General features: G+C 39.3%; 3 protein-coding genes and 1 long non-coding RNA gene across 8 annotated transcripts in view; 2 read left to right on the forward strand and 2 right to left on the reverse strand.

The window, feature by feature from the left end:
- Positions 1 to 6,390: 6,390 nt before the first annotated feature.
- Positions 6,391 to 18,257, reverse strand: LOC119865345. Its single transcript, XR_005376850.1, has 3 exons — positions 18,024 to 18,257; positions 12,555 to 12,605; positions 6,391 to 6,704 (listed from the first exon to the last, which is right to left on the reverse strand). It is a non-coding gene; the product is annotated as an uncharacterized LOC119865345 (long non-coding RNA).
- Positions 17,899 to 113,161, forward strand: OXSR1 (oxidative stress responsive kinase 1). Of its 4 annotated transcripts, none has more exons than XM_038570442.1 (18): positions 17,899 to 17,921; positions 34,167 to 34,279; positions 45,300 to 45,408; positions 54,080 to 54,221; positions 66,776 to 66,831; positions 79,892 to 80,001; positions 83,489 to 83,590; positions 84,685 to 84,818; positions 89,887 to 89,935; positions 90,514 to 90,579; positions 93,128 to 93,250; positions 98,747 to 98,782; positions 102,667 to 102,813; positions 104,169 to 104,233; positions 106,849 to 106,901; positions 108,340 to 108,408; positions 109,656 to 109,720; positions 110,323 to 113,161. In XM_038570442.1, the coding sequence occupies exons 1-18, from the start codon at positions 17,915 to 17,917 to the stop codon at positions 110,395 to 110,397; spliced, it is 1,521 nt and encodes a 506-aa protein (XP_038426370.1). In that variant the 5' UTR covers positions 17,899 to 17,914; the 3' UTR covers positions 110,398 to 113,161. The 4 variants fall into 4 exon arrangements, with proteins under 4 accessions (XP_038426370.1, XP_038426369.1, XP_038426371.1 ...); XM_038570441.1 differs by lacking the exon at positions 17,899 to 17,921 and adding an exon at positions 18,433 to 18,590; XM_038570444.1 differs by lacking the exon at positions 17,899 to 17,921 and adding an exon at positions 47,958 to 48,094.
- Positions 43,698 to 44,629, reverse strand: LOC607817 (ubiquitin-conjugating enzyme E2 N-like). Its single transcript, XM_038570450.1, has one exon. The coding sequence runs from the start codon at positions 44,617 to 44,619 to the stop codon at positions 44,161 to 44,163; it is 459 nt and encodes a 152-aa protein (XP_038426378.1). The 5' UTR covers positions 44,620 to 44,629; the 3' UTR covers positions 43,698 to 44,160.
- Positions 113,162 to 136,158: 22,997 nt separating the features above from the next.
- The window catches only part of SLC22A13 (solute carrier family 22 member 13), a 12,111-nt gene continuing 4,090 nt past the window's right edge, over positions 136,159 to 144,179 (forward strand). Inside the window, exons 1-3 of one of the 2 annotated variants that reach the window (XM_038570461.1) lie at positions 136,159 to 136,977; positions 143,680 to 143,783; positions 144,032 to 144,179. The exon at positions 144,032 to 144,179 is cut by the window's right edge and continues 7 nt beyond it. In XM_038570461.1, coding sequence (XP_038426389.1) covers positions 136,600 to 136,977; positions 143,680 to 143,783; positions 144,032 to 144,179 — 630 coding nt within the window. In that variant the 5' untranslated portion in view covers positions 136,159 to 136,599. The remainder of the gene's footprint in view (positions 136,978 to 143,679; positions 143,784 to 144,031) is intronic. The other variant, XM_038570460.1, reaches the window with a different exon arrangement.

Here is a 144,179-nt window from a genome sequence, read left to right on the forward strand (position 1 = left end):
CCTTCAGCCCAGGGCGTGATCCTGGAGACCCGGGATCGAGTCCCACATCGGGCTCCCTGCATGGAGCCTGCTTCTCGCTCTGCCTGTGTCTCTGCCTCTCTCTCTCTCATGAATAAATAAATATTAAAAAAAAAAAAAGAAGAAACGTGGAATTGTTGGCCACAGATTCAAGCAGTAAGAGAATAATTTAGTTGGGGAAAGTAAGAAAGGAGGGAGGGAGGGAGCCCCTGGAATGTAGACTACAACTGAGTGCATGTGTCTGTGCAGGAAAAGGCTAAACCCGAGTGTAGAGATTAGTCTAGTGGTTATGTGCAGGACAGATCAGGGAAGTTTGATAAGCACTGTGGTAATTTTTGCCTCAGACAACTGCATAAAAAATGAGAAATCGTCCCACGTCAGGCTCCCTGCATGGAGCCTGCTTCTCCCTCTGCCTGTGTCTCTGCTTCTGTCTTTCTCTGTGTCTGTTGTGAATAAATAAATAAAATCTTAAAAAAAAAAAAAAGAAAAAGAAAAAAATGAGAAATGAAGTGACAGCTAGTTGAAGTGACTGCTAGTTGGGAGGGAGCAATTCTGGGATCCCCAGAATCTCCTCAAACCTCACCAGGCTCATTCAGGTGACCCCTATCCTAAACTCATGCATTACTACAGCCTGTAACTACCTAATTCTGAGGTCCTGAGGTCTTAGAAGTGGGCCAAGTGCAGGGACCCATGAGGCAAGTCTCATGTGGTCCCTGCTGTATTAGGTTCTTCTGATTGAGTATCCATAAGTGTAAATGAATGTGGGGTTTTAAAAAGATTTTATTATTTATTTCAGAGAGAGAGAGAGAATGAGCAGGGAGGAGGAGCAGAAGGAGAGGAACAAGCCGACTCTCCACTGAGCAGGCAGCCTGAAATGGAAATCTATTCTAGGACCCTGGGGTCATGACCCAAGCTGAAGGCAGATGCTTGAGCAACGCAGGCACCCTGAAGATGAACATGTTTAAAAACTACCACTCTTATGCACTTCATTACCTTACTCTAGACTAGCACTATCCAACAGAAACATACAAGCCACAAGCCATGTATTTTTAAATTCTCCAGTAACTATGTTAAAAAACTAAAAAGAAATAGGTGAAATTAACTTTAAAATACATTTTATTTAACCCAATATGTCTAAAATATCATTTTAACATGTATTCTATATAAAAACTATTGATGAGATTTTTAACTAGTTTTCATATTAAGTCCTCAAAATCTAGCACGTATATACACTTACAGCACATCTCCACTTAGACTAGCCACATTTCAAATGCTCAATAGCCACACACGCAGCTGGTAGCTACCATATTGGACTATGTAGCTATAGAACCTTGCTACTCAAAGTGTGGTCCCTGGATCAGTAGCATTGACATCATGTGTTAGAAATAAGGAATCCCAGGCACCATTCAAGACATAATTCATCAGATTCTGTACTTTAATAGGATTCCCTGGTGATCCATAGGTACAAAAAATTGTACCTATGGATCTGCCTCATACATTGGGGAAGAGAGATAAAGGGTACAAATGTTTTGGCAATGCAACATCAACAGTCCTCCTAGTCATCGAATTTCCGTGCCATAATTTCACTCAGTCCTAACTCCAGACAGGGATCTAAGTCAAGCAGCACTTTTCCTCAGTGCTGAGCACTATGGTTGTTGGGTCAGGCATTTCATGCGACCCAACGAGAGTCAATGAGACCAATGAATCCTTTGATAGATTCTACTGTGTTTGAATAAAAAAGGCTGTGTATTTCTGGAGCCATTCTGGAGCACAATGGGAGAGCCTGCCTGTATATGAAGCCTGTGAATGGAGGAAAATCAGATACTGATGATCTCATTTGAGGCTCTGCTTCAAGCCTTACAGCTTGACTTCTCAGATATGTGAGCCAGTACATTACCTGCTTGTTTAAACTTGTTCGGGTTGTGGGATGCCTGGGTGGCTCAGCGATGGAGCATCTGCCTTTGGCTCACGGTGTGATCCTGGGGTCCTGGGATCGAGTCCCACATCGGGCTCCTTCCTGGGAGCCTGGTTCTCCCTCTGTCTGTGTCTCTGCCTCTCTCTTTATGTGTCTATCATGAATAAATAAATCAAATCTTAAAAAAAAAAATAAACGTGTTTGGGTTGTATGCTAGTTAGTTATCTGTCTCCTCCTCCACCTCTCCTCCCCTTGTTCTCTACCAGGCTCTGTGCCTCAGGGTATTGACCTTCAAGGATTACATCAATAGGCTCCCTTTGCCCTCTGGTTTTCTGTTGGGCTTGGCCAGAGGGAGGTATCAGCAGGAGATCAGAGAGTAGGAAGAGATGGAAGTTAGGGTATTTATTTGCTTACCTCCCTTCTTATGAGCTTGGTAAGGTCAAACTTCCCATCAAAGGCTACTTTGATAGCTACTTTCTGGTACTTTCCTTCACTTACCTTCTCTGGTTCCAATAGTCTTCTGTCTCCCTGCTCTGTCATGGCCTCTGTCATGTCATTTGCTCCCAACATTGCGAATCCTGGACTATTACACATTTCTTTTGGTTTCCGTATCCCCTGACCATGACTCTGCAAAAAGCTCTTTGGCCAAATTCTTCTCAAGGTATCCATTTTGAGTGTGCCATTTATTTCCTTTTCAGACCTGACTAGTACAATAATTAGTAACAGGAGTGGTCTTAAATAGGATTCCGTGGATAAAGAAGATGTAGTATGAATATATATAAACAATGGACTATTTCTCAGACACAACAAATAATGAGATCTTGCCATTTGTGACTACATGGATAGACCTAGAGGGTACTATGCTAAGTGAAATACATCAGATAGAGAAAGACAAATACCATATAATTTCATTTATACATGAAATCTAAAAAATATATACATAAAAAAGCAAACAAAAAACAGAAACAGACTCATAAATGCAGAGGACAAACTAGTGGTTGCCAGAGGGGAAGTGGGTGGGAGGATGGGTGAAATAGATGAAGAGGATTAAGAGGTACAAACGTTCAGTTATAAAGTAAATAAGTCATGGAGATGAAAAGTACAGTATAGGGAATACAGTCCATAATATTGTAATAAAACCATACGGTGACAGATGGTAACTCCACTTACTGTGGTGAGCACTGCATAATATATAGAATTGTTGAAAAAATTAAGGATTCCAGAACTGAGTTGCTAATGTATATGAGGAGGACATGGAATCTCCTTATTTTGGTGAAATGGAACCCTGGCAATCCATAACATGCAGTGTCATCACAAATAAGCAAATTATCACTGGCAGTAGCATGGGATAAAGCACAGGTAATAAAGGATAAAGACATGAGGAGACTCAACCAACCTGAAGTACTTATCACAAACTGTGTATTATTTAGTCTAGTGAGCCATAAAATTGGAAAGGCATATCAGCCTGCCATTATAACATAGAAATGGGTATGTCCTGGGCAGATCCAAAGGCATAGTGAACTATCTGATTTCCTTGGTATCCAATGCCATTGCCTGACTACATCTCCTCCAACATTCTTCTGCCTGTGCCCTCCAGAGAAACAGATAAGATCAGTTAATGGAGGAAAAGAAAGCACAGGCTTCTTTTCCAGAAGCAGCCAGAAGTGTTGTGCCACAGCCCACTCTGGAGTGGTTCCAAAAGCTTGTAGTGAAGGGACATTCTCCAGTGAGCAGTACTCTGTTGCAAATCCAGCTAATGACAGATCTAACCTGACTTGTTGGTAGTGACTTAAAGGCTAGCCCGCTGGTCAGGAATTTATAAAGAACAAGATCGTCAAGTGAAAGATGGACTTCTTGCCATCCACAAAGTATATTCATGTTCCACATAAATGTTCATCCAAGGGTCTCTGTTGTAGATAAGACTCTCAATAATCAGGACAAGATGACCCAACCTGTGGACATAAGATGGCCTCTTCCTCAGATACTCTGGTGCTTGGTCAATAGACCCATTTGCAAAGTGGCCATGGTAGCAGGAAAAGAGACAGTGATGGGCTCAACATAGACTTGCCCTCCCCAAGCTGACCTGGCTACTGCCAACATTTTTTTGTGTGTGTCAGGGAGGATTTTAACTACAAATTAAAAAATTTGGGGATTACTGGGTGGCTCACCAGTAGAGTGTCTGCCTTTGGCAGCTCAGGGCATGATCCTGGGGTCTGGGGATCTAGTCCTACATTGGGGACTCCTATGAAGAGTCTGTTTTCCCTTTGAACTATGTGTCGATCCCCTCGCCCCACCCCACTGCTCTGTGCCTCTCATGAATAAATAAATAAAATATTTAAATATAAATAAATAATTTTAATAACTCTATGCAGGTTATCTATTTCTTCATAAATGAGATTTGGCAGTTTGTTTTGTCTTTCAAGAAATGCATTCATTTCATTTGTTAAACTTACTGACATTGAAGTTGTTCATGATATTTCTAAATTATCCTTTCAATATCTGTAAAAACTGTGGTGATGTCACCTCAGTCATTCCTGATCTTGGTAATTTGTGTTTTCTATACTTTTTCCTAATCAGTTTGACTACCAGTTTAACAATTGTAGAGACTTTTTTTTTTTTCCTCAAAGAATCAAATTTTAGTTTCATTGATTTTACTCTCTTTTTTGTTTAGTATTTCACTGAATTTCACTGTGGTCATTATTTCTTTTCTTCTGTTCCTTTTGAGTTCAAATTACTCTTTTTTTTTTTTTCAATTTATTAAGATGGAGACTGAGGTCATTGATTTTTGACTGTTCTGTTCTTCCTCTGTAATATAAGACATTTAGTGCTATACATTTCCCTGAATACTGCTGCTGAGTGCCCCACTTATTTATTCAGAAGCTTTGTTGAGCCCAGAAATGGCACCAGTGCTACAAGAACCAGCCAGACACCCAGTTACTGAACCCTTTTCAACATGCTGAGGAAAGCTATTTGCCTTTATAGGAGTAGACACATAGCATGGGTATGGATATGCCTCCCCTGCCTGCAGCATTTCTTCTAGCACCACCAGTTTATGGACTTGCAAAATGCCTTATCCATTGCCACATTGTCTCACAGGATGCTGCTTCCATCAAAGGGACATTTTTTATGGCAAATCAACTGGGACAAGTGGCCTCACATTTTTAGAATTCCAGGACTTACCATATGTCCTATCACCCAGAAAGAGTTAGTTTGGTAGAACAGTGGGTTTGCCTGCTTAAGTCTTAGTTTATAAGCCTTAATAATCAGCAGCCAGTCTTTGACGCCATCTCCCCCATAGCCAGAATGCATGGCTTTGGGAAAAAGGGATAAGGATGGGCATGACCCTCCTGTTAATATGAACACCCTGCTGAAGACCATAGACTAGATTATCATTTATAAGGCATTGATTCCTTCCCTCCTCTCCTGTTCATGAGAATATACTTCCTGCTCCACTGATGTTGAGCTTGGGTATGTGACTTGTGTTGATCAATGGGATGTTAGCAGACATGATCCAAGCAAAGGCTTTAAATGTACTGGTGAGGGGGCAGCCTGGGTGGCTCAGCGGTTTAGTGCCACTTTCAGCCCAGGCTGTGATCCTGGAGACCCAGGATCAAGTTCCACTTCGGGCTCCCTACATGGAACCTGCTTCTCCCTCTGCCTGTGTCTCTGCCTCTCTCTCCTCTCTGTGTATTCTAATGAATAAATAGACAAAATCTTAAAAATAAATAAATAATATTTAAATAAGTAAATGTGCTGGTGAAATTGGTGGGCTCAGACCTTCATCTTGCCATTCTGATTCTGGACAGGTAAGTAAAACGGTTCAGACCTGTGCCAGGTGACCAATCCTGTTCTAAGGCAACCTTCTCCACATAGCTTCTAACCTATGTACATGACTTCCCAAGGCATGCGTGTTGTTATTACCATGAAAGTCATTACCTATGAGGATCACATGGCCTGGGAAGCCTGCTGGTGGCAAGAGAATGAGAGATATGGAACAGATCTGAACCCAAGCTGTACGGAGCCATACCCAGCTGAATCCAACATAGACTAGCCAAACACCTGTAGACAGGTGAACAAGGAATTAATGCTTACTGTTGGCTGCCACTGGTATTTTGTGGTTGTTTGTAACATAGCATGTTTGTGGGCATAGCTAACTGAGACCCTGGGTGTGGCCATGTGACTATGTTTTGGGCATTAGGATGGAAGAGGAAGCTATATGTGCAACTTTGTTCATAACCTTAACAGAAAAGTGTGTGCCCTCTACTTTCCCTCTTCTTCATGCTGTAGGAATGTGGTTATGGGAGCTAAGAGCTGCAAGTTGAGGCAGCTGCAAGCTGCAAGTAGACACAAGATGGGAAGGGCCTGGGACCTTGGCAGTAGGACATTGAACTATTAGCATAGGACTGCTTATACTCAGACTTTTGTGTCAGAAAGAAACATTTTTATTTTTGCTATTGTTATGGCAGGAATGCAAGCAGCCTAATGCAGTTTGGGTTTTCTGGCACTAGCAACCAGGAGGTCCTAATTTAGAAAATGGGTTTGTTGCAAGCCCCCTGCAGAGTTTATCCAACCACAGTCCCAATCTGCTCCTGGTCTCCTCTTCACTCTACTGTGGGTCCTGTCCATTTTGCTGTGGAATGTGGCACCCATGCTTTGCCTTGGATCACTGCTGCTCCTGTCACAAAGGCCTCCATTTCCTGCTGCACTGCTAGTGGTCAGGGTCTATCTAGCTTGACTGAAGAGCCGACTGTACGTACACTATATGCCTGCCCTATAGTATAAAGCACAGGAAAAGTTAAAGCAGGGATGCATGTTTACTCACCCTATAAGTTGGAGGTGCAGAGACAATGGAGTTTCTTGTTTTCTATAATCTAACACTTCTCATAAGCCCATGCCCTGCTGGATGTGGAGGGGAGATTTTGATCTGCCAGTAAATGACAGATGGGATTAGTTTCGTTCAAACAGTGTCTTTGGGGGTAACTCGGTCTCTCTCTCTCTCTCTTTTTTTTTTAATAATAAATTTATTTTTTATTGGTGTTCAATTTACCAACATACAGAATAACACCCAGTGCTCATCCCATCAAGTGCCCCCCTCAGTGCCCGTCACCCAATCACCTCCACCCCCAGCCCTCCTCCCCTTCCACCACCCTAGAACTTGGTCTCTCTTAAGTAAATGCTGCTTCTCTTTCCCCTTCCCCTTCATTTTTCCGGATGGTATCTGGGAGTATGGGAAAGGGAAGGCACACTCATATCTGTGTGGTAGGAGGAAAGAGTTGCCTTGGATCCCTGTGAGCAAGTCCTTGTACTGTCCTCTGGTTCTGTCATGAAATACTGGGTCTGATTCCTGAGTTCTATAATTATCAGCTGAGATGCAGTGCGTCTAATCTAGTCTTTGGAGTGTGATGCAATCACCCAGAGCTGAAGTCCATGGTCCCAACATTTGCCTTGTGCCACAAAGTCCTACCTCTGCAGGATTTTCATTTCAGTTCTCTGTGCAAGCCTCTACAGTACTTCCTCATGCCTTCATGGGGAAGAGGGAAGCTTTTGATCTCCTGCAGAACAAGTATAGGCTGTAAGGGACTGGGTATGTTATCCTGGTTTTCACTGGCCTAGATTCTGCCCTCCATCATTGCTACACTATTGTTCCTTCAGTATTTTGGACATGATGAAAAGCCAAGTGCAAGGCTTCACCTAAGCCTACAGGCAGCCTCCCTTGTGGACCTGAGGAAGTGGTCCACAAGTCTCTGATGTTCTTGGGTTCTTCATAGTCTCCATATTTGCCTTCTGTAGCTTCCCCTGGTCAAGATCTGGATGGATTGGGGAGGATGGATAGGGGAAAGTGAGAACCCTGAAGCCTTCCCGCCCTCCTTTCTTTCCCTCTTCTGTTTCTCCTCTCCACATCCCTGCAGGTTGGAAAACACAAGTGTGACTTTTATTTCCTCTTCCTTTTTTCTAGGGCAGTGACTCTCATGGTCTGGACATCACAGGTAGGTGGGGTTTCATCCCTACAGTAGGGAAGGAGCACCATGCTCTGAGTGAATTAGGCATGGCTTTTGATATGAGGGCTGCAGGACAACGGTGAACTAGGGCCCTCCAAGGACAATTATATTGATGGTCTATCCCTTGAATTTTAGCTGTTAAAAGGTTAAGACACTCTACTTTGCAGGGATGCTTTGTGCAAGCATCCTAGTTGCTGGTTCTACTCTACTACCCTCAGGTTTGCCCACTTCTCTTTTTCAAATATTCAGAGTGCAAATTCCTTTCTATCCTTTCTACATTGGGGTGATGGCACTAAGATCTGCTCCCTTACCCCCAGGCAATCTGTGGGCATGCTCTCCTGGCAGTACATTTCCTACAGCCTGGTTTACTTAATCTAGAAGAATGCCACATTTGTATGTGCCCTTGCATATGCACCTGCTTCTCCAGGACACTCCAAGAGGTTCTTGGCACTCCAAATTTGCTTCCTTCCAAGGTCTCCCTGCCAGGTGAAATGTTAGTAACATACCATATGCACATTTATAAGTGAAATTCCACAACTCTTTACTAAGGTTTTTTTTTTTTTTTTTTCTAGCTGCAGCATAGTCTGTACAGCTTTAATTTCTGAAGACCAGTGGGTGTTTTTGCAATACTTGGAGTTAGTTCCTATTTGTTTCCCTGCTTTCAGGCTGTTCCCCAAGGCTTACCTGGCACATATGAAGGCCCATGAGAACATCAACTATTCTGTAATAGTTACCACAATGCTACCAAATCTCTATTTTTTTTCTCTAGAATTTGGGTGGATTAAATTTTTGGGCAGGGCATACTGTAGAACACCTTTATGTAATTCTATATAAGGTGGGCGGTATTATCTTCATGTCCAACTAGATGCTCTATGGGAGATGGCATGAAGAAGTGAGGGGTGGCTAATTGGGCTAGCACTTACCTAAGAGAGATCAAGTTACCCCCAAAAGACTGACCAGAAGAGTCTATTAATAGTAGAATAACACCTTCTCTGTCTCCTAGATGGGATGCTTAGAGTGTAGACTACTCTAAACTCGCAGGGAGCCCTCCCTCTGTCATGATCCACTGCCCTTCACCAGGGAATTAACACTAGTTCTGGGATCCAGGTCCCTTTGGATGATGGAAGGCAATTTCCTCTTTAGGCAGACTGTTCACAGCCTGTGCATATGGAGAATGGTTCACAAATGTCCAGGCACTGCATTTGATAGGGCACTTTTTCCCCTATTTTTTTTTTAAAGGATTTTAAAATTTGACAGAGTGAGCACAAGCAGGAGGAGTGGCAGGCAGAGGGAGAGGGAGAAGCAGGCTCCCTGCTGAGCTTGACATGGGGCTCAATCCCAGAACCCTGGATTTATGATCTGAGCTACCCAGGCACCCCATCCCTATTTCTTAAGTCCTGAATTTTCCAACTCAATGTCCAGTCAGTTGGGGGCCTAGTTTGGTAGATATGAAACCCTAATTCATTTTTTCAGTTTGGGTGCTCAAGGCAAATGAACCTTCACAATTTACTAAGAATCAAAGAGAAAGCCTTCATTTCCTTCATCAGATTTTGCAATAGGAAATGAGGCAGTGCCATGGGCTGCAGGGCAGCAGCAGCGGTATGGTGTGAATGACATCATGCTCACGGTGGTAGAAACCTGTTTTTTTTTTTTTTTTTCCTGAGTAAGCAGACCTGGGTCAGACAGACAGCAGGCACTGCTGCTCAACCTCCATCCCATAATACTTTTTTGCTCTCTTCTACCAACTAATAAATGATAGCTATCGCTTACTGAGCACTTACAACAAGGCAGGTACTGTGCTAAGCATTTCCAGGAATTTCTGGAGGCAAGTTCCTCAAACTTCGAGTTTATTTCCTCATCTGTAAAACTGGCATAAAAACCTCACAAGGCTATTTTACTAACTATATATCCTTTAGCACGTTGTCTGGCACATTATAAACACTTAAATCTAATTGTTGCTATAAAGTTTTTATTGGGCTTTTTATCTGAATTTATATTAGGAAACTAGGCATTAAGTTCCAGGCTGTCTGCATCTATTCAGTTCCTGAATTCAGAGAGGGAGGGATACCAAGTTATGAGAAGATAAATGAGTATTAGGTTCCTGAGTTTAGTGAGAGATACCTGTATTTTTAAATGCTTTTATAAATTACAGTCACCCTCTAAGATTCTGGAATCCCTGCCTGAGGTTGAGAAGTAAGTGGCACGTACCTTTTTTGCAAATTTTCCCAGAAAGCAGAGAAATGTGGCTCTTCACGAATTTCTAAATTATCATCATGCTGGCAGAGTTTAAGGTGGGCAAAAAGGCAAAACAAAATACCAAACCCAAAAATCCTTTACTTTCTTTCTAGTGAGAGGGTATTCCTTGCCCCTAATTGGTGACTCACAACCTAATTTGAAATACAGAATAATCACAAAAAGAGAAGACTGTAGGTCCATGGCACTGTAGGCTCAGTGTCCAGAAATGGTTTGGGTGAGGTGGAAAGTGTACTTCCCTTAGGCCTAGAACAATCTCAAAGCATTCACAGCAGGGGGTGAGTGAAGGTGGGCCATTGGCTGAAACTGGCAGAGCCAGCAAGACCTGTACAGGTGGTGGGATGCCTGCGTGGCTCAGTGGTTGAGCTTCTGCCTTTGGCCCAGGACATGACCCTGAAATACCGGGATCGAGTCCCACATCGGGCTTTCTCCATGGAGCCTGCTTCTCCCTCTGCCTATGTCTTCTCCCTGTCTCTCTGTATCTTTAATGAATGAATGAATAAAATCTTAAAAAAAAAAAAAAAGAAGACTTCGACAGGTGGAGAAAAGTGGCATCCCTGGAAAGAGGACTGGTTTGGCCAAGGGAGGCGCAATGAAACCAGGTTGAAGAGTGTTAGAGGTCCCCTCAGTTTGAAAGAAGAACAGATTATGGGGTACCAGCAACATTAGTACCACCTGAGATATGAGAAAACAAACTTTATATTATGAAATATACTTTAAAAGAACACATAAACATATACAAATAATTGAGCTTTTTTTTTAATTTTTAGAAAGATTTTATTTCAGAGAGAGAGCGAGCGAGTGCACAAGCATGAATAGGCAGAGGGAGAGGGACAAACAGACTCCTCGCTGAGCAGAGAGCCTGAGGAGCAGGACTTGATCTCAGGATCCTGATATCATGACCTGAGCTGAAGGCAGACATTTAACCGAATGAGCCACCCAGGGGCCCCATAATTGGGCACTTGTAACCCAAATCTTGGAAGTCTTCTGTGGGCCTGACCCGGGTGGCATCCCTCTCCTTTCCCTCGAGCCAATCACCAAACTGGATTTTTTTGTTTCCTTGCTCTTCTTAGGTATTGAATACAGAAAAGCTTATTCAACTGTGCCTATTTTCGTCCTTTTTGTGAGTACAATCATAGTGTATGTATTCTCCTGTTATTTTGTTTCTATTGTTTTGGAGATTCATCTTAGTTTTTTAAATAGCTGTAATAAAAAGTACATTTTTCTGTGGATGTTTTTACATTCCATTTGGGTGGCTTCCTTTAGTTATTATAAGCATACTGATATATTTTTATATATATTACTTGGAATATATGTACAAGAGTTTACTTAGGATATATACCAAGGAGTGGAACTGTTGGACTGCAGGGGAAGCACAGGTTCTATTTACTAGGTAATACCAACCTCCTTTCCAAAGAGGTTGCACCAAGTGATGTTCTAACTAGCAAAGTCTGAATTTCTGCTGTGCTTCATCTTGGCCAACACTTGGTATGATCTGGCTTTTAAAATTTCCCCATCTGGAGAGGGTGAAATGGAATCTCATTTTAGTTTTAATTTGCATTTTCTTGGTTACTAATGCAGCTGGGGTTTATATTTTCGAGCCCCTAAAATACTGTTGTGGAATCAATCTTTTTTTTTTTTTTTTTAAAGATTTTATTTATATATTCATGAGAGACACAGAGAAAGAGACAGAGACACAGGCAGAGGGAGAAGCAGGCTCCATGCAGGGAGCCCAACATGGGACTCAATCCTGGGTCTCCAGTATCAGGCCCTGAGCTGAAGGCAGCGCTAAACCGCTGAGCCCCCCAGGCTGCCCATGTGGAATCAATCTTAATGAACTACTTTAAGAATTTACTTTGTTAGTGCTATAAATTACTGGAATGTTTTTTCTTTTTTTAAGATTTTATTTATTTATTTATTCATGTGAGACACAGACAGAGGGAGGGAGGGAGACAGAGGGAGAAGCAGGCTCCTCGCAGGGAGCCCGATGCGGGGCCTGATCCCTGGATCGGGATCACACCCTGAGTGGAAGGCTGATGCCCAACCACTGAGCCACCCAGGTGTCCCTGTTTTGTTCTTATAGTTAAAACAACACACATAAAACAAATGTGTGTTGCACCTCCAAACATCTCCCATACCTTACTCTGTACATTTGCATACATGCACATTATAGACTGAATGTGTGTATCTCCCCCAAATTCATATACTGAAATCCTTACCTGGAACATGCTATTAGTATTATTTTCTGAAGGTAATTAGGTCGTAAGGGTGGAGCCCTCATAAATGGGATTAGGGCTTGCTCCTGCTCTCTGTCCTACAAGGATATAATGAAAAGATGGCCACCTACAAGCTAGGAAGAGGGCTCTCACCAGACAACAGATCAGCCAGCATCTTGATCTTAGACTTCCCAGACTCCAGAACTGTGAGAAAAAGATATTTGCTGTTTAAACAAGCAGTCTATGGTAATTTGTTATGGTAGCCCAAACTAAGTAGTGCTGAAATCTAATTTATCTACAACTTGCTTGTTTACCTAATTAGATTATCCCATTCCAGTATGCATAGATGTACTTCATTCTAACTGCTGTATGATATTTTACAGTATGAATGACCCACAGTTTCATGGTCTCCTCTTTTAAAAAATTTTTTTTGAACACAAGTAATATTTGGGTTTATAAAATCTAATGTGTACAAGAGCATATTCTTCTTACTCCTCTTCCTCAGCAAGTCAGTAGCACTGGCCCAGAGGCAATCAAAGTTAGCAGTTGCAATAGAGATTGGCCAGATGCTGACCATTCCCATTTCTTCTTCCTTGAGCACACAGGAAGTCATGTTCTGGTTTCCTTGACCTAGGTTGGGGTCAGACAATCAGGTCTGATCAACACAACATGGAAGAAAGTAACAGACACAATTTCCAGTGTTCACCACCTTTTGTGGTTTTCTCTTAGCTAAACAGCTGGCTGAATGCTGAGAGTCCACTGGAGGACTCCAAGGAGGCCCTAGAAGATAGTGCCACAAGACATCAGAAGCCAAAAATCTTAGATTCTCTGCTTGAAGGAAAGGTACTAGGGACTTTAGGTGAGAAATAAGCTTTTGGGTTAAACCTAGCCAACTTTTGGGGTTGTAATTTTAGCTAGCATTAATTAAAACACACACTTTTCTTATGTATCCTGAAATGTTTCATATTAATATACACAAGCAATTGCCAATCCTCTATTGACATGTAGATTGTTTCCAGTTTTTCCCTATTACAATGATGCTATGATAAACAACCTGATGAGGTAGGTTTTTAGACATAGTAAACCCTTAAGAGTAATGTTTGAAATGGAGCAGGTCCCTAGGAACCTGCTCCACCTCAGTGAGGTATTTCCCATCTTCTGGTTAATTTGGCTTGAACTCATCAAGTTGGCAGCATTGTGCCAGTCTGGGTGAACCTCGAACTACTCTCTGGCTCAGAACCCAGCTTAATGCTGAGATTCTCCTTTCTGCACAGACTGATTTTTTTCCTACGGTAACCTTTGCACCTACCTATTTCTTACAGGTTCTGAGTGCCTGTCCTCTTGAACATTTATTTCCTGGGTTTACCAAGATACCAGCTTCTCACCAGGCCCCATACTCCTAGTTTGTAGAAGTCTCCTGTACTCTCATGCTCCATCTATTTATTCAACATGACACCTGAAATATGTGCCTATGTGGAGTACTGTTCCAGGCACAAGGGAGGAAGCACAACTACGTAAGGTATGAGTGTTGTCCCCTCTCCAAACAGCAGATAATGTTATACCACATGTAACGTGTGATAACGGACTCAAGATGAGGGGGGCAGGTTCTAGCAATCTACAGTTGCTCCTGACACTGACATGGGACTGCTGAGAAAACTGGTTTACTTTTTTAAAGATTTTATTTATTTATTCATGAGAGACACAGAGACGTAATCAGAGATCTACATCATAGACCTCCCTGCTGGGAGCCTGCTGTGGGACTCGATCCCAGGACCCCAGGATTATGACCTGAGCCAAAGGCAGATGTTCAACCACTGACCCACCTAGATGCCCCAAGAAAACTGCTTTATAACAAATACATAAAATTGTGCTTTTCTTTTCTTTTTTTAAAGATTTTATTTATTTATTCAGAAGAGACACGCAGAGAGAGGCAGAGACATAGGCAGAGAGAGAAGCAGATTCCAGGTAGGAAGCCTGATGCGGGACTCGATCCTGGGACTCTAGGGCCGAAGGCAGATGCTTAACTGCTGAGCCACTCAGGCATCCCAAAATTGTGCTTTTCTTTATTCAGGTTACTTATATAGGATACACATAAATTTCTAGACTTCAACATTTTTATTTAATTGAAGGAGCCTATAAAACTTGAATTATTAAAACTGTAGTTACCACTTCAAGGCATCGCTAGTCCTAAAAGTAGTCCTTTTTCCTCTATCCTACAGGTGCTAAAAAAGCAGAACACAACGCAAGTAAGCTGCTCAAAGGCAAGAAAGAAGGGGAAGCATGAATATACCTTCCCTCTAGGTTTCTCAGTCCAAGTAGCGATTCTCAAGTTTTGGGTCGTAGATGCTGTCTATACACTTTGGGCTTACTCTGGAGTTTGCTTTCAGAGCATTCTAGTACATGAGGAAGATTGCCTAGGTCTGTTGCCTGAATGCATTCTCTGACTTTAGGAGAATGTTTCCCCAGCACTGAACTGGGTAGAAGTACAGGAGCATTAACACTCTAAGAGGGAAAGGATGTGGTGGGTGGCTACCTTGACTCTTTGGAGGAAAATTCTGGGGGTGTGTTCCAGTTTCTCATTTCACAGCGTGACTGAGCCCACACAGGAACCCCTCATTAATTCATCCTTTAATGGCTTTCCTTCCTGTCATCAGAGTGCCTCTTAGCACCTCCTAAATAAACTATTTGCATCCAAATCCTGGGTTCAGTGCTTGATTTTGGGAGAAACCAGAACTCAGACAAGGACTTCTTTGTAAATGTCTGGAAAAGTAAGATCTCCCTCCCTAGGAAAATACGTCATACTTTCAAGAAACGTAGGTAGGATTTGGTGAAATTTTGGTATTAGGACCAGGCTTCCAGAATCACCCTAACTTCTCTCCCTCCTCCCACTCCCCATCCTCCAAAAGGATTACTGAGGGAGCCATACACTAGGACCAGCAGCCTAACAGGAATGAAAGTATCATTTTAATAGCTTCAAAAGTGCCTCAAACCCCTTTCACCTGTTTTAACTATTCTCTGCTACGGCTGGCTTCCTGTTTTCTCATAGAGGGTGTTCTCCAAACTCCTTAAGTATCCTCTAGCACAGTATACAGATGGATCTGATCCATAATGGTCTGACTTACAATTTTTAGACTCTGATGGTACGAAACTAATACACATTCAGTAAACTTGTACTTCAAATTTTGAATTTGGATCTTTTCCCAGGCTAGTGCTCACAGTATTTTCAATTTATGATGGGTTTGTTGGGACATAACCCCATCATAAGTTGGAGATCTGTACCGGTCTTTTCTACATGATGCTTTATAACATATTTACCTATGTATCTGCTTCGTTGTTTACTGTTTCTCTACCAAATTATAAGCTCCATGAAAACAGGAACTAAGGCACTTTGTTTACCGCTGTACACTCGGTGTTTATGACAGCACTCTCACATGAAAGATACTCCAGAAGTTGAGAAAGAGGTTGAGGTTTGGGCTCCTGGGCTCAAACAGCCACCAATTCCCTGCTATTAAAAACATGGGAGTCTTAACCTCTATCAGGCCACATGAAGAAAGCTCTAAAGACAGGCAAAATAAAATGACCAGATCTGCAGAGCGTATCCTGGCTCAACTACACCATGAAGCTGTGTGTGTGTGTGCAGAAGGCAGAGAACCCACTAATGAATGTAGAGTGGCCCTCCCTGCCCACCAAGAATGTGGGTCAATCAACACACTAATTTTCACTATTAGGTTAGTAGCTACTTTCCATGGGGGAAGAGGTAAGGAGAAAGGTGGTCAAAATCTCTCCCTAGGGCAGCCCGGGTGGCTCAGCGGTTTGGCGCCTGCCTTCGGCCCAGGGCGTGAGCCTGGAGTCCCGGGACCAAGTCCCGTGTCGGCGTCGGGCTCCCTGCGTGGAGCCTGCTTCTCCCTCTGCCTCTCTCTCTCTGTCTCATGAATAAGTGAATAAAATCTTTAAAAAGAATAATAATTTCTTAAAAAAAAAAAACTCTCTCCCTGAAGTATATACTATCCTGCATAGAATTTCAAGGGAGTAAAACAAGCAAACAAACAAAAACGCACACGGCTTCTGAGGTCTGTCCAAGGCCCCTGCAGGCTAACCCTCCCAGGTTAACAATCTCTACGGAGGGATCCCTGGGTGGCGCAGCGGTTTGGCGCCTGCCTTTGGCCCAGGGCGCGATCCTGGAGACCCGGGATCGAATCCCACGTCGGGCTCCCGGTGCATGGAGCCTGCTTCTCCCTCTGCCTGTGTCTCTGCCTCTCTCTCTCTCTCTGTGACTATTATAAAAAAATAAAAATTAAAAAAAAAAAAAAAAAAAAACAATCTCTACGGATTCTTCTGTTGGTACAAACCTTGAGATCGCTACTCTTTACCGTCAGATGTTTAGCTCCCATCTGACATATGTGCTCCTCATCCCTCCTCTCCCTGCAAAAAGGAAGGCAAGGTATGGCAGCCAAGGCGTTCGTGGTCATGACCGAAACCAATTCCTACAGCAAGGCCGGTGTTCTGCTTTCAAACTCGCGACGGGAACGGCCTATCTTCCCAGTCTCCGCCTGTTGAAATCAGGGGACGACTGCAGGGCCTGGCACAAACGCCGCCTCTTCCACCAAGCAGGTGCAGACCCAGCGGACTTGTCTTGCGGTCAGCGGCCCACCTCCCAGCACAGCCCAGCACAGCCCAGCACAGGGCCCCGGGGCCCCGGCGCCTCGGCGGAGCGCTCTCTCCCTTAAGGACCACTACCGGCCTCACGGACCTTCAAGACGGAACCGCCTCAGCACCTGGCCCAATTCTTGCTGGTGCTTTTTTCCACTTTACCAAGAGCCTTCAATGTTCACCTCAGGAGTTTCCCCAACGGACCTCAGTGGCCAACCTAACAAACTCAGGTTTAGTGAGTCACACGGAAGTCAAGACCCTTGCAACGACGCCGAGCCCCACGGACCAAGCTGCGGCAGGAGAAAAAGCCCAACGTTTCGAGGCTCCGCAAGGCAGGTGCTCACTTGGGCTCTGGGCCCAAAGTTGAGAATGGACAAGACCCCCCTCCCTGCGCAACAACGTGACCCCGAGGGCGGCGACAGACGCTGCGGGGAGCGCTTCCGCCTTGAAAACAGCGTCGTCAAGGGGCAAGCTCCCAGCTCCGTTCGTCCCGCAGCTCAAGGCCTTTCATTCCAGCAGGCAGTTGTCCACACCCCAAGGCTACCCCACCCAGCTGCGCCGGGCGGCTTCTCCACACCCGGACGAGCCGGTGGCACGTCTCGAGGGTGTGACGGTTACGCCGTGACATCACGCGGCAGAGAAGGGCAAAGCGACCACGGCACCGGCGATTCTGAAGCGGCCCCGGCGCTGAGAAGCGCGCCGAGAGTCTGGAGGAGGGATTAACTTTGACTGACGTCCGCACCCACCCATGGCCTTTCCGAGTCCTCCTCAAACAAACCAATCAATGAGACGACGGAGACGGCAACGTGCCCCAGCCGCCAGGAACGGCTCCGCCCCCTCCGCTCGGTCGTCGTTCGGTCGCCATGATTGGTGTGGCTACCGTCTTGGTCTACTTTAGCTCTCCTCTGGCTTTCCGATACCCTCTCTGAACTTCTCCCTAACCATTTGTTCCCTCCCACTGTCAACTTCTACCTTCACGGGATTCTTGCTAGCTCGGGTGCCTGCGCAGCCACACTTGAGATGGCGGCCGGAGGCGGGGCCACGGCTGGGCCTGCCCGGCGCGGTGACGTCAGCGCGCTGCGTGTCGGCAGGTGGAGGGAGAAGGGAAAGTTTGGCCCGTGCGTGGGGCTGGGGTTGAGGGCGGGACGGAGGGGTTGGGCCCGGGCGAATACCCTGTAGCTGCTGCGGCGGAGGCCGAGGCCGGGACCTGGGCCGGGCGAGGAGTGCCGGCCGCCGGGGAGCAGTGGGCGAGGTCCGCCGGAGCTTCGAGCCCCCGCCGCTCTGCCGCGCGGTGACCCCGCGCCCAGACGCCGTCCGACCCGTGGCTGTTCCCGAGGCGGTTGGTGGGGGCGCGGCGGCGGCGGCGGCGGCGGCGGCGGCGGCGGCGGCGGTTGGGGGTGGGGGAGGCGCGGCGAGGAGACGAGAGAGGTCAGCGAGTTTGAGGGAGGATCGCGAGCCGCGCCGCCGTCATGTCCGAGGACTCGAGCGCCCTGCCCTGGTCCATCAACAGGGACGATTACGAGCTGCAGGAGGTGATCGGTGAGAGCCGGCGCCGCCGAGGGAGGACCCGCGGGAGCGCGGGGAGGCTCGTGGGCACCCGCGGGGCGGGGGGAGGCTCCGGGTTTGTGCTGCGCGCCAGTGAGGCTGGCGGGGCTCGGGGGAGATGTGGGCAGTGACAGATACTTGAACCGGAGCGATAGACGGGTCTGGGAGGGGAAGAGCAGTGCGGGCACAGGACAGGCCTTTGGGAGGCTGTGCGAGAAGCGGCTGTTGGGGTTGTGGGCACAGCTCCCTATTTGGGGGGTCGTCTGCAGGGGGTTTTAGTGCATTCCCGCGCGGGTGTGACAACACCTAAGTGCTCACGAAGTGCCAAACGTTGCCGGGGTGGAGCTGGGGGAGCTGGAGATCCTCTCTAGAGGAAGCTGAAGGTACCGGGCTCCGCGCTGCGTAGACACAACTTCCCGCTGTTGGAGACGGACTTTCTAGTCAGGGAGGTAGGCATTGAATAACCAGGACAAATAGAAGGAATTGCAAGGTTTGGCAAGTGCTAGGAAGGAAATAAACAAGATGTTCTGATAGCGGGTGACCTGGAGACCTGGTTAGGGTGATTTCAAGGAAAATGCCTTTTCTGAGGCGTTGACATTTAAGAGGAGCGCGGAAGGATGAGAAGCAGCCTTAGGGTTCCAGGGCAGATTTTTCCCTGCCGAGGGATGAGGAAGTGCAAAGGTCCTGAGGAGGGAAAGAGCTTGATGTGTTTCAGGACCTGGAGGAAAACTGGCAAGGGTAGAAGGGGGATCTTCGCAGGCATGGTAAGGATTTAGAATTTTGAGTGTGTTGGAGGGCTTCAGGCAGAGGCAGCGTTATTTGACGGATCTGGCTGCTGTGTTTGGAGTGGTTTTGAGGTCCCGGAATACCAGTTGGCAGGGACCAAAACTTGCACAAATGTGGATTGTAATTCTTAGGCACCAGGGATTGGGGGGGGGGGAGGGCGGAGACTTGGGATGAGGGGAGTATTTGTTGGACAACAATAATCCAGTGACTTTAGAAATCAAAAGGGGGTGGGTTCAGCTACACAGAAGCTGGGTCTAACTGACATGAGCAGACCCCTCTGTACGGGAGGAAGGAGATTGTCTGCTTTGCTAGATCAGCATCCTGTCCTATAATTAGTTTTATAACAAAGACTGGCTGAAAACTGTAGCTGTCTTAGAGGTGTGTTTATTGCAGTGTGTCTGTATTTTAGGGAAACTTTATACCTTTTTTTTTTTTTTTCTTTTTTTGCCTCTTGTTTCAAAACAAATCTGGGCTAAGTTTTATCTGAAAGAAATCACATCTTTTTCCTTACGCCACGTCATACCCAGTGTCCTTGCTGGGTGTTCGACATATACCGGTTGTTTCTAAAGACAGGTAGCTAGGTCTCTGTCTTGATTGTTTCTCAGTCCCTCAGTCAATATCCTATGAGGAAGAAATTAAGTGAGAGATTTGAAAATGATGTCTGAAAAGTAAAGGAGGAGGATCTCTGTCGTTGTTTTAGAAGAGGAATTTTGCCTTCCTTTCTGGTACGGTATACATCTTTCTGTGGTCATTTTTTTTTTTTTTAATTTTTATTTATTTATGATAGTCACAGAGAGAGAGAGAGAGAGAGAGAGAGAGAGAGGCAGAGACACAGTCAGAGGGAGAAGCAGGCGCCATGCACCGGGAGCCTGATGTGGGATTCGATCCCGGGTCTCCAGGATCACGCCCTGGGCCAAAGGCAGGCGCCAAACCGCTGCGCCACCCAGGGATCCCTCTGTGGTCATTTTTTTATGCCTAGTAGTTAAGATGGCTCTAGAGATTTTAGAGATTTATTGGCTCTAGGGTTCTAGAGATTTTAGAGATTTATTAATTTGTTATCCTCAAGCAAGTAGGGTGTCTGTGAATGGGCAAAAGAGAGTCTCAGTCCTCAGGGATAGGGTTAGTTTTCATCTTAAGGTGGGCCATAGGTAAAAGGTTAAGGACTATAATGTGATTTGACCATCTTATTTTTATTTATTTTAAAATATTTCATTTATTTATTTGAGATAGAGCGAGAGACCGAGCACAGGAGCTGAGGTGAGGGGCAGAAGGAGGGGGGAGAAGCAGGCTCTTCGCTGAGAAGGGAACCTGACGATGCATGGAGTTCCATCCCAGGACCCTGGGATCATGACCTGAACTGAAGGCAGATCTTAACTGCCTGAGCCACCCTTGCAGCCCTTCACCATCTTATTTTTAAAATTAACTTTACTGAGGTATAATTTAGTGCTATAAAATTCACCCATTTTTAAGTACAAAATTCAGTGTTTTTTAGTAAATTTACTGTGCTGTGTCCCAGCCAGCATAGTCCAGGTTTAGAATATTTTCATCACCCAGTAAGATCCTTGTGCTTGTTAACAGTTAATCGCTGTTCCCACTCCCAACCCCAGGCAACCACAAATCTTTCTGTCTCTATAGATTTGCCTTTTCTGGACACTTAATATACATGAGATCATAATAACATATTGTCTTTTGTGTTTGGCTTCTTTCACTTAGCATGATATTTTTTTCATTTGTAAAAACAATTTTACTGGGTTATAACTTATATACCACAAAATCACCTGTATTAAGTGTATAATTGTATAATTAAGTGTATAATTTTTTGGTAAATTTACAGAGTTGTTCAATCATCCCCACAATCCAATTTTAGAACATTTCCATCATTCCAAAAAGATGTCTCATGTCCATTTGCAGTCACTCCCTGTTCCCACCCCCTGCCTCAGGCAACCACAAATCTACTTTCTGTCTCTATAGATTTGCCTTTTCTGGATATTTCATGTAAATATAATCATATAATACGTGATCCTTTCATTGGTTTCTTTGACTTGGCATAATATTTTCTGAAGTTTACCAACGTTGTAGCCTATATCAATACATTATTCCTTTTTATTGGACACCACATGATGGACATTGGGTCGTTTTTGCTTTTTGGCTATTTGGAATAATGCTGTTATGAACATTCACTCATCAAATCTTCATGTGAACATGTTTCATTTTCCTTGAGTGGAATTTCTGGGTCACATGGTAAATTTATGTTTGACTTTTTAAGACATTGACAAGCCTTTTCAAAATCATTTTACATTCCCACCAGCCATGTATGAGAGTTCCTATTTATCTTTGTCAGCATTTGTTGTCTTTGATTATAGCCATCCTGGTGGGTCTGAAGTGGTATCTGGTGGTTCTATTTTGCATTTCTTTAATGACTAATGATGGTGAGCATCTTGTCATGTGCTTATTAATTAGCTTTTCATATATCTCCTTTGGTGAAATATCTATTCAAATGTTTTGCCCATTGGGTTGTCCCTGGGTTGTTTTCTTACTAAGTTAAAGGGTGTGTGTGTGTGTGTGTGTGTGTGTGTGTGTGTATGTATGTATGTATGTGTATGATGTGTTTGTTTGATGGTCAGTTCTTCACCTGATAGATGATTTCAGATATTTTTATCCTGGTCCCTAGCTTGTCTTTTCATTTTCTTAATGGTGACTTTCAAGGCCAGAAAGTTTTGAATTTTGATAAAGTTTAATTTATTACTTTTTCCTTTTACTGATTGTGCTTTTTTTGATGGCTTAACTAAGAAATCTTTACTAATCCAACATCACAAAGATTTTCTTTCCCGTATTTTCTTCCAAGTGTTAACAGTTTTAGCTCTTAAATTTTGGCCTCCAGTACATTATGAGTTCATTTTTTTTTTTTTTTTTTTTTTTTTAATTTATGATAGTCACACACACACAGAGAGAGAGAGGCAGAGACACAGGCAGAGGGAGAAGCAGGCTCCATGCACCGGGAGCCCGACGTGGGATTTGATCCTGGGTCTCCAGGATCGCGCCCTGGGCCAAAGGCAGGCGCCAAACCGCTGCGCCACCCAGGGATCCCTATGAGTTCATTTTTTAATGTATGGTGTGAGATGAGATGAACCATCTTGTTTCACAGATGAAGACACTGAAGCATAAAAAGATAAAATGACTGTCTAAAATCGTAGAGCTAATTAGTGGCACAGCAAATACCTGTGTTCTACTCTCCTGCTGCCTAATTCAGTATCCTTGTTTCTATGTAGGAATTTGATTGGTTTTTATATATTAAATGGACGATAGTGGTTATGGTCTAAGGGAAATTTTGAAGGTTTAAGTGAAATTAATTAGGGGGAATATCCTTACAATGAAAAATCTAATAGATATTTTGAAGGTGACCCTTTTGGATATAGTAGATTTTTCTTTCTTCTTTAATTTTTTTTAAAGCTTATATTTATTTGAGGGAGAGTGAAAGTGAGAGAGATCACAGAGGGAGAGGGAGAAACAGACTCACCGCTGAGTGGAGAGCCCGATGAGGGGGCTCGATTCCAGGACTCAGAGATCATGACCTGAGCTGAAGGCAAATGCTTAACCGACTGAGCCACCTAGATGCCCCGAATTTTTCTTTTGTGTCTCCGGTTTTGTAAATTTTGAATGTCTCCCTCTCATTTGTAAGTTCACTAAAGTTCCTAACATCCTTCCATTCCACGCCTTGTGTCTTCTCTCACCCATCCTCCCAGGAGGGAGGGGGAAAAATGTTTTTCCTTGAATTATAGCTTATTATAAGTACCCAGCCTCAACAAAGTGGTGTAGACTTATTCTGAATTTGCTTCCATGCTGAAATGTTTGGAATACAATGTTTTCTAGTAAGCTATAATCATCAAAATGAATCTTTGTGATTTTTCAAATTACACTTAATTTTTTCTGAGAATCAAATGATTGGAGCTCAGAAAATAAAGGTTTGGAGGATCATTTGAATTTTCTGTTTTCAAAGAATTGTATTTTAAAGCAGTGATTAATTGATGCCTCCTTTCTGATCAAAGTACTTGCATTTATTTGATATGTAATTTTTTTTTTCACCTGCTGCTTAGCCTATAATATTTGTAAGGTTGAGAAGCCTGGAATGCAGTCTGTTGAGCATCAGACTCTTGGTTCTGGCTGAGGTCTGATCTCAGGGTCATGGAACGGAGCTCTGCTTCAGACTCCGCACTCAGAGCTCAGTCTGTGTGGGTTTCTCTCTTACCCTTCCTCAAGACCCCCCCCCCCCCCCCCGGCCCCATCCCTGCTCTCTCTCGCTCTCTCTTTCTCTAAAATAAATAAAATCCTTAAATATTTGTAGGGTTAGTTGTTTTTCACATTCTATTTTGTTTTCTCTCTTTCTGACAAAATCCTATAGAGAAAAGAAAAATTCCCTTCCTGGAACATAAAAGCATACAGATTGGGAATTCAAAGGACTTCCTTTTAAAGAATTATATCATCTGAAGCACGCTTTGGCAAGATTTGAAGTTCTTTAAGTATAATTACTTGTAAAAGATGTTAGTAGTATTTTCACTATCACTCATTCACCTCTCAGTGTTTTTGAGCTCCATCCTAACCATTATTACTGTATTAGAATTTATAATCAGGTGTTGTACTGTATGACATGTGTTGAAACAGCTGGAAGAGTATGGTCTTAGAGTTGTGTTGACCTGGATTCAAACCCTGGCTTTTCCTTTTATTAGCTGTGTGATCTTAGGCAATTTATATAACTGGTTTTAGTGTCTGCTTTTTGTCTAAAAAATGGAGGTAATGTTACCTATAACATTGGGGCTGTTATGTAGATTAAGTGTAATTGTGTGGAGAAAATGTTTAGTTTGCATTGAATGCACCTTTTTTTTGTTGTTGTTTATAAGATTTTATATTTATATATTAGAGTGTGAGACAGCACTAGCAGGGAGAGTGGCAGAGGCAGAGGGAGAAGCAGGCTCCCCACTGAGCAGGGAGCCCGATACGGGGGGAGGGGGGCTTGGTGTAGGGCTCCATCCCAGGACGCTGGGATGATGACCTTAACTGAAGGCAGATGCTCAACCACTCAACCAACTGAGCCATGCTGGCACCCCTGCATTGAATGTTCCTTAACATAATGACTTTCGTTATCTCTTTTCTCCTCTTATCTCTTTTTTTCCTCCTTATGTTTTGTAATTTTTGGTATTACCATGAAATATGAAATACTGTATGATTTGAAATCTTATAACACTTAAATACTTAGAATCTGTTGTAATATTTAATGGAACATCGCTGCCCCTTTGTTTCTTTCTAGATCTTATTAAAGTTTAGATGGATTTCAGGATTTATGGTGGACATGGTAGTACAGCTACATAAGGCCTTGCCATCTTTGACATTGTCAAGGATATGATATGATGGCAGATAGAGAAAACAATTTGGTGGGGGCTGTGCCATGTGCCTTTTATCTTTTAATTTCCTACATCTTGGAAAGTCTCCATACTCACTGTTTACCTTGGATTAGGTTTTGAAAATTGTTATTTAAGATCTGTTTTTAATAAGGTATGATTTACCCAGCTTTGACACTTTGGTGAAGACAAACTCAATTAGCTTTATTCTCTACTTTCCCTCTCCCTTTTTTTTTTTTTTTTTTAAGATTTTATTTATTTATTCATGAGAGACACAGAAAGAAAGAGAGAGAGAGAGGCAGAGGAGCCCGATGTGGGACTCCATCCCGAGACTCCAGGATAATGCCCTGGGCCGAAGGCAGGCACTAAACCGCTGAGCCACCCAGGGATCCTCTTCCCTTTCCTTTATTATTTTTATTAATTGTTTATTAGCCACACATTTTGATATCTAAAGTAGTGGTTTTCAAGTACAGATTCCAGGATCCCACCTCCAGCCCCTCCGTAAATGTGAAAGACATCATACTTTATCAATAGAATGATGTTGAGTGGTTAGTGTATTTTCTTCCCCTGGTCAGGAGACTTAGCTATGGTGATATTATCAGTAAAGGCCAGCATTGGACTAACAACCTCATAGGGCTGTATCAGTTAGGGATTGCATTTGGCTGCATGTAATGGAAAACAAATTATAGTGTCCTAATAAAGTACCTTTTTTCCCTTCTGTAACTGGAGTGGCCACCTATATGCCCTAATTAACCATCCAGTCTCCTAGTTTTTACTTCACTGCACTTAGCATGTAACTGCCATTCTTATAGTTGCAACGTAGTTAGTTGTTCTACACCTAGCCTCATTCTTGTGTTCCAGGCTGGAAGAATATGGCAAAAGGACAGAGGCACATGATGACTGAGTTGGCATCTTTTCAAAGAACTTTCTTTCCTCTAAGCCTCATTCAATGACTTCCATTTCTAGTTTATTGGCCAGAACCATGTAATTTGGCCATTTGCAAGAGAGGCTATGAAATAAAACTTTTTAAGCTGGGCACATTAGTACTTAAAACAGAATAAGTCAAACTTCTTTTATTAAAGATGAAGGGAAAATTGTATGTTGCATAGGCAACTAAAAATGTTGGCCTTGGTGGTTTTTTTAAAAAATGAAAATAGTTAAATAATACATTACAAGTAAATAATTTAACCATAGCAAGCAGTTAATAAATGTTAGCTTTAATCTAAAGAAGTAGTTGCTTACCAGTTAAGAGCATGGTGTTGAGTCATCATGTAGTTCTGGTTTCTAGTCTCTACTCTGCACCTGACTAGTTTATGACCTAAGTCTTATTTTTATAATTATTATTGTATTAGATAAAAAACAAAACAAAACGGAAGTAAAGAAAGTGCTCAGTATAGTACTTGGCACACAGAATAAGCGTTCAATAGATGTTAATGCTCATGATGGTAATAATGAGTTCATAGCTTATGCCTGTGAAGACTGGGCCATATTTGTGTTTGCTCTGCCTTAAATGAGTAATTTTTTTCCTTGAAAATGTATGTCACTGCTCAGTTGATTTGTCTATTCAGCAAATATTTATTGAACTTTTGTTATGCTCCAGGTACTGTTCTGGATGCTAGGGATATGTCAGTGAAGCAGACAGAAATCCCTGCTTTTGTAGAGTTTATGATCTAGTAGTGATAAAGAACAAAAACAAAGCAGAGAAAGGAGTTGGAGACTGCTAGGGATAGAGGTGAATTTAAAAAAAAATTTTTTTTAAAGATTTATTAGAGAGAGAGAGTATGGGAGGGAGAAGAGGGAGTCTCAAGTAGACTCTACACTGAGTGTGGAGCCCAATGCGGGGCTCAGTCCCAGGACTCTGAGACCTTGATGTGAGCCAAAATCAAGAGTAGTGAGCCCCACCCACTGAGCCAGCCAGGCGCCCCTGGAAGTGAGTTTTAAATAGGTCAGGGAAAGCAAAAGAAGAGACATTTGATTTTTTTTTAAGATTTTATTTATTTATTCATAGAGACAGAGAGAGAGAGGCAGAGACACAGGCAGAGGGAGAAGCAGGCACCATACAGAGAGCCTGACGTGGGGACTCGATCCGGGGTCTCCAGGATCACGCCCTGGGCTGCTGGCGGCGCTAAACCGCTGCGCCACGGGGGCTGCCCAAGAAGAGACATTTGAGAAAAGACCTGAAGGAGGTGAAAAAAATGAAGATTGTGGTTATCTGCAGGAAGCTTATTCCAGACAGAGGGAGAGGTGAAGGCTCTAAATTGGAATGGAAGCATGCTCATGTGACTAAGGAATAGGAGGCAGGAGTGGCTGGAGCAGAGTGAGATGGGGTGAAGAGGCAGACAGGAGAAGAGATCAGAAAAGTAAGGTGGTGGGGTTGTGTGGTTCTGACCATAAGATGGGATGAAGTCTTGTAAGTCGTTGTGGGTACTTGGCTTTTGGTTTGAGTGAGAATGAAAATCATTGCAGGATTTTAAGCAGAGGATTATTATGACTGTGTTTTAAAGGGGTAATGCAGGCTGCTATGTAGAGAATAGTTTTGTAAGGGTGGAAGGAGAGTTTATTTATTTATCTAGATTTTATTTATTTATTCATGAGAGAGACAGAGAGAGAGGCAGAGACACAGGCTCCCTGAGGGGAGCCTGATGTGGGACTCTATCCCAGGACCTTGGGATCCAGACCTGAGCCAAAGGCAGATGCTCAACCACTGAGCCACCCAGGTGCCCCTGGAAGGAGAGTTTATCCAGTGGAGAGAGAGCACTGGAGTTGGTGAGAAGTAATCAGGTTGCTGGGTATAACATGTTTTGGAGTTAGAGAGTTGCCATTGGATTAGATGTGAAAAGATTCTAAGAGTTTTGGCTGGAGCATCCGGAAGGATGGAGTTACCATCCTTTGAGATGAGAGATTACCAGAGTGAACAGGGGACAGAGATGATTCATTACAAAACCATCAGGCTGTGTGAATAATTACTCAAAGCATATGGCACTGTGTCTTTATTTTCATCTTTTTTTGTATAGAGAGAATAGCATGATTTTTATGATGTTGACTATTCTTAACAGCTGTTTCACCAGTTCTAGAAGCTTTAATTTTCAGTGTGATGCTGACAAGAGAAAAGGGTTTTCAAAAATGTAATTTCCTTATATTTTTCCTTGATTCAGGTGACAGTGCCTTAATCATCTTTCAAAATGAAGAGTCTGGGTACTCTTTAGTGAATGTAAAACCATACTAAATAACATTTAAAATCTTTCGAATATGTATCTGCTATAATGATGTCTGGCCAAAATTTGGAGGAAATTATCTTTAACTGATTTGGTTTATGTATTTATTTTTCTCACAGTTAGGAATAATATCCATTTTTAACTTTCTTTTTTAAGTTTCTGAGTCTAGTAAAGTGGCCAGAGACCAATAATTTTTTTAGTCCTCCTTTGGGCATCTCCTTTTCTGTCTTGAGAGATGAAGTTACCCAATTTGAGGAATTTCAGGAAAAATCTCATATTTTTGTATATTTAATGCATTCTGTCTGTATGCATGTATGCTAAGACTGCAGTTTAAGAGCTCACTAGGAGAGGACAGAAGAGTGGAAGAACTGGGACCTAGGTGCATGGAGGATACACACCTGTGTTAAGTTTTTGAAAGTCTGAATTAGGATGTTTTATTGGAAATTGGTTTCCATTTTCCATTATATTATTATTCTTACTAGTCCATTAGTAGAGGGCATTAGAGCAGTAGCTTTTACACTTTTCACTAAACCATTCCTGAGAGATCTCTTTTACAATTTGCATGTGTATTTATACTGAAGTAAATGTTTTACAAAATAACATTTGCTTTTACTATGTGCCATGCATACTGATGTTTTTTCTATTTTACTCTTTTTACTCCAAGAAAATGATGGTTGAAACTCTGAAAATGACTTGTAGTTTGAAAATTCCTCATAAAGAAACATGCTTTAAAAAGAGGAATATTTTAAGAATTTGTATCTCTCAATCTTTTTTTTTTTTTTTTTTTTTTTAAGATTTTATTTATTTATTCATGAAGGACACAGAGAGGCAGAGACTAGGCAGAGGGAGAAGCAGGCTCCCTGTGAGGAGCCCGGTCCAGGACCCAATCCCAGGACCCTGGGATCACGCTGAGCCAGAGGCAGCCGCTCAACCACTAAGCCACCCAGATGTCCTTCAATCTTTTAAATAAAAATCTTTATTTTATTTTTATTTTAAGTAGGCTCCATGCCTAATGTGGGGCTCCAACTCAGGACTCTGAGTTTGAGTCTCATGCTCTACCAATTGAGCCATCCAGGGGCTCCAAAATTTGTATCTCTAATCGTATGTTTTCAAAGTCTTACTAAAAATTGATGAATAGTTAAAATGATTATAAAGACATTATAAAGATATTCTTCCTTATCCTCTTATTCACATTATTAATTGTTATTTTCTGTGAAAGTTTTTCTAATGAAGGATAGAACATGATTGGTATTCTGAATTAGTGGTGTTGTGTATTGAGTTCTTACTGCATTACCATACACACCTTTATGTTACAACTTTAAAATATTTTTTGATTGCTGAATAATATTTTGGTGTTTGGGGAAGAAAACATGAAGATCAATGAAAGTGATTTATTGTTAGCATGGAACAACTGGAGCCTGCAAGTCTCTCTTTATCATTAAATGTGGGAAATGCTGGTGACTTTGCCCTTTGGCCATTTGTTAAATCACATCTTGTTTCTAGGGATATTTGTTTATTAAATGAGTGACTTTTTGTGTAGAAGAAGGTACTTTAGTATGTAGACAATTATGACTGATAATACCTAGGGTTAGTGTTCGTTATTAGTGAAATTAATTCTGTGTTTAATAATGACTAGGAATTAATAACAACTAAACCCCAAATTGCTGTCTGTTTTTTAATGCCAGCATAGCTTTGGTTTATGTATGATATGACATTAGTGTGCTTAAAGCTAGCATTTCAGATTTTGTATATATATATAAAATAAATAATCAGTGCTTGATCATCCAGGGATACAGTAACTGACTTGAGTTAATACTGGTTTAAAGGGACGCCTGGGTGGCTCAGTGGTTAGGTGTCTGCCTTTGGCTCAGGTCAGGGTCCTGGGATTGAGTCCCACAAGGGGCTCTCCATAGGGAGCCTGCTTCTCCCTCTGCCTATGTCTATGTGTCTCTCATGAATGAATAAATAAAATCTTAAAAAACAAAACAAAACACTGGTTTAAAAGCTACCACTAGGAAAAAAAAAAAAAAAAAAAAAAAAAAAAAAAAAAAAAAAAAAAAAAAAAAAAAAAAAAAAAAAAAAAAAAAAAAAAAAAAAAAAAAAAAAAAAAAAAAAAAATAAAAGCTACCACTAGGTAGCTAGCACATTTGCAAAAATTAAAATGATAAAACATCGAGGAATATATTTACATACTAGAAGACATCTGTTTTCTAGGACCAAAGGTACCCTGTGGAGGCCTCATTGTGTTTTTTGTGACTTAAGAAAGCCTCTCAGCCGGACAGATCTGGACCTTCATGATTGGGTTCCTTCCTTTGGGGCTTCCCAGAGTAGGGCAGCAGCCTCTCACTGAAGACAAGAGTTGTTAGAGTTTTCTAAAGGGATTCCATGCAGAAAGAACTTGGAAAGAGGATGAGAAAGGAACAGTTAATGCCAAGCCACTACTGTTCTGCCTAATTCTGTCCTACTCGTGCAAAACAAAGGGAGTTCACCAAAAAAGCAAACTGCAAACTATTTCAGTAGTAATCTATTGGATCACTTATCAATGAATGTGTTAGTGGTCCTAAACTATTGTCAAAATAATTCAAGTACACTATTGGATAATGTTGTTGAATGGCAAATGTGTCCTTGAATATTGGATTTCATTTTGAATTTTGCATGACATGAGCTTTGTACAGAGTTTTTGCTTAGTTTGTTATAATTGTGATTTGGGTTTATCCATGTCAGTGTTGACTGGTTGTATATCTATGGCTTTGATCAGGGACTTTGAAACAGATTTCAATGTAACAAACAAATTCTCGAATTATATAATTGTATATGTAAATTATTTTCAAATTTTAATATCTGTAGCACATTTATACTATTAGAAATCTGATGTCCTACTTGAAGAAATTTTTTTAGTAACAGCTTTATTGGGATATAATTCACATACTATGAACATAAATTGCCCTTTTAAAGTGTGCAATTCAGTGTATTCACAGAGTTATGGAACCATCATCAATGTTTAATTCCAGAACATTTTCATATCTCTGGAAACTCCATATCCGTTAGCTGCACTCCCTACTTCCCCTCTTCCTCTAGTCTCTGGCAACCTCTAGTTTACTGTCTGCATGTATGGATCTGCCTGGTCTGGACATTGTACATAAATAGAGTCATACTGATGTGAAATGTTGGGGTCTGGGAGTGAATGGTCAAGAAAAAATTCTTGAGACATCTTTGGTGCCAAAAAGAGTGGTTTTATTAAAGCATGGGGACAGGACTCTGGGCAGAAAGAGCTGCACTGGTGGTGTGAGGAGTGGCTGATTATGTATTTTCAAGTTGGGAGGGGGCAGCATAAGTCTGTAAAGAATTTGGAAGCAAGGTTTCCAGGACCTGGAGGGGCTAGCTGTTGTTAGGAAAATGTTATTTACTGCTGTCTAGTAAAATCTTAGTCATGAGACTCTTCAGATGTGTATCAGTGGGCCATATGCTTGGATGATGACTGCTAACATATCTTGGATGGGTGGGTAGAGATAGAAGAAGTTTCCAAAGGGATTTTTACAGGATCCTGGAATTCAGGCTAATGGCAAGCTAAGGTTGCCTTTTGCCTCTAGCAAAGTATTAACACTGAGGCAGTTAAGTTCCTTGATGAAGGTCACTCTGTCTCAAGTACTTGTCAATAGGCTGTCAGTTATAAGGAAGTTCAATTTATTTTCTTTTGCCTTTGTTCTGTATATCAATGCCATATATGGCCTTCTGTGTCTGGCCTATTAGCGTGTTTTCAAGGTTCATCCATGTCATAGCATGTATTTTTTTTTATTTTTTATTTATTTTTTTATTTATGATAGTCATACAGAGAGAGAGAGAGAGGCAGAGACATAGGCAGAGGGAGAAGCAGGCTCCATGCACCGGGAGCCTGATGTGGGATTCGATCCTGGGTCTCCAGGATCGCGCCCTGGGCCAAAGGCAGGCGCCAAACCGCTGCGCCACCCAGGGATCCCCATGTCATAGCATGTATTAATAGTCATTTCTTTTTATTGCCAAATAGTATTACCGGTGTATGGATATACCACATTTTCTTACTCTATTCCTCAATTGATGGACATTTGGGTTGTTTCCACTTTTTGGCTTTTACAGATAATACTGCAGTGAACGTCTGTGTGAAATTATTTATGTGTACATGTTTTTTTAATTTTTTTGGGTATATACCTAGGAGTTGAAGTGCTGGGTTGTGTAGTAATCTGTGCTTAACATTTTGAGGCACTGTCAGACTCTTCTGAAGCAAATATGTTATTGTAGTCCCACCAGCAATGCAGGAGGGTTCCAGTTTCTCCACATCCTTACCAACACTTGTTATTGTCTGTCTTTTTGATTACAGCCATCCTGGTGGATGTGAAATGTTATCTTGCTATGGTTTTGTGAAGAGATTTTTAAAATTGAAAACTTTGTATTACAAAGTGTTAGCTATTGTAGCTTGTATGTTTTTATTTTTAAAGTAAATATTTGAGAGAATATATAAGAACAATAAATAATTAATGAAATAATTTTAACACTGAAATAAGTGATAATTACAAAGAGTAAATGGAAATTAACATGATGTCTGAGCCTGACTTTTTAAAACATATTTCACTGTTAGACTGTATAAACAAAGGTAACCTCTTAGTTCATGTTTAAGATAGTCTTTTTTTGGTACCATATTCTCGTGTTCGTGTAAGTTGACTTGTAACTTGAAAGTGATTTCAAAATCATTACCAGGCTTTTTTTCTTTCCTAGAAAGAAATTTCTGAAATTTCTTAGAAATCCAGAAATCTTCTGGAAGATTTGAATATTTCGTTTTAAGATGGTGTGGTATTTTTTGCTCTCAGTCTGATGGAGGCCCCCAAATGTGGGGCAACAATGGGATAGAAGCCAGTGGTGCAGGCAGAACAAAGGAGAGAGGAGATAGAAGTTTATTGAAAACATCGCAAAGGAGCGGCAGGACAGAGAGGGAGGGAAAGGAGAGAGACAGAGGGAAGGTGGGAGGTGGAGAGACAGGCAGACAAACGTACACATACACACACGCAGAGTGAGACACAGAAACAAAGAGACAAATGTAAGTAGCCCATTGTTTAGTTAGAGCCTATGGATATTTTGATGTGGGTCTGTGGGTTACTATGGGCCCTTTCTGCATTCCATTGCTCAAGGCTGTTTGCCTAAAAGTGGCTTCTACAGAGATAGAAATGGAAATTACTTCTGGTAACAATACATAATAATATGACTCGTAAATTGGGGGAAATGGACATTTAAGGACAATACTGTGTATTTTTTTTTGGCATGATAAGCTTTCCTTTTCTCTCTGCCAGTTAACTACTTTTTTTTTTTTTAAGATTTTATTTATTTATTCATGAGAGACACACAGAGAGAGAGAGAGAGAGAGAGAGAGGCAGAGGGAGAAACAGGCTTCATGCAGGGAGCCTGATGTGGGACTCCATCCCGGGTCTCCAGGATCACGCCCTGGGCTGAAGGCGGCACTAAACTGCTGAGCCACCCGGGCTGCCCTGTCCCACCATTCAAAAAAACATTTTATTTATTTATTCATTCATTCATTCATTCATTCATTCATTCATTTATTTGTTTGTTTATTTATTATTTATTTATTTAATACAGAGAGTGAGAACAAGCAGGGGGAGCTGCAGAGGGAAAGGGAGAAGCAGGCAATCTGTTGAGCACAGAGCCTGATGCGGGGGTGGGGGGGGGAGCTCGATCCCAAGACTCTGGGATCATGACTTGAGCAGAAGGCAGATGCTTAACCCACTGAGCCACCCAGACACCCTTACACCCTACTTTTTAGGGTATTATCTTTTGTTGAGTGTAGGAACAAGATAAATTATTCTCTTGTTTATTTTATTTTATTATCTATTTTTCTTTTTAGAGAGAGCATGTGCATGAGCTGAGAGGAGGGGGTGGGGGAGAGAAATCTTAAGAGGGCTCTGTGTTGAGCATGGATGCAGGGCTCAGTCTCATGACCCTGAGATCAGAACCTGAGCTGAAATCAGGAGTCAGTCACAACTGACTGAGCCACTCAGGCACCCTGAATTATTTTCTTGTTTAAATTGTGTGGGAATTAAAAAATAATAATAAAATAAATTGTGTGGGAATTAGAAATATCATGTTCTTATCTATATATCTATTTATTTACTTATTTATGTATTTATCTTTAGGGAGTGGAGCAACGGCTGTGGTCCAAGCAGCATATTGTGCCCCTAAGAAGGAGAAAGTGGCAATCAAACGGATAAACCTTGAGAAATGTCAAACTAGCATGGATGAACTCCTGGTATGCACATCTCATATTTCTTATGTGGAGAAATATACTCCTCTGTATATTCATGTTCGAGTGAGAAATAACTTGAAATTTTTGATTACTTTTCTTATAAAACGTATTGTGATTTGCTCATTAAGTAAAGTTTATTGTAAAATTTATAAAAATCCAGGTAAATAGAAAAAAATTAGTTGTAATCCTCTCATTCTGAGATTTGCACTTGCTATATAGTCTTTAAGATTGTGCAATTTAAATATTTGTGTATTTTTATGATAATGTAATCATTGTTCTTTTCATTGAAAAATTTATCGAATTCTTTCTGTGTCTATAAATATGAATTAACATGCCTTTCAGTATGTGTAGTATTCTGTTGCATAGGGAAGCCACATTTTATTTATAACCTATTTCTCGTATTGGACTTTTTCCTGTTTTTATCATTTACTTCTTTACTTTTCTCTTTCCTTAAACTAGTATCATGCAATTGTGATACCTGGTCAAATGGAATATGTTTTATTTAAAAAATTTTTTTTTGAAGATTTCATCAATTTATTTGAGAGCACAAGCAGGGGGAGGGGCAAAGGGAGAGAAAGAAGCAGACTCTCTGCTCAGCAGGGAGCCTGATGTGGGGCTCCATCCTGGGACTCTGGGATCCTGACCTGAGCAAAGGCAGACACTTAACCTGCTGAGTCACCCAGGTGGCCCTGGAATATGTTTTAAAAGGCCCTGGCTCCTAAGAATATGGTACCACCAATCTGCATTCTGATCCTTGATGCAAGAAGACAGGTAGAGGTGGCATTTCCTTATCCAAAAGCTAGAGAAAAAGAGAAGAAAGGGAGTCTCAAGGATTCATAGCTGCAAGAGATGTTCTTTGGCATTAAAAGCTACACACACAGGGATTATTTTGTACTTCTTTTATGAGCTGTGACACTGAGTTGTTTCAAGTATGTGGTAAGTGATCAGCAAAGGACATAGGATAAATTTTCAAATCATTTAACTTTGTAAATCCGCAGTTTCTTTGGCTTAAAATAGAAATATTAACATCTACTTTATGTACCTCATGAGGTTTTTATTTTGTTTTAAAAGATTTTATTTATTTATTTATTTATTTATTTATTTATTTATTTAGAGAGTTGGGGGAGAGGCAGAGGGAGAAAGAGAATCTCAAGTAGACTCCATGCTGAATGCGGAGCCTGATATGGGACTTCATCTTACAACCCTGAGATCATGACTTGAGCCAGCATCAAGAGTTAGATGCCTAATTGACTGAACCACTTGGTGCCCCCTTTGTGATGTTTTTCTTAAGGATCAAATGATCCAGTACTTGAAAATTATAAACTGCCATTCAGATATGAACTAATGTTATCTTATTAAGTATTTCTCTAAGATCATGTACAGCTAGTGATAGAAAAGCAGGAGTTAGTAGCACTGGGATGATTTGACATTCCAGAAGTCTTTTCTACTTCGAGATTGGATTTAATTTCTGGTAGAGTCTGTACTGGGTATTAGGGAATATTGGAATAAAAGGAAAAGAGATAATAGAACTATACATTGAACTTTTAACATGAAACAGATGCATTTCTTCAGGAGTTAGTAGTGTATGAGCAGAAGCTGAAGAAGAAAGTGGCTAGAGTAATCTTCAGCCTCTGGTGAGACAACATACACTTGAAAGGAGATGCTGGGCAGCCCGGGTGGCTCAGCAGTTTAGCGCCACCTTCAGCCCAGGGCCTGGTCTTGGAGCCCCAGGATCGAATTCCACGTCGGGCTCCCTGCATGGAGCCTGCTTTTCCCTCTGCCTGTGTCTCTGCCTCTCTCTCTCTGTCTCTCTGTCTCTCTTTCTCTCTCCCTGTGTCTCTCATAAATAAATATAATCTTAAAAAAAATCTTTGAAGAAAGGAGATGCTGATGGAAGTCCTATGTAGTTATCTTGGATTTACAGATCCCTGCAACCCCTTAGAGCATTATTTGGATATTTGAACTGCAGTGATCATAAAAGAAGGCTGTAAATTATAGACAAATTGTTTTGAGGAAAAACCATTTTTTAAAAAAGATTTTATTTATTTATTCATGAGAGACAGAATGAGACAGAGACATAGGCAGAGGGAGAAGCAGGCTCCGTGTGGGGCTCCTGATGCAGGACTTGATCCTAGTACCCTGGCATCATACCCTGAGCCAAAGGCAGATGCTCAACCACTGAGCCACCCAGGTGCCCCGAAAAACACAATTTTTAAATTAAGTTTATTTATTGGATACAGAGAGAACACACACAGGTAGGTAGAGCGGCAGGCAGAGGGAGAGGGAGAAGCAGGCTCCCCACTGAGCAGAGAGCCTAATGTAGGACTCGATCCCAGGACCCTGGGATCATGAACTGAGCCACCCAGGTGCCCTGAAAAACAGAATTTTTAACTTCTATATTAAGACTGGAATTTGAGAAGCCCAATATGAATTTTTATCTTTTGCCACTTATTTTATATAATCCATAAGGATAACGTAAAGGTGAACAAAAGTCTTATTTTTTACCTCATGACTAAAGAAATGGAGGTTCAAAGTTTAAATAACTTGACTGTGTTCACGTGATGGTGACAGCAAACATCTTTTTAATGATGGGCACTTAGGTGTATTTTACCCTCATAAATACCACCATGAGACAGGTGGTAGCTCCATTTTAGATGAAGTAAATCATATAATAAGTGACAGTCTGGATTAAAAATCAGATCTTTCTGAGTGAAGTCTATTACTTTCCACTTCATATAATAATAACTAGTTATAATCTTGGTTCGAAAGTAGAAAGAGCATCTGTTCTCAGATATTTGACATCTCGAACATAATATTTGTGTTATTACACTAGGGCCTTCCTTGTAAAGGAATGCAAATTTGGTGTAGCTTAGTGACAGCAAAAATGAATTAGACCTCCGTAATTTTGCCCGTATAGTCCAGTAAGCTTTACATTACAAATACAATATTTATATATATTTGGCAAATAAGTGAAGTGGAGGGGGAAGTGACTTTTAGTGATTTTTTAAAAAGATTTTATTTATTTACTTGAGAGCAAGAGCATGAGCCAGTGGAGAGGGGCTCAGGGAGAAGAACAAGCAGACTCCATGCTGAGCATGGAGCTCCATATGGGGGCTCTATCCCAGAACTCTGGGATCATGACCTGAGCTGAAGGCAAATGCTGAGCCACCCAGGCACCCCTTAGTAAAGCAAATTTAAAAATAACTGGCTTTTTTTTGGAGAGCAAACAAGATCCCACAGAAGTCTTTTTTTTTTTTTTTTTTAAAGATTTATTTATTTATTTATTCATGAGAGACAGACACACAGAGAGAGGCAGAGACACAGGCAGAGGGAGAAGCAGGCTCCATTCAGGGAGCCTGATGTGGGATTTGATCCCGGGTCTCCAGGATCAAGCCCTGGGCCGAAGGCAGGTGCTAAACTGCTGAGCCAGCTAGGGATCCCTGATCCCACAGAAGTCTGAAGAAACATTGGGAATATAAAGAAGGCTGGATTTATTTATGGTGTTTATAGTGCCAGGCACCTGAGGTCTGAGTGAGAAGGGCTCTGTTTCCCAGATAAGAAACCCTTTAATTTATCTTAGAAAATCTATTAGATCAAAATACCAAACTTGTGGGATTGTGATTTTAATTTTTTTTTTTTTTTCAAAATGGTCTCTGCTATAATGTAGAAAGGGTGCTAATGTGAACCAGGTTCTAGGTGTGTATCCTGTGTGACAGTTAGTAGTGAGGAGGCAGTATATTGCTCCTTTCTCTTGTCAAAATGTTTTCTTGTCTGACAACCTTTGCTAAAAGTGTGATGGGAAAATCAGCTGTCAAAGCTTACTACTACATTTATTTTTTCCAGAGATGTTACTCACAGGCACACTAAGCAGTGTTCTGAGGTTTTTCTCTTCTCTGGTAGATTCTAGGATTAGATTCATTGGACAGAGAGCTGAAGGGAATATGAGGAGGCTTAATAGGTCTTTCCTTCTACCTGAAGACTCACAATCTAGTTGAAAAGTTTGTTTCCTGTACAAGGTTGAGCGTCACATGCGCCTAGGAGAGATATTAAGTACTGGGAAGTAGGAGGAAGTGTGCTCCTAGTTACAAAGATGGAGGCCTCTGCAGAGATATTTGTGTTCTGGCCCAGCAAGGTTGAAGATGCTTTGAACCAGAGATAGAAACCTTACCAGGCAGGGATTTAGAGTTAGGAAAGTATTCATTTTTATGTATATATTCATAAATACAAATGTAACCGAAACATTTTCATGAAACAATTCTTTTTTTTTTTTTTTAAGATTTTATTTATTTATTCATGAGAGACACAGAGAAAGAGAGGCAGAGACATAGAGGGAGCCTGATGTGGGACTCAGTCCTGGACCCAGTAGCATGGCCTGAGACAAAGGGAGATGCTCAACAACTGAGCCACCCAGGCGTCCCTCATAAAACAATTCTTAATTATATTATCTGGAATGCACTCTGATTTTCTGTTTCTAACTTTATCTACTTAGTTTCTGTCGTGGCCCATGTGGCTTTTGTAACCCATGGTTTAAAGGATGAGGCCACACAAAGAGTTAAGACTCTAAACTCAGGCAGTGACAGTGATATTTTATAGATGGAAGAATTGTTTGTTTCAGAATGAACATTCCATGAAGGCAGGGACTTTATTGTGTTCAGTCTGTATGAGTGAATGAGTAAATTAACGTTACTTGAGGACTAATTGAATGGTGTAAAGTGGAGGAAAACTGCTTGCGTTGGGGTAATTAGAAAACCAGGAGTAAGTGTTAGGAACCAAGATGAGTGAGTTCTAGGAAAGAATGAAAAGTCATCATTAAGTAACACTTGAGAAAGCTTCAGGTGGAGAACAGAGAAGTCCATATCAAAGCTCTGGCAGCAGCAGGTAACAGGACTTTCAAGAAAGTGCTTTCAGTAGGAGGGGTGGAATTAACTTGGATGTGGGGGGGCCTACTGGGAAATTTGATTCAGAGTGAATATAGCACTTATGCATTTTTGCTTCTCAAAGGAAAGGGAAAAGGATAACTCCAGTGGGAGTTAAGATAAAGGAACCCTTTTCCATCCCCCACCTTTAAAGGAATAGAAGAGAAGGAAAGAAATTCTTTAAGGCCCTTTCAGTTTTTGAATTTGATGGTTCTCTGATAGTCTCCTATTAGAAGATCCTTTGTGGTCCCGCCTCTCAGAGTAGAGCTAAAAAAACCCTTACCTTCACTTTTAAGACATTGGACAGTTTGACTCCAGCTCTGTGTGTGAATTGTTAACTTCTGTCTCCCCTCCCCCATCCAGTTGGCTCCAAGTCCTATGGTTTCTACTTCTTCAGTATACCTCTTGATTCCTTCTTTTCTTTCCATTCATATTGCTACATATTTTCTTAAAACTATTTTGAGGTAGTTTTAAACTTCTAGAAGAGTTGCAAAAGAAATACAGAAAGTTCCCATATGCTGTTCACCCATCTTCTCCTAACAATAACATGACCACAGTGTGATTATCCAAACTGAATAGTTATTTATCATTTTTCAGGCCACCATCATCTCTCACCCAGGTCATAGCAACAGCCTTCAACGTGATGTACTCTTGTCTTCTCTCATTTATTTTCTATATTTGCAGCCATAATGATTTTTATGAAATGGTATATATAATTAAACCTTTGATGCCTTCCCTTTGCGTTTAGGATGAAGCCTAAATTTTTGAATACAGTTAACATGGTCCTTTATGATATGGTCCCATGTGATTAAACAGTCAAACCCATAAAGCCTACTTACCTTTCATGTGTGAGTGTAGTAAAACTTCTTAAAGGAAGCCTTCCTTGATTATCAGTCCTATTTTCTGATAATTTTCTTCTCCAATGAAATCATGTAGTATCTGGTACTTCTCCTATCCAGCTGCTTATCATTGTTTGTTGTTAAATTAATATTTGTCTAACTTCTTCACTAGACTGTAAGTTTCTTGAGGGTTTACCATTGTACACAAGCACCTAGCACTGTGCCTGGCACAGAGTAAGCAGTTGGTCGATATCTGTTGAAAGCATGAACCACTTACTCTAGACAGGTTTACTCATTTCGTCCTAAAATATGTCTTGCATATTTAATCTATTTTTTTTAATAATTATGTGTGCCTTTCACTTTACATTGCTGTAATTTCCCCATGTCCTATAGAACTAAACCTGGTTTCCACCTGCCCCTTAGAGGACTTCTTGCTACCTATTACTGTTCTTTCCAATGAATTCTTGTAACATTTACCATCTTTACTACTCATTGGCAATACATGTTGTCCTATATATTCCCTCTCATATATACTTCTCGTATCTCTCCTAATCTTGTGTGACTATGTCAATAAGGAAGTGCTTACTTTAGTTTTACAGTTTTTACCATAGAAGACTATGCTGGTGACTTTGGAGGTTGCAAAAATGCATATGACAAAATCCTTGCTATAAAGGAACTTAATATTCAAATAAAAGAAGAGAAAGGAAAAACTAACATTCATGGAGCAGTGCTTTTGAATGGGCAACTTTTATACAATTGATTTTTACTGTACAAATACCAAGGTCATTAGGGTGGCAAGTACAGTACTTGAATAAGTAAAAATTGTATAAAGTACTATAGGATTTAGTTCATTCGGTAAATATTTACTGAAGGTGTACTGTGTGCCAGGCACAGTGATAAGTGCCAGCAATACAGAGTCTTAGCTTTCACTGAGCTTAAAGTTTTATGAAGGATGCAGAAAAAATAAACAATTGCAGTATAATATGATATGTTCTGCAGTGTTTAGGGAATCACTTTTATTTTCATGGCTTTTTAAAAATTCAAGTACAATTAACATACAGTGTTACGTTAGTTTCAGCTGTACAGTATAATGATTCAGCAATTCTGTGTATTACTTGGTGCTCATCATGATAAGTGTACTCTTAATTCGCTTCATCTGTTTCATACACACACACACACACACACACTTCCCCTCTGGCAACCACCAATTTGTTCTCTGTATTTAAGAGTCTGGCATTTTGTCTCTTTATTTTCTTTGTTTTATTTCTTAAATTCCAGATAGGAGTGAAATCATATGGTATTTGTCTTCCTCTGACTTATCTCACTTAGCATTATACCCTCTAAGTCCATCCATGTTGTTGAAAATGGCAAGATGTCTTTTTTATGACTGAGTAATATAGTTCAAGGTGTGTGTGTGTGTGTGTGTGTGTGTGTAATATCCACTAGCTTGCATTTAGGGATCCACTTTTAAGTACTTGCCTTTATGGAGTTCTCAGTCCACCAGGAAGGGACAGATCACTAAGTACCCAAGGTACTAGCCAGTACATATGTGCCATGATGTAAAGAGATACACAGAGAGTTTGGAAACCAAGAGACACCTAGCTTGCGGAACTGGTGGAAATGATATTTTTGTTAGATCAGAAGGACGAATTAGCATTTTTAGCCAGGGTAAAATAAGGAAGTATCAAGGTAGAGGGAACAACAGCATTAAATATCCATGGTTAGAAGAAGCATGCTCACCTGAGGTTTACTGTGGCCTGATTGTAGTCGGTATATTGGGATAGGGTCAATGAGGAAGTAGGATTGAGACTAGAGAGATACGGATGCCTGGGTGGCTCAGCAGGTGAATGTCTGTCTGCCTTTGGCTCAGGGCATGATCCCAGGTCCGGGGATCAAGTCCTGCATCAGGTTCCTGCAGGGAGCCTGTTTATGTCTCTGCCTCTCTCTCTGTCTCTGTCTCTAATGAATAAATAAATAAAATCTTAAAAAAAAAAAAAAAAAAAGACTAGAGAGATAAGCAGGGCCCAGATCACTCGGGGTTCTATAAGTCCTTATATCATACTTAACAATTTAAATTCATAACCTGAAGTAGAGTAAGCTTAGAGGGAGCTCAGGTTTCTACTTTGGATTTAGTGTATGACCTTGCTATTTCAGGATATTTTGCATTAGAATGAGAATTGTTCATTATTGCACCAAAATGGGAAGAAACCATATTTTAAAAATAAAACACGGTGCATGGAGCCTGCTTCTCCCTCTGCCTATGTCTCTGCCTCTCTCTCTCTCTCTGTGTGACTATCATAAATAAATTAAAAAAAAAAATTAAAAAAAAAAAAAAAAAAGGGATCCCTGGGTGGCGCAGCGGTTTAGCGCCTGCCTTTGGCCCAGGGCGCGATCCTGGAGACCCGGGATCGAATCCCACGTCAGGCTCCCGGTGCATGGAGCCTGCTTCTCCCTCTGCCTATGTCTCTGCCTCTCTCTCTCTCTCTGTGTGACTATCATAAATAAATGAAAAAAAAAATTAAAAATAAAACAAAGCCCATAAACCAAAAAGCACCCTTTCCCTGAATAGACATTCTTCCAAAGAAGAAGACATCCAGATGGCCAACTGACACATGAAACGATGCTCAACATCACCCATCATCAGGGAAACGAAAACCAAAACCACAGTGAGATATCATCTCACACCTGTCAGAATGGCTAAAATAAAAAAGGCAAGAAATAACAAGTGCTGGCAAGGATGTGGAGAAAAGAGAACCTTTGTGCACTGTTGGTGGGAATGTAAATTGGTGTAACTGCTATAGAAAACAGTTTGGAGGCACCTCAAAAAATTAAAACTAGAATTACCATATGATCCAGTAGTTAATTCTAGTACTGGGTATTTACCCAAAGAAAATGAAAACACTAATTTGAAAAATACTTGCACCTTTATGTTTATTGCCATAGTCAAGGTATGGAGGCAACACAAGTGTCCATCTCTACTCTAGATGAATAGATAAAAAAGATGTGAATTTACACAAACAGTGGGATACTACTCGGCCATAAAAAGAATGGAATCTTGCCATTTGTGACAATGTGGATGGGCCTAGAGGATATTACACTAAATGAAGTAAGATAAAGACAAATACATACGATTTCCTTTACATGTGGAATCTAAGAAACAAAACAAGTGAACAAATGAAAAACAGACTGTTAAATACAGAGAACAATCTCATTGCTGTGGGCTGGGGAAATGGGCCCACAAGATAAAGGATGTTAAGAGATAGAAACTTTCAGTTATAAAATATGAAAGCCACAAAGATGAAAAGTACAGCATGGGAAATATAGTCAATAATATTATAATAATGTTGTATGGTGACAGATCAGGTGACTACACTTGTGGTGAGCAGTAATATATGGAATTGTCTAATTACTATGTTATATTCCTTTTTTTTTTTTTTTAGAATAACAAAAAATATTTTACTAAAACATAAGATTTACAGAAGTTTCCAGACAAGCCATACAAAATGGTCACAAGCTTTTTCTTGAAGGAAGGATTCTACACTTGACAGCAAAGTCACAATGTTATTAGTGAGGGCTGTGAAGTTTGTTTAATGTTCCTATTTTGGTTCAAACAATCAAGCTTGTCCATCTACAGCATCTAAATAAAGTCAGACTTGGCTAGAGAGCATTTTCTAAAGAACTGGTTAGCTGCTCTTAACCGATGCAATTAGATCACCATAAAAAGGGGGAAAGGAGCCCATAAAATTAAAATAAAACTACCTCTCCCCCTCAAAAATAATAATAAAGAAAAACACCCACACCCCTGCAGCTAACGCTGACAACTACCTTCATTCACAGTGCTTTATACTTAAACCATGATGGGGGAAATGAATAAAAGCAGAGAGGGGCCACTGCTTTTAAACGTTTCACAACAATCCAGATGGTACTTCTAGCCTCTGCTCATGCTTTACAACAGTGAATCAGGATAAGACGTAGATTTGCTAATGTGCATTTAATCACCAAAGGACTGAAGATGTCTGGGCTTTTATTCTGTAATGTTTCTAAGACTGTGTCCATTAAATGCAAACAGAAAAGGAAGAAGTCATGGCAGAACAGGAGAAGTGATGCACACTTGATGATCAGATCGATTTTAAATATTATTCATGGCATATAGCCTAGTCCATGCTCTAGCTGTTTCTATGGCTTGGGTTTCGTTGGTCTTCCACTGCTCCGCTACATCATTTGCTAACGGATCATCTGGATTGGGAGCACTTAACAAAGCCTGGATCGATAGCAGAACTGTGCAGATCTGCAGTGCTGGGGACCACTTATCTTTCAAAATATCTAAACATATTCTTCCCAACTTGTCTACATTAGGATGATAAATTTTGGTCATGAAACGTACTTTAGGGGCTGCCATCGGGTATTCTTCTGGAAGGAATAGTTCCAGTTTAAAAGTCCCTCCCTCAAAGGGGGAACCCTGGGGGCCAGCAATGACCACATGAAAATAACGGGCATTGCTCTCATCTGGTTCTGCTTTAATGCCAGGAACTGGTTCTGCCAGTAAACGCTGGGTTTCCTTGATAATCCTGCGGGGCAGCCCAGCCATCTTGTCAGATCCCAAGTTCGGCCTCTGCTCTTGACCCTCACTATGTTATATTCCTAAAACCAATACAACATTGTATGTCAACTGTATTTCAATAATAAAAGTAAATTAAAAAAAGAATAAAATGGGGCATTTGGGTGTTCAGGTCATGTTCTCAGGTCACTGATCTCCACTCAGTGTGGAGTCAGCTGGAGATTTTCTCTCTTCCTCTTCATCTTTGTTTGCCCCTCCCTCTCTCATTATTTCTTTCTGAAACAGATAAAATTTAAAAAGGAAATAAAGACCCTTTAAGACTAGCAAGGAAAAACAAAAACAAAAACAACCCTCTGTTTATTAGTAATTATCCTCTGTGGCTGTAAAACCATATTTCCCAAGAGAATTTTTTAAGAGCACTGTGAAAGAAAAACATGTGTCCTAGTGGAGGCCTCTGTGGTGCAATGTAAGGCTGTGATGAATAGTGCATGTTTCTGGTTTCAAAGATTTTATGAGTGGAATGAGCAGTCAGAATAGACTGAGGGATACTGAGAGGTTTTTTGGTTTGACTGCTCTCGAAAGGATCAGAGCCATGGAGATCTCACAAAGGTTGGAATATAGTCTTGGGACTTTCAAATCTGAATTCACTAACTTTTAGTATTGTTTTAGTCTTGCATATAATTAATTATCGTGTTTTCTCGTCTTTGTAGAAAGAAATTCAAGCCATGAGTCAGTGCCATCATCCTAATATTGTGTCTTACTACACGTCTTTTGTGGTAAAAGATGAGCTATGGCTAGTCATGAAGTTGCTAAGTGGAGGTGAGTAGAGTACAATGAAACGCTAACTTCCATTGGCTGGAAAGTTACTAAAATATTCTTTTTTTATTCTGGTTTGGTGTTCGTGGACATTTGCATTTGGGGAGATACTGAAAATATAGTATCTGCTAAAGATGCTAATGTATGATCTGAGACAGATTTCACATATTGTATTTGATTGTCATGACTCTTTTTTTTTTTTTTTTTTTTGATTGTCATGACTCTTAAGTTTCTCTTAATCTGTGATGATTCCCTCCAGCTTCCTCTGTTCCATGACAGAAACTTGTTAAAGGTTCTGGTCTGAAGGGTCTGAGAATAACTGTCCTGTACAATGACCCGCATTTTGAATTTATCTGCTTATTCTTCCTGGTGGCATTTAACTTGATTCGTATTTCTCTCTTTCTTGCAAATTGAAAATTGAACCTAAAGGTTTGATTAGATTTAAGTTAAAAATTTGAGGAAAGTGTTTTGTGGGTGATGCTGTGTGTTCGTAGTGCACCACACCAGGAAGTGTTTGTTCTCTTGTTATATCTTTAATGATGACATTCTTTTTGATTGTGTATGGTTTTGACAGCCAGGCCTCACCATGGAAAGGTGGACTTTTTTTCCCTTTGCAGCTAGCAGAGAATCTGTGAGGTGGTGATATTTTGGCACTATATCTAGTTTCCCACCTAAGTCTTTCATTTAATGATTTTAGCATACATTCAGAATCCTTGTTTGAATCAGTTATTCTGTCAAGGGTTGCAGAATGGTGACTTTTCTTACGGCATCCATTCTTTTACATTTATAAACTAGCATTCTTCTGGAACTTTACCTCTTTAACTGGGATTCTTTGGTTAATCTGTATTGTAATTCCTACTAAAAATGCAAGATAAATAATTGATTCTTTTTTTTAAGTACTGATTTTCAGAGTAAAAAGTTGATTTAATATTCACCAATGGTGGTGGTGAATGAGGGGTTTTTTGTTGTTGTTGTTGTTGTTTTTTGTTTTTCCTTTTTCCTGTTGGATAAGGCTCTCAGTTTTTAATAATGTCATTATATAGACACAAGGAATTTTTAGAGATTTTATTTATTCATGAGAGACAGAGAGAGAGAGAGAGAGAGTGGCAGAGACACAGGCAGAGGGAGAGGCAGGCTCCATGCAGAGAGCCCAATGTGGGACTCGATCCCGGGACTCCATGCAGGGAGAGCCTGATGTGAGACTCCATCCTGGGTCTCCAGGATCAGGCCCTGGACTGAAGGCGGCACTAAACCCCTCAGCCACTCGGGCTGCCCGACACAAGGAATTTTATATATTTGTGACTTCCAGTCAGTTTTACTCTATGTTTTGGATGCTCAGATTGTCCAAAATTTTGTCAATGGGTCTCCCTTTAAGCTTACTCTTGTGTCCTCTTGACATGAATCGATTAAGTCTGGTTACTTTATGTTTGGTTCAGGATTTCCTAGGGTCACATTTATTGTTTTCCCAGACCCAAAATCAGCCAATACTCTAACGAGTTATGTTCTTTGTTAGGCAAAAGGTATCTAGAGAGCATAGGGGGGATGTTTAGGATAAGAACTTGGAAATACAGTGTATTAAAAATTATTATTTGGAATTAATATTTCCTTTTTTGTTTTAAAGATTTTATTTATTTGTTCATGAGAGAGAGAGAGAGAGAGAGAGAGGCAGAGCCACAGGCAGAGGGAGAAGCAGGCTCCATACCGGGAGCCCGACACGGGACTTGATCCCGGGATTCTAGGATCATGCCCTGGGCCAAAGGCAGGCGCTAAACCGCTGAGCCACCCAGGGATCCCCTGGAATTAATATTTCCAATTCAAATTTAACTTTATAGACTTTTAAAACTTAAGATTATACTTGAATCTCTTTCTCCTACACAGAAAATTTTGGTCCCCAATATTAACATAATTAATTATGGTGTGCTTTATGCTGCAATATCTATATAGTTGTTTCTGATCGAGTCCTTAGAATGAAATGTAAGTATTGCTGATTGCCAACAGCAGACCATTGTCATGTATAGATTGAACATTTTGTTACGGTTGCCCGAAGGCCCAAGTCATGTAATAAATTAGACATTTTGCTAAAGCATCGGTTTGAATCTTGTGGCAAGATTGGGAGGACCAGTGAGTGATGGAACTGCCCAACCTTCCCATTACTATGCTGCCTGGGTTTTGTTTGCATATGTATTTTGTGTGGGAGCATGATTTTCCATTTTAGAATTGATAATATTATACTTCATTTAACACCTTACTTCCCCAGAGAGGCCATAAAGGAAAGAGCATAGGCTTTAGAATTAAATTCCATCTTTCCTACTTAGCAGGTTTATGTCATTGGGCAAAACTGTTTAAACTCTTTGAACTATTACTTTTCTGTCAAATGGGGATACCTTTCTGTATTTTAGGGTATTGGGGTATAGTAAATGAAGTGACATGTTAGGCATCTATCATTGTGCTGACATGTAGATGCACAAGAAATTTAGCCATTAATAATAATCCCTTGTTATTTGATGCTTTTCAGTGTAGCCAGAATCACCTTTTTGTTTCAATCCCATTAGTGACACACTGGAGAAACTGGATGGCTTTGTTAAAGGCCCTGTTCATATGATGGTTGGAATCCTTGCTAACACCAACCACCTTTCAAGATGGTGGTCAAGCATGGTTCTTTCAGTATGGACAGATATGGGAATATTAGGTAATACTGTATCTTTCGTTATTGATCACCTGTAGCATAATTTTCTTTATTTGCAATTTACAAAAATGTATATAATACAGAGTTTTTAATGTTTTGCTAAAAAGTCCTCTGATGAATAGGAATACATTGTCTTGCTTATTAATTCCTTCATCCACACCTGTATACTGGCCTATCCTTTCTGCTACTCCTAAGCAGAATGAATATGTATTTTTTTTAAAGAATCCCTGTTTCTCTCTCAGGCAGTATATATCCTGATCTTAGAAGAGGCAGGACATATAGCTGGGCAGGGTGTCTTTTAAATGTACCTCTCTGCCCCTCCTTGTCTTAGGTTTCCTGGGACAGTGCCCAATTTTTCTAGCCTGGCACTCAGCAGATTTCCTGGAGGATAATTTTCAAACATGTTCCAGCCATTAACTCTTTTATTTTTTTACTTATTTTTTTACTTATTTTTTTACTTATATTTTTATGAGTCAACATAATCTTGTATCTGAACCTTTTAAAATATTAAATAATTGACATCTTTTGTTTTAGGAAAACGAAGTCTTGCTGTTTTAGTTATGAAGTGAGAAAACATTTAAACTGAAGAGATATATTAAGCACTTTTTAGAAAACAAAAGCTAGAACTAGGCAGAACTTTAAAATGTTTTTGAAATACAGAGAAACGTGCCAAGGTTTATAGCTCAATTAAAATTCCATTCGTCAAATACTTACAGATCACCAGTACGTTGGTGAATCATACTGTTAGTTCCTTGCTCTTAGGGGCCTTATAGCTAATAAAGAAAAGTTACAATTAAATAATTATAAATTTGTAGAGGACCAGGAAGAAGTATCAGGTGCCATGGGAACAGGTACCAGAATTGAACCTTATTGAGGGAGAATGGATGCAGTGGGGCTTAACACAGGAGGTGATGTTCAGCTGAGACCTGAAGAATAGGTAATAATAAATAGCCAGGTGAAGTGGGAGGTGGAGGTGGTATCAAGGGGAAGATGTGAGAAGTGATCCAGATAGAGGGAACACTGCGCAGAGAAGGTTCTAGAGGCAGGATGGAGTAGTGTGGTGTGAACTGATGGGGGCTTACAGTTAGAGCCAAGAGAGTGAGAAGAGAAGATCATTGATAAGCAGGGGCTCCCTTTGAGTAATTAAATAACATAAATAACCAGAGTTAACAGAATTATGTTTAGGCTACTTTCACATCAACTTTTTTCACCAGAATATTTAAAACAGAAGCATATTTTTCATTTAGCAACATTGTACTGATGTAGAATTTATTATTATTATTATTATTTTAAGATTTTATTTATTTATTCATAGACACAGAGAGAGGCAGAGACACAGGCAGAGGGAGAAGCAGGCTCCATGTTGGGAGCCCGACGTGGGACTCGATCCCAGGTCTCCAGGATCACACCCCAGGCTGCAGGTGGCGCCAAACCGCTGTGCCACCGGGACTGCCCTATTATTATTATTTTTTTAAAGATTTTATTTACTTATTCATGAGAAACGCAGAGAGAGAGAGAGAGAGAGAGAGAGAGAGAGAGGTAGAGACACAGGCAGAGGGAGAAGCGGGCTCCATTCCAAGCAGTGAGCCTGACGTGGGACTCGATCCCAGGTCCCCAGGACCACAACCTGGGCTGAAGGCAGTGCTAAACCGCTGAGCCACCCGGGCTGCCCTGATGTAGAATTTAATAAGCTAATTAAGTCGTAAACTAAATTGGAACTATCACTCTTAATGCCTATCAAGCAGGTGGACATCATAGTTAAAATAAGTTTAATTCAGTGTGTCAATATTATAGTCATTTCTTACTGCTTCCTTATAACTGTGATATTCCTGTGTGAATTAAACTCTGATGTCGAATATTGGAATTTATTAGCATAGGAAGTTAATCTTCAGAAATGAGAAGCAGTTCTGATCTAAATTGCTATTTCTGCAATTTATTAGCACCAAACTACAATATAAGAGTTTTAGAAATCAAAGTAATTAAGAAAGCTTTTAAAAGGAGAAGAGAGAGAATTACCTGTAGGACTCAGAGGTATGAATTGTGGCAATGCAGAAATCTAATTTAAATTCACTGTCTTAGTGCATTTTATTGTTTAGGGACATTCTCAACTTTGTCATTTTCCAAGACATAAAAAGTATGAGAACTTCTTTGATATAAGCAGGACCCAGGTAAAATATCTGATAATAATAGTGACCAGCTTTGGTTGTTCAAGCAACAGTGGAGGGGCATGTCTGTTTGAAATGGAATACTCAGCCCAAGCAAATTTTGTACCCTTTGATACCTTCCACAGCTTAGGAATATGTAAAACCCAGTGTCTAAGTACTGGTTAAAGCTTCTTGGCAGAAATTCTAGTAACCAAAATGAGCTAATTATGGACTCAAAGAGTATTTTTTCATTAAAACAAATTGAGGAGGGGCGCCTGGGTGGCTCAGCGGTTGAGCATCTGCCGTAGGCTCAGGGTATGATCCTGGGGTCCCAGGATCGAATCCCACATTGGGCTCCTTGTATGGAGCCTGCTTCTCTCTCTGCCTTTGTCTCTGCCTCTCCGTGTCTCATGAATAAATAAACTCTTCTAAAAAAAAACAAAATAAAAAATAAAATAAATTGAGGAAATGAACATGTCAGCTGAGTTATTTGAGCTGTAATTATGGGACATAACAAGTGTCTTTAACCAGCAGCTGTTTTGCCACTTTTTCAATATTATTTTAATATTTAGTAATAATTTTCTTGGGCAGTTACAGATTTGCATTGCTTTTTAAATGTTTTGTGCCATAGGCTAGGAAAGCAGACATCAGATAGACTTTTAGAATAGGTGTCTACATTTTAACTTTTTGCTTTGTTTCCAAATTTGTACCCATTTCCTCTTATTTCCTAGTCTTCTTTTACTCTGAGAAATGCTTAGGTATCAATGGACAGTGTTTATCAGGGAGTCGAGGGTGTTAAAATACATATTGGTAAAATACCTTAGATCTTTGGAATGACGGTCTGTAAGATCTGGAAATCTGCATTTTTAGCTATTTTGCCAACTAATCTCTTCATGTGTTAAAATTTGAGAACTGATTTTCCCTGTAGGATATTTCTTTCAGATTGTGTGCCCAAGGACATAAGATTGTGTGTGCTGTTATAACCTTCCTTCATTATTTCTACTCATTATTATGTGTTAATTGAATCATCTAGTGATAATCTACAGTCTTCTTTTATTTAGCATGTTTTACTTTCACATTTCTTAGTTGATATGAAGAGTTCCATGTAATTTTGATAATTGAGGAAGGACAATTGGTAAGCACCAATTGGTAAGATGATGGTAAGCACCATCATCACTTTAGATGCTATAAAATGCTGGAGGAATCATAGGGGAAAAAATGTGTACCTTCCAGGACCAAGATTTTCAGTTAAAAATAAAAGTCTTTGTGACATAATTATCCCTCCACCTATAAAAATTATACTGTTGGAAGACTGAAATGGAAAAGAAACTGTATATTTAAAAAAGGGGACTTCTTAAATACCTTATTCAGAATGTCTGTCCTGGACATAGACTGGGGATGTGCACTGCTTTAATTTCTCTATTGATCACTGATGATGTGAAATCATTTACCAATCTTTTAAGATTTTTTTTTTAAGATTTTATTTATTTATTCATGACAGACACAGAGAGAGGCACAGGCAGAGGGAGAAGCAGGCTCCATGCAGGGAGCCTGATGGGGGACTCGATCCTGGGTCCCCAAGATCAGGCCCTGGGCTGAAGGTGGCGCTAAACCGCTGAGCCACCCGGGCTGCCCCAATCTTTTAAGATTTTAAAAAGGAATTCCTGCTTCAAACTCTTCAAAAATACAGCTCTAATAACTTTCTATGTGCTCTACATCTCTGTTGCTCCATTTTTTTTTTTTTTTTTTTTTTTTGATACACCAGACTGGAAGTTCCCAGAAAGTCAGCAGTTATACCATGTGTATCTTGACATATTTTATAGTACCTAGATCTAGATCTTGCGTATAATATGGCCAAATTGTTGAAGAGATAAATTGTATTTTTAATTCCTACTAGGAATGTCTCCCTTTGCATTATTTTAGATACTCTTTACATTATAAATATGTAATTCAGTTGGCATTTATTTATACAAATGTCTTCTTGCTAAGCAGTTCCTGTGTGGCCTGGATTTCTCAAAAGAATGAAACATATGGCCTGTTGGTATAGTCACTTTGCTTTGGGGACTAATATGTGATTGATTAAACTAAGCAGAACAAAATGTCTCCTTTAGGGCTCTCCCTATGTGAGTCACAGTCTTGTGAATCCCAGCAATAGAGAGAGGGAAAGTGTGATAATGTATATTAAAATGCCACTTGGAATGTGGAGCCTCCCTGATTCATTATCTCCAGAGAGTAAATTGCCTGTCTCCTGCAGGACCTGGGGAGTGGCAGTGACCTGGCTTTCAGAGAGGGGGGAGGAATCTGGGTATCTTCTTCCTTGATATATGAACTTTCAACCAATTTTCTTGTTTTCAGCATTTTCCTTTAATCCCCTCTCACTTCCTCGTAGGTAGACCTTGCAGAATGTGCTCTATAGGGATATTGTTTCCTAGTTGGCAGCACTCCTTCACAGGCATTGGAGTTGCAGATTGCTCTACTCTGCTTAGTCAGTTAACTTTTTGTTTTCCTTCCTCCAAAAGATGATTGTCCGTCTCTCTTCTTTATCTTCTTTGTTTTTCATTTTCATCCTGGATTTATGCCTTTTTTAAAAATCAAGTTTATCAAGTTAGTGGATTTCAAATGAGATCTGAAGTAAATGTGTATATTTGGAAGGATTCCATCTAGATCCTTCTTTCCATCTATTTGGAAGTACATTTTTTCTTGTAAGTACGAAATAAAAGCACCTACTAGGGCAAGTTTTCAACAAGTGTGTGTTTTAGCTTTAGTCTTGATCATTGAGATCTTATGCCAAGAAATGGAACTCCAATCCTTTCTGTGCCCTTTATGTTATATTCTACTTCTTGGCACAATTTCAGTGTTTTGGTTTGTGTTTTGATTTGTGATCTTTATGAGCCATTGTTCTGCCAGACATCTTCCGAATCTCTAGCAAACTTGTTTTGATTATAATAATTAGTTATGGGAGTCAACATTCTATGATTTTAATTATTGCATAGGTGTCTATTCCCTCTCTTTGTCCCGATTTTTAGTCGGAGCATTATTTCTGATTGGGGAAGAATGGGAGTGATGTATGATACATCTGGGCTGTTATTGAAAGAGAACTGCCATTTTTATTCTTTTCATGTTTTTCTTCACCTATTTTATTATTATTAACCTGAAGAATAATTTTAACCCTTAAGTTAGTTTGCATGTACATGTGATCTTTTTCCTGCCAAGCATTTCTTCTGTAATTTGACCTGTGTTGTAGTTGTATTTTTATGTTTATTTGTAGAATGTTGCATAATCTGATCCAGTGTTGGAAACCTAAATTACTTTGTGGTATCATATACTAAAGTGTTATTGATGGGTGTAGTTTACTTAGGTATTCTTCAGATGTGGTTAAAAATCCTCTACTACTTTTTCCAAATTCTTACTTTAAAAATCTAAAGGAGGGACACTTGGGTGGCTCAGTGGTTGAACGTCTGTCTGCCTTTGGCTCAGGGCATGATCCTGGAGTTCCGGGATCGAGTCCCACATCGGGCTCCCTTTGTGGAGCCTGCTTCTCCCTCTGCCTATGTCTCTGCCTCTCTCTCTTGGTGTCTCTCATGAATAAATAAATAAAAATCTAAAAAAAAAAAAAAAAAGTCTAAAGGAAATGCTGGTGTTACACTGCAATTGGATGTTAGGCTGCTTCCTGTTTTAGAAAATAAATTATTAACTTTAAACTTCTGCATTTCCTTGTATTTGCCATTTTTTCCTTTCCTACACAATTAAATTTATGAAAAGGCTTACATGTGGTTTGATTTCAAAATGGCTCTGAATTATATTGAGTCAAAAATTTATGGCAAATTTTGTCTTCTGTTTTCAGGTTCTGTTCTAGATATTATTAAGCACATTGTGGCAAAGGGGGAGCACAAAAGTGGAGTCCTAGATGAACCTACCATTGCCACAATACTCAAAGAAGTGCTGGAAGGGTTGGAATACCTGCATAAAAATGGACAGATTCACAGGTATGTAAAAGACAACACTGTTCTTTTTTGGAAACTGCAGGAGTAGTTGTGCTATATCATTTCCTTGAGCCCATTCTTCAAAGTGGTTAGGGTTCAGTTACACAGCTAGCAAATATTTAAAAAGTAATAAATACTTGAGTCAAATTGGAAAATACAAAAAACAGGAAAAATTCATAATTTCCTGTCAGAAATATATAAAACAAAACTGTATGCATAATGTTGTCAGTTGCTTTTATTGTTTTTGTTTTATTTTGTTTTGTTTTGACCTTGGGTATTTTCTCAAATTATTACAAGCTCTTTGTAAAATAACTTTTTATTAAGGCACTTTTTTTCTTTTTTAATGTAAAAAGCTATGTTATCATTTCATGGTCCAGGTATTCCTGGCTGTCTCTATCTATTCAGTCCCTGGATATAGATAACAAGAATTCAAATGGTGATGGATTCTATGTTATTCAATCTGTTTAATCCCTGGATTTGGTTTTCCTTCATATCAGACAGTTTTTTCAGTCATTCTGAAGGATATTCTCACCGAATATAAGAATTTGCTATTGACAGTGCTTTTCTCTCAGCAGTTGAAAGATGCTGTACCACTTAATTCTGGCTTCTAGGGTTTCAGATGAAAAGTCTGTCGTTGAATTGGTGTTCTAACTGTTACTTTTCTATGACTGCTTTCGAGATTTTTTCTGTCTTTGGTTTTCTCAAGTTTAATTATGATGTCTTGGTGTGAATTTCCTCAGGTATATTCTGTGTGGGTTTCCCAAACTTCTCAAATTTGTAGGATTTCGCCTTTCACCAAATCTGGGCAGTTTTCAGCCATTGTGTTTTTGGGTACTTTTTCTGCCATTTTTTCCTCCTCTTTTTCTGGGACCTTGATCATGTAAATGTTACCTGTTCTGCTATTGTTACTGTAAGCCCTGAAGCTCAGCTCAATTTTTGTCATTTTTTTTTCTCTGTTCAGATTGAGTAAATTTTCTTGATTTGTTTTCAAGTTCTGATTCTGTCCTCTGTATTCTGCTCCAGAATCCACTGAGTTTTTATTTCAGTTATTGTAATAGTTTAGATAATTTGGTTCTTTTTTATAGCTTTTATTTCTTTGCTGAGATTTTGTTTCTCATGTTTTGATAATCACATATTACATGTTAAAGCATTTTTATAATGGCTGCTTTAAAATTCTTGTCAGATAATTCCAAGATCTGATTCATTTCGGTGTTGATGTCAGTTAGTGGTCTTCTCTTATTAAAGTTCTTCTTGGTTCTTGGTATGATAAGTGGTTTTTAAATTGTATCCTGAATATTTTGGATATTGTATTAGGAGACTCTTGATCTCATTTAAATATATATTTTAGTAGGTATTTATCCTGTTTGGTTTAGTATGTAAGTCTTGGTTGATTTTAGTGGGCTGTAGTTCCAGTGATAGTTTGACTTTTAGAGCCCTTACAGTGCTGTTCTGGTTTGTTTTGTTTATTTGGCACTCCTGGGGTTCTCTGCTCAATCCCTGCTGATAATCCTTGAGAGCAAAAGTGCACCTCCCCAGGCCTGGTGCTGCTAAGAGATAGATGCTGTACCTGTGGGTCTGGGAGCACTTTTGTGGGCCAGGCTACTTGGTGCCAGTGGGGCTGTCATTCATTCTCTTATGGTATTATCTGGGGGGATGAAAGCATTTGCCTAAGCCACCTTTCTCTACTGAGTAGGGAGTTGGGAGACAGCTGGGCCTGGGTTGCCTTTGCCACTGTGTGGAGGACCAGGAAGTACTGAGCCTGGGTTGCTGTGTGCAGCTGGGTAGAGGGTTAGGAGATGCTGGCTGGGCTCTTGGTGCTGCTGGTGTGATTAGTATGGGCCTAACCTGTTGCAGTGTATGTGGGTGGGAGGTGGAGTTTCCCATTCGGTTCTTCATTTAAGCCTCTGGTTCTTGGCATTGTGGGCCAGCCTGCAACCCCAGCTATAGGATCCTTTGCTAAATTTGTGCTAGGTTGCCCCTTTCCTGCTCCTTTTGCCACAGAGAGCAGGCTTAGAGGGTTTTCTGGCGGCTGTTTTTGTTTTTGTGTGTCATCTATTCCTGTTGATATATCTAGGATATGTGAGATTAAAAGAAAACTCAGGTGGGATACCTGGGTGGCTCAGCAGTTGAGCATCTATCTGCCTTGGGCTCAGGGAGTGATCCCAGAATCCTGGGATCGAGTCCCACATTGAGCTTCCTGCATGGAGCCTGCTTCTCCCTCTGCCTATGTCTCTGCCTCTCTCTCTCTGTGTCTCTCATAAATAAATAAAATCTTTAAAAAATAAATAAAAAATAAAACTCAGGGAAGTTGTATAGTGCTCTTTAAAAGTGGACTTAGAAAAAAAAAGTGGACTTAGATTAGTGTAAATGTTTATAGCAAACTCTAGGGTAGCCGCTAAAAAAAAAAATGATATGCTGAGAAGAGAGGAAAATGGAATCACGTAAAATGCTCAGTTAAAAACAAGGCAGATAAAAGGTGGAAGACACAAGATTGGTAATCTTAAAAATCACCTACCTTTAAGGAACTAGAAAAGAAAAATAAGAATAAACTAAGCCCCAAGTTAGCAGAAGGAAGTAAATAAAAAGATCAGAATAGAAATACATGAAATACAGATTTTTTGGATGTGATACAAATAGCAAAGGCAAGAAAAGAAAAATTAAACAAATGAGACTGCATCAAACTAAAAAGTTTCTTCACAGCAAAGAAAACCATCAACAAAATGAAAAGGCAGCCTATGCAATAGGAGAAGATATTTGCAAACCACATTATCCGATGGGGGTTAATATCCAAAATATACAAGGAACTTCTATAACTCAGAGACAGAAAACTGCAAATAAGCTAACCAAAAAATAGGCAAAGACTTCAAATAGACATTTTTCCAAAAACCAGTACACAAGAAAATGTTCTCAATATCCCTAATTCTTGGGGAAATGTAGTCAGAACCACAGTAAAGTACCTCACATCTGTTAGGATATTTGTTTTCAAGAAGACAGGAGATAACAGATCCTGGATGAGGATGTGGAGAAAAGGGAGCTTTCTTATATCAGTGATAGCAACATAAACTACTATAGCCATTATGGGAAACTGTGTGGAAGTTCCTCAAAAAAATTAAAAATAGAATTACCATATGATCCAGCAATTCCACTTCTGGGTATATACTCAAAGGAAGTGTGAAATCAGTGTCTCAGAGCGAAGCTATGAAAACGACCTAAGTGTCCATCAGTGGATGAATGGATAAAGATGTGGATTATTATTCAGCCATAAAAGAAAGAAGGAAATCTTGTAGTTTTTTTGACAATACAGATGAACCTGGAAGGCATTATCCTAAGAGAAGTAAGCCAGACAGAGAATGACAAATACTGCATGGTATCGCTTATTAGTAGAATCTTAAAAAAAATAAAAATAAAAAGTTGAATTCATAGAAACAGATAGTAGAAAAGTGGTTACCATGGACTGGGGGGGTGGTGGTCAAGGGAATGAGCAATTGGTGAAAGGGTGTAAACTCGGTTATGAATAAATTCTGCTAAGAGAGTAGAACTTAAATGTTCTCATAAAAAAAAAAGTAAATAAGAGAGGCGATAGATGTGTTAATTTGGTGGGGAGAATCCTTTCCCAGTGTATATATATATCAGACCATCACATTGTATACTTTAAATATTTTACAATTTTGTCAGTTATACCTTTTTTTTTTTAAAGATTTTATTTATTCATGAGAGACAGAGAGAGAGAGAGAGAGAGGCAGAGACGCAGGTAGAGGGAGGAGCTGGCTCCATGCAGGGAGCCTGACGCGGGACTCGATCCCGGGTCTCCAGGATCATGCCGTGGACTGAAGGCGGGATCCTGAGCTAAACCGCTGAGCCACCAGAGCTGCCCAGTTATACCTTTCTAAAAAAAAAAAAAAACCACCTACTTAACCCTAATCCTTCAGTAAATCGATAAGCAAAGGCCTGGAAAAGTATCTGATTATAGATCAGACAACTATCAAGTTCTAAAACTGAGGTTTTAAGGAATGATCATAATGTGGAGGGAATAAAAGCAAGGTATTTCCTACACACACACACACACACACACATTTTTAATTAGGTTATTCTGAGAATAGCACCATTTTAAAGAAATTAAAATGTATACCAGTGAAATCAGCCCATTTATAGAAGTATCTTACTCTAGGAAAAAATGAATAATGTTTGTTGTCTACATTTTTCAACCAGCTTACATTTTCACAGAGAAACATGATCTCTCTCTATGGTTATGAAGGAGAACAATTGACTAACAAGTAATGAATAAACTAGAAATCTTGGAAACATTGAAGGCATATTCTTCAGACAATACGATTTTTCATCTCAAATTGTATCCAGTCATTTCGTCTCTAATTAAAATAATGTGTTAACAGATGACAGAAAAGGGTATGACCAAAGAGTAAACATTTGGGAATGTATTTCCTTTATTGTCAAGAGGAAAAGGAGCCGTGAAAAACAGGATTCCCATCCGCTGGGTTGTGGTACCCCTATGGATAAATACCTTGATACTAGCAATGAACATAATTCATTTAGTACCTTAGTTCTGATTTCATGTTCATCAAGCAATCTTCAGAAAAAAAAGATGTGCCAGAAACTTTTAATTGGTTCCCAGTGTATTTCTTCTTTTTGAATTATAAAAACATGACATTTTTACCAGGCATATGATCATCCAGAAGAAATGCAACATTTTGTAGCCTCCCATGAGAGCCAGATACAACTGTATGAATTGGTTTCTAGCTACTATAAGGAGAAAAAAAGTGTATAATACTTCAGAGTTGTTCCCTTAACAGGTTTTGTCAATCCCCAGTCCTGCTGACATTTGGACTGAACAATGCTCCTGTGCATTGTAGGATATATTTAGCAACATTCCTGGCTTATATGCCAAGAGCACCCCCCTCAACCCAATGTGAGAACCAAAGATGTCTCCAGACATTGCCAGATGTCCTGAGAACCGCCACTTATAGAAAGTGGCATAATCTCTATTTTCCCCTTCCTCCCATGAAATGTGGATGTGGTGATAAGCCATCTTGGATAATAATGTAGCAAGAACTTAGAGATGGTAGAACAATGAAATAGAAGGAGCCTGCATCCCTGATTCTGTGGGTTCACTATACTGGACTGAGGTCACTTATGCCAAACTACTCTATGAGAGAAAAATACCAATCTCCTGCAGCCATGTAGATCAAGGATTGACAAACTATAGCCCACCAGTTAAATCCAGCCCGATGTCTGTTTTTTGTAAAAGCCACAACAGAACAGCCATGCCCTTTCATTTACAGATTGTGTCTACTTTAGCATAAAAACAAAGTAACGGTGACAGAGAACATCTGGCCCACAAAGCCTAAAATATTTATTCTCTGGTCCTTTAAGAAAATGTTTGATCACCTCTGGTGTAGATAATAAGCATACACTGAAACCCATGTGCTGTATAGTATTCTAAGTGCAACGTGTATGTTACCCTATTTAATCTTTACAGTTATTTTATGAGGTAGGTACTCTCTCATCCCCATTTTACAGATGAGGAAACCAACGCAAAGAGTAGTAAGTAATTAGCCAAAGTCACCCACCTAGTGACATAGTTGGGTCCCAAATTTAGGCAGTATGCTTCTAAAATCTGCTAGGAAATAAAGATTGTGCTAATCCATGCAGCTTGGTATAATTGGTTTTTTTTTTTTTAGTTGAATTTTTTTTTTTTGTTACTAATTCAGTAGAATTTAGATCTGTCACTGGGGTTACTTCTTTAAATATACTCTTTGTTGTCATCTTTTAATCCGGTCCCCATTTTAAAAATCAAAATTTTGGGATCCCTGGGTGGCGCAGTGGTTTGGCGCCTGCCTTTGGCCCAGGGCATGATCCTGGAGACCCGGGATCGAATCCCACGTTGGACTCCCGGTGTATGGAGCCTGCTTCTCCCTCTGCCTTTGTCTCTGCCCCTCTCTCTCTCTCTCTCTCTCTGTGACTATCATAAATAAATAAATTTTTAAAAAATCAAAATTTTTACTTCAGAACACAGATAAAAGTACATGCTTTATCCTAAAACTTTACATATACAGATTTTGTATAGTTAAAGGAAATTAACCCAAAATACACATTAATGTCACTGTCTTTTTTTAGAAAGCAATGAATAGATTCACATCAAGTTTAGGCAGAAATTCAGTCTGCTCAGTTTCATATGACCATAACATCTACTTTGAAAAAACAAACACAATATATATATATATATATATATCAGCTCTCATTTAGTTAAATGAGTAAAAGAGCCAGTAAAAATACTGGAAGGAATAATGGCTTCCAAAACTTCCAAATCCTGAACGGTGATGAAGACAAATACAGAGAGATCTGAGTAGACACACTATAGTTACACTGTTAAAGCCTAAACACAGAGGATCTTGAAAGATGCAAGATTTGGAAAACAACTCCTGTAGGGGGTGTGAGAAAGACTGAATGTTTATGTCTCCTCAGAATTCATATGTTGAAACCTAATCCCCATTGTGATGGTGTTAGGTGGGGGCCTTTGGAAGGGGATAAGTCATAAGGGTGGCACATAAATGTGCCTCATAAATGTGACTGTCCTTATAAAAGAGACCCCAGAAAACTCCCTTGCTCCATCTGCCATGTGAAGACATAGTGAAAAGATGGTCACATATTTTTAGAAGGTAGAGGAGGGTCAGTAATGTATCCTCCACACTGAGAAGGTGTTCTGAGACCTGAAAACTACACAGACTGCTCTACACTGTGTACAGTTTTATTCAGGGTAACTTACTGATTAGGGGGATTCCATGGACTGACAATCCAGGCAGCTATGCAGCTATTCTCTGCCCCCATTCTTCATCCAGTCCAAATCTTAACTCACAGTTTTTATAGTGTGAGGAGCATAGGAGTGATATCAAAGGATAGTTATCTAAAATGGTACCACTGTGTGTGGTACTGTGTGTGTCACTTTAGGGAAGATCAGAATGATCCTTCCCACATCCGGTAAGGGGATGTATTAACTTGGAGGATGTGGCCCCAAGGGAGGTCATTGTGCAGATCTGGACAAAAATGGAGGGCCAAAGATAGAGTCAGTATTGTCAGCACTCCTACACCTATGAACCAGGAAGTAGACCTTCAGATAGCAAATCTGCCACTGTCTAGATCTTGGACTTCCCAGCCCTCAGAACTGCAACAAATAAATGTTGGTTGTTTAAGCCACCCAGTCTGTGGTATTTTTGTTATAGCAGCCTGAACAGAACAAGCTAAATCAATAGCAGTGTATGATTGAGAGCTGACTTCCTATCAGAACAGTGGAAGCCAGAGGTTAGTGAGAAGGAACCCTGCAATCCAATGACCCCTTCAGGATTCTTATCTTCCTGGTGAATTATTCCTATTTTAAAAATTATATAATGGCTTTTTTCATTCCTAGAAATGCTTTTATATTAAAGACAATTATATCTTTTTTTTAAAAAAAATTAGGTTTTATTTATTTACTTAAGAAAGAGAGAGAGAGCATGGGTGGGGTGAGGGGCAAACGGAGGAGACTTCCCACTGAGCAGGGAGCCCCATGAGCTCAATGCAGGGCTCAATCCTGGGACTCTGGGCTCATGACTTGAGCTGAAGGCAGATGCTTAACAGGTTCCCCAATTACATCTTATTTTAATATGGCCATACTAGCTTACTTTTACTAAACATATCTTTCACTGTGGCTCATTCTTTTTAGGGTCACGGTTTTATGAAAGGGTCTCAGTTCTACTCTCAACCTTAAACTAGTCGAGTGCCATGTTTTCTGTTTAGGCAGGTGAGTTTTAAAACTTGAGCTTCCTAGCCATTTGGGGCAGTATATCTTCTCTCTCCCAAGGCTTACTGCTCCAGCTCTTAAGTGTCCCTTTCATTTCTGAAACTTGAGGATTTCCTTTTCTTTATTTCATGTTCAGCGATGTGACAGTTTCCCTTCCTAATTTATCCAGTACTTCTTTGTAGCAGGGGAATGGTGGGTTTTGCACCAAAGTCCTGGGCAGTAGTGATGAAAGACCGTTTGCCATGCATAGTTCGCCATGTTGTGGAATGCTTTCTCTATCTCACACTTTAAATCAGAGACTCTCAACCTTGGCTACCTATTGGAATCATTTGGGAAACTTAAATACTGATTACTGGATCCATTGCAAGAAATTTATTTAGTTGGTCAGAGATGAGGCATTGGCATTGGGGCTATTAAAAACTCTCCAAGTGATTCTAATGCAGCCAAGGCTGAGAACCACTCTTCACATGTTAGCAGCAACCACTCTGAGCTTTCAGCTATACTGAGACTTCAGCAGATTTGGGAGTTACTAGGGAGCAGCTGGATCTCTTTGGTGGGTTTTACAACTTCTCATCTTTATTTCAGGTCCATTTGTGTGTTAACCTGGTAGATCGAGTCAGATAATTTTCCTACATTTTCACTGTGTTCCTGCCGAATCTCTTAAGGCTTCAGAGGTTTTAGCTAGGGTGAACAGGTTTCTGAATTAGACTTCTTTTCTCGCTGTATCTACCTACTCCAATATTTTTCCCTTTAAAGAGTTTAGCTCTAACAGAAATGTTGGCTAGTCAGTTTAAGATACCTAAACCTAGTGTATTTTCCAGCTTTCATTTGATTCATTGCTTGTGTTGAACTTTTTCAGGTTTTCCACAAACTGCATATTGATGAGTCATGCAAATGTTACAGGCAGTAACTTGTGCTGTGTACTAAGGAAATAGTCAAGCATGTCTGTGATACTCTTTTTCATTTTACAAGGAATTTGTAACTTTGGTGCAATAGTGACACGTGAGAAATGGCATTAAGCTGTGAAAAACAAAACTCACTGTTCTTATTTAAGAGTGGATGGTGGATTTAACTGTTGGGACTGATGAGTTACTTGATATTATTTGTGGCAGGGGAAAAAAAAAAGGTTCTTAAGGACTCTATTGATTTGCATATACTTAGTTACAAATCTTTTCCTTGAAAGATCAGTTGTCTTGTATACCAAGATAAACTGGTATGTTTGATTGTCCAGTGAGTGAGCCATTTAGCTTTGTGGTTCTCTTTTGCTTTTATTCCTGGAAGTTGTTCTACAGATTGCACTTTGGTTTGTTTGTTTCTTTTTTAAAAAAGATTGATTTATTTATTTTAGAGAGAAGGGGAATGTGCAAGTGTGAGTGGAGGAAGGGCAGAGGGAGAGAATCTCAAGCATACTCCCTTGTAAGCGTGGAAGCCAATGTGGTGCTCGATTTCATGATCCTGAGATCATGACCTGAGCCAAAATCAAGAGTCAGATGCTTAACCAACCGACTGAGCCACCAAGGCACCGCTGTACTTTGGTTTCAAATAGGAAACAGGAACTGATTATCTGAGTTGTTGATCAGGAAAAATAGTCACTCAGAGTGCAGGCTCTACTGAAAATGGATTAGTCTCTTCACTTATGAAAGCCAAAAGCTTATAAAACATTATTTAAATAGATAATACATATATGTGGCTTAAAAATTGAAAAAGCACAAAATGGTATAATAAGTCCTGTCAGTATCAACTGTTCTAAATCATGTGGTGCCATGTACTCTTGATAATGATGTGATGAAAATAGCACTTTACTTCTGTGGAGAATTCCACTAGAGGGACATCCTACAAAATATTTGAGCATTACTCCTCAAAACTGTCAAGGTCATCAAAAACAAGGAAAGTCAAAAAACAGTCACAGAAAAGAGGAACCTAAGGAGACAGTTAAATTTACTGTAGAATCTTGAATGGAATCCTGGGACAGAAAAATGACAAAAAAACTCTTTAAAATTCTGAGTAAATTGTGGACTTTAATAATAATGCATCAGTACTGCTCTCATTAAATGTAGTAAAAGTACCATACAAATGTAAGATGTTAACAACAGTGGAAACTGTAAAGTGTGGTGAAACTCCTTTGCACTATCTTCTCATTTCCTGTATAAATCTAAAACTGTTCTAGAAAAATAAGATATTCTTTAAAAAATCTTCTTTCTTTCCTGAACCTCTAGTACCCTGGTCTAAAGGGAATTACTTTTTTTTAAAAAAAAAAAAAACAGGGAACTTTAGTATAAATAAGAGGTCCTGGGGGACAGGGAGGGCCCCGAGGGGCTTCCATAATTTAACACTCTTCAAAAGCACAAACAACAGCAGGGGCAGGGTGGGGACCAGGGCAGTAAAGGGAATCACTTCTTACCATTTTCTTGTGACTCCTTTGGGAGAGATTTTATGCCAATATGAACACATTATATGCATATTCTTCTCTCTTCTTAAAAATAAAAAAGACAATGCAATATACACACATAATATTATTTCAATTAATATGTTTGGTGGTTTTTCCACATTATCTTATATATTCATTCCTATGGATAGTATTTCATTATATAGATACACCACAGTTTAACTGATCTCCTGTTACTGAATAGTTAGGTTGTCTTGTTTGACTGCAGGTGTATTAGTTTATAACCTTAACATTTGCAACAGAGTTAGGAGGTGGGAATTGAGGTTTGGGATGGTGAGAAGGGAATAATAGTCCAGTTTTATTTTGGTATTTAGTTGGATTTATACATTCATCCATTTAATTTAATATTCCACTTATCCCTGGAAAAGGATTTGAGGAAGATTGTGTCTGTTTATTTAAATCTTTTTGATGAATATCTGGGGGATGCTTCCTATATACTAATCATAATGCTAATAAGTAAGTGCAGGTGATACAGGAATCTGTTCAAGTACAGGTCCAGATCTTAGCTTATGGTGAAAGAGACAGCTCCAAGAATATAATTGTATTTTTGTAGTCTATGCTAACACTGTGCTGCAGAAACACAAATGAGGAACTGACTATACATTTTGAGTTTTCGGTGTCATTCCAGATAAACTCAATGATATGAAGGTTCAGATAAGCTTAATGATATAAAGGTTCATGGTTGACTCAGTTGGATGTTTTTGTCATCAAGGGAAGAGAAGGTCCTCAGTTTTCTCCTGCTTGTAGTATCTGGAGTCAGAGACTTTATGTTAATAGAGTAGACTTAGTCTGCCTCCACTCTAAGTCAAGTTCTGGGAGAAATGTCCTGTAAATTGCTTGGATTTATAAGCAGTGAAGAATACTCAGCAACATGATTACCTTATGCTTCAGTATGCATTCAGGAAAAGTATTGTATACTGTAGTTTGGTGAACCTGCTACACACAGTTGTGAAACCATTGTTGTTTTTTTTCCCCCCAGGAATGGTTATATCTAAAGACACAGGGAAAGGATGAAGTGTTGTGCTTTTTACAACCTGGTTCCTTTTCATGACAAAGCCTTCCTCCATGAGCTAGCCTTGCTCTTCTTTCTTGTCTAGCTTCAAAGACTGGCTCTCTTTTGTTTATTTAATTATATATTTATTTTTAATCACAAAATAAATACATGATTGTATTTCCACAAGATATTCAAGCACTGTTTCCCTTGACTCCAATTCCATTCCTCTCCAAAGAAGGAACCATTCATTGCTATCATTTGGTATATGTGGAAAGAGTGTGTGTGTGTGTGTGTATGTGTGTGTGTGTGTTTTACATTAATGATGTCCTACAAAATGCACTATCCTCTTACTTGATTTGTTCACTTAGTAGTGTGTATTAGACAGTATTCCAGGGTATAACATGTTGATTGACCTTATTGCATTTTATAGCTATAACAAAATTTGTTCAACCTTTCTGCTGCTGTTGGCCTTCTAGGTTGTTATCATTTTTGGTTTATTATTATGAGCAATGCTGTAGTGGCTTCCTTGTGCATTCCTTGTACAATGTAGGGGTTTCTCTAGGTTATTAAGAAGTGGATTTGCTACTCATGAGATTTAGGGGTTTTAAATTTTGCCAGATACTGCTAACATATTGTCGCATGAGAAAAACAAGTTGTAGATTTGATTGGATAGCATGACACCATTTATGTTGGAAGAAGAGCCCAGATATGTCACAAGAACATATTCTATTGACTGGACTGTTAATAGTTGAAATTTTGAAGAGAATACTAGGCTTCAGAATGGTAGTCAAAGGGACTTAGGGCTTTTCAGTGATGTTTAGGTTTTTATTACAAGAATGTGTCCATGCCCTATTTGAATTATGAATAGTTACCAATAAAAATAAAAAGAATGTTTGAATAATTTATATCTATTTTTATGCCTTGGGCAGAGAATAGTCCCTGTTTTTAATCCATTTAAAATTTTGATCATTTATTAGGATGTAGAAAAAAAATCAGTGTATTTCAAAAAGTGGAATTAGGTGATGTTACATGAAGGGTCACATTCTTTGGCCACTGGTATCCCAGTCAAGTATTTAATCATCTTGGATTTTCTGAATTTTATAGTAAAAAGATATCTGTTATTGTAACTTTCTGTTTTTAATATTTAGATTCTAGTAAAAGTGACTAAATTTAAAAAAAAATTTACTATTGACCTTAATTCTCCTTAATGTAAAATAGAGTATTTAAATATTGCCAGTGTTGTGTGAATACAGTAAACAATTGCTTAAATTATGTGACTCCAAAGAATAGGTGTTTTTTAATGTATAACTTCTTTTTCCTTAAAGAGATGTGAAAGCTGGAAATATTCTTCTTGGAGAAGATGGCTCAGTACAGATTGCAGGTAATGATTAGTATTTCTTTTTATTTTGATTTAATGGTCAGTAGAACTACCTTACTTATCTTTTGTGTTTTCAGAGCCAGTTTTCTCTTCTAGTGCCTGGACTCTATCTAGCCAAGCAGCCTATATTGGCACATCCCTGCTGATTCTCAAGATACCCTCCACTATTTATCCTTCATTGTTGATCTCAGACATTTTTCTCTGTCCACTAGTCATTACCTTCCAGTTTTCACTCCTTACCCCCAGGAGTCATCTTCTATGGGTTCTCATAGCAGTCTTTGCTTTCCTTTGAAGGAAAAGTAGTCAAGAAACCGCACTGTGTTTATAAATTAATATGCTTTAGTATCTGGTGAGAGAGGTGATACAGAGCTACTTCTGTCCTGGGGTGATTGGGGTATTTGCCAGTGAGGAGGAGGCATTTGAGAGGTGCAAGTGCACATTTGGTAGATTTAGAGCCGAAGAGATAAGATAGGATATCTTATTAATTATGCCACTCAATGGCATCTAGAATAGTGAATTCTTTCCAGAAGGTTTTCAGTTTACTTTGCCCAGATCCAGTAGAGGATAAGATATGGTAAGTCCGAGGCCTGCCAGGGATCCCTGGGTGGCGCAGCGGTTTAGCGCCTGCCTTTGGCCCGGGGCGCGATCCTGGAGACCCGGGATCGAATCCCACGTCGGGCTCCCGGTGCATGGAGCCTGCTTCTCCCTCTGCCTATGTCTCTGCCTCTCTCTCTCTCTCTCTCTCTCTCTGTGTGACTATCATAAAAAAAAAAAAAAAAAAAAAAAAAAAAAACTTTAAAAAAAAAAAAAAAATTCCGAGGCCTGCCAGAGGTGACTATGCTGGTGAAATACCCCTCCTCCAGGCTGAGACTCTGGAGTGGCCTTACAGCAGGATTGTTGAGTAAGTTGCTCATCTGAGAAGGCCTTGGCTTGGTCCCTCCCACACTGCTGGGACAGTCAGGTGTTTGACAGGAGGAAGATAATCACCCAGACCATAACTTACTTCTTCAGCTTTAGAGGATAATTTAGATGCACTTCTTCCTTCATGTCAACCTAGAAAGTATTTTAATGAAGCCACATAATGCTTTAGCATTAAAGAAAATATTGATAAATTTGGCTCTTTTAAAATTCACAGCTTCTAGGGACTCCTGGGTGGCTCAGCGGTTGAGTGTCTGCCTTCGGCTCAGGGCATGATCCTGGGGTCCTGGGATCGAGTCCCACATCGGGTTCCCTGCATGGAGCCTGCTTCTCCCTCTGCCTGTGTCTCTGCCTCTCTCTCTGTGTCTCTTATGAATAAATAAAATCTTAAAAAAAATAAAATAAAATTCACAGTTTCTGTTTATTGAAAGAGGGGCAAATGGCTAATCATCATTAATAAGCAAAAAGACAAACCACAGAATAGAGAAGATATTTGCAGCATGAATAATGGATGTAGGGCTCAAATTTAGAAGAATTCATTAAGAAAAATCAGATAAAAAATGGGAAGACTTCCCAAATGAAGACATCAAAACATAAGTGTAATAAAAGGCGTTCAGCCTTACTAATAATCAGTTAAGTGCCTAGTACAGACATACCTCGGAGATACTGTGGGTTTGATTCCAGACCACCACAGTAAAACCAATATTGCTTTAAGGCAAATCAAATGAATTTGTTGGTTTCCCAGTGTGCATAAAAGTTATTTACACTATGCTAAAGCCTATTTAATGCACAATGCAGTATTTCTAAAAAAAAAAATATATATATATATATATATATACCTTAATTAAAAATACTTTATTGCTAAAACATGCCAACCATCCTTTGAGCTGATCTCAGTGAGTCATAATCCTTTTGTTGGCATAGGGTCTTGTCACCATGTTGATGGCTGCTCATTGATCAAGGTAGTAGCTGCTGATGGCTGAAGTGGCTGTAGCAGTTTCTTAAAATAAAGTAACAATGGCATTTGCTACAGCAGTTGACTCTTCTTTTTATAAATGATTTCTCTGTAGCATGCAGTGCTGTTTTACCCACAAAAGAACAACTTTCAAGATTGGAGTCAGGGGATCCCTGGGTGGCGCAGCGGTTTGGCTCCTGCCTTTGGCCTAGGGCGTGATCCTGGAGACCCGGGATCGAATCCCACATCGGGCTCCCGGTGCATGGAGCCTGCTTCTCCCTCTGCCTGTGTCTCTGCCTCTCTCTCTCTGTCTGTGACTATCATAAATAAAAAAAAAATAAAAAAATAAAAGAAAAAGCTTTAAAAAAAAAAAAAGATTGGAGTCAGTCCTCTTAAATCTTGCTTTATCAACTAGGTTTATGTAATATTCTAAATCCTTTGTTGTCACTTCAACAATCTTCACACATCTTCACCAGCAATAGATTCTATCTCTAGAAAACACTTTCTTTGCTCATCTATAAGAGGCAACTCTTCATTTGTTCAAGTTTTATCACAAGATTGCAGCAGTTCAGTCACATATTCAGGGACCACTTCTGATTCTAGTTCTCTTGCTATTTACACCACATCTGTAGCTATGTCCTCCACTAAAGTCTTGAACCCCTCAAAGTCCATGAGGGTTGGAATCACTTTCTTCCAAATTCCTGTTAATGTGATATTTTGACCTCTTCTCATGAATCATGAATGTTCTTAATGGCATCTTGAAGAGTGAATTCTTTCCATAAGATTTTGAGTTTACTTTGCCCAGATCCAGTAGAGGAATCACTAGCCTTATAGAATGTGTTTATTAAATAATAAGACTTATTTTTTAAGATTTTATTTATTTATTCATGAGAGACAAAGAGGCAGAGACATAGGCAGAGGGAGAAGCAGGCTCTTCATGGGGAGCCTGATATGGGACTAGATCCCAGGACCCCAGGATCATGCCCTGAACTGAAGGTAGATGCTCAACCACTGAGCCACCCAGGCATCCCAAGTAATAAGACTTAAAAGTCAGAATTACCCCCTGATCCATGAGCTGCAGAATGGATGCTGTGTTAGCAGGCATAAAAACAATATTAATTTCATTGTACGACTCCTTCAGAGCTCTTAGGTTACCAGGTCATTGTCAATATTTTTTTAAAGATTTTATTTTAGAGTGAGTGCATATGGGCAGAGGGAGAGGGAGAGAATCTCAAAGTTGATGCTGTGCTGAGTGCAGAGCCCAACATGGTTCTTGATCTCATGACCCTGAAATCATGACTTGAGTCAAAACCAAGAGTTGGATGTTTAACCAGCTGAGCCACCCAGGCACCCCAGTGAGCAGTAATATTTTGAAATGGATCTTTTTTTTTTTCTAAGCAATAGATCTCAACAGTGGGCTTAAAATATTTAGTAAACCCATGTTGTAAACAGACGTGCTGTCATTCAGGCTTTGTTCTTCCATTTACAGAGCACAGGAAGAGTAGATTATTCTTAAGGGCCTTAGAATTTATGGAGTGGTAAATGAACATTGGTTTCAGCTTAAAGTCACTAGTTGCATTAACCCTAAACATGAGAGTCAGCATGTCCTTTGAAGCTAGGTATTGACCTCTCTAGCTAAAAAAGTCCAAGATGGCATCTTCTTCCAATAGAAGGATGTTTTGTCTACATTGAAAATCTGTTGTTTAGTGTAGCTACTTTCATGTATTAACTTAGTTAGATATTCTGGATAACTTGTTACAGCTTCTACATCAGCACTTGCTGCTCCACCATGCACTTTTATGTTATGGAGGTGGCTTCTTTCCTTAAACCTCATGAACCAACCTCTGCCGGCTTTGAGCTTTTCTTCTGCAGCTTCCTCACCTCTCTCAGCCTTCCTAACATTGAAGAGAATTAGGGTCTTGCTCTGGATTAGGCTTTGGCATAAGGGAATGGCTGGTTTCATTTTCTGTCCAGACCACTAAGACTTTCTTCATATCAGCAATAAGGCTGTTTTGCTTTTCTTATTCGTATGTTCACTGGAGTAGAATTTTTAATTTTCTTCGAGAACTTTTCCTTTGCATTCACAACTTGCCTAACTGGTACAAGAGGCCTAGCTTTTTGCCCACTTTGGCTTTCAACGTGCCTTCCTTATTGAGCTTAATCATTTCTAGCTTTTGATTTAAAGAGAGAGACTATATGACTCTTCCTTTCACATGAACACTCAGAGGCTCTTGTAGGGTTTTTAATTGGCCTAATTTAGGGACACCTGGGTGGCTCAGGGCGTGATCCCGGGGTCCCGAGTTCAAGTCCCACATTGGGCTTCCTGCATGGAGCTTGCTTCTCCCTCTGCCTATGTCTCTGCCTCTCTCTCTGTGTGTCTCATGAAAAAATAAATAAAATCTTTTTTTTTTTTTTAATTATTTACTTGACAGAGATTGAGAGAGAGAGAGAGACCACTCACAGTAAGGGGAGTACAGGCAGAGGGTGAGGGAGAAACAGGCTGTCTGCTGAGCAGGAAGCCTGATGCGGGGTTTGACCCTAGAACCCCGGGATCATGACCTGAGCTGAAGGGCAGATGCTTAACCAACTGAGCCACCTAGGCGCCCTGAAAAAATAAGTAAAATCTTAAAAGAAAAAAAGGCCTAATTTAAATATTGTTGTGTGTCAGGGGATAGGGAGGCCTGAAGGAGAGGGAAAGATATGGGAGAATGGCTGGTTGGTGGAGCATTTAAAACACAACATTTATTAAGTTTGCCTGGTTTGAGGTGCCCCCAAAACAATTACAGTAGTAACATAAAAAATCATTAATCACAGATTCACCATAAGAAATACAATAATAGGGATCCCTGGGTGGCGCAGCGGTTTAGCGCCTGCCTTTGGCCCAGGGCACGATCCTGGAGACCCAGGATCGAATCCCACGTCGGGCTCCCAGTGCATGGAGCCTGCTTCTCCCCCTGCCTATGTCTCTGCCTCTCTCTCTGTCTCTCTCTCTGTGACTATCATAAATAAATAAAAATTAAAAAAAAAAAAAGAAATACAATAATAATGAAAAATTTTGAAATATTGCAAGAGTTATGAAAATGTGACAGAGACAAGAAGGAAGCAAATGTTGGAAAAATTGTGCTAGTAGACTTGTTTAAAGCAGGGTTGCAATAGACCTTCAGTTTTTAAAAAACACAGTATTTGTGAAGTCTAAGTAAGGTGAAGGAGTAAAAAACAAGGTATGCTTGTAAAATAACATTGGGATGCCAAGTTACATTGGCTGACAGGCAAAAACATCTGACACCACAGTTGTTAGTGTCATTGTAGAGCAAAGAAAAATCTCATATTCCTATAGTGGGAGAATAAATTAGTGCAAACACTATATTAAGTTGAAGTATGCATACCCTAAAACTTTGGCTTCTCGGTGTATGGCCTAGAGAAAATGATGCTTATATGTGCCATAGTGCTCATAAGCATTAAAAGTTTGAAACAGTCCAACATCCTTCATTAATAGAATGGATAAATATAAATAAATTATGGTTAATATATGTATTAGAATACTATATAGTGATGAATGTAGATGGAACTACAACTACATTCAAAAGCATTAATAAGGTATAAAAAGATAAGGTGAAAGAAAACAGTCAAAATAGAATATATAAAAAAAAATAGAATATATAGCATATGAATTCGTTTATATAGGTTCAAAACCAAGCACAAGTATGCTATATTGTTAGAAAAGTAAACCCAAGTGGCAAAAAACTAAAGAAGAGAGGATTCTGGGAAGATGGTGAAGTGGAAAGCACCTGGAATCTCTCCACAGCTAGACGACAACTAAACCAGCAGAATCTGTTTGATATAACTGTTCTATAATTTTGCAGTTCCTCAGAAGGTATGTAAGTTCTAGGAGAAGACTTAGAAGATAAATTGCAGTTAATTTCAATCAATTTCAGAGCTATATATCCCCCAGCCATCAGTCTCCTGGCAGGCAGCTGGGCACCTGTTTTTGGAGCAACTTGCACAGAACTTTTGGAACCCACCGTGGGCAAAATGGACTCTGTCTTCCAAATATCATGGATCTGTGCTCTGATCATTGATTGCTGCTTCTGATCACATTGGTACAGATAAAGAGGCAGACAACCATTGGTGTGGCACTCTCTCCCCTCTACGGGATTTAATAGAGCAACACCTGTTTTTCCTTCCCTTCATTTTTCTCTTCTTCCCATTTTTGGAGCCAGACATTAAAAAATAACTACATTGGTGGGGAAAACTGGAAAATGATTGCATATGCCAGGAAAAGGTGCAAAAAAGTCCTAAGAAGAGCTTGCTTATACTTCAGGCTGATGCTTGACACAGAAATAATCTATAACAACCAAAATAAAAACAATTTACAACAAAAAAAAGCATCAAACTTTGGGAGAGGGAGATAATCTGATTTCTAGAAGAACCACATCATTAGACTCAATTGTCCAATTTTCAACAAAAAAATCACAGGGTATTCAATGAAACAGTAAAGTATAGTCCATTCAAAGGAAACGAATAATAAAAATGGTCTCTCTATCAAATGAAAAAACTTTGATAAGAGATCTACTAACAAAAATAAAGGAAGATATGAATAAACTCAAGAAAACAAGTATGGATAAAATGGAACTACCAATAAGGAAAAAGAACCTAAGAACAAAAACGATTCTGGAGCTAAAAGGTACAGTAGTTTGTATTATGAAGTGAAAAGCTTACTAGAAGGATGCAAATGCAGATTTGAACTGGCTGAAAAAAGAATTGATGAATTTGAAGGCAGGAAAATGGAAATTACAGTGTCTAAGGGAAGAAAGGACAAAGATTGAAGAAAAGTGAACAGAGCTCAAGGGACCTGTTGGACACCATCAAGCAGACCAATATACATGTGGGAAGTTCCAGAAGGATGAGAGAGAAATGGGTAGAGAATATTTGAATAAATAATGGCTGTAAACTGTTGAAACTTGATGGAGAATATGAATATAAATATCCAAGAATCTCAGTGATCTCCAAGTAAGATGAGCTCTAAGTGATCTACAGAGATACCTTATAATCAAACTTATGAAAGCCAAAGAAAAAGAATCTTACAAGCAAGAAGATAGGAGTGACTCATCACATACTAGGGATCCTCAATATGGCTGTCAGCAGATGTCTCATTGGAAACTTTGGAGGCCAGAGGGCAGTGGGCCAATGTATTCCAAGCAGTAAAAGAAAACATAGTTAAGAATCCTATATCTGGTAAAACTATCCTTGAAAGTGAGGAATAAATCAAGACATTGCCAGATAAACAAAAGCTGAAGAAATTTGTTTCTGATAGATATACCTGCAAGAAATGCTCACAGGAGTCCTGCAAAGTGGAACAAAAGGATACTAGACAGCAACTTGCTTCACTTCTTTTTTCCTGCATGACTACATTACTAAAAAAAAAAAAAAAAAAAAAAAGAGTATTACTGTTAACTAGTTTGTAAATCCAAAATACGTTTGCTACTTAAGAGACCAATGAACTTAAGAGTTAATCAATTCATCGTTTTGAGCACACAATGTGTTAAGATGTAATGTTGTGAGAGTAACCAGCAAGGGTGGGAATAGTGCTATAAAGAAGAGATTTTGTGTTACTGAAGTTAGGCTGTTATAAATTCAAGATTTTTTTGGAAAAAAATAACTTTTTTTTTTTTTTCAATTAAGTGATCTCTATATCCAACATGAGGCTTGAACTCATGACCCCGAGATCAAGAGTTCAGGCTGTATTGACTGAGCCAGCCAGACATCTCCTAGGCTAGTATAAATTCATATTAGAGTGTTATAACTTTAGAATGCTAAATGTAATCTCTAGTAACCAAAAAATAAATAGTTATGGAATATAAACAGAAATGAGAAAGAAAACTAAGCATTTCACAACAAAAAGTCAACTGAACAGAAAAGTAATGCAGGAAATGAGAGACAAAAAAGCAAGAAGACATATGGGAAACAAATAGGACAATGACAGAAGTCAGTCCTTCCTTATCAGTAATTGCTTCAAATGTAAATGGATTAACTCTCCAATCAAAAGACAGAGATTGGCAAAACAGATCATAATACTTAATCCAACTATATACTGTCTATAAGGGACTCACTTTAGATCCCAGATACAAATACGTTGAAAGTGGAAGGATGGCAAAAGGTTATTCCATGCAAATAGTAACCAAAAGAGAACAGAGGTAGCTATTTTAATATCAGGGAAAATAAACCTTAAGTCAAAAAGGGTTACAAAACAAAGACTTTACCTATTAATAAAGTTTCAGTACAGCAAAAAGATATAACAATTATTATTTGTACACATAATAACATACCAACAAAATATATGAAGGAAATACTGACAGAACTGAAGGGAGAACTAGAACTAGATAGCTCCACATTAGTAGTTGGAGACTTCAATATTCCATTCACAAAAATGGATACAACAGGACAGGATTAAGGAAATGAAAGACTTAATACAATACACTACACACCTAGAGCTAACAACTCAACAGGATTGAGATACACCTTCTTCTCAAGTACACATGGTGTAGACCATGTTAGACTGCATATTAAGTCCCAATAGATTTTATTTTATTTTTATTAAAATTTATTTCTTTATTTTAGAGAGAGAAAGAGTGCGCATGAGCCGGGGTGGGGGGTGGGGGGAGGGAGGGAGTGAGAGAATCCTGAAGCAGACACCTCCTTGCTGAGTGTAGATCCCTACGTGGGGCTTGATCCCAGGAGGATCATGAGATCATAACCTGAGCTAAAACCAGGAGTTGGCTGCTTAACCAACTGGGCCACCTAGGCACCCCAAGTCCCAACAGATTTTAAAAGATACTGTTAAAAGATATATTGAAAAGATACTACTACTTCAAAAGATACAAAATACTTCATCTGACTGCTGTGGATAGTTAGAAATTAATAGCAGATGACTAAAAATTTTACAAATTTGCAGAAATTAAACAACACACACTCAACCAATGGATAAAGGAAAGTTTCACAAGGGAAATTAAAAAATACTTAGAGATGAATGAAAACAGAATCACAATATATCAGAACTTCTGGGTCATAGCAAAAGTATTGCCAAAGGGCAAGTTTATAGCTAGAGACACTTTATTTAAAAAATAAGATAGCGAACCAACCATCTTACTTTATGCCTCAAGGAACTAGAAAAACTAAACCCAACACTTAACAGAAGGAAGAAAATAACAAAATTTAGAGAAGAGATAAGAAAAAGAAAAGCAGTAGAAAAAAAAAAAAAAGAAATGCAGTAGAGAGGTGATTCTTTGAAAGATCACCAAAATTGACAAACCTTTACCTTGATGAACTAGGGAAAAAGAGAAGATTCAAATGACAAAAATCACAAGTCAAGTAGATGTATCAGACAAAGTAGACTCTAGAACAAAGACCATAAATAAAGAAAGGCATTACATATTCATAAAGGGGTCAGTCTGAAAAGATAAAACGTCTGTAAATATTTGTGCACCCAACATGGAAGCATCTAATTATGTAAAGTAAATATTATTAGACCTAACAGAAGAAATAAACAGTAATACTGTAAGAGTAAGGGGCTTTAATACTCCCATTTAAATCAGTGGATAGATGATTTAGACAGAAAATCAAGAAGGAAACATCAGCTTTAAATAATAACGTTAGATCAGATAGACTTAACGTACATTTATAAAACATTCTATCCCAAAGCAACAGAATACACATTTTTCTCAAGTACACATGGAACATTTTTCAAGACAGATCATATGTTAGGCCACAAAATAAGTCTTAATAAATTTAAGAGGCCTGAAATCAAATCAAGCATTTTTTTCTATAGTGGTATGAAACTAGAAATTTATGTGAAGAAAATGGGAAAATTTACAAATATTTGGAGATTAAACAACATGCTACTGAACAACCAATGGGTCAGTGAAGAAACTAAAAAATACCTTGTGACAAATGAAAATGGAAATGTAACATACCATATTTATTGGATGCATCAAAAGCATTTCTTCTCCCTACCCCTTGAATCACCTATTTCTTGGTTCTAAGAGGGAAGTTCATAGTGATAACGCTTACCCCAAGAAATAAAGTCTCAAGCAACTTTATATCTCAAGGAACTAGAAAAAAAAAAAAAAGAAAAAAATGAAACCTGGTTAGCAGAAGGAAGGAATTAACAAAGACTAGAACAGAAATAAATGAAATAGAGACTACATAATGACAATAGAAAAGATCATTGAAATTAAGCTAGTTCTTTGAAAAGATAAACAAAATTGGCAAATGTTTAGCTTAGATTCACCAAGAAAAAGGATTTAAGTAAATAAAATGAGAAATGAAAAAAAAATGAAAGAGAAGTTACAACTGATATTATAGAAAGGGCAAGAGACTATTATGAACAATTATATGCTAACAGATTGGGCAATTTAGAAGAAATGGATAAATTTCTGGAAACACACAACCTACAAGACTGAATCATGATGCATTAGAAAGACTGAGCAGACCAATTACTAGTAAAGAGATTGGATCAGGAATCATAAACCTCCCAACAAGTTAAAGTCCGGTACCAGACAGCCTCACTGGTGAATTCTACCAAACATTGAAAGAATTGATACTAATCCTTCTCAGTCTCTTCCAAAAAATAGTAAGGGGGGGAACTTTTTATTTTTTTATTTTTAAAGATTTTATTTATTCATGAGAGACACACAGAGAGAGAGAGAGGCAGAGACACAGGCAGAGGGAGAAGCAGGCTCCATTCAGGGAGTCCTACATGGGACTCAATCCCAGGTCTCCACGATCACACCCTGGGCTGCAGGTGGCGCTAAACCGCTGTGCCACCAGGGCTGCCCGAGGCAGGTACTTTTTAAAACATATTTTATGAGGCCAGCATTACCTTGATACCAAAACCAGACAAGAATGGCACAAGAAGGGATCCCTGGGTGGCGCAGCGGTTTAGCGCCTGCCTTTGGCCCAGGGCGCGATCCTGGAGACCCGGGATCGAATCCCACATCAGGCTCCCGGTGCCTGCTTCTCCCTCTGCCTGTGTCTCTGCCTCTCTCTCTCTCTCTGTGTGACTATCATAAATAATTAAAAATTAAAAAAAAAAAAAAAAAAAAAAAAGAATGGCACAAGAAAAGAAAATCACTCTGATGGACATAGATGCAAAAGTCTTCAACAAAAATATTCGTAAACTTGGGATGCCTAGGTGGCTCAATGGATGAGCGTCTGCTTTTGGCTCAGGGCGTGATCCTGGGGTCCTGGAATTGAGTCCTGCATTGGGCTTCCCACAGGGAGCCTGCTTCTCCCTCTGCCTGTGTCTCTGCCTCTCTGTGTCTTTCATGAATAAATAAATAAAATCATAAAAAAATATATTAGTAAACTCAGTTCGGTAATACATTAAAAGGACCATCCACCTTGATGTAGTGGTTATGTCAGGGATGCAAGGATTGTTCAAAATCTGCAAATTAGTATGATATACCACATTAACAAAATGAAGGATAAAAATTATCATTTCAACAGATGCAGTAAAAGCATATAACAAAATTCAACATATATGTATTTTTCTCTATAAAGCCAGTATAGAGGGACATACCTCAACATAATAAAGGCTATGTATGATAAGCCCACAGCTAACATTATACTTAATGGTAGAAAACTGAAAGCATTTCCTTTAAGATCATGAGCAAGACAAAGATGCCCATTCTCACTATAGTATTGGAAGTACTAGCCAGAGGAGTTAGGCAAGAAAAAGAAATTAAAGGCATCCAATTTAGAAAGCAAGAAGTAAAACTGTCACTGTTTGCAGATGACATGATACTAAATATAGCATACCCTAAAGCTCCATCAGAAAACACAAACAAGCAATTTATCATAAAGGAGTCAAGAGTATACAATGGGGAAAGGATAGTCTCTTCAATAAATGATATTGGGAAGATTAAACAACCACATATAAAAGAATGAAACTAGAGCACCATCTTATATCATATGCAAAAATTGACTTCAGTGTAAGACATGAAATCATAAAATACCTAGGGAACATGGATGGCAGGCCCCTTGATCTAGGTCTTGAAACTGACACCAAAAGCAAAAGTAACTAAGGCAAAAATGAACAAATAGGAGTATCAAACTAAATATCTGCACAGCAAAGAAAATCAACAAAATGAACAGGCATCCTACTGAGTGGGAAAAAATATTTGTGAATCATATATCTGGTAAGGGACTGGTATCCAAAATACATAAAGAATTTGTACAACCCAATATCAAAAACTGAAAAATACATTTAAGAAATGGGCAGAAGATCTGAATAGACATTTCTCCAAAGAAGACATACAGATTGCCAACAGATAAATTGAAAAGATGTTCTACATCATTAATTACTAGGGAAATACAAATGAGATCCTCACACACATCGAGATAACATCTCACACCTGTTAGAATGGTTATTCTATTCCAAAAAGACTGGAATCAACAAGCATTAGCAAGGATGTGGAAAAACCAGTACCTTATGTGCTGTCCATGGGAATGTAAATCAGTGCAGCCAATGGAAAACAATATGGAGGTGCCTCAGAAACTTAAAAATAGATCTGTTGTATTATCTAGCAATTCCACTTATGGGTATTCAAGGAAAATGAAAACACTAACTCAAAAAGAAATGTGCATGATCACAGCAGTATTATTTACAAATAGCGAAGAATATACAATGGGGAAAGGACAGTCTCTTCAATAAGTGGTATTGGGAAAATTGATACAATGGGATAGTATTTGGCCTATAAAGGAAACAAATTCTGTAATATGCTACTAGATGGATAAACATCAAGGACATTATGCTAAGTAAAATAACTCAGCTACAAAAAACAAATAATATTGTATGATTTTACTTATACGAGGTCCTTAGAGTATTCAAAATCATAGAGGCAGAAAGCTAGAATGGTGGTTGCCAATGGCTGGGGAGAAGGAGAATGGGGAATTATTGTGTAATGGGTACAGAGTTTTAGTCTGGAAGGGTGCTAATAAGAATGGATTGGAGCAAGGAGGAAAATCTACTGAGATAGTGATGTGTGAGGGTGGAGAGTGGAATGAGGGACCTTAATTTAGTCAAGAATTTCAGTGGAAAAAAGAAAATGTCATGTTGTTTTTATGTAAAACTATGTCATTTTCCTACCCATCTGTGTTAGTTCTAATACCTTGGTCTTGTATCTATTTCAGACTTTGGGGTTAGTGCTTTTTTAGCAACTGGTGGTGATATTACCCGAAATAAAGTGAGAAAGACCTTTGTTGGAACTCCTTGCTGGATGGCACCTGAAGTTATGGAACAGGTACTTTGTCTTTTTTAAATGGTGTATGGTTTTGTGCAGAATGGTGGAAAACAGAGTAGTGTCTGCTTTTGGTTGGTGTACAGGTTCCCCTACTAATGGAAAGTAGTTTGTTCTGTGAAACCTTTTGTAAGCTGAAATGGTACAAAGCAAAGAAGAAATTACCACTAATTTATTTTTTTCAATAATAAATTTATTTTTTATTGTTCAATTTACCAACATACAAAATAACAACCAGTGCTTATCCCGTCAAGTGCCCCCCTCAGTGCCCGTCACCCATTCACCCCCACCCCCCGCCCTCCTCCCAATTACCACTAATTTATTTGTAAAAATTTTATAGCATCCCCAGACCCCAAAATAACCTCATTTAGGCCTTTCTGATACCACAGAATGTATCTTGCTATTGAACACACAAAATAAATTGAGATAAAGCATAGATGCTCACAGTTGAAAGCTATGGTGGCCTGATGCTGAGTGTAGTTCCTTGGGAAGGAGCCTGGTGACACCAGTCTCACTGCTCGGTATGGGCACTTCCTCTATAATAGCTGACTAGAAAGCAAATACCGAATGTCATTTTCACTTTTTTTGTAAAAGTGAAAATCCTCTTCCAATTTCTTTTGATGGCGTAAACACGTACTACCATAGATCTTTCATATAAGCCAAATGGCTTAATGGGAACTTTGAAAAGTAGAGGATACGAGTGCAAGGTTAACTTTGGGAACTTTGGGAAATACAAACCAATAGCTCTTTACAAATGATATATGAAACTAAAGATTTATGCCACATATGATCTAAGGAATAATATAATGAAGATTGGCTTAATAGTTTCCATGTTACAAATTAAATGACCTAATCTTTGTACATGTAGTTTCACTGCTATGGTTCTTGAAGGACTAGTTTTGCCCACAACCACATTTCCCGTTTGTTCTCCAACAACTACAGTCGGATGTTGCTCATCTAATCATCTTACGGAAACTCTGCTAATTCTCAAATCAGTGCTTATTTCTTATTCCTTGTCAACAGTGTTCTCTTGTCATTTGAAATAGTTGATCATTTCCACCTTTACTTACGTCTTTAGCTTCCCTAGTGTAGTTTGCTCATTCTTCCCCTACCTCTCGAGCCAGGCTGTGTCTCTGACTTTTTTTCTGCCTTTCCTTTTATTTCCCCGGACCTCGTTCTTAAATTCTTCTCTCACTAGTTAGTCTTATCTCCACTTCCTACCTATTATATTTTCTTTTTAGTTTTTTGTGTCCTCTTTTTAAAGATTTATCCACTCGCTCATTCATTCATTCGTTTCTAAGTAGGCTCCACAGCAGTGGGGGGGCTTAAACTCAACCCTGAGATTGAGAGTTGTGTGCTCTACAAACTGAGCCAGCCAGGTGCCCCGAAAGATTTTTTTTTTTTTATTCATAGAGTTGCAGAGAGAGAGAGAGAGAGAGAGAGAGGCAGAGACACAGGCAGAGGGAGAAGCAAGCTCCATGCAGGAAGCCCAACGTGGGACTCGATCCAGGGTCTCCAGGATCACGCCTTAGGCTGCAGGCGGTGCTAAACCGCTGCGCCACCAGGGCTGCCCCGCTAAAGATTTTTTTTAAGGTTTTATTTATCTGAGACAGGGAGCGTGACCGAGCCAGGAGAGGGATAAGCAGACTCTCAGTGCAGAGCCCAATGCAGGGTTTGATCTCATGACCCTGAGATCATCACCTGAGCCAAAATCAAGACTGAGATGCTTAACTGACTGAGCCACCCAGGCACCCCCACCTAAAGTTTTTATTTTTTTTTATTTTTTTATTTTTTTTAAGTTTTTATTTTTAAATAATCTCTACACCCAAGGTGGGGCTTGAACCCACAACCCCAGGATCAAGAATTGTATGCTCTACTAACTGAGCCAACCAGGTGGCCCCCACCTATTATGTTTTCTAACTTATATCCATGCCAGTCTTATTTCCTAAGCCTCTAGATGGAGGTTTCTAGCTTCCTATAGATGTTTTATGTAAATGTCTTTTAAGTATATCAAAGTCAGTATGGAGAACTGAATTCACTTTTAATTTTAACTCTGTTGTATGTAATACCTGTATTCATGCTTTTGGTGGGAAGCACTCCCACTCTGCAGATGCTGAACACCTGACATCGGACTGGTGAGACTGACAGCAGTTTATTAGTCACGTACACACACAGCTGCAGGGAGGACCACACTACACATCACACGGAGGGCTGCACTCCGAAAGAGAGTGAATAAACAGTTGCCATGGGAAACAGCCTTTATAGTATCAAGAGAGTGAGGTGCCTCTTGGTTTCCAGATTCCTTGTGAGGGTGACTGGCTTGTTTGAATAATTCTGAGGGCTGTTAGGGAGCTGAAATCTGCTACTCAAGCCTGAGCAAGAACTTGGCCTGGCCCAGTTAATAAGCAGGGTTGTTGGGCAAGGGACCTTATCCTTAGAAGACTGGGGAGAGGAGGGGAACTTGCATTTAGTTCATTAGAGGCCCACTTACTTTTGCCAGATGTCAAGGCAGCATATTATATGGAGCTTCAATTTCAGGTCTCAAACCATACACTCCTCCTACCTGTTTCTTCTGTGTTGCTTAGAATAGAAAATGAAAATATTTAATTTTATAATGTTTTCATGGCAGTATAAAAGGACAGAAATTTCGCAATATTTTCACATCAACTTTGAAAATATTCATACCCCTTGTATCCTTTTTCATTTATAAAAATTCAGGTGATAATACCATATCAGAAAATTTGGAAAGCGAAAGACTTAGCACTACTGCCTAATAATTATGTTCTAGTTCTATCCTTTTTCTAAAAAATGAACAGATTATATACTTCTGTAATAAGTATCAAAACTTGTGAAGAATTTTGTGTTCTTTTTTCTTCATAAATGCTGTATCATGAGTGGTTTTCCATATTTTCATATAAAATTCATTTACATAGCTTTTAGTTGACTATATAACATTTAAGTGAATATTCCATACTTAATAATTTCCCCTTTGTTGGGGAATGTTCATTCAGATTGCTTTTTCTTTTTTCTTCTGTTATCAAGTACCTTTGGCTTTTACCTAGATTATTTTCATGGTTTAAAGCTTATGAACTGGGCAGCCCAGGTGGCTTAGCGGTTTAGCGCTGCCTTCAGCCCAGGACGTGATCCTGGAGACCCGGGATCAAATCCCACGTCGGGCTCCTTGCGTGGAGCCTGCTTCTCCCTTTCCTGTGTCTCTGCCTCTCTCTATTATGAATAAATAAATCTTAAAAAAAAAAAAAAGCTTATGAATGCTTCCATGGTTCTTGATACATATTAGAAGGTACCTTTTAAAAGTGCTTTTTAGAGGTGCCTGCTGGCTCAGCCAGAAGGACATACTACACTTGATTTTAGGGTCATGGGTTCAAGCCCCACATTGGGTGTAGACATTACTAACAAAAATAAATTGAATTAAGTTAAAGTGCTTTTAGGGTGTTAAAAATAACCATGTACATCTTTATGTTCTTTACAGGTCCGAGGCTATGATTTCAAAGCTGACATCTGGAGTTTCGGGATCACAGCAATTGAACTGGCCACAGGGGCGGCTCCTTATCATAAGTATCCCCCAATGAAGGTGAAGTTCATAGTCAAAATACCACTCTAGCTCATGTCCCAGTTTCTTTTCAGAGCCTGCTCCTAGGAATAAATGGATTTGAGAAGGATGAGTTTTTAAAACTGTAAAGTGGGAAGCTATTTTGAGGCTAAAGGAATGGTTTATTTTTTAAAAGGAGTTGGGGGAGGAAATGAGGTTTATATGCAGGCAGTGAGTCCTGTAATTGTAGCCCAGACATACATGTTAGCCTGTTTGCTCAGAATGAGAAATACCTCTATGCTTTAGTGATATCATTTCAGTAAATATAAATTGAATCTGAAAAGCATGTATTAATTCTGACTACAGCCCCCTTTTATTCTTTACTGTTGATTATGTGTTTGGAAATTGGCTTGTGCTTTTATAAAAAAGTCACACAGAATAAAAAAATCACCCTAAATCCCACTATGTAAATATGACCTTCATGACTAATACCTACGTGCATCAAGCTAGTATGTTGCCATGAAAGTCAAAAAGAAGGAAGAGACTTAGGATGGACAGAATAATCAAAATTGTCAGTTACTGCAGAGAAGGTAGGAGGAGTGAGAACTAAAAAAGGCTGTTACCTAGGCATCATCAGTGATTTCTGTGATAGAAGTGGCTGAGGAGTTCTGGAAGAGAAGGCCAGATTATAAGGGGTCACGTTAAAACAGAGCTATGAATAAATAAAATCAGCAAGATCACATTTTTAATTTTGCTATGGCTTTATATATTTATTATTTATTTTTATTATTTTATTATTTATTACTTGATTGAGTTTTATTCTTATATTTGTTGTGATTTAAAATTTTTTTTTATGGTTTGGCAGTATAAAAATGGAAACAGAGGACATGAAGAAAGGGTTCTAACTAAAGGTCATTCAGTGCTGATACAGTTGGGCCCTTGTGGGCATTTCACCTGGGAAGCCAGCTATCTGTAGGATATTATTTGTGTGGAAAATATCCAAATAACTCTGAGTTCCAATAACTAGTCCAGTAGTGAACTGCTTATGTGTTGAGAAGCTGTTTATACTGAAGACTTCTGGCCACAATACTTTACTGAGTTGTCAGAAGTTTATATTATATTGAAAATTCTTTCAGGTTCTAATGCTGACACTACAAAATGATCCTCCTTCTTTGGAAACTGGTGTTCAAGACAAAGAAATGCTGAAAAAATATGGAAAATCATTTAGGAAAATGATTTCATTGTGCCTTCAAAAGGATCCGGAAAAAAGGTAAAATATGAGTTAAAGCTTATGTTTCTCTTCATCTAATATTGTAAACCATTGTGGGAAGTCTAGTACATACATAAATTCATGTGAAGTAAATTATTTGTGTGTATGCAAATATATTTATATCTACTTGAATACAAACTTTAGAAAAAATATAGAGAGACTGTTACAACTAGATTGGAAATGAATGAATTAACTTTCTCCCTTCTTTTTAGTATATGGCATATTCTAAAATTCATGTTTCCTGGTTAATTTTTTTTTCCTGGTTAATTTTTTTTTAAGATTTTATTTATTTATTCATAAGAAACAGAGAGAGAGAGAGATTGAGAGAGAGGCAGAGACACAGACAGAGGGAGAAGCAGGCTCCATGCAGGGACCTGACATGGGACTCGATCCCGGGACTCCAGGATCAGACCCTGGGCTGAAGGCGGCGCTAAACCGCTGAGCCACCCTGGGCTGCCCTGGTTAACTTTTTAAAAATTTATATGTTGTGAATTCTGTGTTAATAAAATCCCATGTTAGTGGGATAGCTTGTTTTCAATTTGTATTAAAAGTCATAAGCAATTATTTTAATACTGTTTATAATTTTAATAATAAAAGAAATACACATAGCAAATGTTATATCTAATGCCAAATAATCATATGTATTGCCTTGTTGGAAAGATATTTTAATGAGTAGACCAAAAATGCAAAGCACTTACTTGTAACACTAGACAGATTGGATGGCAAGTAAGTGAATAAATATGATAATCTAAGGTATGTATCTTTATGAATTAAACAGAATCAAATAGATGTAGGAAGTCATTGAGTCATCATTTTATCTTTGAGGTCAGCCACCTCTACCTAGTTATTGAGATGGGACTTGAATCCAAAATTTCTGAAAGCTGGCTCAGGGACTGATCCTGGATTCCTGGGATCGAGTCCCACATTGGGCTCCTTGCATGAAGCCTGCTTCTCCTCCCTCTCTGCCTGTGTCTCTGCCTCTTTCTGTGTCTCTCATGAATAAATAAATAAAACCTTCATAAAAAAAAAATCTCTGATTCCTTAGCTAGGGCTGTTTCCACTGTATCTCATTTTTCTATTTCGCATATATATTTCACTCATTTTTTTAGCACTGAGAATTTTTAAATTTTGATTTCTCTAATGATAACAAAAATAAATATTTTATTTGACATCCTTAGTCATGTCTTTAGTATATTTCATGAGGCTTCAGAATTTACTGTTGGAAATACTGGAAAGGGTAAGAAAACAGGTAGCAAAGTTCAAACCTCTGCTGTTAGAACTTTTTTCCTATTTCTGAATAAATTGGTATAAAAGATAGGGAACACTTTTGCTTCTGCTTAATTGACTAGAATAACAATTCTTTTGTTACAAATACCTAGAAATGCTGAATAAATTTGTCAAATTTACAAAACCAAATCCAGAGATAAGGTTGCAATTAAAGGGAGGCCCTTGAGTGCTAGAAATAATAAGGAAGACCTAACTCAGAGAAGAAATACCATGAGCTAATCCTGTAGCTACCCTCAGTGGGACACTCTTCATTCTAATAACACGCTCGGTTAGATTTCTAACTTCCATATGGGGGCTGGAAATGAAATATTGGGCCGTAGCCAATGGGGATTCTGAACTGAGATCCCTGTTTATGGCTAGCACCTTTTCAAGTCAGCCTTCTGAGTAAAAGGACAGACCAGAAGACAAAATATATGACCATCATCACAAAAACACAAATCTCTCCTGAATAATCCAGTCCTCTGACCTGGACATTCTGTAAGTTGAGAGTCTGAATTTATACGACCCATATTATCCAGGAACCCACCAAATTAAAGAATAAAAAAAATTATTGCCAAGCCAGTTATATTTCTGGCAGAAGCAATTAGAAAACTGGACCGTTTGAATTGTTCCAAATTCCAGATCGATGAGATTCCTGCAAGTAATGCCCTGAAGAGATCTCAAGCTGAAATTATAAAATACACAGCAGACTAGAGTCAGCAAACATAGCAGACTAGAATCAGCAGACACAGCAAGCAGAAGGATTAGTGCTCCAAGAACTTTGGATGATGCAAAGATACCTGAAAAGACTATAAGTATGTTTAAAATAATTAAAATCCTAATGGAGGAAATCAAAACCATAAAAAAAGAATAATATGACTATGACTAAAAAGCAAAACAAATGGAGCTGCTAGTAACTAAAATTTAAAACTTAGCAGATTCCCTTGACACTAGACTTAGTGTTCTGATAAATAGAAGATGAAAAAGGAAAAATAGCTTTAACGTGGAGACACCTGGCGGACACCTCCTTCACAAGTGATCTAGTTTAACATCATCTAATAAGACAAACTGATGATTATATACTCCCAGATAGGATAAAAGGCAGAGGGCATATCACCTCCGAGGTATTCCTTCCCCAAATTTTTCACTTCAGTCTGTAATGAGAAAACATCAGATAAACCCAAATTGAGGAATGTGCTATAAACTCCCTTAACAACACTCTTCAGGAGTAAGGAAAGGGGTGACTGAGAAAGTCTCACAGATTGGAGGATATAAAGGAGACATGAAGGCTAAAAGTGAAACGGCTAGATCCTGGAGCAGAAAAAGGATATTAGTGCAAAATTCGGGAAATCTAAATAAAGCCTGTAGTTTATAATATTGTACCAATATTAATGTTTTAAAGTCTGTAGCAATGTTAATATTTTTAGTTAACTTTTTTGATAATTATACCATGGTTATGTAAAATGTTAACATTGAGGGAAGCTGATGACAGTTATATAGGAACTCTACTATCTTTGTATCTCTTCTGTAAGCCTAAAATTATTTAAAAAGATAAAAGAAAAATATCTAGAAGCTATAGAACATCTTATTTCCAGTTTGTAAATCAAAATTATACCTTATTTAGAACATTTCTACGTTTTTTTTTTGTTTTTTTTTTCAATTTTTATTTATTTATGATAGTCACAGAGAGAGAGAGAGAGAGAGAGAGAGAGAGAGGCAGAGACATAGGCCGAGGGAGAAGCAGGCTCTATGCACCGGGAGCCCGATGTGGGATCCGATCCCGGGTCTCCAGGATCGCGCCCTGGGCCAAAGGCAGGCGCCAAACCGCTGCGCCACCCAGGGATCCCAGAACATTTCTACGTTAAAAAAACAAAACAACTTCAGTAGATTGTTAAACAGAACAGCCAATAAAACAAAAAAGAGGTAATTTATTGACTACTGATAAGTTACCAAGTACTTTTATAAACACCACATATATCATCTCATTTAATTTTTACAGTAAACCTATGAGGATGGCACTGTTATTTCCTGTTTTACAAATGAAGAAACTGAGTCACAGAGAGGTTATGTGACATTGCCCAAGGTCACACAGTTAATAAATGTTGGAGCTAGAATTCCAACCCATACAGTTTTAACTACGGAGTTTCTGCTCTTAACTTCATCACACTACAGTATACTGAGGAAATTGCTCAGAATGCAGCACAGAAAGATTTTTTGTTAATGGAAATATAAAAGAAAGATGAATGGGGGATCGAATGGAAAGGTTTAGTGTGTGTGCATGCACATGTATATACATATAGATGTATGTATAGACTTTCCAGGAGAGATGATAGAAAATGGGAGAAACAAAATTAAAAGCAATAATGGCTGAGCATTTTCTAGAATTAATGAAATATCTATATTCTCAGATTAAAGAATCACCCCACCCCACCCCCAGCATTCCAAGCAGTATTTCCCTTTCTCCATTTGTACACAGGTCACAAAACCGGATACAAAGTCAAAGAGCATGTGTTAAATTAAATGCAAGCTACGGGGGCAGATTACCTACTGAGAAATAGCAGGTTAGACTGACTGCCACTTTCTTAGTAATAACAGTAAAGGCCTAGGGGCCAGAATATGCTGGAACAATGCTGAGAGAAAATAACTGTTAACCCACAATTCTCCATCTAGTCAAACTACTATTCAAGAATAACTATGGAATCAAGATTTTTTCAGACAAAAATAGAGTTTCCAGCCACATTTTATCACTTCAAGAACTAGAAGTTTTTCTTTGGAAAGAAGGAAATGATCCTAGAAGAAAGGGATGAATCATAAAAAGCAATGTTGTACAAACTGTTGAATATAATGAAATCCTGACTGAATGAAAAAATAGGAAGGGTAATGTCTACTTTCAATTTGTATCACACTTTTACATCTGTTCTCTTAATCTGTACAGTAATCCTTTGAGGCTCTGGTTCTCCAGCATGAGTGCCCATTAGCATCACCCGAGGAGTTTTCAAAACTACCAGTGCATGGGTTTTCCCCCACAGATTCTGCTTTAATTGGTACAGGATATAGCCTGGATGTCAGGATTTGTCTTGAAAGTCCTAGCTATTATAATGCAGTCATGTTTAAGAACCACTGCCTTCAGGGGCTTGACCAGATAATACAGAACCTTAGAGAGGGTTATGTGGTAGATGTGCGGTGTACCAGATCCAGTCTCTTAAGTGTAGGATTTTTTATTCTTTATTCTCAGTCATACTAAAAATTTGTACATTTGACAGTGATGATGCCTTTATTCCAGTTGTACATTTGAGTTAAAAACTGAGTTGAGATTCATTTGGGAGAATATATACATTACTTGTAGAGTCTCTTGAAGTTGAAGGCTGGCAGGCAGGCAGGCATATGTTAAGAGACATAAGACTTCATTTGGTCCATTTCCTCTTTGTGAAGTTAAATATATTTTTATGCCTTGTTAAAGTAAATATTATCTAGTCTTCCTGGAAAATGATATTCTTGGGAAAAGAATAGCAAATATTTTGGAAGCCACTAAGAAGTCATGATTCCAAAAGAAACATTTCACTAATGAATTTTGCAAAGGACCTACAATAATTATAATCAACATTTCTGTTTGAGTTTTCTTCTCTACTCAGTGTCTTGTACCGAGTTAGTTTATCCTGCTTTTTGCTTTTTAGCCCGTTAAGGAAAGTGAAGAACACTGAGATTTTATCTTGCTGCTCAAGAACTCATGTTTTCATTTTTGAAGATGGAAACCCACAGTTACACTTGAATTAACTATTAAAACATTCTTTTCTGGTTTTAGACCAACAGCAGCAGAACTGTTAAGGCACAAATTTTTCCAAAAAGCAAAGGTAGGAAATTCTTACTTTTGATTTTATGTTCATGTGATACTCCTCAGTTACCTAAATTAGATTCACTGCCCAAAGTTGCTTTTTCTTAAATGATAATGTTTGGAAAAGTGATGGTAGATCAAATAAAAGCTGGGGGCATTATCTGTATAATTTTTGGTAATTAAGATACATGCTCTAGAATTAATAAATGTATTTTTCATATAAATTAATTTAAACATCAGGTTAAATTTATAACAGGGACAATGCATATTAACTTTTGCCATTATAAATATAATCTTTGAAAAATACTGAACTCTTATTTCAGGGTTTACTACGGAATTAGTAAACATCTCATTTCCCAAAGAGAACAGATAAGTGGGATTTTACTGTAGTTAGAAATGTGGGACCATGGTCCCAAAGAATATAGGGTAAAACAAGCTTTTCATAGATCCTGGTTCATTCAGTACACTAAAGCTCTGTCCAAATTGGGAAACTGTGGTAGTAATGTACAATTACTTTAATTGTAATGAATATTTCTGTGTCAGTTTCTTTGGTTTGGTAAAACTTGTAAGAAAAAAAAATTTATTTTTCTTCTCCAGAATAAAGAATTTCTTCAAGAAAAAATACTGCAGAGGGCACCAACTATTTCTGAAAGAGCTAAAAAGGTAAATGGGGATTTAACTCTGGTTTCCTAGGAAATTGGTTAAACTTACTTCTGCATTTTAAAAGTATATGTTAAGTGATGCTTTGTTAATAATTGTAAGTATTACTCACTTTTTTCCAATCCTTTCTTTTAGCAATCTTTGATATATTCATTCATCAAATATAATTACTCTAGTATGTTTAGGTTTGCTGTCTACTAGAATGAAAAGGTATGTTACACAATTGATGAATTAATTCTAGACTGTTAAATCATTGTTTGTAGCTACCAGAGTGAGTTGTGACATTTGGCCCTTTCTTCACACTACACAAAAAACAATCAAGACATATTAGGAGGACTATAATAAAAAAAGACAACAAGTGGGATAAAGATGTAGAGAAATTGGAACCGTCACTTGCTAGTGATAAAAGTGTGAAATGGTACAGTCATTTAGAAAGTAGTCTGGCGGTTTCTAAAAAAACTAAACAAAGCTGCCGTATGACCCAGCAATTCCATTCCTCGGCATATGTGGGAGAATTGGAAACATACACACAAAGATATGTACATGAATGTTCCCAGTAGCATTATTCATAATAACTAAAAAGTGAAAACAACCTGATTATCCATCTATGGATGAATAGATACATAAATGTCACATGTCCATAAGATAGAATATTATTCAGCAATAAAAAGAAATGAAGTACTGACAGATGTCATAATATAGATGGACCTTTAAAACATTATGCTAATCATGAGAAACTGGTTACAAAAGACCACAAAGTATATGATTCTATTTATATGACATGTCCAGAATAGGCAAATGTGTAGACATAAAGTAGATTTGAGGTTGCCCAGGACTGGTATTATACAGAAATGGACAGTGACTACTAATGGGTCTGGGATTTTTTTGCAGTATGGAGGAGTGATGAAAGTGACCTAGATTTAATTATGGAGATGGTTTCACAGCTTGGAATATACTAAAAAATGATGTATACCTTAAATGGGTCAATTATGTGGTATATGAATTATATCTTAATAAAGCTATTACTTAAAAAGAGGAGCTTTTATACACTGACACCACCATGAATAAAAAGCTCTTGGAAATGGGAAACATTATAGAAGAAATGAAAATAGTTTTAATACACAGGATGTGTGGTGAAGCTGAGGAAATTTCCCAGAAAATAAAGCCAAAAGGCCAAGAGATAGAGAACAGGAAAAAAAAAGACAAAAGCATTAGAGGATTATTTGAGAAGGTTCAGTCTTTGAGTAAAAAGTTCCAGAAAAGCAGAATGGAGAAAACAGAAGAAAGGAAGTCACTGAAGAAATAATTCAAGAAAAGTTTCCAAAAAGAATAGTCACAAATTTCCAGATTGAAAGAGCCCAAGTATGTGGCACAATGAATGGAAATGGGCCAGCACTAAGGCACATTGCCGGAATACTAGAGGCAAAAAGAAGATCCTATAGCTTCCAGAGAAGGGGAAAAGATCATGGACAGGATTGGAATTGTAGTGACATTAGTAGCTCCTCTGTGCGTCTGGTCACAACAAAGCAGTTGTATACAATGTTATGAAAGAAAGTGATTTCTACTAACCTAGACCTTTTTTTAAAAACAGACAAACTGTAAGTGAAGTGTGGGTTGGAATCAAGAAAAGTTGCGAAATGCATGGCTTTAATTAACATGCCATGTTAATGGAGGAAGTGCTTAAACTGAGAAAGAGGGAGTCATGTGGCAGGTGATAGAGTGAGATCTGAAGTCCAGACCTGGCATGAAACCAGTCTAGGGTGGAGCAGATCAGGAGGCTTGGGTGACGGTCTTCCTCAAGAAGATAATCCTGATTAGTACCTAAAGTATAGCAATGTGGTGAGAGGGGATTTACACAGCTGGGAGAGAATTGGAGGTTAAATATGACAAGTACATAGAGATAAGAAAAATATTAATTCTTGGAAACAAGAGTTATACAGGAAAGAAAGGTAATTATACAATTAGGCTTAATTATCTCATTTATATAATCATGTCATGGAAATACTGAAAAAGATCGATTTAACCAAAATTTCACTGTATCTTGAGAAAAGAGTCAGAGGGGTTGATAATAGGATTAAGTTCTCATCTTTCATAGTTGGAAGTCCAGTAGTAGATAGTTCCTAAAACCAAAAAAACCTAGGGGGAATAATTAGAACACATTACTTAGAGAGAAAAATATAAATTGAAGAAGAGTATGCCAAAATGAAAAACTTACACAGCTACAGTACTCTTGAAACTGAAGGTATAATTGTGATTTTTAAAATTAAAAAAAAAAAAAGAATCTTCTTTATCTTGGTTTTATTTTGAGGGCTGAGGTTTTTAAAAAAATTTTTTTAAACCTCTCAGAATGTGAAACCATTAATAAGATTTGGCCTGTGACTTCACATAAGGATTTGGATGATGTTTGGGTCCAAGAGTATAGGAGCATAGGGAAAGTCAGTGGTTGGAGTAAAGACAGGTAGTGGAGCACAGAGAGCAAGTAAGGGGTGAAAGATATACATAGTGTATATAGTAAATATTAAACACTACCATAATCGACATCCATGTACAGGTTCGGAGAGTACCAGGTTCCAGTGGCCGCCTTCATAAGACAGAAGATGGTGGCTGGGAGTGGAGTGATGATGAATTTGATGAAGAAAGTGAGGAAGGGAAAGCAGCAATTTCACAACTCAGAGTAAGTCTTGTTAAACTGTATGGTTAATATAGAGCTCTTTTTGTCTGAAGCCTCTGAGATAATACTATATTCTCTGGTTCTGTTCAGCTTAACCAGCTAAAATATAAAAAATAAGATAGTGACAGAATTTCCTCAAGCAAGTTATCAAGAGTAAGAGCCCATTTAATTCTACATGGAATTAATTCTACATGGAAAAGTAGACTGACATCTTTTTGAATATGATATTTAGAGTATATAAAAATGGCAAAATCTAGAAATATAACCTACTAGGCCTGAGGTGAGAATACACTGGATAAGATTAATGGCTGATTAGACATTACAGAAGAGATCACTGAACTCAAAAGCCTAAAAAAACAGTCCCTGAAGACTGCTAACCTTTGACCTGAAGAGGAACAGTATACCTTTCTTTAGTTGGTATATCCTGGATAGGCGCTGTGTGTGTGTGTGTGTGTGTGTGTGTGTGTGTGTGTGTGTATCCTGGATACGCGCACTATAAGCAGCGAAGACAAAGGTCTTGTTTTGATTTTTTTTTTTCCATTATTTTTGCCTAAAGTTAATACCTCAAGTTGATTGATAGGACTCATTCCCAGGAATAGAAATATATATGGGAAATATTAATGTTTAAGATTCATCACAGCCTTGACTGCCTAGAACCTTTTTGTGGTATGAGTGGTGAGTAGGTGGTGTATCTCTGCTTAAAAGATCTGCTCTACCATAGCACTTATGACTTTGCTTATCAACACTGAATATTTGTTGGTCTTGTCAGATGAAGTCTGAGTCTAGTCTTTTTGCAAGCTAAGTTTGTAAAGACCTTGTCAATGAAAATGGGCAAAAATTTATTATGGTCTAACTTTGGAAAGTTCTTCAAAAGATAACGAATATAAATATTCATTTCTAGTACGAGTTTATTAAATGTACGACTGGTTTCTTTTCTCCTTTTTTCATATGATTCCTCTTTAAATTGACTTTTTGGTAATGTTATGTTAAAGTAATCAGAGAAAGCCAGAGATACATGAATCTTGTAGTTCTAGCCTCCTGTGCAAGAGTTGATACAGTTTTTTCTCTGGCCAAAAAGTAATATTTGGGAAGATAAATTATAGTATTTTCAATTCTGATTATTATCCCCTAGCTATCTGCAAGAAAAATTTATTTGAAATTTTGTAGTTCTGAAATACTTATAGTAGCTTTTCTATAACCTGACACACTGGTGTATAAACAGCATTGAAAATTATGTACTTTGTTCTCAGAATGAATAACTTTCTGTATTTCTTATGTTATTCTTTTTTTTTTCCTTGAAGATTTTATTAGTTTATTCATGAGAGACACAGAGACATTGGCAGAGAGAGAGGCAGGCTCCATGCAGGAGCCTGATGTGGGACTTGATCTTGGGACTCCAGGATCACACCCTGGGTCAAAGGCAGATGCTCAATTGCTGAGCCACCCAGGCGTCCCTCTTATGTTATTGTTACAGCCATTTTTGATGACATGACTTCGTTTGTAAGAGGAAACTCTTTTAAAACTAGATTGAATTATATTGAAAATATACAGTATAATCAAGCAGGTGGGGTGCAAGGATAGTTCAATATTGGGAAATCTTGTGATATTAATAGGCCTAAAGAGAAAACAAATACCATTCCTATTTTCATACATTCTGAAAAAACTTTGACAGAATCTAATAGGCCTAACAAGAGGAAAAATCATACTTTTTTTTTTTTTTTTTAAGATTTTATGTATTCATGAGAGACACAGAGAGAGAGGCAGAGACACAGGCAGAGGGAAATGCAGGCCCCATGCAGGGAGCCTGATGTGGGACTCCATCCCAGATCTCCAGAATCAAGCCCTGGGCTGAAGGTGGTGCTAAACCGCTGAGCCACCCGGGCTGCCCGAAAATATATTTTCGTATTCTTACTTTCATATGTTCTGAAAAAACTTCTGACAAAATTCAGCACATGTTCATAATAAAGATTCTTAGAGATCCACATTTCCATCTTTTATATCATTTTCTTTTTTCTGAAGAACCTCCCTTCACATTTTTTCGTAGCATGGATCTACTTGTGGTGACTTCTTTGAGGTTTTTGGTCTGAAAATGTCTTTATTTCACCTTTGTTTTGAAAAGATATGTTTGGTAGGTATAGACTTTTAAATTGATAGGTTTTTTTCTTTCAGTATTTTAAAGAAGTTTCCCTGAATTCTTGTTTGTATTGTTTCTGTTGAGAAGTCTGCTGGTATCCTTGTCTTGTTCTTTTAGAAGTTCCATGTCTTTTTACCGTGGCTGCTTTTAAGATACTCCTTTTTGAACGATATTGAGCAATTTGATTATGGCATGCCTGGGTTTGTTTGTTGACCATGTTTTTTGTACTTGGGATTTATTGAGTTTGCATCTGTGGGTTTCTAAGTTTTTATCAAATAGGGACAGTTTTTAGCTATTATATTTTCAAATACTTTTTTCTACCCTTCATACCTTTAAGACTCTAATAACCTGTATACTAGGCTGCTTAAAATTGCCAGTTCACTGATTTTTTTCACTTTTTAAAAATTCTGTTTTTACTCAGTTTCATTTTCTATTGCTGGCTTTCAAGTTCATTTTTTCTTCTGCAGTGCCTAATTGCTGTCATTCCCATTTGATCTATTTTATATTGCAGACATTGTAATATTTTAGAAGTTTGATTTTGTGTTTGTTCATTTTTACATCTTCATGTTTCTATTTCTCGAAGATAACTGTAATAATTACAGTTATAATAACTATTTTAGTTCTTTCTCTGCCCATTCTAAGACTTATGTCCGTTCTGGAGCAGTTTGTTTGATTATTCCCTTCATTATAGCTTGAAGAATGTTTTCCTGACTTGAGGAAATAGGGCTAATAGTCCAAGGAGACTGAGGCAGATAAAATCAATAAGGTAAAGTACCATGGAGAAGATAGCTGCACACAGAGAGAAACTTAGACGTCTACAGAGCTTCCCTTTTGAGTGTTCAGCAGAATACTCTTCAAGAAATACATGTGAGAAAACCACCTGAGACTAGATAACAGCATCCAACACTCACAGAGAGCCAGAGTGGAGAAGCCTATAATTCACAAGACATTGGGTAGAGTTCTTAGAAAGGTCTGGTCTAAGTAGTGGGGGAGCATATGATCCTAGGCTGAACACTGCTCCAGATCCAACTAACAACTCATAAAGCAATATTCAAAAGGATTAAACAATTTCTAAGTAACTTGACTGTATTCCAGAACAAAGCTTAAGAGATTTATAGCAATACAAAATTATCAGCATGCAACAAGGTAAAATTCACAGCATCTGGCATCTAATCAAAGATTACCAGGTATACAGAGAATCAGGAAGACAATAACGGTGAACACAATTTATGCTCAGGTCTTAGTCTTTAATGTCATTCTCTACTAAAAGAATTAGGACTCCTTAGAGAAATGGCTGATCCTGGGGCTTACATACAGAAAATTCAAGATGAATTGGGAATATCTTCTTTTGTCTAAAAAGTTTTTTTATTAAAAAAAGTCATAGGGATCCCTGGGTGGCGCAGTGGTTTAGCGCCTGCCTTTGGCCCAGGGTGCGATCCTGGAGACCCGGGATTGAATCCCACGTCAGGCTCCCGGTGCATGGAGCCTGCTTCTCCCTCTGCCTGTGTCTTTGCCTCTCTCTCTCTCTCTCTCTCTGGGACTATCATAAATAAATAAAAATTAAAAATAAATAAATAAATAAATAAATAAATAAATAAATAAATAAATAAATAAATAAAGTCATAATTTTAGAATACAAGGGCCGGGGCAGCCCCGGTGGCACAGCGGTTTAGCGCTGCCTGCAGCCCAGGGCCTGATCCTGGAGACCCTGGATCGAGTCCCATGTCGGGCTTTCCGCAGGGAGCCTGCTTCTCCCTCTGCCTGTGTCTCTGCCTCTCTCTCTCTCTCTCTCTCTCTCTCTCTCTCTGTGTCTCTATGAATAAATAAATAAAATCTTTAAAAAAAAAAGAAAAAAGAATACAAGGGCCAAGTTGAATGAGCTTCCACTGACCAAATTAGAGAGAATTTAACTATCAAAATTATTAGGTGCAGTAATAAATTTCAAATCATTTTAAAAAATAGGGATTTATGAGTCTATGCCAAAAATGAATAGGTGGATAAATAAGTGGTGGGAAAGGACTATAGTTCATTATTACAGTAAATTACCAGTGCTGACTGGTAAGTGTGAAGGAGTATTGGAGTGGAAAATCATCATTTTATAGCCATGATAAAGCAGTCATAAAGATTAGTTCATCAGAGGATGCAAAGTATAGGGGAGAATTTTGATGAACAGGATGTTTACAATTCTTAAAGTGTCTCTCCACAGATTGCCTATTAGTTGCAAAGGGAAAAATAATTACTGCATACTGAGAATTTGGAAAATGCCTTCACTAGATGATTAAAATTTACTGTGAAATTTACTGAAGTTGGTACCTTTAGTAGTATGAAGTTATATAAGGGAATATCTCTGTTCTTAAGAAATACATAGTGACTCTTCAGTGGTAAAACAGCTATGTTAGATGCAACTTATTCTCAAACAGTACAGGAAAAATATGATTGGCGAAATAAATATATTTAAAAAGAGAAAATGAACATCTAAATAGTAAAGCAGATAAGAATAAAAGGTTAATGATGGGTGAATCTGGTATAGTTGTGTTCTTTGTACTATTCTTATTCTAGTAACTTTTCTCTCTACGTTTGAAATTATTTCCAAATGTTAAGTTTAAAGAAAAGGTTTTGATTTGGCCATATACTCTCTGTTATTTACTAGCTATCACTTGAACCTTGAATTTCCTTAATAAAATGGTGATGAAAGTTCACAAAAACCTAACTTGAGCTTTTAAGTAGTCTAAATTTATGCTTAGTAGAATTTACCATAAATTGATACTTGTTTAGAGATATGTTGAGGTTTCTGTTGTTGTTATTGTTGTTGTATTCTCCAGTTGCCTATATCTAGAATCACTACTTCTGATTTACTAAATAAATTTAGATTCTATTTTCATATGGCAGATTACAACTGGTTTTTCAATTTTGGCTGAAGAGTATTCTCCATTAAAGCCCATAACCCAAATTACTCTGCTTTGAGGATGTGCTGAATGATTAGTTTGAAGGCATATATTTAGTGTGAGATTTTATGTATATAATATGTTCATAATCAGTAGAAAGAATTGTACTTTGAAGAATGTGACCTCCCTGCTGCCTGAGAACTTAGGCCTTGAGTCCCATTATGTTTGCTTATAAACCTCAAGTTATGAACTCTTAGAATACTGTAAGACATTGATGTATTAAAGGCTACCTGGACAAAAAATACAATAGTATCATGATATTTTCTTTTTCCAGAAAACTTTCACTAGAGTTACCAGTGACTTAACTTATGGATCAAAATGAAATGGAATTTACTTACATTTCAACATTCTGTGCAGTTTGGAACTGACCACAAGTAACCTAAGTTGTACGTTAATAAGCATTTTTTGTATTTCTTTTAGTCTCCCAGAGTGAAAGAATCATTATCAAATTCTGAGGTAAGTAGTTGTGGGTTTTGATTCATTAAATGTTATGTGCTTTTGTTTTGTTTTGCTTTAATGTTAAGCACTTTTTTTAAATATGTGCCTAAATGGGAATGAGAATTTATAGCATTCAGATTTCATCAGGGGTATCAATTCTAAGTTTAAATGGATTTCTGCAGTAAGTTGGTGCCATTGCACTCACTTTAAAAGTTGACCTAAATACCCAGAAAGATGTTTCTTCCTTTCTTGCCTGACTTTATGACTTAAAGTCTTGGGCAGCTTGAAGTGGAAGGTAGTCTTTTTGCATTAATCAGTCCAGGAATTTGTCATATCCTATCTTTCCTTTTTGTTTCTGCCCCCTTTTGTTTCTCTTATGATGTAGATTCTTGTCTTTAGTTATTGCCTCTTGTGATAGGGAATCCTACTAAACTATTAGGTTGGCCTGCCTTATGCTCCTTACAATGAAGATAACCATCACTGAAGACAACAATCATTTCAGGGTATGCATCCTGTAATACATTCTTCCTTCTGGCAGCTTGCATTCCAAGCTCGGTATTTGATTTAATGATACATACCTTGCCCTCTTAAATCAGTTGCCGTCTTAAATCAAGCACAGTTTTTGGCCCTGTGCTTAAAAGTACTATTTTTTTCCACTTGATTTGTGGAATATACAATATAAATTTTTGCACACAATTACGTACAGGATTTGTGTACATAGTATTGTTTAAGCCTGAAAATAAATAACTGTATTTCAGCATATTTACAGGCCCAGTATCTGACAACTTCTATCAGAACTGTGGTTCGCTAAGATTTCTGGCTCCTTTTTTTGTTTCATGGTAGAATTGCATCTCCCTATTCCTTGTTACTCATGGCCACGGCAGTTACTTTGGGCAATGAAATGCGAACAGAAGGAACCCTTCTGTTCCTTGGGTTCCCCTTGCCCCTACCACCACAATCTGCATCCCTGAATGAGGATGATAACAAATGTAGCCTCTGCTGTGCTCCCTTCGGCAGCACATATACAAATGTAGCCTCTGCTGACCAGAGATAGACATGAAGTGTGTGTAAGAAATAACTTCTTTATGTAATCTTCTGAGAATTTAAGATTATTTCTTACTCTAATTTAATCTGTCTTGACTAATTCTTAATTTCTCCACAGTTGAGTGGAGAGGGCATTTTACATATTATCCAAAGTTGTGGGCAGCCCCGGTGACACAGTGGTTTAGCGCCGCCTGCAGCCCAGGGCGTGATCCTGGAGACCCTGGATCAAGTCCCACATCAGGCTCTCTGCATGGAGCCCGCTTCTCCCTCTGCCTGTGTCTCTGCCTCTCTCTCTGTGTGTGTCTCTATGAATAAATAAATAAAATCTTAAAAAAAAAAAAGAATTCAAAGTTGTTCTTGTAATCTCCATGTCCTTTTGCCTTAATTGCAGCCCCACATGGACTCTCAGGCACCTCATACTCACACTTCTGTCCTCACTACTTTGAGTGTCTCAGTGGGTTAAGCATCTGCCTTAGGCTTAGGTCATGAACCCTACGGGTCCTGGGATCTAGCTGTATTGGGCTCCCTGCGTAGTGGGAAGTCAGCTTCTCTCTTTCCCTCTGTGCGCCGCCCCTCCCAGCCCATGCACTCTCTCTGTCAAATAAATAAAAGCTTTAAAAAAAAAAAAAATCTGTGGTGAAATAGATGTAACATGGAAGTTACCATCTTAACCATGTTTAAGAGTACAGTTCAGTGGCGTCCAGTACACTCACACCGTTGATCTCCAGGTGAACAATCACCCCATTTTTTCCTCCCCCCAACCCCTGACAGCCACCATTCTACCATCTCTGAATTGTACTATTCCATGTGTACCTCATGTAAGTGGAATCATATAATATTTGTCTTTTGTGACTGGCTTATCTCTCCCAGCATAATGTCCTCTGGGTTCATCGATGTAATAATATGTGTCAGATTTCCTTCCTTCCTCCCCTTTTGAGGCTGAATAATATTCTACTGTCTGTATCTACCACATTTGTTTATCCATTGACTGGATAGCACTTGGGTTGCTTTCATTTTTGGGCTGTTGTAAATAATTTCATTCTGAACGTGGCTGCATAAATATCTGGTTGAGTTCCTGCTTTCAGTTCTTTGGGGTCTGTACTCAGAAAGGAATTGCTGGGTCATATAGCAATTCTATTTTTATTTTATTTTTTTTATAAATTTTGATTAAAAAAAGATTTTATTTATTCATGAGAGATATATATAGAGAGAGGCAGGGACACAGGCAGAGGGAGAAGCAGGCTTCATGCAGGGAGCCCGACATGGGACTTGATCCCAGGTCTCCAGGATCACACCCTGGGCTGAAGGCTGCGCTAAACCACTGAGCCACCTGGGCTGCCCTATTTTTAATGTTTTGAGGAATCATCTTACTGTTTTCCACAGTGGCTGCACTCTTCTATATTCCTACCTGTGCTGCACAGGGTTCCAGTTTCTCCATATCAGTTCATTGCTTGGTTTTCTTTAACCTTTCTGTTCTTATTATAGGTAATTATGTATCTGGAATTTGGAAACTGTTCTTTTGAAATATTGCTAATACTTAAGGTTAACATTTTCTTTTTGTTGTTGTTTTTAAAGATTTTATTTATTTATTCATGAGAGACACAGAGAGAGAGAGAGAGAGAGAGAGAGAGGCAGAGACATAGGCAGAGGGACAAGCAGGCTCCATGCAGGGAGCCTGACGTGGGACTTGATGCCGGGTCTCCAGGGTCAGGCCCTGGGCTGAAGGCGGCGCTAAACCGCTAAGCCACCTGGGCTGCCCAATGTTAACATTTTCAAAATTAATCTTAACAATCTGTTTTTCTTTCAAAATCCAGAACCAGAGTTACTTTTTATTTCCTCTGTGTGATGTAAATGAACACAGAATTATACTTCTTTTTCTCTTGATTTTGTTTATATAATATCAGCTATTAAGCCTCTCTTGTTGCCCTTTTAGTTTTATTCTCTTTCAACTCTAAATTTTAGTATTTTTCCCCATCAACTTGTAATTTTGAATATGTTTAATTTGACTTTTTACTCAACATCAGTCTTTTTCCCCCTACATTACATACTTAATATTAATAAAAATATTTCAAACATGCAAAATTATATATATGTGTATATATATATATATATATATATATATAATGTCTGTGTTGGTTATAAAGCTTCACATCTGTTTTGAAAAGCATGTCAGATATGTTAAATGTATCACTGGTTAATTGTCTTTCTTTTTATGTAATGGAAGGTTCCCAGAAAAATGGAGCTTTTGTAATTTAGTATTACTACTTAAATCTGTATCTTGGAGGTGCTATTTTATTGGGCAAAGTGAATAGAATAGATGTAATTAGAAATAAATATGTGAACTAGTGTTATATGGGCTTTAGTATGGCTGAACTTGAAAAATCTGTGCTAAGTGAAATAAGCCAGATACAACAGAGTGCATACATTCTGTTTATATGAAAGATCCAGAAAAGGCAAATTGATGAAGTCAGAATGTAGATCAGTGGCTGCCTAGGGCTGGGTGTGGCAGCAGAAGTCAAATGTAAATGGGCACCAGAGAACTGAGTTGATGAAAATGTTCTCAAGCTAAAGTGTAGTAATATTTGCACAAGTATAAGTTTTCTAGAAACCATTGAATTGGATACTTAGAGTGGATGAATTTAGTAGGATATTACACCTCAAAAAAGTTATTATAAACAAAAAAACCTAGTAGAAATATTTGGCTTCCATTTGAAATAATATTCAAGAGAGGTAGAGGTGTGCCAGTGCACTACACAGAAACTGCTTTGAAAATGTCACTCCGGGAGGCTCTCCTTGCCCGTCAGCAGACTTGCTTCCCTTTCCATTCAGCTAAAGCAGCACTGTCTGGTTTTTTACAGCTATTTTCAACAACTGATCCCGTGGGTACTTTACTCCAAGTTCCAGAACAAATTTCTGCTCATCTACCTCAGCCAGCCGGGCACATGCCTGCACAACCAACTCCCGTCTCTCCCCCACCCCCGGCAGAGCCAGCAAAAACAGCTCAGGTAAAGCAGGAGTACACTTTCATGGTCGGCCTTCTGGGTAGATGGAGACAGCAGAAACTGATGTTGTGGTGGAGTTTAAAACAAACTAGAAATTCTCTTCTCACAGTTTTCATTGTATGCAGGTAATAGAGCTTTTCAAGGATCACACAGGTTTTCAAGCAGCAAGATAAGTTAGTGATGGAAACATTCCAAACCTCAGAAATTTGGGGATATTCTCATCAACTTTTTATGAGATCAGTATTACATCTGCAGCTGACCAAGTTCGTCTTGACACTAGGATTGTCAGTTCTGTTTCCTTTTTGTTCAGTTACACTTGTATTATAAATACATCTCCAATCCATGATTTTCTTTTATTACTCTTTTTTTAAAGATATTTGTCAATTTTATGAGGGTTGAGTTTATTGAAGTGATGAAATATCTATAAATGCACATCATTTGTCACACACAAATATCATTAAATCCTCATACACTGAGCAGTCAAGGGAATAAGGGACCCCACTGTGAATCACTCCCTGTTGGCCTTCTGGAAACTCCAGATACTGTGTGCAACACGTGACCTTATGCTCCATGGTTGGAGTGAGGTTTCCAGAGTCTGTTCATTTCTTAAATATTAGAGACTTCATTTTTTTTCCCCTAACATTTTAGACTGAAAGAGGTAAAGATGGAAGTTCTGATTTTTTTCTTTTGCAATCTGATGGTGGTCTGCCTTTGGAGACCTGCTCTGAGAGCTTCTAGGTAATCATGGTGTTGACTTCATGTCACCTTTTTATCGAATGCAAGCTTCCCATTTCTTTCTACCATATCCAGAAAGATACAGTTATTTTATGAAAACTGATGGAAAGATTGGATTCACTTTATAAAAAACTTCAGTAGAATGTATATTCTCTAGGAAGCAAGGGATACCTTACAGTTTTCAGAGAGGATTAGTTTAGTCATTAAAAGACTTGGGACCTCCAGGCTAGATTCCTAAGGGGCAGCTAGTTTAGATCCTACCTTGTATATTGCTATATGATACACTGGCAGAATTTTTTAAAGGGAAAAAACCAGCTATGTTGTTTTTCACCCTTGTAGAGGGAAAGAGGCATCTGAATAATACAAAATACAAATGTAGCTTGTATGGCATTTCATGTGGGTTTGAGAATTTTCTTTCTAATTGTGCTTAACTCAGGCTGACATCTCTTGTTGCTGCCTCCAAGTGCATCCTACCATAGCAAGAAATGTCCCAGCAACTGATCTGTCCTCACTGAGAGATGAAGAAATTGCTGCCACGTGGATGTTTCCTCTGCTGATGACCATTAGTCACCTCATGCTTAGTAGTTTATACGCTGACTTTATACCTTTCGATGCTTTTTTAGACTCTGCCTTCAGGAGCAGGCTCACAAGAGACCAAGATCCCAATCAGCCTAGTACTCAGATTAAGGTAAGTAAACACCTTCTGGTTACCTTTTGAATACTCTAAATATGCTGTTTTCTCTTTGAAAGTGACTCTTTTTTCTAATAGTCTGTGCCTGAGAGTAACCAGCAAGATTCTTTGCCCTCCAGTATCAAGGGCAGGGCATTGCAGGGATGCAATACTGTTGCCCTCATAGTCAGTTGAGTGTCTGACTCTTGGTTTCGGCTCAGGTCGTGATATTAGGGCTGTGAGATCAAGTCCCATGTCGGCCTCCACACTCAGTGGAGTCTGCTTAACATTCTCTCTCTTGCTCCTCCCCTCCTCTAAAATAAATAAATAAAATCTTAAAAAAAAAAAAAGAAGTAATAGCAACAGCACAAGGACTTGGATGTTAACTAGCGCACACATTCTCTTAGCTGTTTCTCCATTAATGATTTTTTCCAAACAACTAGTTTAGGTTTAGGTTCTGTAATTGAGTACGGTCTGTTGGCTTATCTGAAGATTAGGCTTTTAATTTTGACCATATATCATGGGCTCTCAGATCATCTGACCCAAGAGTGGAGTGCTTTCTGATTGTGATAGATCTTATTAAGGCCTTGTTCTTAAAATGATGAAGGGAAAATCCTCTAAGGATATAATTGTCTGTTTCTCTGTTTTACAGAAAGTGTTCTAAATCAGTGGTTCTTGCTGGGGTCATATAGATAGGTTCTGACAGATTGCTCACAGGAAGTGCCATAGGTGGCAATCTGCTCATTCTAACCCTCTCCTTTTGCAGGTAGTTAGATTAAGATTGCAGAGCATTCTTGTTAGATTAGCAATGGCTGTTGTTCTAATTTGGTCTCATTCTATTCATAAAACAAAGTTATCACTTAAGACAACTCAGATCTTCTTTAACTATTACTATATAATTCCAGTATTAATTTAATTCCAGTTATCTTATGGTGTTTCAGTTGTACAATACAATAACTCAACAATTCTGTATATTACTGAGTGTTCATAGTGTATTCTTGATCCCCATCCCCTGTTTCACACATCCGCCTTCCCACCTCCCCTATGGTAACCATCGGTTTGAATAGTTAAGAGTCTAGTTTTAGGCTTGTCTCTTTTTTTTTCCCCTCTGTTCATTTGTTTTGTTTCTTAAATTCCACATGTGAATGAAATCATATGATACTTGTCCTTCTTTGAGTGACTTCCTTTAGCATTATACTCTCTGGCTCCATTCACATGGAGCAAATGGCAAGATTTCATTCTTTCTTATGGTTGAGTAATATCCAATTGTATGTGTATACTGCATCTTCTTTATCATTCATCAGTCGATGGACACTTGGGCTGCTTCTGTATCTTGGCTATTGTAATAATGCAGCAGTAAAAGGGGTGCATGTATTCCTTTGAATCAGTGTATTTGTATTTTTTGTGTAAATATCCAACTGTGTGATTACTGGATCATATGGTATTTCTATTTTTAACTTCTTGAGGAATTTCCATGCTGTTTTCCACAGTGGCTGCACCAGTTTGCATTCCCACCAACAGTGTACAAGGATTCTATTTCTCCACGTCCTCACCAACACATGTTGTTTCTTGTGTTGTTGATTGTGATGAGAGTTAGGTGATATCTCATTTGATTTTGATTTGTGTTTCCCTAATGATGAGTGATGTTTTCATATGTCTGTTGGCCATCTGGATGTCTTCTTTGGAAAAATGTTTATGTATCCTGCCCTTTTTTTTTTTTTTTTAATTTATTTATGATAGTCACAGAGAGAGAGAGAGAGAGAGAGAGAGAGAGAGAAGCAGAGACATAGGCAGAGGGAGAAGCAGGCTCCATGCACTGGGAGCCTGATGTGGGATTCGATCCCGGGTCTCCAGGATCGTGCCCTGGGCCAAAGGCAGGCGCCAAACCGCTGCGCCACCCAGGGATCCCTCCTGCCCATTTTTTAATTGGATTATTTGGGGGGTTTTGGTATTGAGTTGTATAAGTTCTTTTATTATTTTGGATACTAGCCCTTTCGTATCCTGTATCATTTTAATTATACCTTCCTGTGCTCATGCATTTTCCTCTTAGTTTATTTGATATCTTAGAGGGACTAAAGATGGGAGTAGGTATATAAGAATCTCCTCAAAAGCATGAGGACTTTTTGTTTTTGTTTTTGTTTTTTGTTTTTTGTTTTCATGAGGGCTTTTTGTTTTGTTTTTTCTTAGTTTGTGCTTTGGTGGGTTTTTTTCCCTATTTATTTCTGTAATCAACGGACAGTGCTATATTAGTTTCAGTTGTACAATTCAGTGATTCAGCAATTCAATTCATTACTTGGTGCTCATCACAATAAATGTACTCTTAATCCCCTTTACCCATTAGCACCAAGGTTTTATATTGATTAATATAGGGTACATAAATTATATAGAGTACATAAATTACAGAGTAATTTATGAGTACATAAATAATAGAATACATAAATTAAAAGGGTTGTATGACAGTTAGATGGTCACTCCTAGTAGTTTGCTTTGAGCCCTGAAATATGAGCTCATAGAACAGATCATATGATATGTGGGAATAGAGGGGTCTTTCTTGAGTTCTTTCCTGTTATATGTTGGCAAAGTCAATATGCATAAATCTAGAAATTTATTTTACACATTGTTTTCTTTTGTAGGAATTCAAAAAAAGAACTAAATGATATTCGATTCGAGTTCACTCCTGGGAGAGGTGAGGACATCAAAAACATTAAAAACAAAATAACTTCTAATTTATCATTTAATGAAATGTATTGTGATGTTTTTGTCCTTTAGATATATTTTGCTTTTAAAAGATGAAAATGTTCCTGGTTTAAAGGGTTTGGGTGACATATGAATAAAATAAAAAATTCAATTTACTACTAACCTCATTTTAATATAATATAGTATAATACAGACAGTAATGAATGTAGCTGTAATTTACTACCTGCTGTAGTAGGCCAGGCATTGTGCTAAGCTTTCTATCTCATTAAATTCTCAGAATAGCCCCCTAAGGAAGATTATGTCCCCATTGAATAGATGATGAAACCATGGTTTAGAGATAGGAGAGGTAACTTCTTGTCATTCACACAGCTGGAATCATATCTACACCATATCAGGGTGCAGAGTTCTCGCTCTCATCACTGAATATGGTTGTCCTTCTCCATGACAGGACAAGGAAGAAATAAGACTTCCCGGCTACTCTCCCCAGGCCAAAGCTGAGTCCTATCAAGCATTGTTTCTGGCCATGAACTTCTCCCTGGGATGAGGCTTGTTTCTTTCTTGCCATTGTTACTCAGGATTCAGATTTGGGAGGTGGCCAGCAGCCAGTACATTTGTCCTGTGTGCCATGCTCATTCTTCCTGCTGTTTTGGTATCATCAGCAACTAAGTATGAAAGAGAACAGATGCAGATGTGGAGAGGTGTATCTGTTTCACTGTTTAAAACCAGGAAGAGTCTCATCTTAAACTAATTCAAATCGCTGGTCATCTGTGCAAATGTGTACTCATCCACTCTCCAGAGGTCCTCTTGTTCCTTTCAAGGGCTCAGCCCTCAAGAAGCAGCTTCACTGAGTCAGTTGGAGATGAGATCAGTTAGGGATGCCCTGTCCTTGTCTTTTTATTTCTGTTACAACCATTGATCAGATTGTAGCACCTAAAATTGCTAGATATGAAGAAAAGCCCACCAGAATAAAAAAGAAAATGCCTTTAGCAAAAAACTTGGGGTATGATCTCCAAAGAGAAGAGATTACAATTTTTTTCTTTCAAGATGTACTTGAAAATAAATCATTCCAGTGTACTAGCCCTGGAGATGTTGCATACTCGCCATCACATCTCAGAGCTGATAAGGCTCAGGGCCAGGGCTGCCCTCAGAATGGGACTTTCCTCTAAAGCATCACTGTCAGCTGTAAGTTATCTTTACAGTGAGCATCTGATACTGGTCATCTGATTGGTAGAGACCTAAGAGAATTTCCTACTTGAGGTAAGCCCAGTGGTTGGAGAAACCTTTCTGTGGGAGGAAGACCCCACCAGCCTCCTTGGTTTTGTGGATTTAGGAGCTACTGTGGGCTTGGCAGTGCCACCAACCACTCTAAGAGTTAGCAGTGACATGCGTGCACAAGAAATGGAGCACCTTCTTCTTTGTCCTTGCAGATACAGCAGAGGGTGTCTCTCAGGAACTCATTTCTGCCGGCCTGGTTGATGGAAGGGATTTAGTAATAGGTAACTACTTTGTGCTCTGCCCTGTGCCCCCGTGTCTGTGTCTGTGTATTTAGGACCTAGAGAAGCAGACTTTGATTCCATTGATCAGATCTCACAGGTCTTGGAATGGTCTTGGCCTCACTGAAATAATAGGTATTGGAGACAGTTTCTCATAAAAAAAGAAAAATCTCATTTTTGAGTTTGCTTTGTGACTTCCAGTGATAGTAAGTGAAAGCTGGGAGACTCTAGTAGATTGATGACATGTGTTACAAGTTAAACTTAGCCATATCTAATCCATTTTGGAGGGTGAAACTCAGCCCTTGTAGAGTTAAGAGGTAAGCAAAATTCATTAGAGGTTTATTTCTATAATAATCAGAAAGTAAGAAAAGGCACAGTTGGGCCATGGGTACATGTTACTTGAAGGGAAAAACCCATTGTGTAGGGCCAGTCAGCAAAATTTTTCTATAAAGAACCTAAATAGTTTAGGCTTTGTGGGCCATACACTGTCTCTGTTGTCTTTTTTTTTTTTTTTTTTTAAGATTTTATTAATTTATTCATGAGAGACACACACAGAGAGAGAGGCAGAGATGTAGGCTACATGCAGGGAACCTCATGTGGGACTCGATCCCGGGACTCCAGGATCATGACCTGAGCCAAAGGCAGAGACACTCAACCACTGACCCACCCAGGCGTCCCTGTCTCTGTTGTCTTTAAACCATTCTTAGCCAACAGCCAGACTAGAAATAAGCTGCAGGCCAGTTTTCCCATTCCTAGTTTTTGGCTTTCTGGCCCATGAGTAGGCAAATCCTACCTCTCATCTGTCTTTTTTTTTTTCTTTTAAGATTTTATTTATTCATTTGACAGAGAAAGAGCACCCAAGCAGGTTGAGCGGCAGGCAGAGGGAGAGATAGAAGCAGGCTCCCCACAGAACAGGGAGCCCAGTGAGAGCAGGGCTTGATCCCAGGACCCTGAGATTGTGACCTGAGCTGAAGGCAGACACTTAACCGACTGAGCCACCCAGGTGCCCCCTTTCACCTGTGTGTCTTGCCCCAGTTAGTACAGCATCTTAAAGTTATTTTGATCATGATTCCAGATTTATTTTTGCTACTTATAGTTGAATTTAAAAGATAACTTTTGTTTGCAGAGTAATTTATCTTTCTGCTTCCATTTTGGTTGAACATAGACCATTCTAAGCTACCATTTAAGTTTTTAAAACATGATAGAAAGTGGACTTAGTTTCTCATTATGTTCTGTTTGTATGATTACAGTGGCAGCGAATTTGCAGAAAATTGTGGAAGAACCTCAGTCAAATCGATCTGTCACTTTCAAACTGGTACTCTTCTTCTTCTTTTTTTTTTTTTTTTTAAGATTTTATTTATTTATTCATGAGAGACACAGAGAGAGAGGCAGAGACATAGGCAGAGAGAGAAGCAGGATTCATGCAGGGAGCCCAATGTGGAACTCTATCCCAGGACTCCAGGATCATGCCCTAAGCCAAAGGCAGACGCTCAACCGCTGAGCCACCCAGGCATCCCTCATCTCTTCCTTATTATTAAACTGTTCTTACACAGCAGCAGCCTCTGCAGACCAGCTTCTATATTCCCTGAGTGATGAGAATATTAAAATATGGCGGATTGTGTTCATTTAGCTTCCCCAAGGCCCTAGGCCAATGTCTCCTTTTGAGTGGCCTCACGTCCTCTCTCCATCCCAGGAAGCTTGCTTCCTACCCCAGGCCCTTGACTCTTCTCAAGAGAGAGTATTAGCCAGTCTGACTCCAGCTTTGTACTCAGCCCCCAACTTTCATCTGTGTCCTCTGTGTATCCCAGGGACCTGTACCCCACTGTTTTCCTTCCCACAGTCCTTATATCAGTTTTAATTGTTACCTGAAGTTTTGTTTACAAATAACCACAGCTTCTCATTTTGTTTTGTTCTTAGGCATCTGGTGTTGAAGGCTCGGATATTCCTGATGATGGTAAACTAATAGGATTTGCCCAGCTCAGCATCAGCTAAACCACAGCCTTGGAAGAGGCGGCCTAAGGAGATTCCATACATGCGTATCTCTGTTGCTTCTGTTGGCCTAAACCCACTACTGCCAAAGAACCCAGCAACAAACCTCCCGGCTAGGAGCTTTAGAGGTCTTTCTTTATGTTCTTGCCATCATTCCCCCGTTTTCCCACAGAGAAAGAAAAGTTGGATCACCAGTGGCCAGCATCCCTTCAAAGAGTTCCGTTAGTAAACTTACTGCACATGTTCCCTATCTTCCTCCATCTGAGATGGGAAATGTGCCTCCAAGCCCAGGAGGGAGAACTGTCAGCTCATCTTGCCTTACTCCAATGGTGGCGCTGGGTGGAAAGTAGCAGCTATATTGGGCTTCCTCATCTTGCCTGTTCTCCCACACCTGACAGGATGTGGGCATATTGGGATATCTCTTTACCACTGAAGTAGCAATTAAAAATTGATTGTTTATCTGGAGCCCAGAGAATTTAATTTAGTGATTTTTTTTTCTTTTTCTTTTTTTAAATCTGATGTGAATTCTAGCAACCTTTGTTAGGAAAAAGCACAGCCTCAGAAGGAGGCAGCCTAAACTGTGTTCTTGTTTTGTTCGTTTCTAAGCGTTTTGCTGAAGCTGCTCTCAGGCACCCCTCTTCATCACTCCCTCCAGAAAGGGTTGCTAGCCTTAACTTCAGCTGGTGCAAAACATCTGACTGTAGTCGAACTTCAGCCATCAGACCCTTCAGAGTGGAACTTTGGACTGTTTTTAGTGAAAACACCAAGTAATAGCGTGTAAAAGTGAATTTCCCCAGCAGTGGTTTTGAACAGGAAAAATTGCAACTCATATCATTGTGGAATAATTTATTCTCGGATCTTAAAAATTCAGTTGAAGAAAAACTGCTCCTTAATCCTCCCATGAAAATTTGCCTGGCCTCCACGTCATGAGGAAATGCAAGGCTGAGCTTTCTACAGCAATAAAGGAGACTCACCAGGCCAGCGAGGCCTGCCTTCCGCCCCTCTCCTGCACTGACCCTTTGGAGAGGGTCCACACTTCTGTGCGCTGAACCTGACCCAGGATGGAAAGTGAAACCACATGTGCCGTGACTTAGGATTTATGAGTAGACAGTGTTCATTTGATTTTCTATAGAAATAATATAAATTATTCTTTGGGTTTAAAAAAGAGCACTCATAATGCAATATGTGAGTAATCGGTGGGGCCGATTTTCTTTCCTACTGTTTTGCAGTCAGCCTCTAACTGCAAGTAGCCCGAACAGTTTTTGTATAAGAAAGGGACACTCAATCTGGCCTTAAAACGACACACAAAGATGAGCTTTGGCCTCACGGAAAGGGGAGAGCTGCCTCTTATAGAATTGCTCAAGCCCTTTCCAGCGCTGTTGGTCTGTGAATAACAAGATTGCTTTGTCTAGTTTTCTCTTGGAGCATCTCCGGAAGCTTTCCCCACAACTCTTGTTTCATTCTAAGCTTGTAGTTTTAGTCCTGAGCTTTCTTCCCCTTCCCTGGGTGCAGAGGCATACTGAGTAAGGAGTGGGTGTTGGGGAGGAGGAGGGGGTATGGGTTTGAGGTGGCCATTGAAAGGAAAATAGATGAAAGGATCTAAGATCAAAGTCCAGGGTCCCAGCAGGGTTGGTAAAAATCAGGAGCCTGCCAAACCTAGAGAGGGAAAAGAAGACTGATTAGCTTGCTGGAAAAATATTTACCTTTCTCTCTCTCTTTCATTCTTTCTTTCTTTCTTTCTTTCTTTCTTTCTTTCTTTCTTTCTTTCTTTCTTTCTTTCTTTCTTTCTTTTCTTCTTTCTTTCTTTCTTTCTTTCTTTCTTTCTTTCTTTCTTTCTTTCTTTCTTTCTTTTCTTTCTTTCTTTCTTTCTTTCTTTCTTTCTTTCTTTCTTTCAGAGTAGGAGGAATGGGGAGCAGGCAGGTGGAAATAAGATGTGAAAGAGAGATAGCATCCTCTTTGGCACAGGACTAGTGGCTTACTTTTGAGCCCGTATTTTGGTTTCAAGCAAGCTATCATCATCTACTTATTGATAAATCCAAGGGGTGATGGCATCATTCTGTTCTAGCATTCTATTCGGAGGTGGTCTGGAGCCGAGGCTGGGTGTTAGCAGCAACTCATTTCCCTGTTCATTTTCTCCAGCCAGCCATTACTCTTAAACTGCAGTGGAACAGGCATGGCAATAGAAGTGGGCTGGGGCTTTCTCTTTTCTTTTCAGTTCAGCTTTTGCCCTGCTGGGAATTAGGAGCCAGACACCAAGCCCCAGCACAGTGTTATTTCTTCTTCCGCGTGATGTATGGTGGACTCCCTGTGCTGACTTAAGCAGTGATGCTGAGGAAATACGTGAACAGAAACTTCCCAGGTTGGACAGCACACGACTTAGTGAGCGACCTTGCTTCTCTCCAGGAGCAGTGGCTTAGGGTGCACCTCTGTCTCTAGGTCCCCAGGATCCCCAGGTCCCTTGGGGTAGAGACTAATTTAGCACAAGATAACATGTGCCAATGCCATTTGTGAAATGTATGGTCTTATTCTAAGTGACTGATGGATTTGTTTGGGGTTTTTGCTTAAGTTTTGAACCAAATCCTAGAGCCAGCTGATACTATTTAATAATCTGAGGATAGAATAATGGTGTATCAATAAATGGAGGTTCCTCCTATGATGTCTGGTAGATTATGGAAGATGTAAAATATTTTACCTCCCCCTTCCTTTTTTTGACTTTGTATTTTGCTGCATGTTTCCTTCATTTTTAATCAATAAAGAGTAAATTGTCTGTGGTGGTGTAAGGATTCTTTACTTCAGTGCTTGCTGGTGGGGAACAGTGAGGAGTGGGTCAAGGAGTCACTACTAACTTAATTCTTCACACAAATGGACAAAAACCAAAGTGCACCTAAATTTTAAAAAACTGTGTGTACTGATCTACGAATTATTAGAACAGCTTAAATCCATTGCACAGATGGGGAAACCGAAATCCCAAAAGGGAAAGAGAAGATATGGCCAGGGAAATTTCACAGGGTAGGGCATGAGACTCCTACTGATCTTTCCTGTTTGATTCTTTTTTTTTTTTTTTTTTTTTTAAGATTTATTTATTTATTCATTCAGAGAGAGCGAAGAGAGAAGCAGAGACACAAGCAGGCTCCATGCAGGAAGCCTGATGTGGGACTCGATCCTGGGTCTCCAGGACCACACCCTGGGCTACAGGCGGCGCTAAACCGCTGCGCCACCGGGGCTGCCCTCTTGTTTGATTCTGCTTATGCTGTTGGATAGGGGAAAGAGGCCAGACTCAAGCCATTGGGGTCCCTTTTGGAAAATTCAGAGCAGGGCTGACCTTGTCCCTATTTGTCTTTGATACTGAAATGGTGGGGTTTCAAGTGAGATTCTGGCTCCTTTGTATTCCTGCACCTCCCAGATACGTAATCTCCCTGAAGGTGGCCTCCTGGGAGGGGACTGCTCGTGGATCCTTATAATTCAGAGCTCAGGCATTGACAGCATTGTATCTGAGTGAATTTGATTTCAAGATAAGCAGGTCATGAGAGTGGAATCTGACTGGGGCACTTGGGTAGCTCAGTTGGTTAAGCGTTCTTACTCTTGATTTCGGTTCAGGTCATGATGTCAGGGTCCTGAGATTGACCCCTTGTTGAACCCCATCAGGCTCCACACAGAGTGGAGTCTACTTGAGATTCTTTCTCCCTGTGCCCCTCCCTCCACTCACGTACTCTGTCCCTCTCTCTAAAATAAATAAACAAAATCTTTTTTTTAAAAAAGTGGACTATTGTGGGGACAGAGGAGGTGCTAGTTACTTAAAAGTGTTTGTGGTATGTGTGGGGGGAGGTGGCAGGACAAGAGTAAAAAGAGCCTTTCCGTTGTCCATTCTCTAACAAGATCAGGTGTCAAGGGGCCTGATTCCTTAGCTGTACCTCATATTAGCAGTTTTCCATGCCACAGTACATGGATTTCTCCTTTGGATCAGCTCATCTACGCCACACTTTTGCCCTTTTAAAAAAAAATAGACTTCATTTTTTAGAGCAATGTTAGTTTCACAGTGAAATTGAACAGAAATTATACAAAGTTCCCATACGCCCTTTGACCCCACACAGGCACGGCTTCCCCTACTGTCAACAACCTGCTCAAGAGTGGTACACTGGTTTCAATCAATGAACCTACATTGACGCGTCATTATCACCCAAAGACAATAGTTGACATACAGGTTCACTTTTGACTGTGGAACATTCTATAGATTTAGACATGTATAGTGACATGTATCCATCATTATATAAAATAGCTTCACTACCCTAAAATCCCCTGTATTCCACCTGTCCATCTCCCTTTTAGTCCTTGGCAACTACTCATCTTTTCAGTGTCTCCATAGTTTTACCTCTTCCTATGTCATGTTAGACTCCTACAATACGGAGCCTTTTCAGAATGGCTTCTTTTGCTTACTAATATGTAATTAAAGGTCTCCTCTGTGTGTGTGTGTGTATGTGTGGTTTAATAGCTCTTTTTTTTCTTTTTTAGTGCTGAATATTCTATGTTTGATGTATGAGTTTATTAATCCATTTACCTATGGGTTGCTTTTAAGTTTTGACAGTTATGAATAAAGCTGCTATAAGCATCTATGTGGGAGTTCTGTGTGGATATGAGTTTTTAACTCCTTTTGGTAAATGCCAAGGATCCCAATTACGGATTGTAGGGTAAAAGCATAGTTTTATAAGAAACCACCAGCTGTCTTCCAAAGTGGCTGTTATCTTGCATTCCACAACGGAGAGTTTCTGTTGCTCTACATCCTTGCCACCATTTGGTGGTGTCAGTGTTTAAGACTTTGGCAATTCTAACAGGTGCTTAGTGATACCTTGTTTTAAGTTGCAATTCCTTACTGAGATGACCTCTAACATCTTTTTATATGCTTATTTGCCTTCTGTATACTTAAGGGTGTCTGTTCAAGTCTTTTGCCCATTTTAATTTTTTTTATTTATTTATTTTTGCCCATTTTTAATAAGACTTTTCTTATTGTTGAGTTTTAAGAGTTCTTTGTATATTTTGTATAAAAGTCCGTTATTAGATACAGGCATACCTCATTCTACTGCACTTCACTTTATTGTGCTTTGCAGATACTGAGTCTTTTGCAAATTGAAGGTGTGTGGCAACCCTGCATTGAGCACACCTCCAGGTGCTATTTTTTCAACAGCATTTGCTCATTTTGTGTCAATAAAGTATTTCTTAATTAAGGTCTGTATATTGTTTAAACATAATGCTGTTGTACACTTAGTAGATTACTGCATAGTGTAAACATAACTTTTATATGCAGTGGGAAACCAGAGTCATTTGATTGGCTTTTTTTTTTTTAAGATTTTATTTATTCATAGAGACACAGCTAGAGAGAGAGAGGCAGAGACACAGGCAGAGGGAGAAGCAGGCACCATGCAGGGAGCCTGATGTGGGACTCAATCCCGGGTCTCCAGGTTCACACCCTGGGCTGCAGACGGCGCTAAACCGCTGCGCCACCGGGGCTGCCCTTGATTGGCTTTATTGCAATGTTTGCTTTTATTACAGTGATTTTGAACCCATTATCTTCAAGGTGTGTCTTTTATGTCTTTGCAAATATTTTTTCCAGTCTTCCTTTTTTCCCCGGAGCATATTTTAATCCTAATATAGTCCAGCTTATCTGTTATTTCTTTCATGGATCATGTCTTTGGTGTTATATCTTAAGAAATCTTTACCACACCCAAGGTTATCTAGATATTTGCTTATGTTATCTTCTAAGAGTTATATAGTTTTGAATATTAGACTGCAGTCTTCGATCCATTTTGAGTTAATTTTCTTGAAGAGTTTAAAGTCTGTATCTAGAGTTACTTTTTGCCTCTGCGTGTCCAGTTGTTCTAGCACTGTTTTTCTGCCATTGTCTTAATTGCCTTTGCTCTTTGGTCAAGGATCACTTGAATCTATGAGTCTATTTTTAGGCTTTATATTCTGTTCCGTTGATATGTTTATTCTTTATACTCTCTTGATTACTACAACTTTATAGTCTATTTTTTTAAAGATGTTTTTAGGGCAGCCCTGGTGGCCCAGGGGTTTAGCGCCACCTTCAGCCCGGGGTGTGATCCTGGAGACCCCAGATCAAGTCCCACATCAGGCTCCCTGCATGGAGCCTGCTTCTCCCTCTGCCTGTGTCTCTGCCTCTTTCTCTCTCTGTGTCATGAATAAATAAATAAAATCTTTTTTAAAAATTTTTTTTAATTTATTCATGAGAAACACAGAGAAAGAGAAGAACACTTAGAATTAAGTCAATTAATTTTTGTCAGTTCTTTTAGGTTTTCTAGTAGCTGCTAGTGTCTGTCTGATGGATAATCACGTTATCTACAAACAAAGACCACTTCTTTCTTTCTTGCCAATCTACATACTTTACTTTTTCTTTTTTTAGGATTTATTTATCAATTAAAGAGTATACATGAGTAGGGGGAGGGGAAGAGAATGAATATCTCAAGTGGACTGGACTCCACACCGAGCACAGAACCCAATGCAGGGCTCAATCTCCTGATGTTGAGATTATGCTCTGAGCCGAAATCAAGAGTTGGATACTCAACCAACTAGTCACCCAGATGCTCCTCATTTCCTTTTCTTGTATTGTATTAGTTGGGATATTTAATGTGATGTTGAAAAGCAGTGGCAAGAGAGGATATTCTTGTCTTGGTCCTGATTTTAGTGGAAAAGCTTCTATTTTCTCATTAAGTACAGTGTTAGCAAATGGGTGTTGAATTTTGTCAGGTGCTTTTTCTCCAGCATGTGATTTTTCTTTTTTAGCATGTAGATATGATGGATTGTATTAACTGATTTTTGCATTTTGAGCAAGGTTCATATATCTGAGATAAATCCCATTTGGTCATTGGATATAAATCCTTTTTTTTTTTTCATTGTTTGATTTCACTTACTAATATTTTGTTGAGGTTTTTTGCATCTTTGTTCATAAGAAATCTTGCTCTCTAGTTTTTTTGCAGTGTCTTTAATTTGCTCTTAGGGTAATGCTGGCTTCATAGAATGAGTTAAGAAGTATCCCCTCAGTTTCTGTCTTCTGGAAGGGATTGTAGAGAATTGATATAATTTCTTAAATGTTTGGTAGAATTCATTAATGAGTTGATTTGGGCCTTGTGATTTCTTTTTTGGAATATTATTGTTGATTCAATTTCTTTAATTGATACAGGCCTTTTCAGATTGTGTATTTCTTCTTATGTAAGCTTTAGCTTGTGTCCTTTAAGAAATTGGTCCATTTCATCTAGGTTATCAAAACTGTAAGCATAAAGTTATTTATAGTATTACTTTGTTATTATCTTAATGTGCATTGGATCTGTAATCATGACTCTTTCATTTTTGATGTTAGTAATTTTTGTCTTTTCTCTCTTTTTCTTAGCCTAACTAGAGGCTTATCAATTTTATTGATCTTTTCAAAGAATCAGCTTTTGCTTTTATTGATTTTCTCTATTATTTTCCTGTTTTCTATTTCACTGATTTGTCTAATTCTTTTACTTATTTTCTACTTTTTTTGGATTTAATTTGTCCTTCTTTTTCTACTTACCTAAGGCTTAGAATTACTGATTTTGGATTTTTCTTCTTTTCAGTGCCAGAAATTTCACTCTAAATACTGCTTTTGTGGCGTCTCATTGATTGTAATATGTTATATTTTCATTTCATTCAAAATATTTTAAAATTACTTTTGAGATTACTTATTGGGTCCATGTGTTCTTGAGAAGTATGTTGTTTAATCTCCAAGTATTTTGTGATATTTCAGCTGTCTTTATCTTATTGATTTCTAGATTAATTCCATTGCGGTTTGAAAGAAGACATTGTATGATTTTTTTTTTTTTTTTTAAGTTTAAGTTTTGGGACACCTGGGTGGCTCAGTGATTGAGCCTCTGCCTTTGGCTCAGGTTATGATCCTGGGGTCTAGGGATCAAGGGATCAAGTCCCACATTGCACTCCCCATGGGGAACCTGCTTCTCCCTCTGCCTCTGTCTCTGCCTCTGTGTCTCTCATGAATAAATAATTAAAATCTTAAAAAAAAAAAAAAAAAAGTTTAAGTTTTTAACTTTAAAATGTGAGTTATGGCCCAAAATGTAGTCTATCTTAGTAAATGTTCTATGTGAGCTTAAGAATGTGTACTCTACTGTTGTTGGATGAAGTTAGTCTATAAATGTCAGTTGGATCTAGTTGATTTGTGGTGTTTTCAACCATGTCCTTACCAATACCTGCCTGTTGGATCAGTCCATTTCTGATAGAGGGATGTTGAAGTCTCTATCTATAATAGTGGATTAATATATTTCTCCCTGCAGTTCTATCAGTTTTTGTCTCATGTATTTAGATCATCTGTTTTTGATGAATACACACTAGGAATTGTCCTCTTGGACTCAAATAAAATCAGAAATGAAAGAGAAGAAACAACACCACCACAAAAATAAAAAGGATTGTAAGAGAATGTTATAAAAAATTATATGTCAACAAATTGGACAAACTAGAAGAAATAAATTCCTAGAAACATACAACCTAACTGATAATGAAGTAGCTGAAAGAGAAATTAAGAAAACAATCCCATTTACAATTTCACCAAAAATAATAAAATGCTGAGGAATAAATTTAACCAAGGATATGAAAGACCTGTACTCTGAAAACTATAGAACATTATTGAAAGAAATTAAAGATGGCATGAACAAATGGATAGATAATCCATGCTCAAGAATGAGAAGGACCAATATTGTTAAAATGTCCATACTACTCAAAGCAACCTACAGGTTTAGTGCAATCCCTATCAAAATACCAACATTTTTTCACAGAACTAGAATAATACTAAGATTTATGTGGAACCACAGAAGAACCCCCAAAAAGAAGAACAAAGCTGGAGGTACTATAATCCCAGATTTAAAAATACACTACCAAGCTATAATAATCAAAAGTATGCTTCTGGCACAAAAATAGAGACACAGATCTAAGGAGCAGAATAGAGAGCCTAGATAGAAACTCACACTTAAATGGGCAATTAATCTATGACAAGGCAAGAATATACAATGGAGAAAAGACAATCTTCCAACAAATGGTGCTGTGAAAACCAGACAGCTCAATGCAAAACCAACCAGACCTCCTCTTACACCAAACAGAAAAGTAAACTCAAAGTGGATTAGAGAACTAAATGTGAGACCTGAAACCATAAAACTCCCAAAGGAAAACATAGGCAGTAATTTCTTTGACATCAGCCATGGAAACATTTTTCTAAATCTCTTCCTTCAAGCAAGGGAAACAAAACCAAAATTAAGCTGTTGGGACTATAGTTAAATAAAAGGCTTTTCTACATGGGGGAAACTATCAACAAAACAAGACAACCTACTGAACAGGAGAAGATATTTGCAAATGATATATTTGGTAAGGGATTAATATCCAAAATATACAATGTATACAACTAACACTGAAGAAATCCTATTTAAGAATGGGCAGTGGTCACCTGGTGGCTCAGTGGTTGAGCTTCTGCCCTTTGGCTCAGGTCATGATCCTGGGGTCCTGGGATCAAGCCCCACATGGGCTCCCTGCAGGGAACCTGCTTCTCCCTTTGCCCATGTCTCTGCCTCTCTCTCTTTCTCTCTCTCTCTCTCTCTCTCTCTCTCTCTCTGTCTCTCATGTAAAAAATAAATAAAATCTTTAAAAAAATAAATGGACAGTGAACCTGAATAGATACTTTTTCAAAGAAGACCTACAGATGGCCAACAGACACGTAAGACACTCAACTCACTCATTAGAGAAATGCAAATCAAAACCACAATGAGCTATTACTTTACACCTGTCAGAATGGCTAAAATCAAAGAGACAAATAACAAGTGTTGTCGAGGTGGTGGAGAAAAAGGAATCTTCACACACTGTTCGTGGGAATGCAAACTGATGCAGCCAATTTTTTGAGGTTCCTCAAATAATTAAAAATAGAATTCTCATATGATACAGTAACTCTGCTAACTGGATATATATCCAAAGAAAATGAAAACATTATTTTGAAAAGATACATGCACTCTATGTTTATTAGAACATTTATTTTTTTTTAAAAAAAGAACATTTATTATAACTTCCAAGATAGGGAAGCAACCCAAGTTTCCATATAGATGAAAGGAACAAGAAGAAGTGGTGTATATATATATATATATATATATATATATATATATATATATATATACACTTTGGACTGTTACTTAGCTATAAAAAGGCATGAGGTCTTGAGGTGCCTGGGTGGCTCAGTAGGTTAAATGTGTGCCTTAAGCTCAAGTCATGAGCCCTGCTTCCAGCTCCCTGCTCAGCAGGGAGTTGGCTTCACCCTCTCCCCCTCCCCCTGCTTACACACACTCTCTCTCTCTCTCAAATAAATAAAATCTTTAAAAAAATTTTAAAAAGCACGAGATCTTGCCATTTGCAGAAATATGGATGGACCCACAGAGTATAATGCTGAGTGAAATAAGAGAAAGACAAATACAATTTCATTCGTATGTGGAATTAAGACACAAAGCAGATGAACAACGACAAAAAGGACCACTCTTAAATACAGAGAATATGGGGCACCTGGGTAGCTCAGTCAGTTAGCATCTGCCTTCAGCGTCATGGATCAAGCCTGGAGTTGGGCTCCCTGCTGGGCAGGGAGTCTGCTGCTCCCTCTCCTGCAGTTCCTCCTGCTTGTAATGCATGCTCTCTGTCAAATGAGTAAGTCTTTAAAAATATATAAATAAACATATGTTACATACAGAGAACAGACTAGTGGCTACCAGAGGGGAGGTGGATGGAGGAAATGGGAGTAAAATAGATGAAGAGGATTAAATTCACCTTAATGAGCACTGAGTAATGTATAGAATTGTTGAATCAGTATATTGTACTCCTGAAACTAATATAACCCTATATGTTAATTATACTTCAATTTTTAAAAAATTTTCTCCTTGGAGTATTGACCCCTTTATTATTATGTAATGCTTTCCTCATCCCTAATGACTTTCCTTGCTCTGAAGTCTGCTTTCTGAAATTAATACAACTATTCCTTTATTGTGGGTTAGTATGATGTATCTTTTTCCATTCATTTACTTTTAATCTATATGTGTCTTTATATTTAAAGTGATTTTCTTATAGACAACATATAATTGAGGCTTGTTTTTTGTTTCACTCTGACAATCTCTTTTTATTTGATAAATTAGACCACTATTAATATTTAAAGTCTTTACTTGGATGGTTGGATTGATATCTACCATACGTGTTTTCTATTCTTGCCTTTGTCCTTTATTCCTATTTTTGTCTTCTTCCCTTCTGCGTTTTGTGGCTTTAATTGAGAATTTTATCTTTTTATATTTTTTAAGATTTTTATTTTATTTTATTTTATTTTATTTTATTTTATTTTATTTTATTTTATTTTAGAGAGAGAAAATCCTCAAGCAGACTCTCTGCTGAGCATGGAGCCAGAGTCAAGGCCAGTTCCAGGACCCTGAGGTCATAACCTGAACTAAAACCAAAAGTCAGATACCCAACTGACTGAGCTACCCATGAGCCCCTTTAGTGGAGTTTATATGGTTTATTTTCTCTCCCTTCTTAGGAGTATATAAATTATACTTTTTTTTTTTAAGTAGTTGCCCTAGGGTTTTTGATATATATTTAAAATTAATCAAAGTCCATTTTCAAAAAACATCCAATGTAGTATCAGTACCACATAATAACAAAATAATCCTACTTCTCCCTTTTGTTCTTTGTATCATTTGTATCATTGTTGTTCATACCATATATAGGTGAACAATCCCAAGGGCAATGAGTGTATTTTTACACATATATACATACTTGCATTGATAATCTTATAGTTTCAATCATTATTATTGAACAAATTGTTATCAGATTAGCTGAGAAAAGGAAAAATAGAAGCCTTTGTTTTACCTTCACTTATTCCCTCTCTGATGCTCTTCTTTATGTAGTTCCAAGTTTCTGACTCATTTTCCCTCTATATGAAAAACTTCTTTTAATATTTCTTATAAAGAAGTTCTCTTGGCAACAAATTTCCTCCGTTTTTTTATCCTTCACTTTTGAAGGATAATTTCATAAGACATAGAATTTTAGATTAGTGGTCTTTTCTCTCAAAACTTTAAATATTTCATTCTACTCTCTTATTGCTTGCATGGTTTCTGAGAAGTGGATGTAATTCTTATATTTGCTCCTATATGAGGTGGGTTTTTTTTCCCCCTCCCCTCTGTCTTCTTTCAAGATTTATTCTTTATCTTTGGTTTTCTGCAATTTGAATACAATATACTCAGGTGTAGTTCTGGCATTTCTCCTGCTTGGTGTTCTCTGATCTTTCTGAAACTGTAGTTTGGTGTCTGACCACTAATTTGGAGAAATTCTGTCATTCTTTCAACTATTTCTTCTTTTCTTTCTTCTAACTGGTTTTCCCATTATGCCCATGTTACAACCTTTGTACTTGCTTCACATTCCTGTTCTGTCCCCACCTCCCCGTCTTTTTTTCCCTTTTGTTTTTGAGGTTTGGAAGTTCCTACTTGACGTATTCTCAAGCTCAAGGATCTTTCATCAGCTTTGTCCAGTCTGATGAGCCCAGTTAGAGGAATTATTTCTATTGCACAGTTTTTTGTTTGTTTTTTTAAAAACTTTATTTATTCATTCATTCATTCATTCATTCATTCATGAGAGACACAGTGAGGCAGAGACATAGAGGGAAAAGCAGGGTCCTCACAGGGATCCCAATGCGGGACTCAATTCCAGGACCCCGGGATCATGACCTGAGCCAAAGGCGGACACTCAGCTGCTGAGCCACCCAGGTGTCCCTCCATTGCACAGTTTTTGATCACTCATGTTTCTGTTGTTGTTGTTGTTAGAATTTTCATTTTTTTTCCTTACAGTACCTGTCTGCTATTGTATGTTGTCTACTTTTTCCATTAGAGTCCTTAGCATGTTTATATATTTTTAAAAGTTTATAGTGTAAACATTCTAGTGTCCCTGCCATATCTGAATCTGGTTCTGATGCCAGCTAGGTAGGTCTATTCAAACTGAGTGTTTGCCTTTCAGTATGGATTGTAACTTCTTTTTTTGAGACCCAAACATGATGTACTGGGTAAAAGGAATTCCAGTACATAGACTTTTAGCGATGTGGTGATAAATTATGGTGATAAAAGAAGCATTCTATGGTCCTGTGATTAGGTCTCAGTTTTAAAATGAGACTGTGTCTCAGCTGTGAACTACAGAAGTTCTTCTCAGTCTCCCCTCCTCCCTTAAATGGGACAGGATGGCTAGAGGACTGGAACTGGGTATTTCCCTTTCACCATGTGGAAGGCTAATGGGTGCTAGATTTGTGGCTAGTGAGAGTCTGATAAAAACCCCAATAGTTTAAGCTCTGGTCAAAAAGTTTCTCTTGAGGGCAGGTCCTATTAAGAAGTACAGAATACTCTCACATTTCAGAATGGTTACTTTCCCCCTCCCACTGCTGGAAGCACAGAGGACTTCTCTGGGATAACTCACTGTGAGAACCAGGAAGGGCTCCTGGAGGTAAACTTACAAAAGTGTGTGGACTCTCCCCTGTGAAGTTTTTGTTTTTTGGGGTTTTAAAAATTATTTATTTGAGAGAGAGCATGAATACAGGGAGGGGAAAAAGGAGAGAGAGAACCAGACTCCCCACTGAGCAGGAAGCCTCACATGGGGCTCAAACCCAGGACCCTGGGATCATGACCTGAGCCAAAGTCAGACACTTACCCACACTTAACCAGCTGAGCCACCCAGGCCCTTTAGAGTTTTTAATTCTAAGACTTAACCCACTCTGAGCCTCCAGCAATTTGTCAATTGCAATTCAGGTTTTCCTACTCTGACACTGGTTCCTGTAGAAGTTTCTGTTTATGAATTTCTTTTCCAGTAAGTTATAATTATCTGGTTTACCTGTCTCTCCAATTTTAGGGACAGCAGTTTGCCCTATCACCTTACTTCCCTGATGGATCTATAAGAAGAGCTGTTGATTTGTTGATTTTTTTTAGTTTGTCCAGCTTTTTACTTGTTAGAACAAGACCAGAAACTGGAAATCCTACCTCCAGTTTTTATTTACTAGCATCATTAATTCTCAAATGTGAGAGAGATTTGAGATACCATCTAGTACACTCCTATAGGGAATTTTCAAGGACCACTTCCTATTCCTGCCCCACCCTCCCCACCCCCCCATCCCCAAACACCACCTTCTCCTCCATTGACAGATGATTGCCAGTGATTGTCCTGAACACTTCCTATAAGGAGAGTGTGTTCATTCCACTTAAATTGCTCTGATGACTTGAAAACTCTTGTTACACTCTCTTTAGTCTTAGTTGTACACTTGAATGATAGCAGGTATAAGGAGAAGAAGAGGAGGGAGACAGCCTATAAGTTCTCCCTGAAGGGCCAGAGGCAACCCCAGTCCTATCCTACAGTCTTTCATAAGGTGGTAGGGGTGACTAGACTGCATTGGGAGGTCCGAGGCCAGCAGTGCATGCGGGTATTGAACTTACAGTCCCACATCAGTGAGGCCACAGGTTAAAGAAAGGTTACTAGAGTGATAATGATCCTGGGAAGGTTTCCTCCAAGAAAAGACCTGTTTGTGGGCCCTATAGCTTCATGAGGACCCTTTGGTATGGTGGCTAGGATCAGGGGTGGGAGTTACAAAGAGGATTAAGTTAACTAGAAACTTGAGATTACAAGGAATGTAAAGTGAAGCCAGTGGCATCCAGCACCTTAATATCAAGATTTGGGAATCATAATTCCTACTATGGAAGGTCTTTGGTTACATCTCACTCATCTGTCAGGAGTTTTATCATCTTTTTTTTTTTTTTTTTTTTTTTTTTTTTTTTTAAATTTTTTTAATTTTTATTTATTTATGATAGTCACAGAGAGAGAGAGAGAGAGGCAGAGACACAGGCAGAGGGAGAAGCAGGCTCCATGCACCGGGAGCCTGACGTGGGATTCGATCCCAGGTCTCCAGGATCGCGCCCTGGGCCAAAGGCAGGCGCTAAACCACTGCGCCACCCAGGGATCCCAGGAGTTTTATCATCTATTTTAGTATTACACATCAAGAAATGGAGGAATCCTTAAAAACCATCTAGTTCAAGCTTTCCCTTTACATAGATGGAGAAATTGAGGCCCAGAGGAGGAGTAGGGTGTTAACAAACAAACAGGCCCAAATGGAGTCACGTATGCTAAGGTCTACATCAGCAAACCAAGGCAATACATAGTTGAAGTTTCAGCCTCTCCTGGGAATGTGACCCTTAACCAGTCAATCCTGAAATACATGATCAGCACTTGTGAGGTAATCTGCCTGGTAGACCCCCACCTTTTCCCAAAGGAAGGTGATCTTGCCAGAAATAATCCACTCTGCTGGAAATTTCCTTTTTCTGCCCCCTTCTGCCTATAAAAGCTTTCCATTTTGTACAGATCTCTGAAGCTCCTTTCTACGGTTGTACTTTGGAGATATGCAGGTTTGGTTCTAGACCACTGCAATAAAGTGAGTATCACAATACAGGGAGTCAGATGGATTTGTTGGTTTCTCAGTGCATATAAAAGTTATGTATACACTATGTTGTAGTCTATTAACTGTGCACTAGCATTGTCTTTTTAAAAAAGTACAGTAAATTAATAGTACATATATAATCTTAATTTAAAAATATAGACAAGACATGAACAAATGCTGTTGGAAGAATGGTGCTGATAGACGTACTCAATGCAGGGTTGCTACAGACCTTCAGTCTGTAAACAAAAACAAAAACCAATAAAAATAAGAACAGGATCAATGAAGCACAATAAAATGAAATATGCCTATACTTGCTAGATGGGATGCTGTCTAATACATAATTTCAAATTTACTCAGTCAAATTTTTATTTTTTTAACAGATTTGGTAGAAGTGGTGGGACTGGAGGGGACAGCTTTGAAGACAATGAGAAACACATGGTACTCGCAAACCCTTTGAGTTCTCTGTCTTTCTCATGATTTCCAAAGGCTGTGGGTAAGTTCCTCTCAGTTCTGAGCTCTGCTCTTTAACCAATTTATGGTTAAATTGATTTTCCAGTCGTTCCCACATTTGGAGCTGCTGGTTTAGACCACAGTTCCCTATTTGTATGGAAACCCCAGCCTTTGGTTCTGTCCCCAGGTAACAAACATATTGGGAACTGCTGGTAGTTTAGTCTGCCATTTCCCATTTGTTTGGAATTAGTCCATAGTGTCCATTCTTTGAGGTGTGCTGGTTCAGTCCTTTCCCCAGTCCCTAGTTCCACTTTGGGAATTGGTGGTAGTGGACGCAGGGCCTTCTCTTGTCCAGGCCACAGTAATATCTCTTAGTTACTGCTGCTGTGGTAAGGTACACACATTTGTTTGTCTTGTTTTCTGTCGATAAAGGGTATTGCTAATGGGGATCTCAGAAGCCAAAATGTTATAAAAATTGGTGAGCATGGTTTGAGCATTTAAAAGCTGCTAAAGCACTTACCACCTAACCCAAAGACTCGTATGTTATGAAGGATTGGTCATGGAATGGGTTGCATTAACACTAGGTCATCCTTTGACCCCAAGAAAATTAATGTGGTACACTAAAATATCATACAATTCCCAAGTTCAGTTCAGTTCTGAGAGACCCAAAGGCTTAGCTTTAATTAATAATAATACATAAATAAATATATAAGTATAAACATATATATAAATAAGTACATATATATATTTGAAGTGTCAAGCACCTTGCCCACAGCTAGCACATAGCAGCAGGTGCCCATCAGATACTAAAAAATAAAAAATAAAAAAAAGGGAAAAGAAAAACTGGCCAAATCTGCTGGATACCAGAGCTATACTCTCTAAACCTGCAGATGAGATCCTGGGAAAAATGGCAGAAGCTGGCTAAAAGAATTCTTAGCAAAGTCAGTTCCCGCCTAGCTCTGTGTGTAGTACCTGGTAGACAAAAATAAAATTTCATGTTGTCCCTTTCTAAATCAGGCCTTTGGTTTTTGATGTTTGGGAGTAGCTCTAGATCTTGTGAAGATAATATCTTTTGTATCTCCTTCTTTGTGTGCATCTCTTGGGTCCATGGGCTTGTTTAATACTGCCAGAAATCTCAATTGAATCTTAAAATATTTGAAAAGATTTAATAACTCTATGATTAAAAATTTGACCAAACTGGTAGCTAATATTCTAGGCTTGGTAGGATTTTTCTAAAGCCTTCTCTAAGCTAAATGTACCCAGAGAGAAAGAAGAACATTCCAACATAGGTGTGTGGATGTGTCAGTCTTTCAATATAATTCAGACAACAACCCAATTATTTGAGGAATTAGAAGCAAGTATACTTACCTACAAATCTTTGCAAGAACAGAAATGTAGCTCTAGAAATAATTCAAGGTCCACTTGTCCTTTTTAACAATTAACCTCGCCTATTCATCTCCAAAAATATCTAGGTATTGTAAAATTCTGGCCTCCCAGAGCAAAAGTCCTTGGAGGAATTTGCATTCTTTCCACCTTTGAGATGTAAAATTTCTACCAAGTCTTCTCCAGGAATCCTTCTTATCTAGGCCATCTTCTTGAAATGCAAACTTAAGGGAGGAAATTCTTAACAGAAGAAAAACTTTAAAAGGGGAGAGGCTTTAAAAATACAAACTGCTATAGAAGCACTCTTGCCCAATACAGTCCACAGCTTCCATGAGATCACTTTGTCAAGGACAAAAGCAAATCTTAAGTGTCTTTTCCACAAATATTAACAGAAAGAGCTTTGACCATCTAAGCAGCTAATTATTCCAACTCTTCTTTTAAAAGCTAGTGAGTTTTGCATTATTATACCCATCTCATGGCTAAAAAAACGTTTTGAAGTTTTTATTTTAATTCCAGTTAGTTCACATACACTCATGGCTAAATTTTTAAGATGAATATTTTAAGAGCTCTGTGTCTGTCTAATATGTTTATGTAGATATGTGGTATTTTCTACCTCTAGATGTCATTGCCACAATTAATTTGCAAAAGGCCATATTTAATTGGCTTGAAGAAGATCAAGCACTTACATGAAATAAGGATTTCTAAAACTCTTAGAAATATAAAAACTTAACCCAAATATTTTTCATGTTCTGTGATCTAGGATCAATCTTTAGTAAATAAAAGCTGGTTTAAGATTGTTAGTTTAATTAAAACAGGCATATCTCTACAGTTATCAGCATTAAATATAATACTTTTGTTCTATCTGAATTTGCTAATCAAATAAGTTCATTTATTTCTTACAAAATTTGTCAGCCAGAAAAATCACTTAGTATGATGACTGACTTTGTCTACTGTCCAGTTTTTGTAGGTAATCTAAACATAATTGTTAGGGGAACTTTTCAGCAAATAGTTTCCAAAATATTTTGGTTTCTCAAAACTTTAAAGTTTTGCTATTTGGGGGCACCCAGATAGGTCAGTTGATTAAGTACCTGCCTTCAGCTCAGGTCATGATCTCAGGGTCTAGGGATCAAGCCCTGAGTCAGGTTTCCTGCTGAGGGAGCCTGGTTCTCCCTTTCTCTCTGCTGCTCCCCATGCTTGTACTCTCTGTTTCTCTCTCAGATAAATGAATGAAATCTAAATAAATAAATAAATAAATAAATAAATAAATAAATAAATAAATAAGTTAATAAAGGTTTGCCAAGTTAAATGAGTTAAGCCAAATTCATTTTTGAATATCCAGATTCTCTCTAAATAAAATCAAATACTAAAACATTACTGAAAATAGGTTTATCCACTTTTGGCTCCTTTTTACAGAGGAATTAAAGATTTGGATCTATTGATAAACATGTTTTGTGTCACACTGAAAAATAAACTATGAGAAAGCATGTGTTTCCAGAAATTATAAAAACTATTTATAAATTTGCCAGTAACAGACCATTCACAATTGTTTAAAACTACTAGAAATAATAAGGGAAACATCTCTGTGGGGCGACCTGATCCTGTGGAAGCTGGGTGGTGCAGATGGTGAGAGAATTCACCAGGGGCAGAAGAGTGGAGGTAGTTTATTGAATGATTCACAAAGGAGGAGTGGACAGGAGCAAAGCAGAGTCTACCTGGAGGCAGTAGTAGTGGGGGCCTATAGTTAAGGGGGAAGGTGAGAAAGTGGGAATGTATGGAATATCCCTTTCTTGGTACCTGTGTCTGAGTGTAAGTAGCCCATTGGTCAGCTAGGGCTTATGGCTATTTTGAGGCAAGTCACCTATTGGGCCTGTTTGCATTTAGCTGGAGGGTTGGGATCACTGTGGGCCCTTCTCCCTGACCTGCTGCCTGAAAGTGGCCTATACAATTTCTGCATCCAAGGAAAGCAGGATGTATGTTTTTGCTAAAAGAAATTATGAGAAATGGAAATGAATTTTTGTTGAGGGAAAAGAAAATAATTTTGTCCTGAAATTTAAGCTCCCCTCCTCACCCAGAATGGGAAAGAAAAAAACAGGACAAAATGTGAAGAAGAAAAAAAAAAAAAAAAAAAAAAAAGAATGAAAAATGGCAGAAGGCTTATAGAAAAGAAATCTTGGAAAATAATTTTATGTGTGGTCAACTGGCTAATATTGGGATGGATCTAAAAGTACATTGGTATAAAGTTAGAATTGGTTTCATCTCTGTTAAAAGGACAAAGTTTTGGGCTGCCTAGGTGGCTTAGTTGGTTGAGCGTCTGTCATTGGCTCAGGTCATGATCCCAGAGTCCTGGGATGGAGCCCTGCCTCAGGCTCCCGGATCAGCAGGGAGTCTGCTTGTCCCTCTCCCTCTGCTTCTCCCCCTGCTCATGCTCTCTCTCTCTCTGAAATAAAATCTTAAAAAAAAAAAAAAAAAAGAAAGAAAGAAAGAAAAAAAAAAAAAGGACAGGGGCACCTGGGTGGCTCAGTAGTTGGGCATCTGCCTTTGGCTCAAGGTATGATCCCAGGGTGCTGGGATCAAGTCCCTCACTGGGCTCCCCACAGGGAAACTGCTTCTCTCTCTGCCTGTTCTCTGCCTCTGTGTCTTGGATGAAGAAATAAATAAAATCTTAAAAAAAAATTTAGAAGGACAAAGTTTTCCTACACTCTTTGCTCTTTAAGTGATTATAAATTTTTTTTTAACTTTTAAGTAATCTTCCTAGAAAACAAAGATTTTGTCTTGTCAATATAATTTCTTGTGTTTCATATCAGATCTTTGATTACTGAGTCTTCTCAGATGTGAGAAAACTGAGACTTCTTTATTAAAGGAGCTAAAGTTTGTTTTACAATTATTTAACTTTCTGTATTTGCCTGTGAAGTTTTTAATTATCACTATGGTTAAATAGATAACTAAATATTCTTTCACCCTGAACTATGATCCTATTTGACCAACTGTTTTTATAATCTTTTATTATTTTTTTTAAGATTTTATTTATTTATTCATGAGAGACAGAGCCTGATGCGGGACTAGATCCCAGGACCCTGGGATCACACCCTGAGCCAAAAGCAGACATCTGCTCAACCACGGAGCCTACCTTTTGATATTTTTGACAAACTTCCCAAAAATCAAATGCAAAATCTTTTTTAACCTCTAACTTACTGTGGGGTATTTCAGAGGGCCTCTGGAACATCTTAAAAGGTTTGTTCTTGGAGCCCTTGGCTGGCTCAGTCAGTGGAGCATGTGATTATTCATTTCAGAATCATGGGTTCAAGCCACTCATTGGTGCAGTTACTTGCAAGAAAGAAAAAGAAATAGAGAGGGATAGAGATAGAGGGAAGGAGGGACAGAGGAAAGGAGGAAGAAAGAAAAAGATGGATTTTTCTCTCTCTACTTATAAAAAGAGAGTTGTTAAACAAATTAGGTTTATTTTATGTTAAATTACAGGAGAAGTATTTTCAAATAAGAAATAATAGTAAGCCCTCTTTATGTTGTGTTTGTATAGTTATATATAAGTGTTCCAGAAATTGTGTGAAATTCCTGGAAATCTGATATGTCCTGGTATAATGTTACCAGTTGTAATTATAGTTACTATCTTAAAATGTATGTCATAGAAATAACCAAATTTCCTTGTCGATCCATTATAATAAGCTCTCATCAGATCTTTATGGCCATTGTAAGTCTTTATCATTTACAGAGAGTTATTTCATTTCACCCAAATGCTTTTGCCAAAGTGTTCTCGTGAAAGTGCTTCATCGTTTGGGGCACCTGGGTGGTTCAGCTGGTTAAGTATTGACTCTTGCCTTTGGCTCAGGTCATGATCTCGGGTCATGAGATCAGACCATGTGTTGTGTTCTACACTGAGCCTGAAGCCTGCTTGAGATTCTCTCTCTCCCCTTGCCATATTCCCATGTGCATGTATGCACTCTCTCTCTAAAAAAAGGAAAAAGAAGAAAAAGTGAGAAAAAGTGCTTTATCTTCAAGGAGATTCAGGGAAAGGATGTTGTAAAGCACAAGTTGCTGATAACTTTAAGATCATAAAACAGAACTAGGTTAAAAATTTCAGAACTAATGGAAAAACTAGATTCAAGCAAAATGATATTAATTACATGAGTCTGAATGAATGGAGGAGGATGATTATAATTTTTTATGACTCTTTGTTTGAAACATTGCTGGTCCTTAGTGTTCTGTTTTTCCAGATTTAAGGAAACGTTTTCTTTTAAGCGACCTAAGACTTACTTGGTAAAGAACACCTGTGTAAACAAAGATGAAACATTTACTTTTTCTTCCTCTTTGATCCCTCCAGAATTCGGAAATTTTTGAGTATTCTTAACATACTAATATAATTCTTTATTTGCATAAGTTCAGTAGGAATCTGGTCTCCTTGTAACAGGACATAATTTGAAACATTGACTATATTACCAAAGCTTTGACTGGAATGTTATATTTGAGAGAGATATGTATAGACTCAGAAATGACCACAGCTTTAAGGAAATGAAGTTGATTTTATGAAGCCAATGAAGCCCCTTGAAAAAATCAGCCGGGTACTCTACTTACAGGGTTGCTGGCAGTCTTACCAGGTGAGTAAGGAAGGTTATCTCTTAAAAAGCCTGGAATTCTCAAAATATTTTGGGGACCTCAAGAAAGGAGGAATTCACCCAAACTATAGGTATTGCAGCTAAAATCTAATCATGAGCCCTTGACTTGGCTTTCTGGCCTCAGAAGTTTTTTTGTTTTTTAAGATTTTATTTATTTATCTGAGGGAGAGAGAGCACGGGGGTGCAAACAGTGGGGCACAAGAGAGGGAGAGGGAGAAGCAGACTCCCCACTGAGTGAGGACACTGATGTGGGGCTCCATCCCAGGACCCAAGGATCATGAACTGAGTCAAAGGCAAATGCTTAACCAACTGAGCCACCCAGGTGCCCTGCCTCAGAAGCTTTTAAGAGTTCAATAGAAATTCCTTATAAATAGTTTAAGCAAAGTAGTCTTTAAAAGGAGCTTATAGGGGTCCTTGGATGTCAGTCAATTAATTAATTAATTTGTAAAAGGAGCTTATATGGCCAATCATTATTCTTACTGCACTTATATAAATAATCAGGCTGAGTTTAATGCATATTAGTTTTACTGCAATTATCTTTAGTAAAAAAAAATGGAGGTAATTGCAGAGAGAAAAATTATATGTGCACCATATAGATATTAGATTCTAGTCCTGTTAATTGTCTTTAGGATTAGTTAGACACACGTGAACTAGACTAAATTCTAATTTCCTCAGGTATCTGGCTACAGCTCTCCAAACCAACATTTCAGTTTCTCCCACCCTTCTGATTTGGAGTTACTGGGAGCAAAGTCTGCACTTGAACCTCCTTGGGAGGGAGGATAGATACAGGTCCTCCTGACCACCCAGACAGCAGCCAGACTTCAGGGATTGAACCTCATGGTCCACATCTCTCAATTATAAAGGGCTCTTTCAGGGTCCAGGGACTGCAGGCCACCTAAGTGCTCAAAATCAAACCGATGAAGAAGAGAAGTAGCTGACATCAATGTAGACTGCTTCCACCCAAGACACCAGATCAATACTTCCTAGTTTAACTAAACGCAAAACACTTTCTTCTTTTCTTTCTCTTACTCTAGCATTGGCCTGGAAAAATAACACCATCATCTGTATCTCCTTGGCCATTGGAAAGGGGGGTAACCTTGCAGACTATTGGATTTGTCATCAAAAGCTCTGACCTCTCCATGATACTAGAAGTGGTGCTGCCTTAGCAGGAGTGGTTTGTGCCCAACAGGACTTATCTTTGTCTGTGGTGGTGATCATCCTCCATGGGCCTAGGGATGCTCAGATTGCTGGCATGTAGCCAGGCAGTGCCTCTAGCTGTTCACAAATACACACCTCGCTGGTTGACTCCCCTGAATTTACATTGTCAAGTTAGTGAGGACCTACCTGGAGGCTTTCATTGTTCAGGATATGCTTCCTTTGGAGGTCCCTGTTTCCCCTAGTTAGGAATAGGTTCAGCTGAGGCTATGATCAGGAAACTCTCCTTACCTCTGGAGAGTATTATAGAATCTGCTTCCATAGCAATAGCTACCAACAAAGATCATTAGACTTGATGGCCAAAGTTGTTCTTGCTAATAGGATAGCCTTTATCTTTTAGCTGAGCAATGAGGTGACTGTGCTGTGGCCAACACCACAGGCTATACCTAGACTAGCACTTCCGAGGAAGTTAAAACTCAGTTATACGACATCACTGAGCAAACAACTTGCCTTAAAAAGGTGACTCCTTCTACAGGATCTTTTTTTTACTTATTTGATTTTGATTGGTTTGGGTCTTGGGGACCATGGCTCTGAAGTGCACTCCATACATTGGGAATTATTGTGCTTACAATAATCATAGTAGTCTCCTTGGCATGCTGTGTTCTCTCAAAAGTAAATGCATGTTAGCAGCCACTAACCACCAAACAAATGATCTCCCTAAGACTGGACTGTCAAAAAGGACCAAAGAGAAAGATGAACTAAAAAAATGTGAACCTGAAGTTATGATCTGTGAACACTACAGAGATTCAGCAAAAAATATCATGACCAGTGACTGTCACAAAGAAGATAAGTTAAAGCTGTGAGAACTATAGCATGGTAGCTGAGAGTGGCATTTAATGCCTTACATTTTTAATCACATCTCTTGGTTAAGTTTAGAGTCTGATTAAAAGGAGGAATTGTTAAAAAAGAAAAAAAAGAAAGAAAGAAAGAAAAGAAACAATAGGCTCAAAATGGAGTCACTTGTGCTAAGTCCCACGTCAGCAAACTGAGATTTAATACCTGATTTCATTGTAATTTCAGTCTCTCCCAGGAATGTGATCTTTAACCAGTCAATCTGGGATTACCTGGTCAGCACTAGTGAGGTAATCTGCCTAATAGATTCCTACCTTCCCCCAAAGGAAGGCAACTTTACTGGAAACAATACATTCTTTGCTAGAAATTTTCTGTTTTCTGCCCTTTCTGCCTATAAAATTCTGCTTTGTACAGCTCCTTGGAGCTCCTTTCTACTTGCTAGATGGGATACTACCCAATTCATGAATCATTGAGTAAAGCCAATTAGATCTTTCAATCTACTCAGTTGATTTTCTTTTTTTTTTTTTTTCTTTTAACAAGGGACAGACTCAGGATCACAGTGAATCAGTAGCAGAACCCAAGCTTCCTGCCTGCTAGCTCCAGCTCCCTTGGCTACCTTGGAGCCAAAGAAACAAAAATCTTCTCCTTGACTGGAGTAAGAAGATGATTCGGACTGAGGACAGGCTTATGTTTCCATCTCTGTTCTTTCCCCATAGGGGAACACCATATTGGGCAGTGGCACTAGCAGCATCTGTTTTCTTACTAGTTCAATTGAGGTTGATGCTGAGGACAAACACATGCAAGAAAACTAGGTAAGGAAGAAAAGATAGAGCTGGGGACAGTGATGAGACTGGTAGGGAACTTGGGATGGGGCAGAGAGGGAGGTGCTCTTCTTTTGCAGGGTCATGGTGCCTTGCCTCTGCCCTTCACAGTCTGCCCTGCCTTGACCTGCTCTGCATCCTGGCTGACTAATAAGGAGCCAGCAGCTGTGATGACCAGGGGCCAGATATAGCCATGCCATATCCAGAACTGCTCTGTACAGCCTTGATTCCTTGCATTCCCTTCACCTGTACTGCTCAGCCTCTCTTAAAATGGTTCAAAATTCAAAGATGAGAAGGCTTCCCCATGTACACACAGGCAAATATGTGTGTGTGTGTGCATGCACACATATATTTGTGTTTTTCCCGAATGCCATCTTTAATCCTATCATTCCCCATCTCCCATGACTGAACTAGATGCTTTCCAAGCCCTTGGTCTACCTCCAGTAGACCTCTTCCAGGGTAAAAAGGATGGGGGCTTTTTAATCTTTGGGAGATTCCTCCTCTCGGAGGTCCTATAATTCTCCAGTCCTGTAAGAATCCTGACCTACCAGCCACCAGGCGTCCCATCCCAACTTTGACTCCAGCTTCCACAGGTGAGGTTGTGGTGGAGGGAGACTTTGTCCTGTGTTTCTCTGTTATCACTGAATTATCTATTGTGATTGAAGCTACCTTTCAGCAACTTTCGTGTTCCTTATCATGAGAATGTGTTAATGGTTTCTTCCTTGATTAGAGTAGGGCTCAAAATGCAACTCTTGGCTCTTTGGTAATTGTTGGGTGCTCTTGGATTGTCTTTGGTACTGAGAAGGAAAGGCATTTATGCCCTTGATAGGTCTCTTGGCCTTCATGCTGCCTTACCACATCCCAGAGACCCCTAGGAGAAAGATAAGATCAGCAGCATCAAGAGGCCAGATTGGGCTACTGACCAAGTTAGTATGCAGGCTGTGTCCTTGCTCTTCTCCTGACTTACCCCCATTGTCTAATTTGGGCTGGTCCCTAGAAGGGACTTTTGTGTCCCTCTGAGTGTTGGAACTACTCTCAGAATTTGGAGTCTATTGTAATGGGAGGGACTTGAGCCAGGAGTGACTTGTTTAGGATGTTGTTATTGGAGGGGTCTGCTCATGCACTATTTAACATTTGGCTAAAGCTCATTCCTGTGCTGGGCCTGAGAAGGTACTTCTTATAATGTTTCTGTCCATCATACTAGCAATAAAGCATCCTTGGATTCTGTAAACCAGAGTGGACTAGTTTTTCATCCTTCCCAGGCTACAGCCAGGAAGTTGAAGTGTGACAGGTTGGGCCAGGCAAGGCTGGATTAAATATTAACACAGTTGTCATTACTGCTCACAGGAGCAAGTGCCCCAAAGCCAAGCTGCAGAGCTGTTTGGTGGCCCCAGGCTGACCGGTAGACATGGCTCAGTTTGTCCAGGTCCTGGACGAAATAGGTGACTTCAATCGCTTCCAAGTACGGCTGCTGATACTGCTGAGTATCCCCAACTTCCTGTCTGCTTTCTACATGTTTGCCCAAGTCTTTATGATCCAGGATGAGGCCCACTACTGCTCAGTGGCCTGGGTCAAGAACCATACTTTGAACCTGAGTGCTGCCGAGCAGCTGACACTGAGTGTGCCCCTGGATGCTGCAGGCAGTCCTGAGCCCTGCCTCATGTTCCGGCCTCCTCCTGACAATGCCAGCCTGGAGGACATTCTCAGCCACCGCTTCAATGAGACGCAGCCCTGCGAGGCAGGCTGGGAGTATCCTGAACATGGGCCCCTGTCCCTACAGAATGAGGTAGGGCTGCCCTTCTGCCTGTCTGCCTGTTTGAGGTTGGTCAGCAACGCTGTCTGACCCTCTGCCCTCAGCTGCTTGTGTTGCCCCTTCTGTGTTCTCCCCTTAAGCACCCAGGCCTGAATGACTGACCATTGGTGTGCCTTTTTTTTTTCTTTTTGCCAATCATCCTGCTTTTGTCTTTGTCCTCTGGCTGTTGGTCCATCTATCCATATTCTCTGTCTGGTCTGTCTGTCCATTTGTCTGTTCATCTTTATCCATCCTTTTGTCCGTTCCCCTCTGCCTGCCTGCCCAGTTACCTACCTTTCTTCCTGTCCCCTCCTGCTTTCCTGTCTTTATGCCTTTCTCTCTTTCCATTGTTCCCATCTGTCTCTCCATTAGCCTTTTTGTCTTTCAGTCTGCCCCAGTCTGCCTGCTTACCTATCCTCCTGTATGCCCATTCACTTGTCTGCCCTCTGGCTTGTCTGATGTGGGTTTCCTGCCTACCAGCTGCTCTCTCTAGGGCTATGCCTGCCTGCCCTCTAAGGCGCCTAAGGATGCCCCCGAATCTAGGACTTGTCCTGCAGATAATAGCATTTGCTCTGCTAAACTCATTTTCTTAGGAAGGATCTAGGCAAATAAACAGATTCCCATTCCAGCCAACTGAGCAAGTAAGGCTCTCTGGAAGCATCCTGGCCACCCTGCTGCTTCCCAGAAGCTGAGGCTGAGACACAAAGTAGGGAGATGATTTGGTCAGGGCCACCTAATGAGCTGATTGTGGAAGTTGGGCTCCCATTCAGGTCCCTACAGGAGCAGGAAAGAGCACAGAAAGATGGTACAGAATCCTGAGATGTGGGCATTGCTGGAGTATCTGGACAACTCACCTTGATGGTGGCAAATACTGAGCCTTTGTGGAAAGGAGAATCGAGTCCAGAGATTAAACATTCATTTTTTTTTCCCCTGTGAGTAAAAAAGTATTTACTTTTTATTTATTTTTTATTTATTTATTTATTTAAATTTATGATAGTCACAGAGAGAGAGAGAGAGAGAGGCAGAGACACAGGCAGAGGGAGAAGCAGGCTCCATGCACCGGGAGCCCGACGTGGGATTCGATCCTGGGTCTCCAGGATCACGCCCTGGGCCAAAGGCAGGCGCCAAACCGCTGCGCCACCCAGGGATCCCAGTATTTACTTTTTAGAGGCTTTCAGAGGACAGTGTTTTAACCAAATGTGTTTGCATGTTTTAATTATTATTATTATTATTTTAAAGATTTTATTTATTTATTCATGAGAGACAGAGAGAGAGAGAGAGAGGCAGAGATACAGGCAGAGGGAGAAGCAGGCTCCCCACAAGGAGCCTGATATGGGACTCGATCCCGGATCCTGGGATCATGCTTTAAGCTGAAGGCAGATGCTCAACTGCTGAGCCACTCAGGCATCCCTAATTATTATTATTTTAAAAAATTATTTTTGAATTAAAAAATTATTTAAATTCTATTAGTGAACATATATTATTGGTTTCAGAGATAGAGTTCAGTGATTCATCAGTCTTATATAACACCCAGTGCTCATCACATCACATGCCACATCACATGCCCCACTGTCTATCACCTGGTTACCCCATCTCCCTACCCTCTCCCCTCCAGCAACACTTAGTTTGTTTCCTATGATCAAGAGTCTCTTATGGTTTGTCTCCCTCTCTGATTTCATCTTGTTTTATTTTTTCCTTTCTTCCCCTATGATCCTTTATTTTGTTTCTTAAATTCCACATATGAGTGAGATCATATGATAATTGTCTTTGACTGACTTATTTCACTTAATATAATACCCTCTAGTTCTATCCACATCACTGCAAATGGCAAGATTTCATTCTTTTTGATAGCTGAGTAATACTCCATTGATATATATATATATACCACATCTTTTTTATCCATTTATCTGTTGATGGACATCTGGGCTCTTTCCATAATTTGGCTGTTGTGGTCATTGCTGCTATAAACATTGGGGTAGGGATCCCTGGGTGGCGCAGCGGTTTGGCGCCTGCCTTTGGCCCAGGGTGCGATCCTGGATACCCGGGATTGAATCCCACATCGGGCTCCCGGTGCATGGAGCCTGCTTCTCCCTCTGCCTGTGTCTCTGCCTCTCTCTCTCTCTCTCTCTGTGACTATCATAAATAAATTAAAATTAAAAAAAAAAAACATTGGGGTACAGGTGTCCCTTCGTTTCACTACATTTGTATCTTTAGGGTAAATGCCCAGTAGTTCATTTGCTGGGTCATAGGATAGCTCTATCTTCAACTTTTTGAGGAACCTCCATACTGTTTTCCAGAGGGGCTGCACCAGCTTGCATTCCTACCAACAGCGTAAGAAGGTTCCCCTTTCTCCACATCCTTGCCAATATCTGTCGTTTCCTGACTTGTTAATTTTAGCCATTCTGACTGGTGTGAAGTGGTATCCCATGCAGTTTTGAGGCATTCACATTTATTAAAAGATATTTTTACTTTTAAGTAATCCCTGTACCCAATGTGGGGCTCAAACTCACAACCTTAAGATCAAGAGTTGCGCACCCTACTGACTGAGCCAAACAAGTGCCCCAGGCATTCACTTTTTAAAATGTGACCCCAGAACTGTTGCAGCCTGAAGATATGTCCTGTCTGTCTTCCTCCTAACCCTCCACCTCATTCTGCCCCACAGTGGTGTAGGCAGCCTAGGAGCTCTCCAAACAGAGCCCAGTCTGGTCCTCATTGGCCTCTCCATGTCCCCAGCATCACCCTCATGGTAGGATCAGCCTCCACTGGTCCTCAGATGCTATGGGTGCTAATTCCACATGTGCTCAAACTCTGCCAACCTGGCCAAATAATCATCCTTAAAGCCCAGGCAAATTTCCAGACTGCACGAAGCCAGCTCTAGCCCTATTCACACCCTGTGCAGTACTGTTGTGCATTTTATTCAGCCAAAGCTCCCTGAGTGTTAACTGTACAGGGAGCAGTCAGAGGAGGGAGGCACCTTATTCTTATCTGAGGATTTGGGGCTCCCCTCTTTGTCTCTAATCATCAACCTAGAGTGTGCTGGCACTGGGGTTAGGTGGTTGATCTCTTGCCCTTCCCTACCATGCTTCTCCTGCTCTAATCCTCCCAAGGACCTCAGTTCCCAAGAGAATGTACATCCTTTGGTACTTTATGTCCTGCATCACATGATAACTCCAACTTCACATCCAGGGCTACTTTGGTGTGGGATCTTTTCCTTTCCTTTCCTTTCTTTTCTTTTTTCTTTTCTTTTCTTCTTTTCTTTTCTTTTCTTTTCCTTTCTTTTCTTTCTTTCTTTTCCTTTCTTTTCTTTCTTTCTTTCTTTCTTTCTTTCTTTTTCATTCATTCATTCATTCATTCATTCGTTCAAGACACAGAGAGAGAGACAGAGACATAGGCAGAGGGAGAAGCAGGCTCCCTGTGGGGAACCCGATATGGGACTCGATCCTAGGACCCCGGGATCACACCCTGAGCCAAAGGCAGACACTCAACTACTGAGCCACCCAGGCATCCTGTTGTGAGATCTACATGTTTCCCATCTATGAGGAGGGGCTCTGCAACACGAATCCACGGGACTCTCTTTGAGCTGACATCCCAACTTTCCTTATTATAACCAGCAGCTTCATAAACTGAACTTCAATTGGGTCTAATTTGATAAGAAAAAGCACATTGCCATATAGGCTGTGTGCTCTTAAAGAACAGAGTATATTTCTCCTTCTCAGTCTACCTCCCAGCATTTCCTGGGTGCCCATCATTGGTAAAAGAAAATACGACTCCCAGCCTTGTCCACGTATAGGGAGGGAAATAGACTTGAAGTGAATAACAATACTGTGATCTGTCCTGGGACCAGAGAAGGGGCAAGGATGGGAAGGAAGGGTAAGTAGAGAGAATAGCCATCTCTAGGACTAGATGCATGAAAGTGCTTGGCATGTTCAAGGAATGTCAGCATACAAAGAGGTTGGGAAACTGACAAGAGCTGACTTTTAAACCATCTTAGATACAGAGCAGAGGAATTGGGGCTCTCTCCTAGAGACCAAAGGGAGCCACCAAAGCTTTTGTAACAGGAAGATGTGATGGGTGTGTACCAAGAATGGGGGTGAGATTCTGTATGTCTCTGTGGCAGGCCCCAGGTAGAACCATCCACTGTGGGTGTTGCAGCTGGGGAGGTTAATGGCTAGCATCCCAAGGGCGGAGGCCTCTTGTCTCTGTTCCAACTGCAACACGATCACCACATCTTGGCACATCACCAAGCCATGCTCTCTGTGACTGCACAGTGGGCATAAGGAGCTTTTATGGGGTTAGAATGAGGATTTATTGAAATAAGGGGTATAGAAACTATAAGGAGGTAGTGAGTGGTGGCCAGTGAATAGGGGCACCAGCCTTGGGGGATTCCCTTGGATTGGCACCCAGGCCTTCAGAGCACTACAGCCCAGTGTGTCTGAGATGTCTGCCACCAGCTTGAGTTTCTTAAGCATGGAGCCAGTGCACCCTCTGCTCAGCTAACATTTACCGAGGGCTTCCTGTGTGACAGCCACTGTGCTAATAAGCATGTTACATGTGTTAATTCCTTTAATCCTATTGGGGAACACTAGGTAGTATATTTTATCCCCATTTTGTACATGGGAAACCAAGACACCAACAGATGGATTAACAGGCTCAGAGTCACACAAAGTTGCTTGGTTCAGGTTCCAGAGACTGATAGTAGCAGGCCTTTATTTATTATTTATTTTAAAGGGTGTCTAACTCCAAAAGCAATCTGTGGTTACTACACAAAAACCAAACAGACTAGAAGTGGGTGGAATAAGTTCAAATCCCCTGTCTTGCCTCACTTCATTTCCAGGGCCAAGCAGTTAATCATTTGACACTTATTGAAAATTAACAGTTGTTCTTGAAACAGAAGTATGAGCACAATGATGTCTCCTAGACTCATTAATTTCTTGCTAAAAGTTATTTTGACTGATGATGGTTGGCTAGTTGTATTAGTTCATTTACTGATTCATTCAGCAAATATTCTCTTAGCTTTCTTTTTTTTTAAGATCTTATTTATTTATTCATGAGAGACAGAGAGAGAGAGAGAGAGAGAGAGAGAGCAGAGACACAGGCAGAGGGAGAAGCAGTCTCCATGCGAGAGCCCGATGTGGGATTCAATCCCAGGTCTCCAGGATCACACCCCGGGCTGCCCTCTTAGCTTTCTTTTTATTATTATTATTTTTTTAGATTTTATTTATTTATTTGAGAGAGAGAGAGCACAAGGAGGGGAAAAGGGTAGAGGGAGAAGCAGTCTCCCCACTGAGCAGGGAGCCTGATGTGGAACTCAATCCCAGGACCATGAGATCATGACCTGAGCCAAAGGCAGATGCTTAACCAACTGAGCCACTCAGGCACCCCATTCTCTTAGCTTTCACTCTGTTTCTCTGGAACAAAAGGAATGCCATCCAGCAGTGAGACCTATGATAATGTGCATAACCTCTCCTCCCTCAGGAGGGTGTACTAATAAATCAAGGATCGTTGTCAGAATTAGATAACACATGTGAAGCATTTAGCAGACTACCCAACACAGAGTGAGCCCTCAAAAGGCATTAGTCATCGTGAAGCTATCTCCATGAGCTGTGGAGGAGAACTCATGTGTCTGTTCCCCCCACAGACATTGAAGCATGGAGCTGAGCTATGTGCAGAGGGCCCAGAACTCCCCCAGGGGCCTGCAGATCAGCGGAGGTGGGGGTCAGTCACATGTGCTTCCTATGTGTGCACCTGCAATAGTTATGTGTGTACAGAGTTATACCGACATGCGTATTTGCTCCACTCAGTTTCTCAGGCCACGGGTCAGGTTCTCTCTGTGAGTCTCCAGGTGGGTTGCCCCACTTCTGAGTGTGCATGAGAGTGAGGGCCCTCACGCACTTGTACCCATGTGTGTGTTCCTCTGTCCCCATCTCCTTCTGCCAGTAGTGTGTGAGGGCTCCTTGGGATTCTCACCCACCTGTGAATGATGAGAGTTTCATGGAGATTTTGCAGCCAGATGAGAAAATTTGAAGAGGCCCAAGCAGGTCCAAGGGGTGTCCTGGCTGTCGGGAAGAGGCCCCATTTGTCAGGCAGTAGCAATTAGTGGTATGTCAGAAGTTCCAAACTTTGTATCCTGTGTCAGTAACTCACCATGGCATCTTCAGCCCAAAAGACAAACCTAACAGTTTTATGTATGAACTAATTAGATCCAAAAAACTTAATTATGTTCTAAAAACTTACTAGCTGTTTTAAAAAATAATACACATAAACTGAAAGAGAGTATTTTTATTTTTAAATAAATACATCTCCTACTAATAGGATATATGTACCTATTGGGAGCTACATAACTTCTCCATCCTTGAACATTTTTCACTCCACATGGTGCTTGCTTCTTTTGTCAATACAACTGCCAAAAATACAGCTTCACATAGATATGACATTGCTGAAAGGAATGTAGCATGATCTCATGTTGAAACAGAACTGTCCTTAGTTGGTAACTCTTGTAATATCAGACAGATGTTGAGTATTGCTATATTTCCCTTTAAAATGTTAAGTGTTGTTCTGTGCCCCATGAATTTATTCTGGTGTCCTGGGGGTGACTTCGCACACAGTTTGGGAACCACAAGCATCTTCCCTGAGAGGCTTGTAAGTAGGACTTGCCGTCAGCGGCCCCTGGTTCATATCTGCCTGTGTCTGCCTCAGTTCAACCTGGTTTGTGATCGGAAGCACCTGAAGGAGACCTCACAGTCCGTGTACATGGCCGGGCTCCTCGCTGGGTCTCTAATCTTTGGGCCTCTCTGTGACTGGTAAGAACACTGACCAGCTCAGCCCTGACCTAGCATGCTCCTAGGTTCCTGGCACGGTTCCCCCACTCCCACCCCCCATGATCCTCCCTGGTGTCCAGGACGAGCCCCTGTTCCCCTCTACCTCAAACAGAGCTCCCAGGGCAGGGCCATATGTCCTCTGTCAGACAGAGAGCCCAGGGTGGGGCTGGGTCTCCCCTACTTCCTTCTCCTCAAAGAAATTCCCTCATGAACCTACCTTGTTACTCTAGGATTGGCCGCAGGGCCACTATCCTGGTGCAGCTGTTCCTCTTTGCCATCTTCGGTCTGAGCACAGCCTTTGTGCCCAGCTTCGAGCTCTACATGGTCCTGCGTTTTGCTGTGGCCACTGCTGTCGCTGGGTATACCTTCAGCAACGTG

Source organism: Canis lupus, chromosome 23, assembly GCF_011100685.1.
Source record: "Canis lupus familiaris isolate Mischka breed German Shepherd chromosome 23, alternate assembly UU_Cfam_GSD_1.0, whole genome shotgun sequence".
Taxonomy (NCBI): domain Eukaryota; kingdom Metazoa; phylum Chordata; class Mammalia; order Carnivora; family Canidae; genus Canis; species Canis lupus.

Bases quoted from the DNA above. Each gene is read 5' to 3' on its own strand.
- OXSR1 (XM_038570441.1), top strand. From the start codon at position 18,521: ATGTCCGAGGACTCGAGCGCCCTGCCCTGGTCCATCAACAGGGACGAT. The intron at 34,280-45,299 runs GTATGCACATCT...TCGTCTTTGTAG, and splicing joins CTAGCATGGATGAACTCCTG to AAAGAAATTCAAGCCATGAG. The intron at 84,819-89,886 runs GTAAAATATGAG...TTCTGGTTTTAG, and splicing joins CAAAAGGATCCGGAAAAAAG to ACCAACAGCAGCAGAACTGT.
- LOC607817 (XM_038570450.1), bottom strand. From the start codon at position 44,619: ATGGCTGGGCTGCCCCGCAGGATTATCAAGGAAACCCAGCGTTTACTG.